Here is a 108,467-nt window from a genome sequence, read left to right on the forward strand (position 1 = left end):
GTTAAAGTATTATGGCATCGACATGGTATCGAGGAGGCAACTTGGGAAACAGAGGAGTCAATGAGATCACAGTATCCAAATCTATTTTCAGGTAACAAATTTCGAGGACGAAATTTTTAAAGGGGGGAGAGTTGTAACGACCTAATTTTCAGTGGTGTCAGAAATGGTGATTTGAGATCACTAAATCTGACAAATAAGATTGAACAAGATAGTAATTTAATATTTATGACTCAAGTAAGGATTTAGAAGAATTTTTGAAATGGTGAAATTAGTGAATTAAAAGAATTTATTAGGTTAAACGGGTCAAAAACGAGGTATCGAGACCTCAAAATTGAAAATCGAGCTATAAATATTTTTATAAATATTTATGGAGTGTCATTGAGTTAATATTAAAGTTTTGTTAGAAAATTTTAACGTTTGGATGGCTAATTAATTAAAAAAGACTAAATTGAAAATAGCGCAAAATTTGTTAAATTGTGAGTAAATAGCTTAAGTATTTAAAGATATGGATTTAAAGAGCAGTTAGACCCAAAGGTTAATGGCTGGACGGTTTGGGTATGAAATAAGCAAGAAAACAATGTGAACAAGGGGTAAAATTGGAAATAGTATAAAAGTTAATAGTTAAATAATGATGTAATTGAAAAATCTAGACATTTCTTCATATTTTCTCAGCCAAAACGCCATAGAAGGCCTGGAGAAAGCTGGTTTTTCATATTTTTACGTCATGTGAGTTTAATTCTTGCTTTTTCTTGATAATTTTTATGTTTTTATGACTTTTACAATTAGGTCCACTTATAGAATTCATTAGTTTTTGATTTTATGGGTGAAATTGGAAGTTACCCTGGATGGATAAGGGAATTTTATCATGAATTATTATGAAATTTAAGTTATAATTTCATATTAAGGTGGTTTTATTATGTGATTTTGATAGGAAATGATATTTAGGACCTAATTGTGAAAAAGTTGTGAATTGAAGGTTGCTGTTGAAATTTAGAATATAAAAGGTTTTGAAATAGTTTATAATGATAAAATAAAGTGTTAATTGAGAAAAATTAGTTCAATTGATGGGTGAATTGAGTAGGGACTAAATTGTGAAAACTATAAATTTTGGGGTAAAAGTGAAATTTCGAAATTTAAACAGCATAAATTGTGAAGTGAAATAGAAATCAAATAAATGCTAATGAGTAGAAATATTTTATATTATAGATCAAAAATCCAAAAAAGAACGAGGAAAAGAAAAAGTTGCGGAATAGTCCCTAAATTTCAATATCTTCTACAAATTAGCCGGGTAAGTTCATATGGTTGAATTTAATGTTTATTTGTGAATGATTGAAGTATATAATGTGTTATTATATACGAATTTGTTGTGGGACTGTGTAGATTTTGTTAATGAAAAAATAAATGTGGAAATGCAAATTAGGAAAAACGCAGGATTGAGTACGTTCGTATCGTGACGTGTGATGAATTGACGGATAAGACTATGGTTGTTCCATGGAAAAGTGTGAAATTTAGGTATGGTATCATCCATACTGAGTTGTGAAATGTAGGTATGGTATTATCCATACTGAGCTGTGAAATGTAAGTATGGTATTATCAAATCCATACTGAATTAAGAAATGTAGGTATGGCATTTCCCATACCGAGTTGAAAAATGTAGGTATGGTATTTCAATGAGGAAAACCATACTGAGTTGTGAATCATGGCATTGAGCAACGACGTACTCAATTTCGTAAGCCGCTTCCTAATTTGATTATAAGAAATAAAGAAGTGATCCAAATGAAAGAGATTGAGTAGTTATTCTTGTTGAGCTCAACTATGTGAATTATTATAACAATGGTTGTGAATCGCAGAAACTTTAGTAAATGTTTTGGTATTGTTTGGAAATATTATGTTTGGTAAGCATTACTTTTAAACCTATGAACTTACTAAGCTTCAATAAGCTTACTTGTGCGTGTTTAATATTTTTATGTAGATTGACTTGAAGTGAAGTGGGTAGATCGGATCAACACAACAAAGCACACTATCCAGATCAATTCCGGTAGCTTTTGTTTTATGTTTGAAGATTTATATGGCATGTATAGAGTTTAAATGAAATGAAGTAAAGATGTCAACATTTTGTACTAAAACAGTTTTTGGTTAGTAGCAGTAGTTTGACTTTGAAAATTCACCATAAATTATGAAAATCTCATTAGAGGTTGAATAAAATATGAAATTAAATCTTATTGAATATAGTTTCACATAGAAGAAACGGTGTAAGCAAAAGGCTTTCATATCAGGAGATACTTGAATTTTTGTGAGACAAGGTCAGAGTGATTTTGAACTCCCCTGTTCTGATTTGTAAAAATCATTAAAAATTGTAAAAAAAATTTAGGAGTCATACTATATAGATATGGATTCCTTGTTGAGTCTATTTTTAAAAGAAACAATCGGCTTGGTTATTTGAATTCTGTACATGGAGAAATTTGGTTCAGAGTGCATGAGGGTCGAGTAATGATCCCAAAAAGGGAGACTTCAACTAATAAATTGTACTAATTGGCCCAACCAAAAATTCTAGAAAAAAATTAGTAAGTAGATATATGAGCCTAGATTCAGGGAAAATTTATGGATTTTGATTTTGAGTTTTTTAACTCGATATATGATTTTTTTTGCGTCTGTAATGCAGTTGGACAGCTTGTCTTGAAAGTGTGATATAAATTGTTTGAATTTGTTTAAGTGCTCAAATAAGTTTAGTAATGCCTCGTGCTCGACTCCGGCGATGGTCTCGGGTAAAGGGGATGTTACATCAACTTCTAGTAGTTGGCAATCTATATCTAATTGGGGACGTTATGAAACACCCAGAAGAAGGGATGATGTACTCCTTACGACGTTCACCGGTGAGGGGAACTCGTACGTTGCAGATGATAGTGGGTTAGATAATGAGTCTGATGTGGATCCACCTCGAAAGCCCAGCTCCGATGGTGCAGAAACTGTATTATTTTTTGAATTGGAGCCTATTTGAACCGAACCTGAACATGTTGAACGGGGTTCAGATGAAGAAGAAGATCCACGATTCAGGGCATACTCGCCTCTAGCCCGCATGCATAATTATGATCTATCTGCAGATGATGTGTTGGAGTTTCTAGATCTACAACACAGAAAGCCTGATCATACAAGTTCGTTATTTGATTCGGGTGAATTGAAAGTTGGTAATAAGTTTTCTAATAAGTATAGTTTTCTTGGTGCATTGAAACAACATAGCATTATGAACGAGGTTAACTACCATGTTTTTAATTTAAATCCGATAAGTTTGATGCGAAGTGTCTAGTGTAAGACAGTACATGTTCATTGAAAATCTATGCCTCATTTAGGAAAAAGATAGAGTTGTGAGAGATAATGTAACGTCCCCTAACCCTATACTGTCACCGAAACAGGGTTACGGGACATTACCAGTCAGTACAGTCCAATTTCGATCATTAATTAAAATAAATATTCACACACATCCTAGTTTTAAGATGCGGTCCCTTTAATGGGCCCTTGCGATCCAATATGAACAGTAAATTCAATTCGGAACTAATTTAGAATCACTACGAATTTTTAGTAAATTTCAAAATTCATACTATATACCGTTACCAACCATAATTCACTTATTTCATCAATACTTTTACAACCTAGATGACTCTCATTAAACATCTTGGGTACATGCCATTATCAATACTCAACATACTTTACCTTAATGAATTCGGGATCGTCCTGGGATACTGATTCAACGTACTATCTTTACTTAACTCATGACGAAACAAAGCATACACTGAGTATGGTATACTCAAGTGACATTTCTATAATCCGAACATTTAATAATATAACAAATACTTAAGATCATAATAACAATTACAATTATGCAATTATTTATTCATAGATAAATTTTAACTACTTACCATATAAATTTTATACAAATCATATAATAAACACAATAACATAATTGTTCAATTCTTAACTAAGTCCATTATTATTTACTCCATTCTTTCACTTACTACTCGGTATAGCTTTCCTTAATTTACTCACAATTCAATATCATTAAACTATATTCAACTATACACTTATCAATCATATTCCATTTTAATTTATTTCAATAACTGTCAATTTCATTTATATCATATCAACTTACTATCCTCGTAGCTTTCAAGATATACATACGATTCATATATCTCAAATCACATTTCAATTCATCAAGTGGCATCATATATCATCAATTCGAACTCCAATCATTTCATGAACCTTTGGTTCATATTTTCAATTTCATATCTAAATTTTCAATTCTCAATTCAATTTCTCGTTTCATTTCAATAGCTTAATCAATCAAATTTATTCGATTTATCTTTCACTTATTTACCCCTATTAACAAATTCGGACTTTGACGGATACACGGATTCCAACCCAAACACACTAGTACGGCACATTGTGCCTAAAACGGTACATAGTACCTGATCAGTATACGACACATAAAGTGCCTAAAACGACACACGAGGTGCCTGATACTACACACGAGGTGCCTGATACGACACACGAGGTGCTTGAAATAAGACACATAAAGTGCCTGATCGATAAAGCCGGCAAATCCCTTACACTTCCATATCCTATGGCATGCCAACTATATCCGACTCAGCCCGACTAGTTAATAGGATATTTCATTCACTTTCTCAATTTAATAATTCTTTCATCAATATCTCAATCCGATAATTACACATATTTACCCATTTTCACAATTCATACAATTTCATTCAATTCAACAAATATATTTCAATTATGCACATTAATTCATAATTCAATACAATTCAATTCACTTTTCAATACCAAATATTCAAATATCACAATCTCATATATTCATATCAATTTCCTCATATTTCCAATCAATATATTTTTCAATATAACATTCATTCAATATTCAAATTTCTACACAAGTCATATATATTATATAATTCAATCAATATAATTTCAATCAAAATAATTACAATCAATATAAATTTAATAAATTCATCGCATACTAAAATCAATCTATTTCAATTGTAAAACATCATAATTCAATCACTAACATTTTCCATATGTATATAAATATAATAAATAATGACTAAGTTCGGATTATAGAAATACAAATCATAATTTTCGAGCTAACTCCCGTTGACTTTGTCTTGTCCTTTCTTAGCCGAGATTTCCGGTACCACATTGACTATGAAATTAATACAATTCATAATCATTAATACATTACTAATTCATATCTTGAGTTACAAAATTCTAAATTAAGATCCGCTAATTTTTCCTGAAACTAGACTCACAAATCTTCTTACAATAAAATTTCCAGAATTTTTGGTTTGGCCATTAAGTACAGTTTATTCTTTAAATTCACCTCTATTCTGCTGTCTGACAGTTTCATCCCTTCTTCACTAAAAATTAATTATCTCACAGTGCAGAATTTGGATAATATTCCCGTTGATTTCTCCTAAAAATAGACTAATTAGGAATTCTAAACATATAACTTTAAACCTCTAATTAGTTTTCTTGAATTTTTGGTGATTTTTCAAAGTCAGAACAGGGAAACCCAAATTCATTCTGACCTTGTCTCACAAAATTAATTATATCTCATAATTTACAATTCAATTGCTTATACCGTTTCTTCTACAAGAAACTAGACTCAATAAGCTTTAATTCCATATTTTATTCATCCTCTAATTCAATTTCTACAATTTTTGGTGATTCTTCAAACTTAGACTACTGCTGCTGTCCAAAATAGTCTTAGTACAAAATGTTGATTTACTTTAATTTCAATTTAATCCTAACTAAATTCACTTACTTTTCTATATTAATTCATACTTTATTTCTACTCAATTTTAACCAAACTTAGACATAATTATCTATTTTTCATCATAAAACCATAATTTCGAAATTCTTTCAATTTAGTCCTTAAAGCATAAAACTTATGAATCACTTTACAATTCAATCCTTATTTCATTTCTAACTTGATTTTTCTATCAATCTAGCCCTTAATTCATCATTTTATTTAACATGGACAATATCTAGAAATCTAATAACTTTCAAAATATCAACTTAATTTCATCAAAACTTTGTTTTAAAACTTCTAAAACATCAAAATTAAGTAAAAAGGGTTTAATTGACTTACCTATTAAAGCTTAAAGCTTCAAACCTTAAATTTTCTCTTTTCTCCCTTTCTTTCTTTCTTTTTCTCCCCTGCTCTCTGTTTCGTTTCATTCTGTTTCTATTTCCTTTCTTTTGTTTCTTTAGTTTATATAATATAATATAATATAATATAATATAATATAATATAATTAAAACATAAAATATCTTTATTATACAATACTAAAATAATATACTAAACATAAAAAAATCTTAGATTTTCTTCACGTAAATCGCCTCAATTTATACTTTTGTATAATTTCCTTTTTAGTCATTTTTATTTTCTTTTAATCTATAATTTAACTTTTACCCTTATTCAATTTAGTCCTTTATCTTAATTACTCTTAATTAAATTAAATTCACTTAATTAAACTCTAATTAACCACTCATTTTACTTAGTAAATATTTTTAATAAATATTTACGAATCCGTTTTCGAAACGAGACCCGAAAATACACTTTTTCATAGCAGGTAAAATTCGGTCAATTCTGAGATAAAAAGTACATAGGTCCACATGCATGTGTTGGAGGTACAATATTTAGGGTGTTTGAATAATACTGTTATTATGTAATATTGCATTATTTAATGTACTTCATTGACAGGTGTTTCACAAGATCATCCTAAGACGGATTCATATATGTTAGCTAGCTTAATACTACTGACGGTGAAGGCAGTTCTCAGGACTTCAGTGCCGAGCTTAATTGCCAATATTGGTAGCCAAATGAGGTATACGCCCTCTTACTGCAATGGTTGGATAGCTAAGCAGAAGGCATTAGAAAAGATGCATAGTGGGTTGGACGCTTCATATAAGGAAATGTGGCAGTGGTTTCAAGTGTTAAAGAGATACGTCCCAGGTTGCATAACAGACCTTGAAACGACACCTCCATACTACAACGACCAATTACTCTATGGATGCAAAATATTAAACTGTCTATTTTAGAGCTTTAAGCAATGCCGAGATACATTTCTATACTTCAAGCCATTGGCTACCTTTATGTTTGGTAGATATACATATCGGCTATTGCTAGCTGTGGCACGAGATGATAGTAAGAGAATCCTTCCAATTGCATTTACAATAACACTAGGGGAGTCAGCTGATGATTGGATTTCTTTCTTTCTAGGTTAAGGAGGCATGTCTGTCCTCAACCTGCTATTTGTATTATATCAGATCGGGGCACTGGAATACTAGTCGCAATTGAGCGACAGGGAAGTCTATGACATCACACACACCATCGGTATTGCTTAAGGCACTTTGCGTCCAACTACTACAAGCAATTTCGATTTACAACTGAAAAACTACAAGTGACCAACATGGGTATTTAATCTCTATTAATATAATTTCGTTTGTAATATTGAATTTATTCTAAATGGAAAAGTGGTATGTAATTTTTACTATGAACTTATATTGGCAGGGTATGAAATAAGTAAGGACAGTTTTCATTAGATGTTGGCAGTTTTGCGTTCAGTTAACGTAGAATGCGCGAACTACCTCCGTAATATACCTTTCGAACAGTGGATAGAAGCATACGACGGCGGTCTACGATATGGTCATATGACCTAAAATATGGCTGAATGAATAAATTATGTTCTAAAAGAAATGCGTCATTTGCCGATAACATCAGTTGTGCAAGAGACATGTTTTTGTTTAGCTGCACTATTTCCAAAGCGACCAGCGAGTTATGAAGGCCAAATGCAGGGAGGCCATTTATGGTGCAATAAGGTATTGCAAGAAATTAACAAGGTGAATGCGTAGGCGAACACAATGCACACAGTGTGTCACGATCGAGACAACCTATTATTTCATCGGGAAAACCGCATTAAGGTACTATTGTCGAATAATATCATGTACACTTGAGAAATAGGACTTGCAACTGTGGTAGGTTTGACGCACTTCGTTATCTATGCGCTCATGTAATTGCAGCTTGTCAGAATATCTGTCTGGATCCAATGAGCTATGTCGACGAAGTGTAGAAAGTAGAATACATATACAACGTGTGGAGACACATATTCCCATCGGTCCCAGATTAACATAAGTGGTCGTCTATATCGCTTGCTCCGTTTAAGTTTTTATCGTATAAAGAATTGCATCGTAAACTAAAAGGTCGACCTTGCTCGACTAGAATACGTAACAATATGGATATTTGAAAAACAGTCAACCAGCAGAAGTTGTACGGATGGTGTAGGAACCCAGGCCATACAAGTCGATAATGTCAAAATCGAAATAGCGAATAGTTGTTATAGTAAAACTATGTTGCATTATTTATTATTTTATTAAAAATATAAAAATATTCAAAATATTGCCTTATTTAAAAGAATTTCTATTTTATTAAAAATATAAAAGTAAATTACAATTACTTTATTCAAAACAACTGTTATTTTATTAAATGAAATAATATAAAAAAGTTTGAACAAATATATTGAAAAAAATCAATGTTGGTGCCGGCAGGATTCAGTGCCACATGGGGATTGTCGACGATTACGCACTAGATTCCTCATTCTTCCAACTTCTGATTGAGGTTGTGGTTGCTCCAGTGGGGATTCTAGTTCCTCCGGCAGGGGATGTGGTTGTGGGTGTTGGGAGGATAACCCACCTTGATAGAATAGTGAATGCTAAGGTGTTTGCATCACCCACAGTGAATGTGTTTGAATCCCATAAGGCGATGGAGATTGTTAAAAAGAATAGCTCTCCAATGGCAGCTCGTGCAATCCTTCATGCGACGATGGTTTATAGATCGGTGGTCCACTCGAAGTAATTGAAAATGGAGATGAACCGAGTCATGCATTCCAACCTGCCATAGGATTGGAAAAAGGAAACATATAAGGGTTAGGATACATAAAAGGGCAAGGATACGCACCTGGCATAATCTAAAAAGGCTGTGATGTGGGTGTTGTCAGTTGAAGTGTTGGGCCCGGTGACTGTGTGGGCGCTATTGATGGGCCTGGTGATTTTATAGGCACTGTTGATGGGCCCGATGATTGTGTGGGTGCTATTTATGAGCTCGCGTTATTATCCTTTATTCTTAGATTTTAAAGGCCCCGTTATTCCCTTTCGACACAAATTTGACGTCGCCTTTCATCTTCCGACAGTAAATATGGCTTGCCATGGATCTTAAATCATGGCATGAATTTCGGCACGCACGCTAACTTTAGAACGATGATCGGTTCCCGAGTAAGTATGTAATCATACCGATTTTCCCACATTTTAATATATGCTAACCAATATCTCAGCCAATCTGTATGCAACTGCTGTAAGTCAATTTCGTGTTTATCATCAAGCACTTCAGGTGCCACGAGAGTCGGTTGTCAGAGTTCAAATTGCTGCAATACTATATTTGATTGGTGCATCTCTACGATGGCATAGTTGACCAATGGAACCTTCATATGCCAACTGTTTAGATTTTGAAAGTATTCATACAGAATTACTGCTCAAATTGCCAGATCCTCGTATGGTATGCATTGAAACTATATGGATATGATAAAAATATTAGTTATATACATAATACCAAATACTAAATACTACATACGAATCGATTATTTTATTATGTATATCTATTTTATTTAATACTTACTTGTGCTTCCGACCGTTGGTCTAATAGAAGCTGTATATCTTCAAGAGAAGTAGGAAATCCAACATAACTTGCTGAACAGTTTCACCTAATTAAATAAATTTTTATCATACTATTATATTTTAAATCTACGTAATAATTGTAAAATCTAATATAAAATTTACCTCGTTATGGGCGGGAATGTATGTGGGTGGTCCATTCGATGACTTAAAAATGGAAAGTGAACCGTGCCTATGATTGCAGTAGTGATAGGCAACCTCTAATTTTGGCTTTATTCGGTCGCGTCGCCCTACACATCTCCTGGTACAATGTTGCCAACATGACAAACCCCTAACTAAATTTACCAGCTGTCATAAAATCAACGAGTTTCAGTAGCAATCTCAAATGTATGAGATTTCATGACAAGTCCGACATCAGATAACCTCCAATTATCTCAAGAATGTATGCCCGACTATATCATATTCTTTCTAGTTCAGTCGAATCATTATCCGACTCCGGAAATGTGTCTCGTAACCAGCCCATCTCGATCCGACCTCTGTTAATATTATTCGGAATAGCACCCAAAAGCTCATAGCATACGGCTCCCCAATCAGTAGATTGAGCAGACCTGATGACTGCGTACCCATCCATCGGTAATCCAAATTGCAAATGTACGTCTTCCAGAGTGATAGTATACTCTCCGCATGAAAGATAGAATGTGTGCTTCTTGGGTCTCTACCTTCTATCAATGCAGTGATGAGTTTTGTGTTCAACTTGCACCCCCGGCCTATCGCGGCCACGTGCCAAAAACCCACTTTCTGCAGGTAATTCTATATCAACGGTGATGGAGGACCAGACATATTACGGATATAGCATTGCAATACCTGATTTACAGACTTTTATAAAAAAATTATAAAATAAAAATTAATTAAAATTGCATAAATAAAAAAATCTTAATTAATATTGAAAAATTAAATTTAACACTTACCATTTTCATTTGTTCGACAGAGATGTGTTTATTATCAAGACGAATTAATTCTCCGGCCATTACTAACACGATAGAATAATTTTTGATTTAAAAAATTTATTCAAAAAAAATTAAATAGAGCTTTTTTGGAAAAATGAAAAGGAGCTTTGAGAGGAATTTGAGAGAATATTGAAAGGATTGGAGTGTGAAAAAAGGATCACAAAGCGGTTCCTCATTTTGCTGACATGTCACCTGACATTGCGTTGACGTGGACGCATTTTCGGGGAATTATCTTGTAAATTGCCAAAAAAATAGCTATTGAATTTTGAATTTCTTTTCAAAACAAATATTTTATTTGCATCAAACAAATAATGGATAAAGCGAAAAATATATTTAAGATTACTTGCTTTGCGTGGTATAAACAACTTACAAATTTTTTAAAGATAATATCATGATATTATATTACCTTATCATCAATTAAAATAATATTTTATATCATTTTGATGTCATTGTTATTCGAACATAATTCGATATTGACTCTTCAAAGAAACATTAGCACTGCTTGAATGCTTTATTCTTTTTTCTATAATTCTATCTTATTATCATTTATCGCTAACAATATTCATTTCTTACTATAATTTTTCTTAAATGCCCTACGTGGTTGCATATTAGACGTGTGTATAGGCCGGGCTACCCGGTCCGGCCCGAAGGTCCGGCCGAAAAATGAGAGGGTTCAAGTAAAAATATAGGCCCGAAATATGAATTTGGGCAAAAAAGAGGCCCGTTTAGAAAAGGGGACGGGATTGAGTAAAATTTTTTTGGCCCGGACTCGGCCCGAATTATATACTATATATATATTTTTTATTTTTAATCATATTTACATTTTATTTTCAATTTTAATATAACCACTTTTTATTATATTTTCAATTTGTGTATTGTTTTAAGAATTGTTTTAGTCTCACTTTTATTTGTTTCTTGTTTTAATATTTGTTTTAATATTTTTAAATGTATTTGATTTATTATATTTTAATTTTTTATTTAATGAAATAATCTAAAAAACTTATATGGGCGGGCGGGCTCAATATTTTTATTTCGGGTTGAGTTTGGACAAATTTTAAGCCCATATTTTGATTGGGCCGAGAAAACTGGCCTAAAATTTTGTATGGGCCCGGCCCATGCACACCTCTATTGCATATACCTAACTATTGAGTGTTACTTATAAATGGTAATCAAGATACTTATAGTTTTATTCAATTAATAAATCTATTTTTACATATATAATATTAGCATAACTTTTTAAAAGATAAAATAAAAATTATAATAGAGTCAAAATTAAAGTATAACTATTTTTAACTAATAATTGTAAATTAATTTATAATTATAATTTAACTATCACAAGTTTTTCTATATTTTATACTTATAATTCTATACAGGTAGTAATTGTATTAAGAAGTTAGCAAAAACTATTTTGATAAAAAAATTTAAATAAAAACTATAAATTTAATTATAATTATTTTTAAATGTGTAATTATCACAACTTCTATTTTAAGTTAACATTTTAATTAATAATTCTTAATTAAATATTATAAATATTTTTAGATATCAATTTAATAAAACGATGAAAAATGAAGAATATTTTTGTTAGTTGAAAAAATAATTTTATATAGATTAATAAAGAGTAATTTAGTTATGATTTTTAAATTTTGTAACATTTAATCATCCTACTTTTCATAAATTTAATAAGAAATAATTTTTTATTACATGTTTATTGTTTTAATATTACAATCATCAATACCATTAAACAATGATGATATTTTTCTAATAAACGGCACGTAACTAAAAGCGTGGGAGACTTGGCATCCTGTATTAAATGGTATTAATATACCCTTTAAATATTTTAAGAATTTAAATTTAAACTATTCATTTCGAAAAATTTTAATCTAATTTAACTTTTTAATAAAATAAAATGAAATTTTAAAATTTAAAAAAATAATTCAATTAAAATATTTCAAGGTTAAAATATAAATTTATCATTATACTTTATTTTCATTGATATGTGTCATTTATATTTTAATAATATGAGCAAAATTTTATGCAATTTAATTCTATTTCTAAGCTTTGATTTTATTTCATTTTTGAATTTTACAATTAACTTTGATTTTTCAATTAAATTTTACTTAAATTTGATAAATTGAAAACTTGATTTAATAAAAAATTCAGATATTTTATTTTAATAGTTAACAATGATTTAACTTATAAATATTAAAAATTAATAAATTAACTTAGAAGTTGTATTTAATGAATCGAAATCTTGAAATAATAAGAAAAACAAGTTTATTTTATAAAATAGTCATTTTATTTATTTTAATATTATATTAATTAAAATATTATTGATAAATATTAAAGTAAAATATAAAATGATTTAATAAATTTTGACTTCAAATTATTTAAAATTAAACGTGGCAAAATTCAATTAAAATTTTAACTTTAAAATAAAAAATCAAAATAGAGTTAAAGTTTAATGATAAATTTATCTTTAATTTATAAAAAATGATAAAATATTAATCATAATTTTCAATTTCCACTGAAAATATAGTCACCAAATTTCATATTTACCAAACATTTTAATATAAAATTATAAGGTATGGCATTTAAAAAAAATTATTTCATCTCAACCTAAAACAAAACTTTTAATGTTGTGCTTACCAATAAATAGAGTGGAAAAGGGTGAGGATATATAAAATTCAACTTTAAAGCAAGTGTGAAGCGAGAACCACTTTTTAGGAGACGAATGAAATTTTAATTTTTTATATAGTTTATATTTTTGGAATTTTTAAATAATTAAATCAAATTTTTATAATTTTAGGGGTTTAAAGTATAATTTTATTTTTATTAATTTAAAATTTTAAAAAAATTAGAGGAAGTAATCGCCTCTGCCCTAAAGGATGCTTCCAACCATGTGAAAGATAATTTGCCTCATTGATGATGCAATGAAGATGATGGGTCAAAGAAAAAAGTGATAAGCAACCAAAGAAAAGAAGGTCAAACAGCCTAATTGGAGGTCCAAATTAATATGGAGATTAGGATTTGGCAAATTAGCATGTTAGCCGAAAGCCGAACTGTGGTGGCCATCTGCGTCAAAGAAAATCAAATATGACTAGTCTAGAAAGATTGTTTTGAATGAGAATAGGTTGATGGTTTCGTGGTCAGTCGGGAAAATTAAAGAATGACAAATATTGACTATTTTCTGAAATATTATCAACTCAAATCTTGAAACATCTCTTACTTGGTAATTTAGTGCTAAACCAAAAACTAATTAATGTTTGTAAAAATAGATTAGCGACTTAAAATGGCAGTGTCTGTGTGATAATGGCGGGGAACCCAATGTAGTATTCACTGCCTCTCAGCCTCACATCTTCATTATTTGCATTCCCTTCCCAATCTATAATAATAAACGCATCAACTAAATCGAATTTAAAATCTATCTTTACCATTATGTATAGTAATTCTACTTGAAGATAAATTAAATTCCCAAAAAATAATTTAAAAAAAAAAACACTTCAAATTGCAAGTAATTGGTGATGTTAGCAATGACACTAACATCTCGAAGCTGTTTCTTAGTTTGGTTGATGGCCAGTTTCCTTTTGGGACTCTTCGACAAGACAGACAAGTGCCATCGTAGGAAGGGAAAAGGACCACTATTTATTGCTCAATTTGACTTGCTTTCCTCTCTATTTATAGCTTTTTGCTTTTTCTATAATTACTTTTTCACTTTGAAATTTCCTTCGTTTATTATAAAATTTGGATACAACCAAATATATTTCAATTACATTTATATTAATATAAGTATTAAAATTAATAATTATATTCAATAACTTAATTAAACTAATTAATATTATTAATTAATATAATTGACATAATTACATTTATATTCAATTACATCATAACGTAACATTATTTAAAATAATAACTAATTGACATAATTAACATATATAAATTATTTTAATCATTCAAATATAATACTAATAAAAATATATTTTAATCATTATTAAATTATTTGTACAAACTATAAAAATTGAGAAAATGTAAATTAAATTCTTCACTATTCAAATTATTCCTTTTTATTAGTCAATAATTTGACTTCATAAATAATATATAATCAATACAATTATAATACATTAGATGCATTATTCATAAAATTTTATATATTAAATATGGAGTTACTTTTTTTTTTGAAACAAAGTAATATATCTTTTAGTTAATGGAAACATAATAATTTAAACAAATTATTTTTATCTAATAACTATAAAGTGGTTTAATATAAAATTTATTTTTATTATTATATAAATTCATTTAATAATTTTTTAAAATAGAATCAAAATTTTATCTAGATAAAAATTCTTATTAAATCAATTGGTTTAGTAAAATTAAAATTATTGTGGCAAAACTTATAAATAATAAAAGAAAACATGGTTTTGTTTTTGCCATCTGCCCTCGAATCTTACTATAAATAAATTAATTAGCTAAACGTATGGCTGAATTCATTGGTTGAGTTGGCATGAATATGATATTGATTGGTTGATGGATAAATCCAATTTAAAATTTGAATGAACAAGGTATGTGTTTCTTAGTTGATTGAATGATTTATATATTGATGCGCATTTTTCTTGAAGAGAAAACAAAAATATTTTTATTTCCACTATAGTTTTCTCCACCCAAAGAAGCAATGCAGCTGAAGGATGATATTTACTAGTTTAAATATTAAAGAAAAAAATTAATTAAGAGTTAGTCTGTACCGGATTCGAAGGTTGAGATAAATAATAATATTGCCATCCCTGGATTTTGCAAATCAACTTTGAAAAGACTAGAATCCTTATTCAGTTTTTTGCCAATCTGTTGGTGGTTTGATCACATAGGCGTAACAAAGAAACACAGACATAATTTTAAATTCCGAAACGTTGAAATCAATTTTAGGAAGCAGTAAGTTAACCAACGTTCATTGTGGGCCTTTTTACTTATATAATATACAAAAATATAAAAACATTTAAAATGGTATACCACCCCGATTAATTACAAGAATGGAATAGTAGAGGGTGGTGCATTTAAATTCTAACACAAACAACTGATAAATTTAAAAGAAAAATATAAAACATTTTTTCAATGGTGCAACATTTTTTATAAGCAGCACCAAAGTATTTTTTTCATAACGATGCCTATGAAAAATGCAGCATCAATGAGTTTAAGTGGTGGTGCTCATGAGAAATGCAACACCAACCGTTATCCTATTGTTTAGAAAGAATTAGATAAATTCACGTAGTAACTAATCATTAAATTTATATAATTATCACTATAATTCATAAAGAATCATTGTGCCTGTTCAAAAGTTAAGAAACTAAAATTCCTAATGATTGATGTATATATAATATAACCCCACTACATGGTTAAAGTTTTTTAACTGACCCACACCCAAATAGCATCTAATATTGTTGTATATATTACTGAAAATTTGAAGAACAAAACTACTTTTTCTATACATATAGAAACAAATTCCCTTCGATGTAAGCTTCTCAAAGCATTGCTCCACGTTTACTATTGTTTTAGCACTGCATTCAAGAAACATGAATCTAATATGATAACAATTAGTGCCGCCTTTCTCATGGACATCTTAAATTCATTGGTATAGTCTTTCCCATGAGCACTATCATCATCTAAACTCATATTTAACTTATGTACCGGAATCGTATGAGAAAAATATTTTAATACCGTTTATAATAAGATTACACCATTAAAAATTATTCTTTTAAACTGTTAACTATTCATGTCAGAATTTAATGGTGGTGTCGCCTATACATTACTCAATCACTCCCTTCCCATAATTAATCGGGATGGTGTATCATTTTAGTTATATTTATATATTTTTATATTACATATGTAAAAAAAAGCCTTGATTGTATTTGACAAAATGTAAAATAATGCGTATAGATTAAAATTTTATTATTCTAAACATGTCAGATGTGAGTACAAACGACTAATAATACATCCAAAAGATATAATGATTATGAAGCTGATGACATCAGTGACAACAGAAATTTCAACACCTTCCCCTCCCTTTCTCTGCTTTGACCATCCATTCCCTCTATTTATATTCTTTCTGCCTTCCCCAATTTCCTCTGCACGCCCAGACGAAAATGGTATCTTATTTATCCTTTCTTTTACCTTTCGCTCCATTTTTTGTCACCTTTTTGCTTTTTTTTCTTTTAGTAGAACAAATCTCTTACTTGCGTAAAAAGCGAAATGTCCCTGGCCCCAATATCATCTTGCCTTTTTTGGGCAACGCCATTTCATTAATCACAAAACCAACAAGCTTCTGGGAAGTTCAAGCTGATTTGGCTGCTTCTCTTGGATTTTCTGTTAATTATATCATCGGTCGCTTCATCGTCTTTATCCGAAACACCGAGCTTTCCCACCTTATCTTCGCTAACGTCCGGCCCGATGCTTTTTTACTTGTGGGACACCCCTTTGGTAAAAAGCTTTTCGGTGAACATAACATGATTTATATGTTCGGACAGGATCACAAAGATCTTCGCCGTCAAATCGCTCCTAACTTCACTCCTAGGGCTCTCTCTACCTATACTGCATTGCAACAGATTATCATTCTCCAACACTTAAGGTCGTGGGAGCGTCTTTCCTCGGAATCGCCGGGGAAGCCGATTTCTCTCCGCCTATTAGCTCGCGACATGAATCTCGAAACCTCTCAAACTGTTTTCGTGGGCAGGTATTTGTCTCGTGAAGCTCGGGACAAGTTCAGAGACGATTATAATCTATTCAATACAGGTTTAATGAAGCTCCCGTTTGATCTCCCCGGTTTCGCGTTCCGAAACGCCAGGCTGGCCGTTGAGCGATTAGTCGAAACCCTTAGTGATTGTGCTACTCAAAGTAAAAAGAGGATGTCTGAAGGAGACGAGCCTTCTTGTTTAATCGATTTTTGGATGCAAGAAACTGTTAGAGAAATAGCGGAGTCCCAAACGGCGCCACCTCACTCTAGCGATGTAGAAATCGGCAGTTACCTCTTTGATTTTCTCTTCGCCTCTCAAGACGCCTCCACTTCGTCGCTCCTCTGGGCGGTGACCCTCCTCGACTCTCATCCCGATGTTCTCCGGAGAGTTCGGGAGGAAGTATCAAGGATTTGGTCGCCGGAGTCGGATACTTTAATAAGCGCAGAGCAACTGAGGGAAATGAAGTATACTCAAGCAGTGGCGCGTGAGGTTATAAGATATCGGCCGCCGGCGACGCTAGTACCGCACATTGCGATGAAGGATTTCCCCTTGACCGAGTCGTACACGATTCCCAAGGGCACGATTGTGTTCCCCTCGGTTTACGAATCATCCTTCCAAGGGTTCACGGAGGCGGACCGGTTCGAACCGGAGCGATTCTCGGAGGATAGGCAAGAGGAGGTGGTTTTCAAACGAAACTACCTGGCTTTCGGTGCTGGGCCCCACCAGTGCGTGGGCCAAAGGTACGCCTTAAATCATCTGGTGCTTTTCATTGCCATGTTCGTCACGGTGCTCGATTTCAAGCGACACCGAACCGAGGGCTGTGATGAAATCATGTATTGCCCGACCATCTGTCCCAAAGACGGCTGCCGCGTCTCCTTATCTCGGAGGTGCTCGCGTTATCCCAATCTCTCTCTTAATTGACCAAAAAGCCCTCCAAAGTTCTCTAGCCTTCTTTTCCGGTAAACTTGGTTGCTCTCTGGGATTTGTCCTTTGCTGCTTCTCGCGTCCTTGAAGGTTGGGACCGTCACACTTTGTTTGTAGCTATGATTCTTTTGTGTGGGGTATTTTTATGTATATACAATTGATGGACGGTTTGGATAATTTATTCTCTTTTTTTAATAAATGAAAATTGGTTTGATTGATTGGGCGATTATTGGGTCTGTGTTTTAGACGACAAATAAAAAACAAAAAAAGGTGGTACTTTAAAATTTCATTTTTATTGCCATTACTTATTGTGAGCAGAGATAAGTTGTCGTGGCTATAAATATATAATGAGAGTGACGGGGATGGATAAGTTCCAAAAGGTGTCTTTAATTAGCTAATTGTATGCCAATCCATTAATTAGCTAATTGTATGGCCGGGTTGAGTTGGCATGAATATGATATTTATTGTTACTAATAAATTTGTTTTCATATATGTATTGAATGATGTATAAAGAAAAGTAAAATTTTAACAGAAATGTAATTAACGTAATTTAAACTTAAATTATATTTAGAATAATAAATATTTTAATTATTAAATCAATACAAGGTTGACATTGATGATCATTTTTCATTATGGGGAGAAACAACAATAATTTTATTTCCGACTACAATTTTCTCCACCCAACTCTGCTGCCGAAGCATATTTATTTAATTAGTTTGACTTTGCTTGGGCTTTATCAACTAATTTAATTGATTAAGTTGAATACCGAAGGGTGCGGTGTATGTGTCATAATGATCTAAATAACATTGCATCATTTTAATTAAGTTTCTGGATTTTGTAGATCAACTTTGAAAAAACCAGAATCCTTATTAAAGTTTATTGCCAAACTGTCGGCAGCTTGACCACATTAAATTCAAAGGGGCAACAAAAGAAACTAAGAATTAGTAATTAAATTCCATTGGTTCAATTCGTTGATAAAAAATTTAGGGAAGGATGAATTAATGTTTTGTAGTTTAGAAAGTTCATTGTTTTGACAAAATGTAAAAACAATGAGCATATCTTCTGGACAAGTCAGAAATTTCAGACGTGAAATGGAAGAGTACAAGCATAATAAAAGGAAATAAAATTCAGCCAAAAGATATAAGTAATCAGCCATAATGAAAGTCATGACATGTGTGAAAGAGAAATGTTCCAACTACGGTCATTTTATAATGTTTTCCCTAATAAAAGCAATGATGTTAATAATATGTCATTAAATTTATATTTTAATTATTTAACTTTAAAAATTATTTTTAAAAATTTTTATTTAAGTCATTCGATTATTAAAATCGTTTATTGTATAGTATTCTTTGCTTACATCACGTGAATCAATTGACAACTTTCTTTCTTTTTTTTTTATGGTTTGGGTTTTCTTTTTATGAAACAGTTTTGAACGTTATAAATTTGTAAATAAAAATACAAATAACTTTCTTCTCCAATATTTAACACTAACAATCAGATTGACTTTGACCTAATATATGTTATTTTACTTGTCAATGAGTATTGATCTATTGTATCAATTGTCCCTTGGAGTTCACTAGTTAGGCTTTAAAGAAAAAAAACTTAACAACCTAATAAATTAAATAAAAACTTTCAAATTTTTAAATAGTTCAGTGACTATTTTGTAATTTTTTTTAAATTGAGTGGCTAAAATATTAATTTGTTAATAATTTTGAAATGTAAAGTAAAATTTACCCTAAAAGCAATGGTACATACAAGTTTTAGACTCTATTAAATATATATTTTAAAATTTATAGAATTTATTCCAATCCAAAATCAGCCATCTCTTGAAAATCCAAATTATCAATTACAAAAAGCATTGAACTTATTCATATCACAATGAGACTCAAATTCTTTTTATAAGGCTGGATTGTTACTATAACAATAGATTATAACATTTATAAAATATTTTTTGACTGTCAGTCTTTAAATAAATGATTTGGTTCGTATCTCAAGACGTAAAACTCTCTTCATTTTGAACCATTCTAAATAATTGCATTGTAGAATATGCATGGATTTTTGTTTTTCAATAATAGCCTTCACAATGAATGAGATACGTAATGATGCAGTGAAAAAATGGCGCAAGGGTCTAGAAATGAAATAGATAAAACAATCAATACAAAAGGCACAAAAAGTCCGAATCCCCAACAAACCATAGTAGCAACCAAACGTTGCTGTCGTTTGTCAAAGAGAAGGCAGAGAGAAGAGGCAATCGAGGTGGAGGAACTAACTATCATACCAAGCCCTTTGCGTACACGCCTCCACTGGAGGTCATAACCACCATGGCGCCAACGGAACTTCAACGGAGAAATAAGGCTTTCTCTTCGCCTTCAGCCACTAGAAAAAATTTGGTGCGTAGAATCTGGGCCTCTCCAAGGCCTTTTGGTGAGACCAGACCCCCAACACCACCAAGCAATGAAGATCAGGGCCTCATCGTCCAAAGAAATTGAGTCCATCAGAAGGAGGGCAGACACCAAGGAGACCAGTGAACAAAGCCTTATTGAAGTCGGTTCTAGGAAAAACAGGACAAAGCTCACCTTTCGATGACGATTGTTTTGTCGATGAATGGAGAACCACAAATGTAAAAATAGAAAAGAGGAGACAGCGAGGTGAGAGGTCCGGCTCGAAGGCCGGGTGACCTCTCTCTAATAAGAGCTAGTTTAACATTTGAAAAATATTTTTTAAAAAGTGTCAGTGAAAAATTAATTTTGAGAAGAATTTTTAGAAAGTTTAATTTGAGATTTGATTATTTAGTGTTAAAAGGTGTTTTTAAGGAATAAAATGTATATTTTAATAAAAATAAAAAATTAATTTATTATAATTTGTTGAACTATTTTAATATATAAAATTTAAATTTTAAATAATTTTAAACAGTTAATATTAATTATTTATAAAATTTAATTCAAATATATAAATTATATTTTAAATATCAAGATATAACTAACATAACTAACACGATTTGAACCCAGCCACACCTAAGATAATGAATACCCTTAACTATCAAGTCATCACATGAGGTTCAATGTATTTTTCATGTTAAATGATTTGTAAAAATTAATTTTATTAGAGTTTATGATTATTTATTTCAATAATGTTAATTTTATAATAAAATAAATTTTTTATTATCTAATATAATTAATTATTGCATCAAGTTAATAAAACAAAAACTAATATATACATTTAGTATTAACTTAAAAAAATAAAATATAAAAAATATAAAAAAGGCTTGAATGGTTAAAAGAACAAATGTAAAATAAATTGACATCCAATTTCTCGAAATTATCTCATCTGCTGAAACCCCTAACGTCTATAATTTCATTGCAAATGGACGTTTTTTACTGTTATACTTTTAATTATACATTAACAAATTGAATAATTTTATTTTGCAATAATTACATAAAATAGAAATGTTATTTTGCAAGTTTTTTTCTTGCGATGGATTAAATCAAGTCGTTAATATCAAATCCGTAATAATTGTTTATTCTGTTTTTGTTGAAATTGGTTTTGTACATCTCCAACGCTAAAGAGCTTTTTTGGAAACTTTTGGCATTCATTATGTATCTATCTCCCATCCAGTGAGCTTCTATGGAGTGCAAGCAGTTGTGAGAAATCACATTTTTATTTTGATTTTTTTAAATCTACTGCTTTTATTTGTTATGTTGGGTTGTAGTTTTGAATTAATGAACTTATTATTCCTCCAAAAGAAATACAAATAGTATTATATTATTACCCCCTTTGAGTTGGCGCCGCGGTGAGAAAGAAAACCCTAATTTCCTCTTCTACGTTGAGGCCAAGGGCGAAGAGTGATCCAGACAGAGGGCCGGGTTTTTCACAAATGGTCACTTTCCGGGTAAGAGCCTAATCGTTTCTCTTTTCTGGCTACCCTGCATCCCTATTGGTTTCCCTCTTTTACCTTCAGAATTTTTACGATTATTCCTCGTTTTGGGCTTTTTTTTTTAAGAACTTTATTTGATGTTGTGCTTGGTTTTTTAAGTATGGCGTAAAACAGATTTGTTTTCAATTCTTTTGATGAGTTTAATAGCAACCAAAGGCAGGAATAATGAATAATGTAAGGCGAAAATGGAAGTTTTGATTTGCGTTTTTGTTTACGGATGCAGTTCCACCAGTATCAAGTTGTTGGGAGGGCTCTCCCAACGGAGAGCGATGAGCATCCCAAGATTTACAGGATGAAGCTTTGGGCAACCAATGAGGTTCGGGCCAAGTCCAAGTTCTGGTTAGTGATTATTATGATTGCCATCTTTTGCTTTTGGGTTTGATTTAATTGACGGTTGCATTTCTCCATGGATATCATCAGGTACTTCCTGAGGAAGCTGAAGAAGGTTAAGAAGAGCAATGGCCAGGTCCTTGCCATCAATGAGGTATGTGCTCGATGTTATTTTTTGATGGTTCATCATTCAATCTGCATGAATTAATTTATCATGGAATGATACGTTGAAATTTGAATGAGACGATCCTTTTATTTGTATGTTCTGACATTTTTGTGAGAAATAGGGTTATGTTGGTTAGTGCCTTAAACTATTGTGTGTGGGATTCCCCACATTTAGCTTATGATTGTGCAATTAAGATGGAAATTTGTTTTGATCAACTTGTCTCTAGTATTTCCTGTGAAAAACTGCCATTTTGTTAACAACTGTAGGATTTTCATGCATCTTGAATATGAAGTTTCTGGTCTTTTGTGCTATTTGCTTCTCTTTGTAGTAATGCATTTTTGATAACATGTTTGTGTTTTTTGAATGTCTTTGATAACTTAACTTTTTGGGACTACATATTTAAGGTTTTGAATGTGAATGCTGATCTTGGAATTGAAATTGGTTTGTAATCTTTGGAAACAAGATGCTGCAGCTTTCTGATACATTCTTCCATTTCTTTCTGATTCCCCTTGCTCAAATGAAATCCTCGGCAGATTTTTGAAAAGAATCCAACCAAGATAAAGAATTATGGTATTTGGCTTCGCTATCAAAGCCGTACCGGTTATCACAACATGTACAAGGAGTACCGTGACACTACTTTGAATGGAGCTGTTGAACAGATGTACACTGAGATGGCTTCTCGGCACAGAGTCAGGTTCCCTTGCATTCAGATTATCAAGACTGCAACCATCCCAGCTAAGCTATGCAAGAGGGACAACACCAAGCAGTTCCACAACTCTAAAATCAAGTTCCCCTTAATGGTCAAGAAGGTGAGGCCACCTACCAGAAAGCTGAAGACAACTTATAAGGCATCAAGGCCCAACCTGTTTATGTAACTTGTATGTTTTGATGAAGGTGGTAAGTGAACCTCCATTAGTTTGTTGATCAGATATTGTTTCATTCAAGAAGCTTAGGTTGTCAGACGAGTTGAACCTGGTTTCTTTTTTGGGGCTCATTTTTGTTCTTATAAATGTTGGTATTGTCAATTTTTTATCTTTCAGATGAAGTATAATTTAATGTTAGAATTCATTTTGGTGGGGTTGGAATTTCCCAAGACAACTTGCGCTAGTCCAGAAACAATTTACTTTTCTGAGAATGGTTGGAAGCCATTTAGTTTTATTGTAGGAAACAAATGTGATCTCTCATAAATGAAGAAGCTAATATTTCTTAACCTCAACCGTTCCCATCTCAAGCATGAACATTTGCTATGAATCACCCCATCCATCTAAAGAAATACTTATCACTAGTGGATCACGTTAATCTTCGTAAGCCTGTACATTTGCTATGAATCACTCAATTCAATAGCATTTTTGTCAAGTATTTCACCCTCTTAAAAGTAGTTTCTGGTAAGCCAAGTGGCTCTTTTGTTGCTTGATACCTTATTACAATATTAATTTTCCATCAATCACTTTACCTACCAACCAAGAAAACAAGTATTAACCATAAGCATGATGATATTACATCCATCTAATAATTAAAAGATTCTCTTCTCATAAAATTTTCCAAGTAATAATAATGTTGTTCTTGGTTTTGAACTAGTACGAGAAAAGCAGGTAATGGAGCACCAAGACTAGTGCCCCAGAAAATTAAAAAGTAATATAACATTTTATAATATAGGCGATATACAGGACTGATCATGCACCCTGCAATTGGAGGGACTTGGGTGGGAATGGAACTTCAGAAAGAAAAGAATCCAAGACAGTGGGACTCGCGACAAGTCGGCTAATCTACGTGCAATTCACGTGTCGATGTGTTCTCCTATAATTATGAACCACCCGACGCGGAAACTTTCATTGGGTGGATGATTCGAGATCTTTAGGAGGAGAGAAAACATCATCTGCAGCAGAAAATATTGTTGCTTTCAAATAATTTGGAAAGAAATATACAGTGGATATCTGAATTGTATAGAAGTTGAATAAGATGGCGGAAGAAGAAAAAAAGAAGAGGGTGGTGGTCGAATCCCTAGGATGGCTAACGGAATCTTCCATCACGCCCAAGTTCGTAGGGCCTGGAAGAACTGCCGGAATCCTTGACAATGATGAGCATAAGCATTTCGTAAGGTCAGGATTTTACTTCTCTTCTCGCTAATGTTATGTCAATTCACATTAACTTAAGATTAAATGTTCATGGGGGTTTGCATTTTTCCTGTTGTGCCACAGTTTGGATAGTTGCCTATAGCTTTTGGTTACAAGGTTATTTGAGGTCTAAGAGATTTAGCCACATGGGATAGTGAAACAATCTCCTAGTACCATGCTGTTTCATCCCATTATACATTGTTGAGTGTTCATGGATTTGAGGTCAAATTCTGTTAATAGTTTTTTATAATGTTGTTGAAAATTTACCTACAAATTTGCTAAGAATTTGCGTTAATGTCCCTTTTCGAATTTATTGCTACAACCACCCACTAGTTGGCTGCCTGTTTTCATCTTGCTTATTTTTATGATTTATTTGCCTGATGGAGTGAGATATATCTGAATATGATTGTCACTAGTCCATGGATTGTGGTATTGTGCACAATGTAGAGAAGTTTATGCGTGAATATGGTAATCTAAGACATTACTGGAGGTACTTAAGATTGGAAATAATATTAAAAATCTGAAGTTCAAAGTCAAGATAAAAAAGATAATGTATTTGGATTGCTTGTGAAACTGAAAATGAAGGCCCTAAATGATTTAATTGATGTTTGTTCCCAGAGAGGTTCATGAAGAAGTCAATCAAGCAAGGGAGAGAGTGTCTGAACTATAATTGCGAAGGCAAGTGCAAGCAGCAGCTCATCGTGAGAAACTCAGGCAGGCCTATCTTCGAAAACAAGTGGAGAAGTTGAAGTCTGCGTCAAAAACAGAACAGGCATGTTAGAGCTGGAAAGGTGATATGTGGTTGTGCAAATGGGAACAGAAAGAAACACCCATTGTATTATTTGCTAACTTGCATCAATTTCGTCCTCTGTGCATAACAAATATTAGTATACAAATCAACTCACGGGCTTTGCTCACTAGAATATATTTATTCACTGTTTTTTTCCCCATTATTCTTATCGAACATATAGCAATTGCAGTTGCACCGCCCTCGTTTTTCTGTCATTTTTGGTTGAGGCTGATTGCAGCATCAGCGTAGAAAATGAATGAGTTCTCTTTCCTATTGTACAAAATACGTTTTAGCCAATTAACATGTAGGATTCTGAATCATTCTAGACTGTCAGCAGTTAACTTGTGTAGAAGTAGAATTTTTTTGTGGTGGTGTGTTGTGGGGGGGGGGGGGGGGTTAGCTATGTTTTACTCTTTTAACTATAAATATCAGCAATTGAAGTATTTGCTGGTATTGTTGATTTGATTTATTTGGGAATGGCTCTTTGTTATGAAGTTGTTTATGTTTGAGAAAACAGCAGAATGTTGGAAGTTTGGAAATATAATAGAAAAATGCCTGTGAACAAGTCAGATTGGAAGATCCAATGGAAACTATAACTACCTTTTAAAATCATTGTTTTCTTAAGATTTGCACAAATTGTCGCCCATGTAAGAGCTCTTACCCATCGTGTTTATACACATATGAAACAAGGGATCATCTTTTCCTTGAGTGCTGTTTGGCTTGGCTCTTCCTTTGGGTATAAAGGATTTTATTCTCCTGGTCTGGAGGTCTTCAATCAGAATCCTGTCAAAGGGGGTATGTGTGTGCAAAGGAACGAGGTTGTCTTCACAAAAGGGAATACTAATCCTATCTCTAGGTTATTCTTGCAAGTAAAATCTTTTGGTGAGGTATGGTTATTCGCTTTGACATGAAGGGCTAGAGGAGATCAGATTGACTCGCCTTCTTCAGGAGAAAAGCCTAAAAGGAAAATGTGGTTATGGCATTGCTTTTTGCTTTAATTCTCAAGGACAGTGCCTATCTGCTTTATCGAAGTAGAACCTTGAGCATCAAGTGGCAGCCTTCATTTTGCTGAGAGAAATTTTCCTTCAAGCGGCAAAGAAAAACCTGAAGCTTTTTCATTGGCAATACGATCCAATAGTCTCGGAAATAAATCAAAAGAAAATATAAAAAGACTCAGTTTGGTGCTATATGGCATTCTTCATCACAAATAAAACATTTATATATCTGTTTTTTAGATTTTTTAGAAGTTTTTCTTCTAATAAATTTTTTATTACCAGTATATTTTTTATTTCTTGGTTTCCATCTAATAAATTTATATTTTCTATTTTTCTTTCTATGTTTTTATATGTATTAGGACGTGTTGTTTTACATCCAAATTTCCATTCATTTTTAGAATTTTTGTACAATGATTATAAGTTAATTTATTTTTTACTTGTTTAGCTGCTTTAGTTTGTAGACAATGTAGAGTTATTCTTTCTCTTGCAAAATTAATTCTATTTCCTATAGAATCTATATTTTCTTTTGCTATCCTTGATTCTTTACTATGTTTATCTAAATAAGACACATATTTTTTATACATATCTCATCCCATAGTGGGGTAGTTTATGAAAATATTGGTTTTCCAAAATTCTATATTTTCATTTTTAATTTTGATATTCATGAAGAAATTTTTAGAAAACTCTTCTAGATATCTAATATCACATAATTTAATTTTTGATAAGGTATAACTAACTATACTATCTTGATCTTTTTATCAAAATAACCACAAAATTCTGTTTTAGAATATTTGTTAATCCTTTTAAAAGATCTTTAGGAGTACCTATTTGATTAATTAGTTGTCCTTTTGGACTTTTCCTACTTCGATTCTTCCTAACGTCTTAAAAATTGTAAAATGTCTCCTTGAAAAGTTCCTACAAAATAATTTAAAAATTTTTCTTTTGACCAAGAACCGTTGTTGAATAATTACTTGCTATATGATTATTTTAATTCTATTGTTAAAATATATTGTTAAAATATGTATTATGAATAACATTTTATTCATAATGGGACTATTTGTTCCTTTATGAATAAAGTATTGAAATATATCAATAAGATTATTTATCTCATTGATATTTGTATACTCTATTTCGAGTTCTTGCCAATCTCTGTATAAAACAACTTTTAATAATAATTCATGTGCTTCATTTTCTTTAGTTGTTTTTTCAACTAGAAATTGTGAAAACTTTGTAAGAGCTCGTCTAAAATTTACTCTTTGTTCTAAAATATGGGTTTTCCATATTTCATTAATATATTTATAAAATAATATGGATTCTTCATCTCTTGATTTTTGAATTATGCTATTTTTATCAGCTACTATTCTTTTTCCATCGGTAGATAGTTTGTACGTTTGATCTTGAAGTACATGTCGTGCTGTTGACATTAAATCAATTCCGGCTTAGATTTGAAAATATTTTGGATTATTGTAACACTTGTCAATGGTTTTGGTCAAGTGTTTTTTATCTTCTTTGGCTGCTGATAAATAAGGACTATCAAACATTCGTTGAATAATCAATATTTGATATGGTTGATAGAATCGCTCTTTTTCAGCAATTCCAATAAGACTACTTATTTGGATATAAAAATAGTAATAAAAATCATCTTGATATACTATAAAGAAATTTTATCGAAGTTAATAATAAATTAGATCAGGTTATTAATAATAATAATACGGAATCGATATAGATTTAGGTCCCTATATTATGGTAATAGTAATATAATTTTAACTTTATCGATGAAGAAGAAGAAACTTCTTCGAAGAGTCATCTTCTACTATTATTAGAAATAAAAATCTGAAAACAAAGAAGAAAAATATTACTCAACAAAATATGATTTCCAATCTTATAAAGAATTAATAGAACATTGGAAAGTCAAATTTACTAAAAGTACTGATAAAAGCGAAAGAATAGAATACTTAAAATTAATAGAAGAACTTTATGAAAAACATAAAGATCTATTTACTCAGTTTAATTATCACTATATGTTAAATTATGATACTACAGAAAGTAGTAGTTCTAGTAATTCTGATAATCAAGAAGATTTAAATGTAACTAGTTATAAATCTGTTGAAGAAAACACTTCAACAGATGAGGATAAAAATATAGAAGTCCCCGAACCTATGGATACTGATCAAACAGATCCTTATGGTAAAAAAAAATTAGAATCAGATATTCAAAAAGATGATTATCTGAGAGCATTAAATAAAGACTTTGAAACAGTTGAAAATACAACAAGACTTTTTGGTAATCAAATTGAAAATATAGCTACTAATGAAGTTAAAACTGAATATACAGGCGAATCTTCTAATCAACAACCAAGTCAAACTATACTTATACCACATAGGATAGATGATTTAAATAAAAGAAATGTGGCTCGAGGTGGAATATATTTAGATTTGACTAATATTTCAATATTAATAGAGGAAATAAATTAAAATCCTGAAAAAATATTATATGAGTTAATATCAGAAACGGATTCTGATTTAGATGAAGAAGAATATATATTTATGTTTAATGTAGGAAGTAGTTCTAAAAATCAATTAGAAGAAATTCCTAAGTCTGAACAACAAGACATAAAATTAGGAAATTTAATTGGAGAAGAAAAGACTTTTCGATGAAATGATAGAAAAATAAATAAAATCACATTTCTAAAGAAGAAATATATAAAATATCTAAGTTTAAAATATGGAGTCAAAGACATATAGAAAAAATTAGTGGCAACACAGTCGCTAAGGATATTAGAGGAGGATTAACAGAAATTCCATTATTTACTAAAGAAAAAATTAAGAGGATTAAAAAGAAATACCCTCAAGTTAGATATATACATTTAGGTATAATTATGATAACAATTAGAGCTTTATTTAGAAAAGGACATGATATACCCATAATAGCGGTTTTATTAGATAAAAGATTTGAAAACCTGATAAAAGCACTTATTGGTGGTATTCAGTCTAATTTACACACTGGAGTAATAGGATTTAAAGTTAAACCAAACTATTTTATATCTATTACAGATCCCCTAATAGAAGAATGCTTATGTTTAAGAATTCAGACAAAAAATTCTGAAATTAGCGATTTAGCAGAAGATTTAGCAATAAGTTGGACTTCTATTAATGAATATACCAACACGGCAGAAGTAGAAATTAAAGAAATCAATAATAAAATAATTGAGTTATTTGAACCCAATAAATTTACTACAGAAATACAACCAAAATTATTACATTTAAAAGATCTGTCAATTCCAAAAGATTGGATGATTGATAGAATAAGTGGTGCTAGTACTTCAAAACCCGTAAGTACTATAGAATATATGTCATCAGGAGATAGACTATATTTTAAAAATAATGCTATAACAAATACAAATGATAATTTAGTTTTACCTTCTAATTCTCAAATAGAAGAAGAAGAAGATAATATTAGTACAAATTCAACAACACCGATAGGTATGAAAACAGTTCAAATACCTATTTTCCCTACTGAACCTAGCAGAAATTCTAGAAATACTAGAATGGAAGAAATACAATCTACTACTATTATTCAACAAATGAAAATAGGAAAAAATGATATTATTACATTTTCAAATTTCCAACCTAGGAAATATTATACATATATAGAAATTACACTTCAATTTAGAGACTATAAAACATATTCTTTGCATGCTTTATTAGATACTGGAGCTACCACAAGTAGTTGTAGAGAAAATGCCATTCTTGTAGAAAAATGGGAATTAATGAAAAATCCAATTAGAGCTATAGGAATTGATGGTAAAGAAACCATAATTCAATTTAAGACTTTTAATCATCTAAATATTAATATTTAAAACAGAAAGTAGAAATAGCCGAGTCTCGGTTTCTAAAATTAATCTATCACCTTGTTTTGGTAAATAGACTTTTGGGGTATAATTTATTTCTGATTTTATATTTTTAATAATTTCTGAGTCTTCTTTAGACCAGCTAAAAGTTTTATCCTTTTTAAATTTTTCATATAAGTCTCCTATTTTTTCAGATAAGTTAGGAAAGAAGTTTCTTCCATAATTAATTATACCTAAAAATTGTTGAAGTTGTTTTTGGTTTTTAATTTCTTCTGGAAATTCTTTTATTTTTACTATAATATGATCTTGTAGTTTAAGACCATCAGCCGATAAATTTAAACCTAAAAATTCTATTTTTGTTTTTTCTAATTCTATTTTCTTAGGGCTCAAAATAATTCCATGTTTTATGAATTCTTGGGAGATAATATTTAAATGTTTTCTATGCTTTTCCAGTGTTTCTGAAAATATTAATATATCGTCTATATAAACTACACAAAATTTTTTATATTTATTAAATATAGAATCCATCCATCTTTGGAAGATTTGAGGTGCATTACATAATCCAAATGGCATTACTCTCCATTGATAATGACCATTAGGTGCGCTAAAGGCTGTTAATGGTTTAGATTCCTCAGTTAGCATTATTTGCCAAAATCCTAATTTACAATCAAATTTACTGAAATATTTTGCTTGTTTAGCTTGATTTATTAAAACATCTTTCCGTGGAATAAAGTATCCATCAAAAAATAGTATTTTGGTTTAGTCTTTTATAATTAATTACCATTCTAGCTTTTCCTCTTTTTATTTCAGCATGGTTTCTTACCATAAAAGCTGGACTTGAGTGTGGACTATTAGTTTTTTCTATTAATCCTTTTTCCAATAATTCTTTGATTTGTATATCAAATTCATCTATATCTTGTTTAGTATAGATCATAGGTTTGATTCTAATTATTTTATTAGGATTCTTTAATTTTATTTCACAATATCTTGGACTATTTTCCCATAATTTTAATGGTTCTTCACTAAAATTCTATTTCATAGTCTGATATTGAAATATTAGTCAAATCTAAATATATTCCACCTTGAGCCACATTTCTTTTATTTAAATCATCTATCCTATGTGGTATAGGTATAGTTTGACTTGGTTGTTGATTAGAAGATTCGCCTGTATATTCAGTTTTAACTTCATTAGTAGCTATATTTTCAGTTTGATTACCAAAAATTCTTGTTGTATTTTCAACTGTTTCAAAGTCTTTATTTAATGCTCTCAGATAATCATCTTTTTGAATATCTGATTCTAATTTTCTTTTACCATAAGGATCTGTTTGATCAGTATCCATAGGTTCGGGAACTTCTATATTTTCATCCTCATCTGTTGAAGTGTTTTCTTCATCAGATTTATAACTAGTTACATTTAAATCTTCTTGATTATCAGAATTACTAGAACTACTACTTTCTGTAGTATCATAATTTAACATATAGTGATAATTAAACTGAGTAAATAGATCTTTATGTTTTTCATAAAGTTCTTTTATTAATTTTAAGTATTCTATTCTTTCGTTTTTATCAAGACTTTTAGTAAATTTGACTTTCCAATGTTCTATTAATTCTTTATAAGATTGGAAATCATATTTTGTTCAAGAATATTTTTCTTCTCTGTTTTTCAGATTTTTATTTCTATTAATAGTAGAAGATGACTCTTCGAAGAAGTTTCTTATTCTTCATCGATAAAGTTAAAATTATATTACTATTACCATAATATAGGGACCTAAATCTATATCTGATTTCAGATTATTATTATTAATAACCCGATCTAATTTATTATTAACTTCGATAAAATTTCTTTAGATTTGTTGTTCAAATCTAATTCTTTAATATTTCCCATGTAATTTACTTTTTCTTCTATATTATTGACTTTGTAATGAACCGAAAGTTACGGTATCGGAAATTGAGTCTTGAGTCTTGTTTAGTGAAATTTATTCATGAATATTTATTAGAAATATTTATGAATTATAGTTGAATGGTTATTTAATGTTTGATTAAGTTAAGTAGCTTGAATTTAGAATAATGACTAAATTGCATACGGTATAAAAGTTTAATTATAGATTAAAGATTAGTAAAAGGGACTAATCTAGCAATTAGACCCTAAGTGCCATGTGTGTGAATGTATGATATAACATGTGTAATAGTTGGTATATATGTGTAATAGCTATAAGATATTTTATGTTATAGCTATTACACATGTTAATTTTATATTTATTATAGGTTAATAATAATATAATATAGTATAATGAATAAAGAATAATGAGTAAAGAAACATAGAAAGAGTTACAGAGAGCAAACGTGAGAAAGAAAGAAAGAAAGAAAGAAAGAAATAGAAAAGGAAATTTGAGGATTAAGGCCCTAAAGATTAATTGGTAAGTTGTTTTAGCTCATTTTCTTATGATTTTTATGTTTATAGATGCCTAATTCAAGTTCTACATGTATGAGGTTAAAATGAAGAAAATAGAAAATTTTAGATATTGATTTAGTTGAATAAATTGAGGTTTTATGGGTTAAATTGATAGGAATTGAAGTTAGAAGTAAAAATTGAGTGATTTATTAAAAGAATTCTAAGTTAGGTTTAAATAGGGATTAAGTTGAATAGAGCTCAAAATTTATGTTTTATAATGAATTTTATGAGTTAGAAATTGTTAATGAGTTGATTAAAAGAGAATATGAAGCTTAAGTTAAAGAAAAAAAGGATTAGTAATGGAAAAAGGACGAAATTGGAATTTTTGTAAAAGTTTGATAGAAAGTGAAAATGTGTTTTATGAATTAGTATATTGATGATTTTAATTGTATGATTGTTAGTAGCAAACGTAGCACGGATCGTCATCAAAGAAGGAAAAGAGAAAGTGAACGAAGATATCGATTAAATTCGATAAATAGTGGTTTGTATTTCTATAAACCGAGCTTAATCGTTATTGCTATATTTGATATTTATATTGTATGAAAATGTGAATGAGGTAAGTATTTTTACCATATTGAAATGAATGTGATTTTGAATACCTATTAACGATTATCGGGCTAGTCGGATATAGTTGACATGTCATAGGAATTGGAAGTATAGGGATATTCCGACATTGAGTCGATGAGACACTATGTGTCGACTACTGTTAAAGTTCCGGATTTGTTCCGATGAAGTACTTTATGTACTATAATGTTAAAGTTCCGGATTTGTTCCGATGAAGCACTATGTGCTTATCCCGAAGTGTGGGTTGGATCCGTGCATCCGTTAGTGTCCGAGTTATGTTAATAAGGGTAAATAAAGTAAAGGTTATTAAAGTACTGATTGATATTGAATAATAGCAATAATGTGTTTGAATTACCATGTCTTAAAGTTGATTAAGCTATTGTTTATAGAAATACCACTGAGGCGTACGGTTTATTTCCGTGCGCAGGCTAGGTACGAAAGTATAAGGACTCAGTATACAAGCCGATCCCCAAACTCAAATTGGTGAAGTTTCTATCTTTTTGGAAAATGGCATTGTACCTAGGATGTCTTTTGGTTATTTTGAAAGTATCTAAGTTGTTAAATGATATTTTGGTATGTTTTGTAAATGTTACCAAAACCTTAAGTATGGTATGTTTTGATATGTTAGTGAAGAGTAATAAGAGGAATTGTTGGTAAATGTTGTAGAGAGAAGAAATGAAGATGTTATAAACTTAATTATCAACATTTTATACTAAAACAGATTTGGACAGTAACAGTAGTCCAACTTTGAAAATATACCAAAAATAGTATAAAGTGAATTATATGATGAATAAAATATGTAATTGAAGCTTAATGAATCTATTTTTATATGGAAGAAACAAAATAGGTAAAAGAGTTGTATTTTATGAGATATTTATGTTTTGGTGAAACAGGGTTAGAACAATTTCTGGATTCCCTGTTTTGACTTTAGAAATTCACCATAAATTGTGTATTAAGAATTAGGACTCAAAATTTATTTGTATGGATTCCTTATTGAGTCTATTTTTAATTGAAAGAAATGGAATAGTCATTGGATTTCTGTAAAGGAAGAAATTTGATTCGTAGTGCACAAGGGTCAGAGTAGCCGAACCCTGAAACAGGGGAGACTTCTTCTAATAAACTGTACTAATTGGCCTGACCAAAAATTCTAGAAAAAAATTAGTAAGTAGATATATGAGTCTAGTTTCAGGGAAAATTTACGGAATTGGATTTCGAGTTTCGTAACTCGAGATATGATTTTTTTAGCGACCGTGACGCAGATGGATAGTTTACTACGAAAACTGTTTAAGTGCTATGATAAGTTTTGTAATGTCTCCTGCTTGACTCCGGCAACGGTCTCGGGTAGGGGACGTTACAATATTGATTGGTATCAGAGCTATTTAGGTTTAGTCGGTTCTAGGACTAAATCGAATGTCAATGTGAATCTAGAGGTACATGCCATTACTGAGTCAAATTTGAGTTGGGATTGGATGCTGATATGTTTGTTGAATATTTTTGTTTTATAGCATTAAGAATGTCTGATAAAAGCATTGAGGATACTGATCAAGAGATGTATAGTGAAGATGATGAACCGTATAATGTGAATGAATCAGAGTCTGCAACTCCAAGTTTGAATCCAGTAGGAAATCAACCGAATGTTGGAAGTGATAATATTGAAGTCTTTAGAATAATCGCCGATGCCCTTCAAAAAGCGGTAGGAACTATGCTTGCTACATCCTCTATCCCTACTACCCGAAGAGCTCCAATTAAAGAATTGAGAAAATATGGAGCTACAGAATTTTTGGGTGCAAAGGGAATTGATTCGACTACTGCTGAAAATTGGTTAAAGACTACAAAGAGAGTTCTGAAGCAACTTGAATGTACACCACAAGAAAGCTTAGTGTGTGTTGTCTCATTACTGCAAGAGGAAGCTTTAGTATGGTGGGAATCAGTGATTCAGAATGTACTTGAGGAACAGATAAGTTGGGACTTCTTTCAAAAAGAGTTTCAAAATAAGTATTTGGGAGAAATGTACATAGAGGACAAAAACAAGAGTTCTTAACACCTGAAACAAGGTGAGATGCTTATAGTGGATTATGAACGAGAATTTCGAGATTGAGCGAGATATGCCACTGAGTTTGTACCAACCGAAGCCGATGATGTAAAAGATTTTTAAGAGGATTACGTGATGAATTTAGACTACGTTGATGCCTCTTAGAATCACCGAGTTTATGGATTTAATGGAAAGAGCTAAGATGATTGAACAAATTCTCGGAAGGGATAAAAGTCCGAAGTTGCTCATTCGATGAAAAACGTCCGGAATGGTTAGTTCAAGTCCGCAGCTAAGCGGTCAAAGGAATCACGAGGTAATTGGAGATTTAGTTCTCGATCGGAAAGGAGTGATCGAGGTCGGAAAAGACAGACTACTGTGTCTACTGGCAGTATCCGAAGTCCAGTTCAGAATACTGAAATTCCAATATGTGAGCATTGTGGAAACCGACACAAAGAGGAGTGTAGAAAGTTGACTGGAGGTTGTTTCCGTTGTGGAGCTACCGATCACTTTATTAAAGATTGCCCAAAGATATCTGGAACAACACCGACAGTAGTGCAAAGATCTGAATTTGCTTCCAGAGGCCGGGGATCAGGCCGAAGTAGTTCGTTTGCTAGAGGTGGTACTAGAAGAACTAGTGAGAGTGCTACACAACAATCTGAAGCTAGAGCTCCAGCTCGAGCGTATGTTGTGAGGACTCGAGAAGAGAAAGATGCTCACGATGTGGTGACAGGTATATTCTTATTGAATTCAACACCCGTTTATGCTTTAATAGACCCTGGGTCATTACATTCATATGTTAATACGAAAGTAGTTGAGACAAAAAAAAAATTAGAGTTTGAATTGTCTAAAGTTATGATAGAAGTGTCTAGTCTACTGGGACAAACTACTTTAGTGAACCATATATGTCGAAGATGTTCGTTAATGATTCAAGATAGAATATTCCCTGTTGATCTGTTGATTATGCCATTTGGCGACTTTGATGTTATTTTGGGAATGGATTAGTTATTAGAACATGGAGTGATTTTAGACTGTTATAAGAAGAAGTTTATTGTTCAGAATGAAAGTGAAGATAGAATTGAAGTAAATGGTATTCGGACTAGTGGATCAATTCGTATTGTTTCGGCCATTAAAGCTAGCAAGCTTCTTCATCGAGGTTGTAATGCTTTCTTAGCATATGTGATTAATTCGGATTCGGTTGAAAGTCGATGTAGTAAAATTGATTGTATGTGAATTTTCGATGTATTCCCGAGGAATTACCGGATTACCCCGATCGAGAGGTAGAATTTGTGATTGAAGTCTACCAGTCTGAGATCCGTGATCGATACCACCGCACTGTATGGCACCTCTCGAGCTAAAGGAATTAAAAGTACAGTTGCAAGACTTATTGGACGAGAGGTTTTATACGACCTAGTACATCACCATGGGGAGCTCCAATGTTATTTGTTAAGAAGAAAGATGGGTCGATGCGGTTGTGCATTGATTATCGACAACTCAACAAATTGATTGTCAAGAACAAGTATCCACTTCCCGAATAGATGATTTGTTTGATCAACCGAAAGGAGCTTCAGTATTTTCAAAGATTGATCTAAGGTCGGGATACTATCGATTGAAAGTAAAAGAGTGCGACATATTGAAGACGGCATTCCGTGCGAGGTATGGGCATTATGAATTTTTAGTGATGCCATTTGGACTAACAAATGCCCCTGCTGCTTTTATGGATCTTATGAATCGGATTTTCAGCCATACTTGGATCGGTTAGTAGTAGTTTTTATCGATGATATTTTGGTGTATTCCAAGTCGAAAAAGATCATGAGCAACATCTCCAGATTGTTTTGCAAATACTACGAGAAAAGCAATTGTACGGAAAATTGAGCAAGTGTGAATTCTGGTTAACAGAAGTTGTGTTTATTGGTCATGTCGTATCAGCGGATGGAATTAGAGTGGATCCAAAGAAGATTGAAGCAGTTATTCAGTGGAAAGTTCCTAAGAATGTATCAGAGGTACGAAGTTTTCTCGGATTGGCTGGTTACTATCGAAGATTCGTCAATGGATTTTCAAATATAGCCTTACCGATGACCAAGCTACTACAGAAGAATATTCCATTTGTTTGGAATGAGCAATGTCAGAAAAGTTTTGAAGCATTAAAACGAATGTTAACAGAGGCACCGGTGTTGACTTTACCAGAATCAGAAAGAGATTTTGTAGTGTACAGTGATGCTTCATTGAGTGGACTGGGATGTGTACTGATGCAGAACGGGAAAGTCATTGCTTATGCTTCAAGGCAACTGAAACCGCATGAACGCAACTATCCAACTCATGATTTAGAATTAGCAGCTGTAATTTTTGCCTTGAAGATTTGGAGGCACTATCTTTATGGTGAAAAGTGCTATGTTTATACGGATCATAAAAGTTTGAAGTATCTGCTTTCACAAAAGAATTGAATCGAGACAAAAGCGTTGGATAGAGCTTCGAAAGACTATGATTGTGTCATAGACTATCATCCGGGAAGGCTAATGTAGTAGCCGACGCCGAGTAGAAAAGCTGCGATTGAATTACGAGCAATGTTTGCACAACTTAGTATCACGAAGATGGAAGCCTTTTGGTGAATTAAGAATAAAGCCAGTAATGTTTGATCGAATCAGATCAGCACATTTAGAAGATGATAAGTTGTTAAAGAAAAGAGAGATGATTCGGAATGATACAACAAAAAATTTTAGCATTGATGGAAATGGTTGTCTAAGATTTCAGAATCGACTTTGCATTCCGAATAATTCTAAGTTGAAAGAGTTAATTCTTCGAGAAGCTCATAATAGTCCATTTGCATTTCATCCCGGAGGTATGAAAATGTATCGTGATTTACGTGAATTGTATTGGTGGTCGGAATGAAGAAGGATATAATCGAATATGTGGCAAAGTGTTTGACTTGTCAACGAGTAAAGGCGAACATCAAGTTCCATCGGGATTACTTCAACCCATCAATATTCCCGAATGGAAATGGGACCGAATAACGATGGACTTTGTGGCGGATTACCGATGTCTACAAGTAAGCAGAATGCTATTTGGGTAATAGTTGATCGACTTACGAAGTCAACTCATTTCTTAGTTGTGAAAACCGATTGGTCGTTAAAGAAACTTCTTTGAGGTTTATGTTCGGGAAATCATTAGATTACATGGTATTCCAAAATCAATAATTTCTGACAGAGATCCAAGGTTTACGTCAAGGTTTTGGAAGCAATTACATGAATCTTTCGGTACTCGACTTCATTTTAGTACAGCTTTTCATCCACAGACTGATGGTCAATCTGAACGGGTAATACAAATTTTAGAAGATATGCTTGAGCTGTATGATTGATTTTGAGTCTAACTGGAATATTATTTGTCATTAGCGAATTTGTGTATAATAATAGTTTCGATCAAGTATCTGATGGCACCGTATGAGGCTTTGTATGGACGAAGATGCCGATCACCGTATATTGGATGAATCGAATGAGAATAAGATGATTGGACTGAATTGGTTCAAGAAACGGAAAGTACAATTAAAAAATTCGGAAAGATTGAAAACGCTTTTGATAAGCGAAATCGTGTGCAGATTTGAAACGACGGGATATTGAATACTCGATCGGGGATAAAGTATTTTAAAGGTTTCACCTTGGAAGAAAATTCTAAGATTTGGTCAAAAGGAAAATTAAGTCCTCGTTTTATTGGGCCTTACGAAGTTATTGAGAGAATTGGACCAGAGCATATCGATTGGCCTTACCTCCTAACTACGAAAAATGCATGATGTCTTCCATGTTTCTATGCTAAGAAGATATCGATCGATCCTTCACATGTTATTACTACGAGAATGTAGAGATTCGACCGACTTATCGTATGAAGAAGAACCGGTTGAGATTCTAGCACGAGAGGTAAAAGAATTACGTAATAAACGTATTCCTTTAGTAAAAGTGCTATGGCGAAGTCACAGTGTTGAAGAAGCTACATGGGAACCGAAGAAACGATGAGATCTCAATACCCCATCTCTTTTCGGTAAATTTGAGGACGAAATTTATTAAGGGGAGAGAATTGTAATGAACCGAAAGTTACGGTATCGGAAATTGAGTCTTGAGTAATCTTGTTTCGTGAAATTTATTCATGAATATTTATTAGAAATATTTATGAATTATAGTTGAATGGTTATTTAATGTTTGATTAAGTTAAGTAGCTTGAATTTAGAATAATGACTAAATTGCATACGGTATAAAAGTTTAATTATAGATTAAAGATTAGTAAAAGGGACTAATCTAGCAATTAGACCCTAAGTGCCATGTGTGTGAATGTATGATATAACATGTGTAATAGTTGGTATATATGTGTAATAGCTATAAGATATTTTATGTTATAGCTATTACACATGTTAATTTTATATTTATTATAGGTTAATAATAATATAATATAGTATAATGAATAAAGAATAATGAGTAAAGAAACATAGAAAGAGTTACAGAGAGCAAACGTGAGAAAGAAATAAAGAAAGAAAGATAGAAATAGAAAAGGGAAATTTGAGGATTAAGGCCCTAAAGATTAATTGGTAAGTTGTTTTAGCTCATTTTCTTATGATTTTTATGTTTATAGATGCCTAATTCAAGTTCTACATGTATGAGGTTAAAATGAAGAAAAATAGAAAATTTTTAGATATTGATTTAGTTGAATAAATTGAGGTTTTATGGGTTAAATTGATAGGAATTGAAGTTAGAAGTAAAAATTGAGTGATTTATTAAAAGAATTCTAAGTTAGGTTTAAATAGGGATTAAGTTGAATAGAGCTCAAAATTTATGTTTTATAATGAATTTTATGAGTTAGAAATTGTTAATGAGTTGATTAAAAGAGAATATGAAGCTTAAGTTAAAGAAAAAAGGATTAGTAATGGAAAAAGGACGAAATTGGAATTTTTGTAAAAGTTTGATAGAAAGTGAAAATGTGTTTTATGAATTAGTATATTGATGATTTTAATTGTATGATTGTTAGTAGCAAACGTAGCATCGGATCGTCATCAAAGAAGGAAAGAGAAAGTGAGCGAAGATATCGATTAAATTCGATAAATAGTGGTTTGTATTTCTATAAACCGAGCTTAATCGTTATTGCTATATTTGATATTTATATTGTATGAAAATGTGAATGAGGTAAGTATTTTACCATATTGAAATGAATGTGATTTTGAATACCCTATTAACGATTGTCGGGCTAGTGGGATATAGTTGACATGTCATAGGAATTGGAAGTATAGGGATATTCCGACATTGAGTCGATGAGACACTATGTGTCGACTCTTGTTAAAGTTCGGATTTGTTCCGATGAAGTACTTTATGTACTATAATGTTAAAGTTCGGTTTGTTCGATGAAGCACTATGTGCTTATCCCGAAGTGTGGGTTGGATCCGTGTATCCGTTAGTGTCCGAGTTATGTTAATAACGGTAAATAAAGTAAAGGTTATTAAAGTACTGATTGATATTGAATAATAGCAATAATGTGTTTGAATTACCATGTCTTAAAGTTGATTAAGCTATTGTTTATAGAAATACCACTGAGGCGGGTTTATTTCGTGCAGTGCTAGGCTAAATCTGAAAGTATAAGGACTCGATATACAAGCCGATCCCCAAACTCAAATTGGTGAAGTTTCTATCTTTTGGAAAATGGCATTGTACCTAGGATGTCTTTTGGTTATTTTGAAAGTATCTAAGTTGTTAAATGATATTTTGGTATGTTTTGTAAATGTTACCAAAACCTTAAGTATGGTATGTTTTGATATGTTAGTGAAGAGTAATAAGAGGAATTGTTGGTAAATGTTGTAGAGAGAAGAAATGACGATGTTATAAACTTAATTATCAACATTTTATACTAAAACAGATTTGGACAGTAACAGTAGTCCAACTTTGAAAATATACCAAAAATAGTATAAAGTGAATTATATGATGAATAAAATATGTAATTGAAGCTTAATGAATCTATTTTTATATGGAAGAAACAAAATAGGTAAAAGAGTTGTATTTTATGAGATATTTACGTTTTGGTGAAATAGGGTTAGAACAATTTATGGATTCCCTGTTCTGACTTTAGAAATTCACCATAAATTGTGTATTAAGAATTAGGACTCAAACTTTATTTGTATGGATTCCTTATTGAGTCTATTTTTAATTGAAAGAAATGGCATAGTCATTGGATTTCTGTAAAGGAAGAAATTTGATTTGTAGTGCACAAGGGTCAGAGTAGCCGAACCCTGAAACAGGGGAGACTTCTTCTAATAAACTGTACTAATTGGCCTGACCAAAAATTCTAGAAAAAAATTAGTAAGTAGATATATGAGTCTAGTTTCAGGGAAAATTTACGGAATTGGATTTTGAGTTTCGTAACTCGAGATATGATTTTTTTAGCGACCATGATGCAGATGGATAGTTTACTACGAAAACTGTTTAAGTGCTATGATAAGTTTTGTAATGTCTCCTGCTTGACTCCGGCAACGGTCTCAGGTAGGGGGACGTTACAGACTTTATTATATATTTTGTTATAATATATAGATGTTATATCTATTAAACTATTAAATCCTTTACTAAGGGCCGAAATATTATTTTCTTGTTTAGAATTTATATGCATAATATGATTGCAAGTTTTATCTTTATATAAATAATCTGTCTCTTCCATGTTACTTATCTTTGGTACCTAAAACCGTCTGTTATATTATTTTGTCTTAACACACAAAGGCCTATTGTCTCTCACCTAGACTGAAAAAGGCAAAAGTTAGACAAAATAACAGATATATGGTTTTCAAGATAAACAACCACGAAATTAACTGGATTGTAAATTAAAGATAAGAACTTACAAATGAGTATTATGATATGAATTCCTCCAAGAACCGTAACTCCGGGGCCCTCTGATACCAATTACTTGCTAAGTAGGTTGCGGAAGATCGATATTTTATTAAACATAAAAGGAAAGATTTTTACAAGGAAAGGTTGTTTACCGAGAGGATACTGAAAGTAAAAGGAAAGATTTCTAAACTATTTTTCGATGCCCCGTTTAGGCTCTTTACATTGCTATTTATAGTAATGTAAAGAGCCTAAACGGGGCATCGAAAAATAGTTTAGAAATCTAATTTTATATTTAGCAACTGAAAATTTTATTATAAAAACTGACAACCAGGCAGTCAAACAATTTCTGACTAATAATAGTCTAGAAAGTGTATCAAGAAGAATTAGATGGTATAATGATTTATGTAGTTTCAATTTTGAAGTTTTATATATCAAAGGTACTAATAATATTATTGCTGATTATCTTAGCAGGCCTTATGGATAGAGGTAAAAAACCTCTAGAACAAGTCGGGGAATGGACTACTGTCCATAAAAAACCCAACAAAAGAAAGCAGATAAATCCTAATCAAGGATTTACTCCCAATCAGGGATTTACTCCCAATCAGGGATTTACTCACAGATAATGAGGATTCTATCCTAATCAAGGATATTATGTTCCTTATCCAATGGTAAGACAACCAACTGGATCTTCTTCATCATATGCATCAAGAATAATATTTACTTAAAATTAAATCATATTTGATTAAATTCTAGAAAATAATTTTAGTGAAGAACCATTAAAATTATGGGAAAATAGTCCAAGATATTGTGAAATAAAATTAAAGAATCCTAATAAAATAATTAGAATCAAACCTATGATCTATATTAAACAAGATATAGATGAATTTGATATACAAATCAAAGAATTATTGGAAAAAGGAGTAATAGAAAAAACTAATAGTCCACACTCAAGTCCAGCTTTTATTATAATAAACCATGCTGAAATAAAAAGAGGAAAAGCTAGAATGGTAATTAATTATAAAAGACTAAACCAAAATACTATTTTTGATGGATACTTTATTCCACGGAAAGATGTTTTAATAAATCAAGCTAAACAAGCAAAATATTTCAGTAAATTTGATTGTAAATCAGGATTTTAGCAAATAATGCTAACTGATGAATCTAAACCATTAACAGCCTTTAGCGCACCTAATGGTCATTATCAATGGAGAGTAATGCCATTTGGATTATGTAATGCACCTCAAATCTTCCAAAGATGGATGGATTCTATATTTAATAAATATAAAAAAATTTGTGTAGTTTATATAGACGATATATTAATATTTTCAAAAACACTGGAAAAGCATAGAAAACATTTAAATATTATCTCCCAAGAATTTATAAAACATGGAATTATTTTGAGCCCTAAGAAAATAGAATTAGAAAAAACAGAAATAGAATTTTTAGGTTTAAATTTATCGACTGATGGTCTTAAACTACAAGATCATATTATAGTAAAAATAAAAGAATTTTCAGAAGAAATTAAAAACCAAAAATAACTTCAACAATTTTTAGGTATAATTAATTATGGAATAAACTTCTTTCCTAACTTATCTGAAAAAATAGAAGACTTATATGAAAAATTAAAAAAAGATAAAACTTTTAGCTGGTCTAAATAAAACTCAGAAATTATTAAAAATAAAACATAAAGATCCTTCATGGTCACGCTTACAGACTCGGCTGAATGGACAAAGTAGTGGAAGGGAACTCTTGACTTGGCCACGACATCACCTGCTGAAAAATTAAAAAGAACGACTCCGCTGGGGATCGAACCCAGAATCTCTGGTTCCGTAGACCAGCGCCTTATCCATTGGGCCACGGAGTCCAGTGTTTGATGGAGCTGACTATTTTTACTATATCACCAAAAGTGAGATCTAAGGTCCGATACAAGGTTGATCTATATGGGTCAGAAGAAGAGAAAACACCAGATGACCCTAAAACTTTATTAATACATCTTCACAGTCTCATTATCAACCCACAGTAGTTAGTCACCGCAACTGGAAAACATAGCCCATACATCAACCATGATTTGTTTATACTAGTATCAAGTGTATAAGGACTTGTTTATTAGTTGGAATGGAAATCAGTTTGGGATTCAAATATTATAAATGTAAAAAATAATGATGGAAGGGTTTAGAGTCCAATCAATGCCATACAATTAAGGGATATCAGAAGTCTTTGTCAAAAATAATAATAAAAAATCTCACCGTGATACGGGTCTAAAATTAACTGTTAGGATAGATTCTCCAACATTTCAAAATTCTATTGTATTTATAAACAAGGTTCAAAATTAACTCTTCGAATCTTGAGATTATTACTATTGCACTACTATTACTTCAATTTAAACAGAATTTAAATCGGATTAAGATAATTGTGTAATTAAAAAAATAGAAGAAAGGCCTTTTTTTTTAATTTAAATTTTGCATTACTTTTTTCATCTAAAATTTGAAAATTCAAGTTTTTTTTTCTTAAAGTATTCACGGGAGTAAATCCACTAATTAAATTTTCAGGTTTTGTAAGTTTATCAAGAGGAACGAATTTTAAAACTACGAGGAGAGAAATTCAAACAAATCTTTAACCTACACTTTGTTATACTCCATGTCCATGAAAAACAAAAACAAAAAAACACAAAAGAGAAACATAGCATAAAGCAACTCTACTAAACAACGAAGCCCCATTTCGACACACGTCTTACATGCATAAGAGAACAGCAACCCATTGTCACCGCCACTAATCCACCCTCCTCTCCACCACCGCTCCACCACCTCCTAGAGACGTTGCCACCTCTCTTTCGACCATTTCTTCATCCGCCACCTCCTTCACGCTAAACGACAAAGACTCTCTCCTCATCAAGAACCTCCCAGTTGGAGGAACCCACAAGTTAAGCAACCCTTGCGGCCTACCCGAACTCCTCCAAACCTGCACCGTCAAGCACTGAATCGGGTTATCCACGGGATCCGAAGCATCCCCTCCTTTCAAGACATCGCAAAGTAAAACCCTGGCACTCCCCGCTGGCTTCTCCCTCACGTGACCATGCGCGTATATGTCGACGTTCACCGCCGCCAACACGTCCTTCTCCGCCAGCTTGGCGTGGAACTTCACCATCACCACTTGGTTCCATGTGGGGTTGGTCCCTCCATGCTCGTCCACTTGGGTTTTGACCATGTGGAAGTCCTTTTCCACGTAGACAACCGCGTAGGCTCTCATTTTGGTCAAGTGCTTCACGTTCTTGAGGTCTTGAGCTGAGATTATGAGAACCTCAATCTCTCTTAGCTCATCTTCCCCTCGTTGACAAGTTGTCCGGCGATCCGACATAATGCTCATGGTGCAGGACGTAAATAATTTCTCTTTTATTTTGCTGAACTAAACAAAAAAAATTCCAATTTATCCAATTTACTATTGGGCTCTCTGTCAATGTCATGGCCCAAACTTCACAATGTTTTGAACTTTTTGGGTTTGGATTTGGAGTTTGCACCATTTGTTTTTGATGTTTTTTAATAAATTTAAAATTGTAATTAATATTTTCATTAGGAAAACATAAATTTGATGTTGTATTAAAAGATTGATGATTGAATTTGAATTTTTTTAAAGGTTGAGGACTAAATTAATAAAAAAGAAGTAGAAAGTATTATGCTTTTTTTCAAACATTCCTCAAAATATTAACAGAAAAAATTACAGCAAAGGTTTGGAACCCAATTCGCCAGGCATGGTTCAGCCATAAGTATGTTCAGGAATCCAATGAAGGACAGAAGTAGCCGCATTGTTAATAACCCAAAAACAACATTGGTCTCACTGGGGATTCAAGCTATGACCTATGAGTGTGATATCATCATTACAGAAATCTCTCATGGCCCCATTCAAAGCAGTATGATGTTTATGCAGTTAAATTTGGGGCACATTACAAAATTCCTCCTACACTGGAACATGGTCTCTATTCCCAATATTCCATCCACTCAAAGTCTCTCTTTGGTGTTTTGATTCAAGTATTTCCATAATTGAATTACTTTGATCTTTTCCCCACTTTATTATAATTTTCTTTTAATAAAAGATGATCATCACCATTTCCAGCTATGGGTAAAGTGCGTAGTGCTTCCAAAAGGAATTACAAAGAAGATGCTTAACAAACCAACCACTACCAATCTAATAATTAATTTATATGTTTAGGCTACTAACCATGTTACTTTTATGTTAACTAATGTCTTAAGCCTTGAGATACCCATATAATGCCCTATTTTCTCATGGTGAACAATCTTTAAGCTGATTCTCTAACATGTTCCTCATTTCCAAATTCCCAACATACTGTTTCAAAATGAGTGAAAATTATTGAAATATATAATAATGCCGGCGTAAAGTTTAAGTTTCAAAAAATAATTCAACCAAAACCCAAATTATGGGAATGAGAATAAGCAAAAAAGCTTGGCTAGAATGAGTTATCAGTCCAGGCTGGTATACAGTTTACAAAGGAAATTAAAATAAAATAATTAGATGACAGTGCCTTGAAATGATTTTGTTTGTGGTTAAACCAGCAAAACAAAGCTGGCAATTAGTTTGAATATTAGAGCTTCGTCTATAAAAGAGTTCCATTGCAGTTAAAAGATTCTGTTCAATATATACATATAGCTTCTCTCACTTGGGTAATTTGTGAGAAATGGAGGGAAGCAAAATGAGCATGATTTTGATTGCCTACATCACACTTGTTGCGAGCGGAGCGATGGGTTTGAGGGAGGACCAAGGAGCGGTTGCACCCTCACCAATGGAAAGTGGCGGAGTGGCTCTGGGTGTTCCGGCCGCACTTGCTACTGCCTTAGCTTCTATGCTTGCATTTGGCTGCTTCTTTTGATTTTAATTCCTTTGGTGAATACTGTTATCCAGTTTCCATTTCCTTTCATTTGCCAACTAGTTTCGTTCTCTGTAAATTTCATTGTTATTTTTAAGTTAATTGAATGTTAATAAAATCTTGATTTATTTATTCTTTTTTGTTCGTTTAGCTTTCTCATAGCAAATATGGAACAGGTACTGTGCTGAAAAGGGGATGTTAAAAACAAAACACACACTAACCAGAAGAATAAAATAAGAGAAATTTTGTTTAAGCGTTAAAACAGTTCAATTTATGTAGATGTTTTCAATTTTGTTTTTTTTTTTCTTTCCTCTCTTCATACAACAACTCCTATATACGTTTTGTGCCTAAGGCCGTAAGGGTTTTTTTCCCTCTTAGTTTTTGCGTATTTCTAAAACTAAATATATGATAATATAATTCGACATATGAATGGTCTGAATTTTTTATTTAAAATTCGAATTTGGTGTCATACAAATATTTCATATCAAACCTCTTATCAATGTCATGTTGTGCGGAAGCGTGTGAAAGAGTAAAATTATTATACTGAAAAATCACACTAAGTTCAATTCCCAGGAAAGAGAGATAGATCACGAAGATCACTTAAATACCAAGTCTTTCCTAGCCAGAATATCCCTCTATCGTAATTTAATAGCACAATAAATCACTACAATCACATTCACAAAATATGCAAATAAATAATAAAGAACACCAGAATTTTAACGAGGTTCAGCAAATTTTGCCTACGTCCTCGGGCACTACCAAATATATTTCACTCCAAAAATTACAAGTGAAATTTACAAATAGAGAGAGAATAATGCCTTAAGTAGAGAATGGCAATTATGGGATGAAGAAAGTAAGAAATGGTTAGGCATATTTATAGTTGAGGTTCAAGGATCAACTTGCAATGTCCCTATACAATTAGGGACCAAAATTGCAATTATCCCATGCCAACTTTTAACCCAACTTGCCAACCAATCTTACTTTCTACTTTCGATGCCCACCCTTTTGACTTTTCAAACAATGGGTGGGTTCCAATAATCTCCACCTTGAAGATTTGATTAGGATAATCTTATCTTCACACAATTCTTCTCGCCTTTGACAACAATACTTGATAGTGCATTCTTCAACTGTTAAACTTGCAGATATTAATCAAGTTCAAACAATGTTCGAACTTGGTTCTTTATTACCACCTTGGTCATCATATCGTGGGATTATCTGCGGTCTTGATCTTACGAAGACAAATTTTCCCTCTTCAATAATTTCCGCACAAAATGGAATCGTGCGTCGATATGCTTTATGCGTGCATGATAGACTTGATTCTTTGCTAAATGAATAGCACTTTGACTATCACAATACACGTTAATATGCTCTGAACCAATCCCAAGGTTTTAGCCATACCTTGTAACCAAATAGCCTCCTTCTACCTCTCCTTACATGACCATGTACTCGGCTCGTGGTTGACAACGCAACAATGAGATAATGTAGACTTCAACTTATTGGTCCTCCAACAAGTGTAAACACATAACCGGTGGTTGATCTTCGCTTGTCCAAATCACCGGCATAGTCAAAATCAACGTACCCAATAACACATTTACCAAGTGTATTATCCTACTTGAACAATAATCCAAAACCTACGGTCTTCTGAATATACCGTAGAATCCATTTCACAGCTTGCCAATGTCATTTTCCAGGATTATGCATATACCTGCTCACTATACTAACTTTTGTGAAATGTCGGGTCTTGTACACACCATTGCATACATCAAGCTACCCACTTGCATTAAAATATGGAACTTGCAACATGTATTCTCGTTCGTATTCGTCCGAAGGAGATAGTTGTACGAAAGTTTGAAATGAGAAGCCAGCGGGTACTTACGGTTTTGTCCGCTTGTTCATGCCAAACTAACATAATACCTTCTTCAAATCGCTTCGAGACAAGCTAACTCTATCATGAGCTCTATCTCTCCATATTTCCATGCCGAGAATCTTTTTAGCTTCTCCTAGATCTTTCATCTCAAACTCGAGATTGAGTTGAGTCTTCAATCTTTCAATCTTAACTCTGCTCTTAGATGCTATTAGCGTATCATCAACATATAAGAGCAAGTATATGAAAGTTCCATCTTGTAGCTTCTGAAAATACACACAATGATCAAATTTGCTTCTTGTGTACCTTTGCCCTTTCATGAACTGATCAAATTGCTTGTACCACTGCCTCGGAGATTGCTTCAATCCATAAAGCGACTTTGTCAATTTGCAAACCCAATTTTCTTTTCCAGCAACCTTGAATCCATCTGACTGAGTCATATAGATTTCTTCTTCCAAATCACCGTGTAAAAACGCGATCTTCACATCAAGCTGAACTAGTTCAAGATCATATTGCACAACCAAGGCTAGCAAAATCCGAATAGACGAATGCTTCACAACTGGAGAAAACACTTCATTTTAGTGTATTCCTTCTTTCTGAGCGTAACCCTTTGCTACCAATCTAGCCTTGTATCGAATTTCATTTTTATCAGGAAATCCTTCCTTCTTTGCATATACCCATTTGCATCCAATTGCCTTCTTTCCCTTGGGTAGTGTCACCAACTCCCAGGTCTTATTTTTATGAAGAGACTGCATTTCTTCATTCATTGCTTGCTTCCACTTTACACCATCAGGGCTACTTATTACTTCTGTGTAAGTAGAAGGAACATCATCATCTGCAATTGGAAGTGCATAGGCCACTATATCATCGAAGCGAGCAGGCTTACGAATCTCTCTTCTTGACCTTCTATATACAATTAAATCTTGTTGCTGTAGAGGTTCTTGGGTAGAAACCTCTTCATCATTTGTCCCTCCAATATTAGCTGGATCATCGTTAACCTTTTCAAGCTCCACCTGCTGTAAAGTACTACTGGTTTTGTCATCCTTTTATGAATCCTTGTACTTTAACATGGTTGATTCATCAAAAGTCACATCTCTACTGAAAACAATCTTCCTTGTATCAGGACACCAGAGACGATATCCTTTTACTCCATCAGTTATACCAAGAATAATGCTTTCTTTGCTCTTGGGTCTAACTTAGATTCTTTTACATGATAATATGCAGTGGAACCAAATACATGTAAAGAATCATAATCGATGTGATTTACCAGTCCACATCTCCATAAGAGTTTTTCCATTTATTGCAGCTGATGGCAAACGGTTAATTAGATGGCACGCATATATAACTGTCTCAGCCCAAAATTCCTTGCCCAATCCAGCATTGGACAACATACATCGAACTTTCTCCAGTATAGTTCGATTCATGCGTCTGCCACCCCATTCTCATGGTGTATCCCGAACGGTGAAGTATCGCACAATGCCCTCATCTTGGCATACTTGTAGAAATAGATCGTTTTTGTACTCAGTACCATTATCTGATCGAAGTCGTTTGACCTTTCAACCAGTCTGAGTCTCCACCATCTTCTTCCATTTCAGAAATGCATCCAAAACTTCACTTTTTCTTTTCATTAGATACACCCATACTTTTCTTGAATAATCATCAACAAAAGTAACAAAATAGTGCATACCTCCCAAAGAAGCCACTTTGGTAGGTCCCCACACATCACTGTGAACGTAGTCTAGAATTCCTTTCGTATTGTGAATTGCTGGACCAAATTTTACCCTCTTCTGCTTGCCCAGAACACAATGTTCACAAAATTCCATTTTGCAAGAATTTGCACCTTTCAACAAGTCTTGCTTCGCCAATGTCTGCAAAGCTTTTTCACCATGTCCCAATCGCATATGCCATAATCTGGTAGCCTCTGAATCTACATCTTTTGTAGAAACTGTTGATGTTGATCCAATAAATGTACTATTTAAAAAGTACAAGTTATTTTTTATTGTGCCTTTCATCACCATCAATTGCCCAGCTATTACTTTTAGTAATCCATCTCTCAAAGTGATTATGAGCCCTTTAGATTCTAGGGCCCCTAATGAGATGAGATTTTTCTTTAGGCTAAGTACGTAGCGAACATCTGTCAAGACTTGGATTGAGCCGTCGTGATTCTTCAATTGGACTGTACCTACTCCCATTATCTTACAAGCATTATCATTACCCATAAGAACAATTCCACCTTCTAGCTCTTTAAGACTAGAAAACCAGTCCTTAGTAGGACACATATGGTAAGTACATCCTGAATCCAAAATCCACTCATCCGTTTGACATGCCATTGCCATGCCAACCAAGCTAAAGTCTGACTCCTCATCATGCTCCGCTACACATGCATTAGAAATAGCCTTGCCCTTTTATAACTTAGGACAATTCTTTTTCCAATGCCCTTTTTCACGGCAAAAGGCACATTCATCTTGGACGGGTCTCCCTTTAGACTTTCCTCTTCTACCAGATTTGCTGCTGTGTGAACGACCTCTTACTGTTAAGAGTTCTGCAGTTGTATCTCTGTGATCTCTTTTATCTTTCTTTCGAGTCTCAGATCTATACAACGCACTACAGACTGCATCAAATGTGATCGTGTCTTTCCCATGAAGCAATGTGGTGGTAAGATGATCATATTCATCAGGAAGGGAATTCAACAACAATAATGCCTTGTCTTCATCTTCAAATTTCTCATCCAAATTTAGCAAGTCTACTAAAATTTTATTGAATGAGTTTACATGGTCATTCATCGACATACCGGGTGCGTACGTGAATCGATAAAGTTTCTTTTTCATATAAAGCCTATTTTTAAGATTTTTCGTTAAAAACTTTTCTTTCAGTGTATCCCATAACTTCTTCGCTGATGTCTCCCTCATGACAGAGTACTTCTGCTCTTTGGCCAAACATAGGCGGATTGTACCACACGCCTTATCATCCATCTTGTCAGGTTTTTCTTCAAGAGCTATATCTAGCTCTTGCTGACATAAGACATCTAGGATCTCACATTGCCACATACTAAAATTATTGGTACCGTCAAATTTCTCTACTTCAAATTTTGCATTTGTCACGATGAGTCCTTGCGATGGCGATCTTTGCCATTTTTTTCTCCTCAATCCCAACTCATATCGTGAACGATCAGATATCGTGAATAATACCATATACGTAAATAGTGCCGTATACGTAAATAGTACCGTAAACGTGAATAGTACCGTAAACGGTCGTATTCCCCAAGTACGAATCTGGCTCTGGTACCAATTGTTGTGCGAAAGCGTGTGAAAGAGTAAAATTATTGTACTGAAAAATCACACTAAGTTCAATTCTCAGGAAAGAGAGGTAGATCACGAAGATCACTTAAATACCAAGTCTTTCCTATCCAAAATATCCCTCTATCGTAATTTAATAGCACAATAAATTACTACAATCACATTCACAAAATATGCAAATAAATAATAAAAAACACCAAAATTTTAACGAGGTTCAGCAAATTTTGCCTACGTCCTCGGGCACTACTAAATATATTTCACTCCAAAAATTACAAGTAAAATTTACAAATAGAGAGAGAATAATGCCTTAAGTAGAGAATTGCAATTATGGGATAAAGAAAGTAAGAAATGGTTAGGCCTATTTATAGTTGAGGTTCAAGGATCAACTTGCAATGTCCCTATACAATTAGGGACCAAATTTGCAATTATCCCATGCCAACTTTTAACCCAACTTGCCAACCAATCTTACTTTCTACTTTCAATGCCCACCCTTTTTGACTTTTCAAACAATGGGTGGGTTCCAATATGTCATTGTATCAAAAATTTTGCTGAAAACAACTCTTAAATTTTATTATATACATAACCGGCAACCAACATAAATGTATTAGTTAAATTTTAACTAAAAAAGTAAAGGTCAAATTGATAATAAAAAAAATTGATACATTAATTAATAAAGAAAACGTTTAAATCAGGTTCCAAAGAACCAACTTACAAGTACTTCATTAAAGCATTGGCCAATTATCATACAACAGATGATCCAAAGAATACATGTTACATCAAATTCTGGAATATGTAAAACCTATTTCTGAGCACTTCTCAGTTCACCTAATATCAGCTACACGACATGATAATTCTTTTAAGATCTTAGACTAAATCATGAGTATTTTAACTTTCATGTCACAGTGAAGCAGAACCATCATAGAGGATCAGCTCCATACCTGCTTATTTTGGTTGATCCAGGTCTTCTCTTACACATCTTAAACTATCATATGCACGGTTTCTCCAGCTATCATCAATATATTCTCATCTTGCAATTTCTGAAAATTGTGAAAAAAAAAAAATACTGGCTGTTATTGCATACCCTTCCTGTATATTGGCAAGTTGGAATGCAAAACATGGAAATTGTTGGTGCCAGCTTCAAAATGTTACACCAAATAAGGGGATAAAAAATTGTCAAACATCATTTAGAATACGAAAACTTCATGCTAATATTCTAGTCTCAAACAACGATATCTGAACATTACCTCTAATATAGACATGATCTCAACCCTCGAGTAATGGACGTCAGCTCCTACGTTGACTATATCCTCTACTTCTGCAATAGATACGGTTTCCTTGTGGTTTGCACGCATATGCTGACCAAATATAGTTTTAAAAGCTTCTATTCTGCAATCCATCAACAAGGAGATACAAAAAGGAAAATCAAATGAACCCATGAAACTGTAGAGCTGATTTGGAGGGAAAACATGTGTGAACTTGTACTTGAAGTGTTTAGTAGGACACAGACCTTTCGACAGAACCAGTAGCAGTGGCCTGCTGGGCCAGTGGAGGATCATCTACTTCCATAGCATCTGCAGTTTGGCTAATTTAAAGCAAAATAAGATAAGGTGAGCCACATCTGGAAACATTTTAAGCCTTTACTAATTTGCTGATCAAATTTACAAATGGAGAAGTATCTACACTATTCAGATAATCCAATAGCTTATAATAAGTAATGTTTGTTTGTAAACTTAAGCATTGGGCAATTGTAAAATCCACATTTCTTGAAAGGCTTATAGCATTCTCACCCTTGACGATCAGCTCTTTGTTTTCTCTGTTGTTCTCTTTCCCGTTCTTGTTCGCGATCCTCCATCTCAGTCAATTCTTTATGATAAATAGCAAAATTTAGAACTTTCAGAGCAGCTTCGACATCAACTTTCGTAATCTGCCATGATAAATTATCATGCAATCGAAGTGTGAATAAACACATAAGCCCAAAAGGAAATATAACGAAGCAGCCACAAGAGGCAAACATGCAATTCAAAGACAAACATGAAATCACCATAATGGTTTTGATTATGGTTGACCCTAAAGAATAAAAATGGAAATTAAAGAGAAATAAAAGCAAGTTCCAGAAAAGAAAACTATATGAACATGGCCACAAATCCCAATACCATCAGATTACAAGTAGAGGGCTGCTTTCTTTTTAAGAAATCATTACCTTTCTGCTTAACTTCAACTTTGCATGAGCAGTTGACAGACGAATAATGGTTTCCAAGGTTCTAGCTGTGATTGGAAGGGTTCCACCAGTCTACAAATACCACTCACATATCAGACTTACCAATTGAGGTAACTATATCAAGATATGTCAGCTGATTATAAAATCAAACCTTTGCATTTGAACTGGCATTTCTGAGATCTGCATAAGCTGTTGCAATTTGTTCTGAAGCCTGCAGATGAGAAAACTTTAGAGTAAGCTGAGGATAAGTATGTTAAGAATGGTAGGGATCTTGGGGAGAAAAGTTAACATGTAATGAATGTTTCTTTCTGAGAAGACACTGTAGAATTACCACAGTATTTCTAATGATTAAAACTGAAGAAAGAGGAAGAAACTAGAAAGTAATTCAAATGGGAGGAAAATCTAAATGGATTAAGTAAAAGAAAAGAATATCCACAACCTCATCAGTTAGCTCAGGTTGAATCCTATGCTTTGCGTAATGAATATACTTTTTGAGGAACTTTATAGTAAGATTATCAAGCTTCCGACCTCTTTCAGTCTTCCTCCCATGCAGCATTCGATTATACCTGACAAAAACAGATGAGTCGGTGTCAGCTTCATCTTCTCTTCCATATCTTGAACTTCCATCAAGAGCTGCCTCACCTGCATCATTAACTACCTTAGTAGGTACATGTGCCACAGTCTTAGGAACACAAGAAAACTCATTGCCTACCTCCATCAATAGCAGAGCGAAACCGATGCATTCTCAAGACATGCTCAGAGATGTGACGATCAATATCAGCATCCATTTGATCCAATACAATAAACAGCAGATCAAAACGAGAAAGCAAAGAGTCTGGAAGTCCAATGTTCTTTGTTGGAGTCAACGAACGATCATACTGCATATTGAACCGATAACTAGTATAAACTCAAGATGTACATCCTTTCTAGCAGAGTGAAAATGCATCTTAGCAACCAATATACGCTTACAGTTCCATATATAGGGTTTGCAGCAGCCACTACACTGCACCGAGCATTCAATGATGCATGGATACCAGCTTTGGCGATAGTTACAGTCTGCTGCTCCATGACTTCATGTATCGCAACACGATCTTGATCATTCATCTTGTCAAACTCATCAATGCATACAACACCTCTATCACCAAGGACCATAGCACCTGCTTCCAGTCTTCTTTCTCCTGAACACAGAGATGTTTAATTTCATCAAAAGCACCAAAATTTGGACTATAAGCAGCAAGGCTATAACAATTGAAATGCTTTACCTGTTTCTTGGTCGGAGGTAACAGCAGCTGTCAAACCAACACCGGAAGAACCTCTACCGGTGGTTGAAATAGCCAATGGTGCAATGTTCATGATTGCTCTTAAAAGTTGGGATTTTGCAACAGATGGATCTCCAACCATCATCATGTTAATGTCCCTGAAAAAGAGCAAGACTTTAGCTTATTTTTAGCGTTTACCTAATCTTAAGGCATAGTGGTAAAGCTGCATAAAGCATACAATCAGAAAAATCAAGATGCAGTTGAAAGGAAGGAATAACAATCAGTTGGGCAACTATTTATCAGATATATAACTTCAAAGATACTTAAATAGTAAGAGAACAACTAACCCTCTTAAATGAGTGCCATTCTTCAAATTCTTTTCCACTCCACCAAGCATTAGTAAAACCACAGCTTTCTTTATCCACGAATGCCCATATATTGAAGGTGCAAGGGAGTTACCAAGCAGGTCAAATGTGTCATCTCTCTCTGCTATCTTCTTAATATTTTTCAGGTCCTCTGGGCTGTAGATAGGTGCATTAGCCTCTTTGTTGAGCAGAGAGACATTATTAGCTATAAGAACAGTCCTGCATTGAAAAAATTACTCATTCAGGATTTGCATATTGGAAAAACCGAGTTATAATGATAAAAAATTACTTCCAAATGATGCACTACATATGTGATACCTGAAAACACCGTTCACACTGCCCTTACTTTTTCCTGGAAGAGCTTTATATATCCCTACAATAGCCACACGATCTCCAGGCTTGCATGAATCAACCAGGTCATCCTCAACTATGACATCAACAGTTCGAGGAAGCTGACCAGGAGCAGCATTTTCAGGTACTTCTTGAATCGACAAGGTCTGGTGATCTTTATATTGGCACAAACCATATTCAGTCACCAATAAGTTTCCATTTTCATCCTGAAAGAATATTCCCCATTAGACAATGCTTAATCCAATACCCATACAGATATGAGGAGATCTAGACAATGGAAATTACCCTGGTAGGATACACGGATCCGGTTGGCAAACCATTGTTGGAGGTGATGTCTCGATATTCCCTAACGGTGAAGTTTTCAGTGGCAGGACAAAAGTGAACACTTTTAACAACCTTCGGTCTTACCAGAGAACCTAAATTGAGATAGGATCATGTTAATACAAAGCAAAACAAAGAAAAATCATTTAGCGAATTTTCAATACCCAAACTAATCAGTTTTCAAAGCACGTGCCTCCTTTTAACAAAATCCTAGATTCAACTTTTAGCACATTATATGAACAAACAAATAATAGTGTAGTTATGATTCAACTTGAAAGGAAACAAAAAGAGCGGAGTATTCGAGAATAACGATACATTTGGTAACAATGCCAACGACGCAGACCATGGAGCCAATAAATTCGGAAAGGAGCTCTCTGGGTGTGACGCGACGAGAAACAAAAGGACCTTCAAATCCCACATGAACTATTTCCCCTTCTTTCAAGTACTTTGGGTCAATACTTTTAGCAGCTTCAGTCACCGCATCGAAAAAAGGTTGCATATATTCACTCGGATTCTTCAGAATCCTAAAAACTCAAAACAATGAACAAAAAAACCAAATCAGTTTAAACAAACCAACGCTTAAAATGATGAGGAGAAAAAGAAAAGAAAGTTATGGGAGAAGAGAGCGAACCTAGTAGCCAAGTTGTTAAAAGAGTGTAGATCGGAGATGTTGACGATGAGACGGCGACGCTTGTGATTTATCATTGCCTTGATTTCATCTTGGTAAATCTGATCGAACAAACAAACAAACAAAAATGAAACCGTTATTAAAATTGATAGCGTTTAAAAAAAAAAAAAACAGAAAACGAATAGAAGAGAAGGGAATGGGGGAAAGTACATCTTGAGACAGGAATTGGCTGATATCTTTCTTCCTATCAGCATAATCTTGAGCTCCCAACTCCATTTTTTTTTTCCTTCTCACTGTACTACAGTATTGACACCAAAGTGCTAATTCGATGAGCTTCTTTTCCTTTTTCTTCCTCAGCCCTAGACCCTGGTTTTGGCGGGAACAAGTGAGATGATGGTGGCGGGAATTGAGTCAATGTATATATATTATAAATATTGTGCGAAGCGTACAACAACCAAGACTCCATGGCCCAATGGATAAGGCGCTGGTCTACGGAACCAGAGATTCTGGGTTCGATCCCCAGTGGAGTCGGATTTGCTTTGCTTTTTTTATTTTGATTTTTGGTATTGTAATCCAAAATAAATATTGGGCTCCCATAAAACCCATCTGTTATGAAAATCCCGAGCCAGAGGGCCTAATGTTATTTCGCTGATTACTATTTGGATGAGTTGGATTGAATCAAATAAAAATATATAAAATAATTGAGTTAATGAGTCTTATTTTATTATAGGATAAATTTAAATTGTTAATTAATTTATTTAGGTCTCAAAATTATTATTTTAGACAAAAATTTAAAATTTTAACTATCTTTATATATTCTCTAGATTTTTAAATTTTATATATTTTCTAAAAAATACAAATTTTAGAATTTTTATAAATATTTAAATTTTGTTTTTATTTTGATTGAGAGAAACTAATTTACTCATTTTGAAAATCGACAGTAACCAAAAAACATTTACACTAATCTGTCATTTGACTCAAACAATTCAAAATATAAAATATTTTGATTAAAGTGAATTTTACTCACCCCTAATTATTATTATTATTATGAACTATCACCTCAAATATGTAGTGATTAATCATATCTAGTTATTTATTGAACTTCACAACCATTCCGACATTAAAAAAAAAAGAAAAAAAAAAGAGAGAGAGATTAAACTCAACCATAAATTACATTGAATATGTTTCAATTTAATTTAACACCAGTAAAGGTCGATTGTGCATTAAATTATAGTGTTAGTGCTTTTGCAGAGATTTGGGGTTCAAATGCTGTCGAGGGAAAAAAAAAATCGGACGATGGTCTGCGAAGAGATGTAAGAGGGATGTTAAGGAGTCTTTGGTCTAGTAAGGAGGTAAAAGGAGGAGGAGAAGATCACTCCCCAAGGTTAAAGGGCTTAACTTAGATCGGTCACTTAAAGCAGCACAGACAGAGAGGTTCTGTTTAGGCGGGAATTACCCAATAGTATATAAATCCAATCAAAGTAGTAATGAAGACCAACCCAGTTCACATGATACGTATTTAAAACAGAACAAAATCTCTCCTTCATTAATTGCCTCATCAAATATAGTCGTGTTGGTGTTGAAAATATACGAGTTCACCAATTCCTAGGCTAAAGCTAGAATTCAACTCAAAATCATTCCAACAATGATAAAATCACAAATTGGCTCTCACGAAAAGTTACACAAGGATTGAAGCAGCCTCCACATCCACAAACAAATGCCTGACTCGCTCTTTTAAGGATCAATATTCTCTATCATCATCTTTCCTAACAAATGCAGAACATGTAGTAACAGACTTTCATGGCTTGAAGGCTGAAAATGCCACAACCGAGTTGTGTCCTCCAAATCCAAATGAATTTGAGATTGCTGAATCCACAAGAACAAGTCGATTAGAATTACAGAACACACAGGTTCTGGATGATCCGGATCTATCAAAATGTAAGTATATAGACAGGGATGGTGTGCTTCCCAAGAAAGGATAAAGAGTCTTACCAACATTAACCTCGTGCTGCTGCTTTTTGTTGGCAACAGTGTCAAACTCAACTGATGGCTCTGGATTCTGCATTCAAAAAATTTAGCACTTCAAGGTATCTAAAGAGATCTAGCATTTAAACATGAAGTAGAGGAAAGAACCAAATATATTTTAAACACTCCCAAAATGTTCTTTTCCAAGTTGTAGTAAAAAAATATTGAGTTACCAAAAAGGGGTGCCATAAATAAACATAAAAATTTGAAAAAACAAAACAGAGTTCAGGCGGGGTTTGGTCCCCATTAAATCAAATATTCGAGACTTGGTAGACAATTTGAAGAAAAATAAGTAATGGGGAATTACTGTAAATAAAAGTTTTAATGAAAAAGGAAAACCAATATATGACCAAGACTCGCACATACTATCTGAAGTTAGTTTTAATACACTTTACAGAACAAACAAGGTGCATTAAACCTGGCACATACAAATTGGTTTATGGAGGGATGCAGCCATCCCGTGGTAATGGCTTTCACACTGGCAATGGCTTCTAAACCGCCCGCTGCACCCAGACAGTGCCCTATCATCGACTGAAACAAAAATCAAAGCATTTAACCAATAGCAAAAGCGTAACATCACAGCATGGTAATCTCAAATTTTGCAAGAGAAAGAAAACGTACCTTTGTTGCATTGATTTTGATGCCAGATGTATTCTTGAATACCTTTTTAATAGCATTTATCTCAGCCAGATCACCAGCAAGAGTAGAAGTTGCATGTGCATTTATGTAGTTTACCTGAAATATGGAACTTACTTAGTTCGCTAATTTTTCCACCTTTGGAACCATGCATAAATTTTAGAAAACACGTATATTCTGAAACCTATTATTGAAGTGAAGTCAACAACACTGTGTTAACTAGTCACTATAATGATTTATGAACCGCAACCATTAGAATGGTTCTCTACAGTCTCACTTAAAATTGGAACCTGGATCTAATAGATAAAATAGAAGTTATCTCGATACAGATTTTGTGAAGACAAGTCAAAGACAGACATTAAATACACCATAAAACATAGAACTTGTTGGTAGTATCGATTGAACCCCCCCAAAAAAAAAAAAAACAACTCTAAATGCCTACACAGGAGTCAGCAAACCTAGATAGAAAGAAACAACATAACATGGGAGAAGAGGAATATCTAGAAACCAGAACAACCTAACTGGATTTTCGCATCATATATTATGAGAATTGGTTGAAAAAGCATAGAATCACCTCTTCAGGAGACACACCAGCATCTTCAAGGCTTCTCTCAATGCATGAGGACACCCCAAGACCATCAGATCTTGGATCGGTCATATGATAAGCATCACAATTAACAGCTCCACCTAAGTACTCAGCAATAATTGGTGCACCTCTTTTCATGGCATGTTCCAAGCTTTCCATTACCTGGAAAGCAAAATAAACAACTCATTATAAAAGGCTATGGCATTTCCCCCAGCTCAAGGTCAGTAAGCAAGTAACAACCAAGCCAAGAATCTATATGGAAAAGCAGCATCCACTGACTCAAGACTGTGTCTCATTAATCAAGTAGTTCAAAGTGATAAAAAGAGGGGGAAAGTATGCAAGTATAACTGGAAAACTTTTCATGAATTCTCAAGTCACTGAAAATTTATACTTCATTCCTACAAAAGACCACAATAATGCGTACAAAAGTTTACATAGATAGTGAATTAGGTTCCATGAGTATAAAACAACACAATACAATGACAAAGATTTTGATATTGTAAAGGAAGTGTTCACCCCCCTCCCTTCACCCCCACATAGACAGGATCCCCATCAGGCCACAAAGCATCTCTTAACAACAGTATCAAGGTTCACCAATGGAGCCAAAACAAGGTGCTAAACAGACATAAACAACATAACAACTAAAAAAGAAGTCTAATGATGCATATAAAGGATTAGTATGTAAACTTACCAATACTCCAGCACCCTCACCCATAACAAAGCCATCTCGGTCTTTGTCCCATGGTCTTGAAGCAGTTTGAGGATCATCATTTCTTTGAGACAATGCCCTGCAGGCAACAAAGCCCCCCAGCCCAATAGGAATAATTGCAGCCTCAGTTCCACCAGCAATCATCATTTCAGCCTCACCTCGACGGATGTGGTTGGCAGCAGCATAGAAGCAATAATTGGAGGTAGCACAAGCAGTTGAAATTGAATAATTTGGACCCATGAGACCAAGATCAATGGCTAGCAAGGCAGATGACATGTTTGTTATAGCATAGGGAATGAAGAATGGTGTTATTTTTCTATAGCCTTTCTCTATCAGATTTTGGACGCCGTCAGAGAATACTGTTAGACCACCCATGCCAGTTCCAACTAGCACTCCAGCTCGCTCCTTGTCGATCTGCAACGTATTCAAAATTCTGTAAGCATTACAGGGAGAAAAAGTAGTAAAGGAACATTGTTTAACGAAGCACCGCTAACAAGAGCCGAAGCTAAATCACAAAATAAAAAGTGAGTTGATAATATAAACACCAGACGAGAGAAATAATGAATCCACAGTCCTATAAGCACTCATGTAATTCTAAGAACAGGTTTCACTCTCAACATATCTTTTTCATTCTGTAGGGTAGGATTGATGCAGGCGACTATACCGATGCTATAAAACATAAAACTCCAGTAAATATGCTCACAAAAAATAGAAATCAAATAAAATCAATAATGCTAAAAGAACAATCGGGTAACAAGCACAAAAAGCATCAGGGTTTGTAAAGTTAAATTAAATCTTGCTGAGGTTCGAAAGTCATGCAAATAAAGAAGCAACTCTTTCTTGTGAAAATCGCACATCAAGGCAAGCCAAGCCAATAAAGGAATAAACTTTGGGTCTCTAGTTCAGGAATAAAACATACAAAAATGCAAATCACTAGCAAAACAGCCCAATTAACAAAACTCAACAAGCAAGAACCAATGAAAAAAACCCACCTTGGATAACTTATCGCCCCCGAGATCAGCATCTTCCAAAGCCTTCTTTCCTGCAACAATGCAGTACCTCAAGCAATCGTCAAGTCGCCTATCGTTCTTTCCGTCAATGTAACCCTGAGAAGAGAAACCCCGGATCTGACCGGCGAACCGGGTAGGAAACTTGGAAGCATCGAACCGGTCGATGAGTCCGATCCCGCTTTCCCCAGCCAGCAACTTATCGTAATAAGCATCGACATCATTCCCAAAAACGGAAACCAATCCCATACCCGTAATAACGACCCGTTTTTTGGGGTCCTTCTCGCGCTTGGGAGCAGATACGGTGGGGGATGAAGCGGTGATGGAAGAAAATTTCTTGGTTGCCCTGGGAACGAGTCTCGATGCATTGGGGAAATGGATATTGAACTTGGGTTTTTGGAGAGGTTTTAGAGGGGAAGCTCGAAGAGATGAGGCTTGAAGAGCTTCCATGACTCGTGGGAACTGGGGAAAGTGCTTAGGGCGATAACAACAAAGTAAGACTGAGCAACCAATAAAAACGAAAACTTTACTGTATATATAGTCAGAGCCTCAAATCTGGATTGTGGAACTAGTTTGAGGGCTGCCTCCAACTGCACTTATGACTCACCTTACCGGCCGCCCAGCCACTGGGACGAGTTTATATAGCGAGGCTATTATCCACACGTTATTTTATTTTTATTTTTGTTCATTCGTGTAAATTCAACTTCATAAATTCACCGGAAGGTGCAGCTAATCCTTATACATTCCGGATTTCAGTCCTTTGGAATGTCAAATTATTTCATCCTTACACTATAAATATGTTTATTTTATTTTAAAATATGGCTTTTTCAGATTGATTATAAATTATAATGAATATTTATAATTATTTCAGTATACATTATTCTTAATTATGCTCGTATTTTTATTCTTTAACAATAATTTTTATCTTGATAAAAAAGTTTTACAGTTCTATCCAAATATTTAATGTATCTTAAGTGCACAAATTTTATGTAGCTTTCCTGAATAATATCATAATATATTTTTATTAAATAAAAAATAATAGAGAAATGTCGATTGAGTATTAATTTAATTGGCATGAGTAATATTGCCAATGCAGAAATAAATTGGTTCGACTGCACTGAAACGTAAACTCTTCTTATTTATGAGTTGAGAGGGGCTATACCTAATTATAGGCATTGTGTAGTGGGAAACTTATAAATAAATGTTAATAACTTTATTTAAATATAATTAAATAATAATTAATTAAAATAAATACTAAAACCTTGAACTTTATTTACAAGTCCTTCGTAGTTTTTTGTTTAATTTAATGATAATGTAATATATTATTATTCACTGATAGTGCATGAGACTTATACACCAAGTATGCGAGTAAATTAAAAAAAAATGTTTGTTTTAAAAGATATTTAGCAAAATAGGTTGGGTTTTTTTTTCAAATTTAGGGAAATAAGTCAATTTTAGAGACATAGATAGAAAATCCTTATTGCATGAAGGGTTTTCAGTTGGCAGATCGGAAAATGCTTTCTACAAAACCCATTTTCTTTTGGCACATTAACTCTCTTAGTCAAATGGTTGAATGTTAGTCCTTTAGTCCCGAGTTTTATTCATTTTTTACTCACATTTGTATTTTTTATTTCACGTTGTTTTAAATTTTTTCTTAAAATTTTAATTAATAATTATATTGTTTTCAAATTTTTAATTAATAACTCTTTTATTTATATAAATATATAATTATATAATGAAATTATATAATTTTTACACATTTTTAAAAATTTTGAATTAATGTTATTAATTAATAAATATATTTTTTAATTTTTAAATTTATAGTTCTTTTATTTATATAAATAAAATAATAAATATGTAATTATATAATGAAAATATAAAATTTATTTATAACTCTTTTAATTAATGATAAATATAAAAAATATATAAATTAATTATATAATTACATATTTATTATTTTATTTATATAAATAAAAAATTATTAATTAAAAATAAAAATAATATATTTATTAATTAAAAATAAAAAATAAATCAACATGAAATAAAATATACAAATATGAAAAGGAATTGAAGTCAACTTTTATAGAAAGTGTTTTCCAACATATCAGTTGAAAATGCTTATTGAAGAAAGTATTTTTATTTCTTTCTCCAAATGAAAAAACCGATCTACTTTACAATTTTATTTTTCAACCTTATTCCTAATTTTCAGCCAGATTAAATATTATTGCTTAAAATTTTATCTATACGCTCATTCTTGAACAACTATTTGTTTCTATCCAAAACATTTCGCTTCTTAAAAAGTTCGGATTATGTTAGTATGATAGTATCAACATACATGCATCATACATCTTTCTCGAATACAAAATCTCTTTTAGGCTCATCTTCATTTTCTCTCTGTAAAAATTAAATATCCAAAAATATTTTTTCCTAAGTATATATAATTATAACATAAAATTAAATTTGTATAAAACATAGACATTCTCGCATGTGATAACAAAGAAAGTTATGATCTACTATTATAATGTTGAATTCTTTGTTCCTTTCAATGGCAATCAATCCTCCAAAACTTCGGCATACAAAAGAATAAAATTAATAAAATAATTTAAATATTTAAAATAAACATTAAAGGAAAAAAACAAATTTTATAATTTATTATTCTACGTATCAATGATAGGCATTAAAATATCATTTTTAATAAAATAGTGTATATCTTTGATTAAATAAGTCACGATTTTGTCTTCAGAGTTTCTCCTAACATTGATGTGTTGACATTCATGGCATTTCTGCAAGAGGAAGAAGACGCAAATGTTTGTCAATGTTGCCACTACTTTTGTGGATTTATATGACCTGTTTAGGCTTGCTGAAGGTTTTTAGTAAGCTTGTATAGAGATATTATGACAATAAAAAATATTAGTGCACGGCAGAGGACGCCAATGATTTTGATGGTTGATTGTTCATATTCACGTTTTGGACTTGAAAAGGGAATTAAAAGCTACATGTGATATTGCAAGCCAGAAAGGAGCAGAGTTTGGATCCGACTGTTTATAGTAAATATTCATGGATTTTATGCCTACTGAGAGCTGCAGCTGCTGCTTTATTCTTTTTTGAAATTCCCCTCATCCTCTATTACTTGAATTTTGGATCAGGGATTATGCCTTCTTCTTCTTCTTCTTTTCTGAGTTTGTATTGTTTAATAACACAATTAAATCCCAGCCTTGATGCATATTTCATTCTAGCTTTTATAACAACATAATTTTTAGTTTCTATAGTTAATTAAAATGGGTATCTTATCCAATTTTGATAAGGTTAAATTACACCAATTATACAAATTTTATATTAGATATTCAAAATAAAAAATTTATAATTTAAGCACCTATGTTACATAGTTCAGTAATTTTGATCACTCCTGTTAAAATCACAATCAGCAAGTTGACATGACAGTTAACAAATCCATATAATAACAAAATTAGCCCTCAACTTTTACATATTATATTGATTTTGTCATAAATTTAAAAATTAACTGTTAACATTTACAAATGTTTTCAATTTGACCCTAATTCTAAAAATCAAATATAGGTATAAAAACATATAAATATTTTAATATATATAATAAATTTAAAATTATATATAAAATAAGAAATGATTGTTGACAAAAAATATATAAAGTGTAATATTAATATTAATATAAAATTTAAATTTATTATTATATTTTTCAAGAATATTTATGTATTTTTAAATTTTATATATTATTTTTGTCAACAATCATTTTTATTTTTATATATTTTTAAATTTATTATTATATTTTTGAAAATATTTATATTTTTTAAATATTTCTTTGAATTTTTTAGGATCAAATTGAGAATATTTGTAAATTTTAAAAGTTAACTTTATATATAATAACTAAATCGATATAATATGTAAAAATTTAAAACTAAATTTGTTATTATATTTTAACTTTCACATAAACTTGTAATTTATGATTTTTATATATATATATATATATATATTTTTTTTATTTTGAGTGCTTAAAACAGACAATTTTTATAATTAAGTAAATATTTGCGTAATTCACCCATAACTATATTACTGTGATTTTGCAATAATCTTAGGCCCGGTAATGATAAGCTGGAACTTTGCTTTGTCTAATAGTGGCAACCAGTCTTGGCACTTCATTAACTAAAACCATGGAGTTGGCAATTCCATAGGCAATTATTACGATGCCATATGCACGTGCTAGGGTTTCTTTTCCCTACTTTACCTATATTTTGCAATAATTGTTCTGCAAAATTCAAAAGTGCCTGTTACTAGCCTACCCGTAAAAGGACGTGAACGAGTTAAATGAGAGTGCTTGGTTCTGCAAACTTGAAACGGGTAACTCGAGCCCATGAACATTATCACAAAAGCAAAGTTCCTGGCATTTTCCTTGGTTCGCAATATGGAAATGAATAAGGCAAGGAAGACAAATTGTTTTTTGTTTTTTCTTAATTTCTTTTCACCAATTGTTCAAGGAGCCAGCCACTTATACTTCAAGACATCATCGTATGAAGTATGAACACTCGGACTTTGGAAATGGAAGGTGGTTCCCTTTCTTTTGCATCCATCATTTTTACAAAAAGAGGAAAACCAGAGTAATGAAACTTTAAAGAAGAAATAGAAAGGCTGAAAAATGGACAACATTTCTTCAACAGAAGTTAATTTAATTAAACATTTAAGTTTATACATCAAGAAATTCGTGCACTAAATTAAAAAAACTTCCCCGACAAGGATTGAGGTTAGGAAGTTAGCTTTCTTCACCCAGTTTTCAACCTCCTTCAAGTTCAAAAAAGTCCTGGAATTCAAAGCTTTTACCAATTTCTTCGCCGTGAAAACCACCATTAAAACGCAATCAATCACATTTCCCTCTCAAAACCCCCGTCAGAACTCAGAATTCAGACTATTCTTCGACAACCAGAAAGAAAACAAAAGATAGATACATTGATATTACATATAAAAAAGGTGCACAGAAGTGTCAAAAGTGACATCCACAACAAAGATAGAAGAAACAGAGAGTAGCCACCAAGTAAATAGCCTCTAAAACGGAGGCAAGCTTGAAAACTACATTATCAACGAAAGAGCGTTTAATGTTTAGCCTCTTCCACTTGAAAGCAGACCCAAAACACTTCCATCTCCATGCTTCTTTCTTCATAAACCTCTTGAACAACACCCATCTCTTCGTTCCCCCCATCACTTTTTTGGTTTGGGCTTAGATATTTGGTTGGAGAAGAAGAGAAGTTGAAAAGCAGTTTATATATGAGAGGAAAAGTTCAGTTTCCTGGTATACACGGATGAAAGAATCGTTCGTGGGAGAGAGAGGGGGCATTCATTATTTTGGTTGAAAGTCAGGATTAGCCTTGCTTCGGCAGCTTTACACGACCAACTTCCCCGCGTTTTGGTGACTCATAATAGTCAAAATCATTTATCTATTAAGTGCTACTGGTTTTATATTTTTATTAAAACTAACAATTGGGGCACCCACACCATGGCTGATGATTTATGATAAAAATATGAAAAGTAAATAAATAATATTAATAATTATTTTGACGGTTAAAATTAACTACCACATAATATTTGATTTATTTTATATTTTATTACTTCCTGAAAATTTAATTGATTCACCAAATAATGAAATACGTGACTAATTTAAAACTATTTATGAAGCCTAAAACCTTTGAGAAATAATAAAATAGTTGAGGAGAAAGCACCGAGAAAGCAGCCTTGCGCGTGAACTCGATTTTTCAAATCGAATGTTCCTTTCATTTCCAAGAAAAATTAGCTGCTCATTCAGACTTTGACGTCAAACATACATCTATTTGATCGACTATAGGCTGGCTTAAACAATTTTGAGACCAACATATAAATTATATTTTCTTTAATAAGTATCGTGCTATGCTATTCATGTAATGTATATGTGACTAAAATTAATTAGTTATATAAGTTGTAAAATATATTTTTACAAAAAAAAAACAAAAGAAAGAGCGGGAAAAGTAAAAATAAATGTGTCCAGATTTATAATTTTTGTAAGAGCGATATAATTTTATTATTATAAAATATAAAATCTAATAAAATCTTATTTCATGATTTAAGTTTATATATTTGCTTTAAATAGATGGTGTCTCATTTTAAAACCATCACTATTTTTTCACTTATAATTAGTTAATTTGATTAGTAGGTTGTAGCCAAAATAAGGTTTAACATTTAGATTTTTCTTTTAGGGATTTAAGAGTCTAAGAAGATTTTAGATATAAAATTAGTGACATATGTATATATAATTTATTCAATTTTATAAGTCATCAAATTGTTGTCATCTATCTTTTAGTCACGTAAGGAAGGTCCATTTATTTTTCCCTATTTAATCTATAAAATACATAAGCAATCTAAATGATCTTTTAAACAATGTTTTAAAACTGTGAACAGTATTGAGAACAGCTAGATGCCAAGCTGAAGAATCTAACTTTTTTTTTTAATATAAAAAAAAAATCCATGTAGCTGCCTTTTCTTTTTAATGGAATATTTTTGTTTTTGTTGTAAGAGAAACCAATGAAACAAATAAACTTCTTGAACGTGTCGTTTTCACTTGTAAAGTTAAAAGAAAAGTCTCATAATAATGGACAAAAAGGAAGAAAAATATAACAATCAGAAACTGTTTATATATTCTAGATGTGAGTTTGGAAAAAATACTACCGATATAAAAGGCTGCAATCATACTTGAAAAACTTCTAAAAACATTTCTTTGAAAACAACATCTTCCATAATATTCTACTCAAATTGGCTGCACTAGTAAATTTTTTAGCCATAAATTTGTCGGTCAGAATCCAGTTATAAGTTTAATAATTGAAATTATCGGGATAAAATATAATAATACTCATTTTCTATTTTAATAACCTGACTATTATTTTTTTAGTCATTGAATTTTTAAAATAGTATTTTTTTGTTAGTTACCGAATGAAAATTTAATATGGACTTTGTTTTATTAGGGTGATAATAAAATTAACTTTCTAATATTTATATATTTTATTAATTTAATCCTAATTATAAAATTATAATATATATATAAAATTTTAATGAATTTTGTATAAAAAATTACTTTCAACAAAAGCTTCTACTTTAATCTCTCTTTCGCTCAATTGATGTAATTAAAAATATCAAATACCATGACCCTGACATACAATTTCTTCAATGCTTAAACTAGAAATAATAAATACATGCAAGCATTAGAGCTCGAAGTTGGTACTGTCTCTATAGCAAAGAATAAAGCCATCGGAGTTGGTGTCACAAACCAAACCATTTTTCTAGATTTATAAATTTATTAATTTTGAGGTTTTTTTTTTTAGGTTTTAATTAGGCATTTGAGATGAGCAACTTAGCAAAAGAATAGGAGACTAAAGCAAAAGAGATTAATTTAAAGATAGCTTTAATTTTTGTGTTTTTCACATATTTAGTTGATGAGAAATTGAGCATGGTAGATTAGAAAAAGTAAATATAAATTATAAAGATTTAAAAAGAAAATATCAAAAATATTTTTAAGAACTTTTAAATATGCTTTATAATTTTAGAATTAGAGCTAAAATGATAAATTTTGTAAACACCGAGGGTTAAATTTGATTGATAAAATATGTAAATATTGGAGAGTTATATTTGTTATTAGGCTAATAAGAAAAAGCCCACGTAAGACTTATGTTTCTAAGTGAAGAAAAGAGTGATTAAAATATTTAATTTAAAAAAGTTTAGTGACTAAAATAAAAAAAAATAGTAGTTGAATAACTAAAATAGAATAAACTAAATAATTAAGTGATTATTCTTGAATTTTACCCAAATTATTAAGTTCAACATTTATTATCGGACGGCGCAGATATTGGTTTATAAAAGAGAAAAAATTATTCTTTAAATTTAATAAATTTTTGAATTTTTTTATGTTAACATATGATTTTAACAGTTTTTCTTATTTTACCTGCATGATGTGACATTTTAAATTATGTGATATTACCACTTAATTTGTTAGATAATAATTAAATGTGATATTATCATATAGACCAAAAATGAAAAGTTTAAGATTAAAAATGGATTAAAGAAAATGAAATGGAAAATTAAGAAAACAGAAGTTGAAAATTGACTTTTTAAACAAATCGTGGAATAATCATTATTGTTTACTTGATCATATATTAGGATATTTGGAAGCATTATGTATGCAGATGCTCCAATTCATTTGAAACTCTGTAAAAGATAATTTAGTTGGTTCTAAAACATCAGAATCTCACTGAGTGCATGGTTTTAGAAAACCAACTTATCCGGAACCAGGAATAATTATATGCAACATTTCATTTCCATAAACCCACTCAAGTGGAGGTATTGTGGAACGGATTTACTTCGGGTCGGATCTTCATGGAGAGGGGTTAGATATTTTGAATTGTGATTGTGAAGTTAATTTTAAATGTTAGTAAGAGTAATATAAATTAATACATAATATAAACCTTTGATAAATTAAGGTATAATATGGTTAGTGTAAGTCCATTTAAAAACTATTACAACAATAACTAAGAGAAAAGACATTAAATAAATACCCCAAATTTAAAATAAAAACCATAATTTGAGGATGTTTGAAGCAATTAATTAGAATATATTTTAAAATAGTCTAATTTTGAGCTAATGTTACTATGTGAACAAATGGCAAAGAAAAGTTGGCTAATTTCCTCTTATCCCCTCTATTGATTTCTTAATCTAACATTTTGTAGGGACAGACTAGAGGATTAATTATTCGTTATTACCATGTATACCATTAAAAAAAATCTACTACCATGTAAATTATTTTATTTTATTTTCCAATATGGCAATACCTTAACATTGTTTTGTTGTCACAACTTAATACTATCATTGTTTTATTTTTCTCAATATGTCAGTACTTTAACATTGCTTTATTGGCACAACTTGATACTCTCTAATTTTAAGCCAATATGTGGTGCCTTCGTCTCATTAGGTAATATTGTTTTATTATTTTCTTGGTCATTATTTGAATTTCCATAGATTTTTTTGAATGGTCATGTTGCAAAACTGTTGATATTGAATAATTTAGTTGTTTTATATTACCTGCCAATGAAAAAAACACAATAGTATAACTCAATATTATCTTAATTTAATAAAAATATATTATTAAAGTATAATTGAAAACTGTTTTAGATTATTTTTGCAGCACAATTCATTATGCTCTCTCTTCTATATTTCTTAAAAAATAAATTTAGTTTCTTATTTAATGATAATTCTAAGTACTAGTACATATTTAGTAAACTTAAAATATAAATATTGTAACAGTCAAATTTTTCAGTGGTGTCGGAAACAGTGATTTGAGATCACTAAATCCGATGAGTAAGTTTAGAAATTTTAACAAATAATAATTATAGGCCAAGCGCCAACTTAAAAGAATTATTTTTAATTTGTGAATTTTGCGATTTTAAAAGAATTAATCAGGTAAATTGGGTTGAAAACTAGATATCGAGACCTCGGATTCATAAACCAAGCCATAAATATTTTTATAAATACTTATGGAGTGTTATTAAGTTAGTATTAAAGTTTCGTTAGAAAATTTTAACGTTTGGTTAGTCAATTAATTAAAAATGACTAAATTAAAAACAGTGTGAAATTTATTAAATTGTGATTAGATAGTTTAAGTGATTAAAAAGAAGGGATTTAAAAGGCAATTGGACCCAAATTGTATTGGGCAAGAAAATCAGCAGAAAAAAACAAGGAGAAACAAGGGCAAAATAGGAAGTTTTGCAAATTAAACATATAAAACAAGACAAATTTGAAAAATCTAGAGATATCATCATTTTTTCTTCAGCAAAAACGCCATGGGAGGTCTGAAAGCTGCTGGTTTTTCATACTTTGACATATGTGAGTTCAGTTCTTGCCCTTTTCTTTGAGATTTTTATGTTTTTGTGACTTTTACAATTAGGTCCAAGTGTTTAATTCATTAGTTTTTGATTTTATGAACAAAATTAAAAGTTATCATTGATAATTTTTGGCTGTTTATGATGAAATAAAATGAATTTTAAGCTTTGATTTTGTTTTTTTTGATGATTTTATCAAGTAATTTCAATAGAAATTGATTTTAGGAAAAAGTTGTGAATTAAGGTTTAATGTTAAAATTATGATTTTCAAAGGATGTGTAATAGTTTAGAATGATGGAATAAAATGTTAATTGAGAAAAATTAGCTTAATAGATGGGCTAATTGAGTAAGGACTGAATTGTATGACCTGTGAAATTTAGAGGAAAAATAGTAATAAACATCTTGAACTAAAACAGTTTTGGACAGCAGCAGTAGGTTGACTTTAAAAAATCACCATAAATTGTAAAAATTGAATTAGAGGATGAATAATATATGAAATTAAATCTTATTGAGTCTAGTTTCTCATAGAAGAAACGGTGTAAGCAATTGAATTGTAAATTATGAGATATAATGAATTTTGTGAGACAATGTTAGAATGAATTCAGGTTCCCCTGTTTTGACTTTGGAAAATCACCAAAAATTAGATAAAATTAATTAGAGGCTCAAATTTATATTCTTAGAATCCTTAATGAGTCTATTTTCAATAGAAATCAACAGGAACATTATCCGAGTTCTGTACTGTGATATAATTAATTTTTAGTGAAGAGAGGTTAGAACTGCCGGATAGTGAAACAGGGGAAATTTAAATGAATAAACTGTACTAATTGACTAAACCAAAAATTCTGAAAATTTTATGGTGGAATGATATGTGATTCTAGTTTTAGGGAAAATTTACGGATCTTAGTTTGGAGCTTTGTAGCTCGAATTATAAATAATTGAGTGACTATGACTCGTGTGAACAACTTGATATGAGCATTAATAAGTAAATTGTGAAATTGTACTCACAAGAATGTTTTATACATTAAGGATGTGGAATGGAGAGGAGGAGGAGGAAAAAAAATGATATATGTTTATAAGAAAACAGTATGAGAATGATACATATCATGACATGTATATATATGACTAGTTTCAATATGATGCTTGTTGGGTATGAAGTTGGATTGAAATGTCTAAGGCAAGTATTTTATTTCGTGCATCTGAAATGTGGTATTTTATAAAGATATGATCTAGCTTTAAATATAAATGCTTGATGATTAAGCTGAAAATATTTGGTAAGATGATAGTCATGATATAAAAGTATAAGTGGTACCATAATAGACAAGGTAAAATGAGTATGAGAGACACATGTACGATGAGATACAAATGCTATGTTTGTAGTTTAATTGAGAATGTTTAATCATTAAATGAATACCATGTTATATGCTTTTGATTTTGTATAAGTGCGTAAGAGATTAAGATTGACCAAGGCTTGGAAATAGCTTAGATATTGACCACACAGGCAGAGACACGACTGTGTGTCTCAGCCGTATATGGAACACGACTTTAGGACACGGGCGTGCGATGTGGCCGTGTGCCCCTAAATTGATGATGATGTCATAAACAGAAAGTTCCACGGACAAGGGACACGGGCGTGTCCCAAGTCACACAGGCGTGTCCCAAGTCACATAGGCGTGTGGAATCCACACGGCCTAATCACACGGGCGTATGGGTATTGTTCACAAGTAAAATTTAAAAAAAAAAAAATTAAGCAAAAAATTTTATGAGAAATCAGTTGAGCTCCGACTTGATTTTAATGTTCATGTTGGGCTTCAAGGGCCCAAATAAAGGTCATTATATATATATATATGATCTCAGAAAGTGAATAGTAATGTTTACTGGTAACACTCTGTAACCCTGTTTCGGCGACGGATACGGGTTAGGGGTGTTACAAATATATAATCAAATTTTGTTTAAATAAAGTTACAGCTAATGCATTGTAACACCCCTATCCCGTTTCCATTGCCGGATTAAGATTATATAGTGTTACAGATCATAACAGGACATTCCATTTGAATTCAAAACAATTAAACAATTTATTTAATAACCTATAACAACAATATCAATACATGGTATAAACACGATTATGGACTTTAAATCGGGTTTACAGTGATGTAAAAACAATTTGGAAACAATCAGGGGTCAAATTGAAACAAAACAGGAAATTTTAGAAAAACTTGATAATTCGCAAAACATGGGTCACACGACTGTGTGATATAATCCAGACTGTGTGGGCATTCGAAGTGTGGACACACATCCGTGTCCTAACCCGTGTGACAAACCATGTAACTTACTAACTTGGCTCACACGGCCGTGTTGTAGACAATGTGCTAGCCTGTGCAACCTACTGACTTGAGACACACGGTCGTGTCGCTAGCCATGTCTCAGACTGTATATGTCATATGGCCATGTGACAACTCGTGCTCTCCAATTTTAACCCCTAAAACAAGAAATCAAAAGTCCAATTCTTGCACACCACGATACCACATTTATACCAATATTCATATGATCAAATCACACTTTAAACACATTTAAAAAATACCAAAACCAACCTAAAATGCCATTAAGCAAAATTACATTCATCCATATCAATTCTATCATCAAACATCCATTCTATCATTAATTCCACAAAGTTTAATAATTTAACATCATGCCACCAAAACAAACTAAACCAAAGTATCATATGCTAAACCATAAATAACCAAAAGACCAAACTAAGGAATTTGATATAAATACTGTTCTAGCATTAAGGTTTTATATGCAAATAAGTACCAAAACATATTCACATTTTTTTACATGGTAACATCCTAATTACAGATTGTTATCATCACCAATACTAAATTCTGTAGTCTAACCATTTTCAACTAATTCATGCTTTAATTTCAATCCAGAGTCATTTTTCTGTAACTCAGAAATTCTTCGAAAAAATGTTGGTTTAATACATAGCTCAGCCAAAATAAGGTCCATGCATTGGGGTGCATAAATGTAATCTGAAAGATATATGAATGTGATTTATGTTAATGCTTTTTTTTCCTTATTTTCATGTTCTCCTTCATTTTCAATTTTATATTTGAATTCATGCTACAGCTAAGTAACTATGTTGTTTGGCCAAAATGGAGTTACTACCTTGGTTTTTCCAAGTGTATTGGTTTGTTCTTTAACCAAATGCATGTGAATAACAGGTGTTACATTTACTGGTTGGCTCTACTAATTCTGGTAAGAATTCGTGTTTTACGCATATGCTGTGCTACTTGTAGCTTGATTTGAATCACATCTCTGATTCTAATTGAATTGTCAAATTCTTGTCTACCTGCAGGTTACTTTGTTTATTTTGTCTTGACTCTTGTTGCTGCATGCAGAGGGTGGCTATGCTGGTCATTTTCTTGTGGTTTTGTAGTGATGGGTATGTGTAGATTCTTGTAATAAAACCTCACTTATTTCTTCCCCATAGCAGATTAGTTTAAGCATTAATTAGTGCAAATATGTGTTTCGCAGCGTTCCCCAGAATTCTATTCTTTGCTACATTTCTCGTACTTTTGTCATTCTGGTATGTATTCTCTTTAAGTAACTTCTTCCGAGAAATTTGAATATTTGCAAGAATCAAGATATGCTTTTCATGTTCTTTTAGCAAGGATATATATAAAAGAAAAGGGAGATCAGCTTTATTGGCTGACTTTAAATCATCATGTCTTAGTCAATCAATATACAGGACAGCTTTCTTTTTCTTTTTTTCCCATTTCATCCAATCGAATGCAATGATCCTCAAGCTTAGTGTTTCGTAAATCAGGCTAACATTCTTTGCTAGTTTTAGTTACTTCCAAGTTTTCATATTTTCTTTCAGAGTGAAATTTAGTGTTCCTTCATCATCTATTCCCATGTCTCTCTGGCTGATTTGTTATAGGGTCGACCTTTGCCACCAGGCAGATGATGAAGAGGAAGAGGATGATGAACAGGGTTTTGTAGAAGCTTTACTACGAAATTCTATAAACAGACCAAGGTCATCAATTGCAGATAGCAGAATATGTTATCCTTTCCGTTTAATTCATGTTGGAAATCGTCAAAAAATAGTGATTCTGGTGAAGTGAGATGATTTCTTCTTTTGTTTCTCATCATGGTTTTTATGTGTAATTATTTAGAATGTTCTTTATATCATTTTGCAAAAGCTAGTGCTTATGAACTCATTTATTTAGTCTTTCTCTGACCAGGTTTCACATTCTTGTATTTCTTTTTATTACAACATTTGCTGTGCTAATCTGGATTGGAATGGAAGATAATCCTATTGAATCATCAATGGTGTCTCGGGTATGAACATCTAAGTAGCTATTTTCATTTTAACTATTGTTCTTTTCCTAGTGTACCATCTGTAAGTCTCTGCTAGTCATAGAGATCGTTCAGTGGAGATAGTGTTTACGATTTTTTTCTTTGAATTTTCTGGTTGGAAAATGACAAAAGACCATTAAAACTCAGTGTTCTATGGAATTTCTGTGTTATTTGATTTCTTTTATTACTAGTGAAGTCATGCAGTAATGACTGTCTATCTCATTCAGGTTTATGTAGATCTTTTTGCTGCAGCACAACTATAGTTAGGTGGAGCATTAGCATACTATGGTGAGCAACTAGCATCTTATATAGGCTTCACTTTTTCTTTTTCGCATTGTTTGAAGATATTGTCCCTTATCGTGATAAATTTCTGATGGCAAAAAATGTCTAACATCAGGTTAACCGGACATTCTCGTTTCTTTTCCTTTATGAACCAAATCTTAGAAATTATATTTGTTAGCCTTCCATCCCGAGTATCCAACAGTATGCATCCAAGATTACTTTAGAGAAGTTCATTGCCACTTCTAGTTTAATGTGTGATATGATAGAGGCTGGCCTAAATGTCTGACAAATTTGGCTGGTTAATCATTTTGATTGAGTGCTAATTCCTACTTTTTAAGTGTCACCAAACTCGATGACTCAAAAATCTTACTAATTCTCTTCTCGCTTAGAGATACTCATGTTTTTATCTATTTCTTTCTTTCTCATGCTCAGGATTCCTATTATATCAGAAAATGAGTACTGTTAGATCTGAAAGAGCTTCATCTGAGATCTGGAAGGTATATTATCATATTATCCTTCATGCCTTTGTGCCATTGTCTATTGTCTTGTCATTTTGGGCTGTATATTTGTTACATTTATCTCCTATACATTGGCTTCAGAGTTACCTTATTTCAGTGCCTTGGTTTCATGATGTTATGTTGAGATATACGTTTCTGTAGGTTGCAGGTTTGGCCACCTTATCTGTGCTATGTTTCACATCAAATTCTTTTGTGGCACTTTTCACTAATATTCCGGTACACAGCTCTACAATGGTGGTTCCTTCTATTTTCACTTTTCTAGTTTGATAAATTTAATCGTGTTTTCTTGATCGCAGATATGCTTGATCACTGGCATGTACCGCACGTACATGCTGTTTATACTTCTACGTTACTGATTTTATATTATTTTATAGGTACTTGATTCAACTTCTCCCTTGAGTTTCCAAAATTTTCTCCAAATTAACTAAAGGCTTTTGATTGTTGATTTATGAGGTAGGCTTTTAGGGTGTGGAATATCCTAAATATTTCGTATTGAGATTAATTCTCCATTAGAAATGTTTCATCTGTGTTTTTGATTTTTTGAATAGTCAGCCTCATGTAACAATACTTGGATAACAGACATTGTATGAGAAATCAGGATATATCCAGTGAAAGTTCTAAAGCAAGGCAGATATGCAAGTAATGAATTTTATATCTCAATGGAATGGCTTGGATGATTCGGAGGTTGAACCCTTAAAAGAGTTTGTAATCGAGCATGTTGAATCGAAGTACGAAACACTATGGTGTTAGACGTGTGCCTTAACGTCCGTTACCAATTTTGTTAGACCAAGGAATAATCTTCATGTGAAGAAGTTAAATATTGTCCTTGCATCCAAATTATTGTTAAGAGTATATTGGTATATGAACTTATGGATGGAATTGTGAAATGGAAATTGCCACTGTTATGCTCTGTTGACAAAGTAGGTCACAATGCCAAAGTTTATGGTTTGATATTCATTTTGATTTTCTAGATTCATCAGTGCCATCAGCTTTCATATTATGGGTCATGAGAGAATGACCACCCATGTCGAAAGCTAACAGAAAAGAAGAATCAACGACAGCAACTTTGATTACCGATCCAGCTGAAATCCACCGTCACCAGAGCTGGACTGCCGCAGCAAGCTCACAGATTCAGGTTCAGATTCACATCCCTTTTTTTTCTCTCATTCAGTTTGTACAGACTCTGCTTCTTCGTACATGTTTTTGTTTCTCAGTAGTCTTTCCATTGCTACCGTCTTTCAAAACGATAAAATGATTGATGGGGTGTTGTCCTTTAGTTTTGATGTGCAGCTAACATAATCTTCTATGCAGTTGTTATTATTTCATGGAATTGCTGCATCTATCTTATTAGCTTTAGATTTGTGCACTGTTACATCTTTTCTTATTTGCATCAAAGATGTACATTAAGATGGCTATAGGAGACATAGGACTTTCAATGAATTGGGCTTCTGTACCGCAGGTATCAAGAGGTAGTCCTATATGATTGTCGGTTCATACAAGAACACCTGTGCGCAATGTGGACCTGAACTTGGAGCAATCGTGTCAAATAAGGGTGGCTTCGATTGCGCATATGTGCTGTGTGGGGTTACACTCACTGACTGTAAGGTTGTCATTGCCATGTTTGACATTTGGAGGACGTGAAGTAGCAACGGAATACTAGGTGATTTTACTTTTTTAGCTTTTGGTGTTTTAACCTTTGGCTGCCGTAGTCGTCTCTATTAGAAGACATTTGATATGCCACTTCGACCACACAAGAAATGTTTTTATTAGTACATAAATTGAAGCCACTATTGTAGATAAAAGGATGGTCACATGTGCATTAAATTTATAGATGATAAAATTCTACCTTCTTGTGAGGCTAATAGGTGAATTCGATATTTGTTTCATTTGGTGAATGTAATGATTTTTAAAAAACGAAATCCAAATAAATCTATATTGGAATTTCATGGCTTGGTAGAGTTTGGTAAGGTAAGAAAATTTAAAGAAAAAAAAGGTTAAAATATGCCATAGTTGTTTATATTATTTATAAAATTAAAATTTAATATTTCTATTTCTTTCTACAATGTAACTAAAAATATTGTAATGAATTTAAATTTAGCAAAAATGTTTAGTTTGAATTTTGAAATTTGAATACATGGAGAAATAGGCAGAAAATACATTCCTATTTTGGTGCTGGCTAGGAAAGAGAAAATGAAAAATACAAAGGAAAACAATTGCTTTAAAAATACTTAATTTACATGTCTTATTTTCTATCTTTTTCTCGTTACTTTTATCTATTAGAATTTAGAATAGAAAATTATAATTTTATTTTATTTTACTTTTTCTCGAACTTTTCTTGAAATTAAAATTATTTTTCCTTTTTATATTCTCGTCTTTCATCCTTTCTATTTTTTACTCCTCCAATCATACCCAAAATGAGCTGAAGTTCAATAAGAATGTTTATCTCTGGTCTAAATGAAAATTTCCCACTTATCATGTCAACATTTTAGCTTTCGAAATCAAGACAGCAAACTAGTGAAGGTTGCAGGTCGAATAGAATCCGTCCAATTTGATATCAATTTTGTTATAAGTCAAATCAAACCCCTCTTCTTCTTTTTTTTCTGTGGAACAAAAAACTGCATTGCAGCATGATTCATCGATGAAAACAATACAATTTCATCATCCAACTTAAATCTTCCCCTTGTTGCATAGCTTGAAAGACATTTCAGGCTGCTTCACCATCTTCCACGCAAGAACTGATGAATTTGAAGCAAATAATACAAGTTTAACAGAAAAAGCATGCATCCATGGCAACTACACATTTTCAGTATTCAAAGATTAAAAACAGATAGCAAACTATACGTAAAAGTCTCCTAATCCGTGTCAATAATAATATCATAATACCTAAGAGGAACTAAAGTCTAAAAATGCTGGTAACAACAATAATTGTTTCAAAAGGATTGCCTCTAGGGACACCAAAGATCCTTCAATAAGGAAGAGCACAACCAAATGGCAAGAAGAGACCCACTCCCCATATTTTTTTTGAAAGCCCTAACATTACTCCACAGCATACGTTTTCAAAGCATCTGACATCCCAAGAAAACAACGTACTAGACATTTTGACAAACATATATTGTGCACAAAGTCCCTTACACACGGAAAATCACAAACTAATCCAATTCCAACCCAATATAATAAGAACCTACCAATCATAGGAACGCAAATTTTATTCTGGTTTGGGTGTCAAGGGTCCAAAATCTTTACGAGGCAATAACTACCAGCGGAAAAAAAAAAGTTGGTTAGTAAATGAAGATCAAATAATAAAAATTGATGTAACATGAAAACTAAGAGAAAAGGGAGGGCTAACCGTCCAAAAAGCTCTGCCTTCGAGAAGGCCATAAGGAAGAGCTCCGAAATTCCTCGAATCCTTTGTATTATAGATGTAATCTCCTTCTACCCAAACATGCCCTTTAGGAACCTAGCTAAAAGCAACTAAGTACTGAATGATAATGATAATGAAGTATTTTTTTCTAAGAAACACGGTAATTCTTTGAATATGTACCACGATAGTTTCGCATCTATCACCCGACTGAGGGTCGACGACGTAGGTGATTTGATCACCTTCCAATCCGATCAACCGTTTGCAGACAATCTTCCTAGGAGTCTCGGGAGATCGAAAGATCACAACATCTCCAGGTCGAAGTTTGCCGGTGCGGGTCGAAATGCGCTCCACCAACAAAATACTGCCTGTTACGTTTAAGGTCGGAAGCATGCTAGGACCATAAGTCTATTCAAGTACCCAGTAATTGCCCCCATATTCAAAAGCAAAATTAAAACCCAAGAAAGAAGAAACAGATTGATAAATTTGTTTTTCTGGGATAAGTCGGAAATTTTGCTTACAATAGCGACAGTGCCGAGATATTTGTTGGTAACGTAAAGCAAACAGAGGCCTCTCACTACAGCAGTAAAGCTGCTCCATTCACCCATTCTCCTCTTTTTCTCGATCGATTTTCGATTTGGGTTTTAATAAAAAAAGAAAGAAAATCATGGAATTGTTCAATGCCGGTAGTCGACTATTAACTTTCTTCTTCCTTTTTTTTTTTTTTTTAAATTCTTGAATCCAACATTGCCCGTGGACCAAAAATAATAATCCAACGCTGCCTGTGGGTTTTAGCCTACTCAAAGAATGGCCTAAAACACTCTTAACAAAAACCCATTTAGTAAAGCTAAGATATTATTAGCTTGAACTTGACGACTTTATTGCTTTTCAAATAGGTTTCTGATAAGGCTCAAGTAACCGGGATTTGTCAAGAGATAAAAGTTAAAGAGGGAACGTGTTATTATTATGTAAAAGTACATCATTCCTTGCTTTGAAACGTATTGCCTAAAGGTTGTCAATTTCAAACAAGAAACTTCACAATGGGGCTATAATTTTATCAATACTAGTAAAACAAATTAGCAAAGTTGGTAACCTCCGGATCCCTAATTCAAGAGAGAGACAACACACAATCAAAAAGACGAAAGATAGGTCGAAAATTGTTTGAAGTCATGCTTTGTGGACCTGAAGTTGAGTCCCTGACAAGTCTTCCCTGGATAAAGCTCCAGTCACCACTAGTTGGATTGGGTGAGTCTCCTATTTTCCATCACTAGTGGCTGAAAACCCATCGAATTGCAGTAAGTTGGCAAATAGGTTCGTTGACGTAATGATAGCGGTGTTGAATTTTTTTTTTTTTTTTTTTTTGCATCACTCGCTGAATATAGCCAGCCTGTTTCCCTAAAAGTAGGCTAACAGAAAGTCAACTAACAAAGTCTAGCCCACCCCTGACATTTGACATGAGGCGTGCATCATTGGAACCATAGTTGCTTGGGGGTGGCCAATTCGTAAGACCATCCCGCCTCTTTCAGGGTTTTTTGCCCTAATATTATAAAAAAAAAATTTATATATCAAAATGAGTTGTCAGTCAGATTAATTACGAAAATGGTATACTTTTTGGGGTTGTGCCTACCTGACAGGCACAACTCATTATTTTATTATTAAATTTCTTTTTTTGTTTTAAAAAATTATTATTATATTATTTTTAATATTTATATTAATATATAGATAAAAATACGAGTTTTACACGGATAAAAAATACCCGAAACGGGTCAAGCCTGTCAGGTAGGCACGACTAGTCGTGCCTGTAACGCCCCCTTTACCTGAGACCGTCGCCGGAGTCGAGCACGAGGCATTACTAAACTTATTTGAGCACTTAAACAAATTCAAACAATTTATATCACACTTTCCAGACAAGCTGTCCAACTGTGTCATAGTTGCTAAATAATTCATATCTCGAGTTATAAAACTCGAAATCCAAATCCGTAAATTTTCTCTGAATTTATACTCATATATCTACTTACCAATTTTTTCTAGAATTTTTGGTCAAGCCAATTAGTACAGTTTATTATTTAAAATCTCCCTGTTTCAGGGTTTGACTACTCTGACCTTTGTGTATTACGAATCAGATATCTCTCTGTACAGAGCTTCAATGACTATGCCGTTTGTCTCTAATAAAACTAGACTCAATAAGGAATCTGTACATATAAAGTATGACTTCTAATTATCTTTGTAAAATTTATGGTGAATTTCAAAGTCAGAACAGGGGATCCAGAAATTGCTCTGGCCCTATTTCACAAAAATTTAAACATCTCATAAAATATAGCTCATATACCTGTTTTGCTTCTTCCATATGAAAATAGACTCATCGAGATTCGATTCCATAATTTATTCATTATTTAATTCCATTTCTACTATTTTTAGTGATTTTTCAAAGTCAAACTACTGCTACTTACCGAAAACTATTTTAGTACAAATATTGTTAACTAGTTTATAACATCTTTACTTCAATTCATTCAAACTCTATACATGCCATATAAATCTTCAAACATAAAACAAAAGCTACCGAATTGATCTGGATAGTGTGCTTTGTTGTGTTGATCCGATCTACCCACTTCACTTCAAGTCAATCTACATAAAATATTAAACACACACAAGTAAGCTTATTGAAGCTTAGTAAGTTCATAGGTTAAAAGTAATGCTTACCAAACATAATATTTCCAAACAATACCAAAACATTTACTAAAGTTTCCTGCGATTCATAACCATTGTTATAATAATTCACATAGTTGAGCTCAACAAGAATAACTACTCAATCTCTTTCATTTGGATCACTTCTCTTTTATTTCTTATAATCAAATTAGGAAACGACTTACGAAATTGAGTACGTCGTTGCTCAATGCCACGATTCACAACTCAGTATGGTTTTCCTCATTGAAATACCATACCTACATTTTTTAACTCGGTATGGGAAATGCCATACCTACATTTCTTAACTCAAGATGGATTTGATAATACCATACCTACATTTCATGTACTCAAGATGGATAATACCATACCTACATTTCACAACTCAATATGGATGATACCATACCTACATTTCACACTTTGCCATGGAACAACCATGGTCTTATCCACAATTCATCACACGTCACGATACTAACGTACTCAATCCTGCGTTTTCCTAATTTGCATTTCCACATTTATTCTTTCATTAACAAAATCTACACAATCCCACAACAAATTCAGTATATAATAACACATTATATACTTCAATCATTCACAAATAAACATCTAATTTCAACCATATGAACTTACCCGGCTAATTTGTAGAAGATATTGAAATTTTGGGACTATTCCGCAACTTTTTCTTTTCCTTGTTCTTCTTTGGATTCTTGATCTATAATATAAAATATTTCTACTCATTAGCATTTATTTGATTTCTATTTCACTTCACAATTTATGCTGTTCAAATTTCGAAATTGCACTTTTACCCCAAAATTTACAGTTTTCACAATTTAGTCCCTACTCAATTCACCCATCAATTGAACTAATTTTTCTCAATTAACACTTTATTTTATCATTATAAACTATTTCAAAACCTTTTATATTCTGAATTTCAACAGCAACCTTCAATTCACAACTTTTTCACAATTAGGTCCTAAATATCATTTCCTATCAAAATCACTTAATAAAACCACCTTAATATGAAATTAGAACTTAAATTTCATAATAATTCATCATAAAATTCCTTATCCATCCAGGGTAACTTCCAATTTCACCCATAAAATCAAAAACTAATGAATTCTACAAGTGGACCTAATTGTAAAAGTCATAAAACATAAAAATTATCAAGAAAAAGCAAGAATTAGACTCACATGATGTAAAAATATGAAAACCAGCTTTCTCCAGACCTTCTATGGCGTTTTGGCTGAGAAATTATGAAGAAAATGTCTAGATTTTTCAATTACATCATTATTTAACTATTAACTTTTATCTATTTCCAATTTTGCCCTTGTTCACATTGTTTTCTTGCTTATTTCATACCCAAACCGTCCAGCCATTAACCTTTGGGTCTAATTGCTCTTTAAATCCATCTTTTAAATACTTAAGCTATTTACTCACAATTTAACAAATTTTGTGCTATTTTCAATTTAATCCTTTTCAATTAATTAGCCATCCAAACGTTAAAATTTTCTAACGAAACTTTAATACTAACTCAATAAAACTCCATAAATATTTATAAAAATATTTATAGCTCGATTTTCAACTTTGAGGTCTTGATACCTCATTTTTGACCCGTTTGACCTAATAAATTCTTTTAATTCACTAATTTCACCATTTCACAAATTCTTCTAAATTCTTACTTGACTCATAAATATTAAATTACTATCTTGTTCAATCTTATTTGTCGAATTTAGTGATCTCAAATCACCATTTCCGACACCACTGAAAATTAGGTCACATAAATTGCTCGACAGTAGGCACAACACCTGCACATTTTCCTTTTCTTTCTTTGCATTTTACAAAAATTGGTCTTATATCACTTTTGGTCCCTCTACTAGGCCTAAAATTAAAATTCAATCTTTATACTTGAATATCTACAATAATATTTGGTTCTATTTTTATAATTTTTTCCAAATAATTAACATTGTTAATTACTCGATAAAATTTTTGATGTGTTTTTAAACAAAAATTAGTTTAACAAAACAATGATATGTTAAGTTAGAATAAGTTTTAAATAATAAAATTTCAAACAAAATTGTATTAAATTTTTGTTAATTACTCTATAAAATTTTTACTTAGTTTAACAAAACAATGATATGTTAAGTTGAAATAAGTTTTAAATAATAAAATTTCTAACAAAATTGTATTAAAATTTTTGTTAATTACTCGATAAAATTTTGGACGTGTTTTTTAAATAAAATATTAGTTTAACAAAACAATGATATGTTAAGTTGGAATACATTTTTGTTAGAAATTTTATTATTTAAAACTTATTACAGCTTAACATATCATTGTTTTGTTAAACTAATATTTTGTTTAAAAAAACACGTTAAAAACTTTAACAGAGTAATTAACAATATTAATTATTTGGAAAAAAATTATAAAAAATAGGACCAAATATTATTGTAGAAATTCAAGTATAAAGATTGAATTTTAATTTTAGGCCTAGTAGAAGGACCAAAAGTGATATAAGACCAATTATTTGTAAAATGCAAATAAAGAAAAGGGAAATGTGTAGGGTGTTGTGCCTGCCTGTTAGGCACGACTAGTCATGCCTACCTGACAGGCTCGACCCGTTTCGGGTATTTTTTATCCGTATAAAACCCGTATTTTTATCCATATATTAATATAAATATTAAAAATAATATAATAATAATTTTTTAAAACAAAAAATTAATAATAAAATAATAGGTTGTGCCTGTCAGGTAGGCACGACCCTAAAAAGTATACCATTTTCGTAATTAATCTGACTGACAACTTATTTTGGTGTATAATTTTTTTTATAATATTGAGGTAAAAAACCCCCCCTCTTTCATATTATTTTTGTAGGTATATTAGACGATACTTGTATTTTAGTCAAAGATGAAAAGACTTCCCGCCAGTTTCGACATGATTCTGCTTTACTTCCAGTCTTTCCATAAACAAAATATAAAAAAGAGTTAACCAATTGACGCATAACAAGTTGGAAGTGATGATGAAGGAAAATCCAACTTAACAAAAGTTGATAAAAGAAGTGGGTCCGTCCAATAGCAGGAGTTCGAAAACTGATAAAAAAGGTCGTGCTGGTGCGCCACTAACTGCACTACCTACTGGCTCAAATACAGCGATTGTGGGGGAAAGGTGCACAAAAGAAAAGCACCATGCATGCATGGCAATGAGTTCTCATGTCTCTAAATATCAGCACATAAAAGGGCATATTATGTATAAAGGTATCAAGACTGACAGGTTTTTGCACCTAATGCTCAAATACTGATAAACAAAATATACACAAACAGGATCGGGCACCACATAAAATGTATTGACAGACAACAGCACGTCTCTGGACTTGCAACAAATTATTTCTGAAGTATAGTGTTACTGTGGGGTAAAAAGAAACCACGAGAATATTAAAAAAAGAAGCAAAGAAACGACATCAAACAAAGACAAAAGTCTGAGTAAAGTGGTACTCAAAAAGGTTTAACAAGTATTTATAATATTTATGCAACAACGGGGAATAACAAAAAGCAAGTAGAATAAGAAACCAGGCAGCGAAGAAACTGATAATATCTTTTAAGTACATTTCATTAACATTCAAAGCAGCTACTAGTGCCATAAAGATAATGGCAACTACAAACTTAGTAGTCATATTACAGAGCCAAACTCCACCCAACCTCTCCCCCTTTCCAAGGGACACGATATATGATCTTCAGAAGTTTAAGCAACACATGCACTGGCACCATTAATACATATGCATAACTGGAAACTATAACACACATGAATTTTAAATGCCTGTCTTCTTTATCTCTGGAACACAAACCATCAGAGAGAAGGCAAAGGATGAGTATGCGATATAGGATAAACTTGAATTCCAGAAGATGAGGAAACCATTATCAGAATATGAGTTTAATCTCCATTCTTGAAATTCTCAACTCCAAGCTTCTTTACTTCAACCTTGAGAGACTTGAGGTACCGAACAGCTTCATCAAGAACTGCTACAGTACCCATCTGATCAGCAGCTGGTATAATTCCCCTTAGAACCTTAACCATTTTCTTCATTTTCAGCCGCTTTTTGGGGTCACTACCACAACCGCTACCAGAGGATTTCAGAGTAGAAGAACATGAGCTGTTTTTTCTTGGTTTCGAGCCATATGCAGAGTGAGAATCAGAGTCACTTTCATAATTACCAGAAGTCCGTGCTGTGCTAACTTCTTCCTCATCATAATCTTCTTGTTCCTCCTCTTCTGAGCTGAGTAGTGCATCAATATCATCTGAATCCTCTTTCAGAGATGATGAGGTATCTTTTTCCACATCATTAACATCTTTTATGTCATACTTTCCATCAAGGTAAGTTGCAAAAACATTTAATCCATGACCATTAAATTTGTTTGCAACAGCAGGATTGAACATTATCTGGTTTCTATTATCATTCTGATTGAAGATAACGAAATTCTTGGGACAAACCTCTGAGGGTTGAAACTCAATGCCATGGAGGGGTGGCAATGGCTTAGCACATGGAGGAAAAACTGTACCAAAAGCAGAAGGAACCGGCGTGTGAATGTAATTATCATCCACATGATCTGCAAGTCTGGGCACCGCTTTTGGGGGGTAAAACTGTTGATCACTCTGCATCGAAATTTCTACTTAATCAAGAGGTTCACAACAAAAGATTGCTTCTTGGCTTTGAACGTGCACTTATTCAACTTTTAAGTTGGAAGAAGATTTATAACTAAATTACGGTGAGACAAAAATCTAAACTACTGGATCGCCATTACAATATGTCAAAGCTACCTATCCCAAATTTGCCATCAACACAATCAGATGTTCCATTCTGTCACAGCCTTACACATAACACAATTGAACGGCACTCTCCCAGATCCCAATTTCCAAGAGTTCTGTAATACCAGACTACGTAACAGGCTTAAGCAACTGACGGAAATACTCTGCCTGCAATAGCATATAAAAAAGTCAATAACCATAAAACTTGCACAAGTAATATGTGCAGCAAAAACAAAAAGATACTTTGCCAATCATATTCATAAGAACAGAAACTTTAGTCCTGCTTGGTATTTTGGAGTCACTTGACAATTTCTATTTCATGAAGCCTGCTAAAAATGGCCAAAAGTTTGTGTACTGTACATGTCCAGATCTGTTGACAAAGGGAAATCCACAACAACAAGGATATACAAATGATAAACATCTTTCATTACTCAAATTTGAATATAACTTCTTTCTCTTCAACCATAACAATTGCATGTATGCCCACATAAATGTGCTTTGTGTTCGTGGTTGTTGTAGTTCATTTGCTTGTGTGCATCAACAAGACAGATTTTTCCAATCAGTTATTTGACAAACTAGAGATCAAGAGGCCTACTCAACCTAATCCAGACATACTACAGCAACATTAGTGATGGGACAATATATGACATGGCACATAGATTTATCTAAGACAGCCTTTCATGCATTTCCAAGGACACAAACATATATAATATAACAGGATGGAACATCAACATGAAATTTGAAACAAGAAAACATATTTACCTGACAAACTTGAACTAGCTTATAGTATGCAATAACACCAACGCTCATTTTAATTTTCCCAACTTCCTTAATTGCTCGATATCTCTTTATGGTTACCGAAATGTACATCCTCACACCTCCAACCCAAAATTTTCCAATTGCAAACGAAAGTTGAAGGAACCGTATCCCCTTTAAAATTCAATCGAAATTCACCTACAACAGTAGAATAACAACAGATAGATACATGATGCACATTACAATGTAAATTCTTTTTTTATTCTGGAAATTATAAAGCAAGCAAAAGATCATGAACAGAACTTTTCAGACTAAGAGAACTCACCAGAAACAAATAAAATTACAGTATGACAAGAAAGAAAACAACTAAGCGCACGCAGTTGACGAAAGACCACGGCATTTTGTTAGACTTTGATTCAACCCAGAAGTGACTATTGAAGAATAAATCCAAGTCTTTTGCCTGCCAAAAAAAATAAAGGAAGTAGGAGTTAAAATCAAACAAAGTTACACAAACACTTACATTAAGAAACCAGGGGATCTGCAGTAAAAGAGGAATGAAGTAAACAAAAGGATCAATGATAATTCAAGCTCAGTGGAACTAAAACTCAAACGGAAAATTAAAATCAAAGAAAGTAGTTCTAATTGGTAGCAGATATAGATCTAGGAGAAATTTAGAAAACGAAAGCACTGAAGATTTAATATAGAAAAACTCACTTTCCATTAAAAAAAATCACAAATTCCTCAGTGGAACTATATGCACGAATTGCAGATAAATTAGAGGAGGAAAACACAGAGACTAACAAAAATACTACCATTAAAATACATATGATACCTATTTTTTAAAGGGGAAACGTAAATAATCTAGATAACGAGTAAGGAAAAAAATGAAAAAACTTACAATAAAAACACAGAGAAACAAAAAAAAATGAATCGAAGGACAGGAAGCAGCCAAACAAGAGAGGAAGGTAATAGGGAAAACTGGTCTGAAAAAGCCCCTGGATTTGCGCTGAAGAAAGCTGCAGAGTTTTAATTAAGAGAGTGAAGATAGTGAAATTTTGGGTAAGGGCAATTAATTTTCATTATATTTTTTATATAGGGATTTTGGTATTGAGATGTGTGCAGTTCTGAGTCAAACGCGGTAGGATTTGAGCCGTCGGATTTGGGGCATTTCCGTGTAATGCGGAAGGGAAAGTGACCGTTGGATGCACGCGTGACAGAGAGGAACCAGTGGGGCTCACGAGGTTTGACGATTTATGCGTTATCGTGGAATCGACTCTCCTTCTCATTTGCTTTTTGTTTTTCGTTTTTTCCACAATAATCCTTTGTAAATTACTTGTATTATTATTTGTCTAATCAAGTATTAAGAACAAACTTTAGGGTGGGAGTGGGGGCGGGGCGGGCCGGGGATAAACGTCTTCTAAACTTCTAATCACTTTACTAGTAATCTATCTAATTATTTATTATTAAACTATTTGTAGAATTAATTAATTGTGTGATTGAATTTGGTGTTATTAATTTTAAATCGAGTCAGCAGTAATTAGGTATTTTCGTTTTTTTTTATTTTTTAAAATGTTTAAAGCCTATAAATATCTACCTAAACTTATCCATCCTTTCCAAATAATCTTCCACCTAAAAATTCAACATTTATAATCGTGTTATTAAGTTGGCCTCACAAAATAAAAGAAAATTACTAAAATAATCTTACTTATTTCAAATTATCATGAATTTTTTTCTTATCTATAAAATCAATAAAATTGTGTCATCCGTATTCATAATTCTTCTTTTCGCTTCAACAAAAATTTATTTTAATATTTTTATACTTTTTAATTTTATTGCATAAATTTTTTCACTTGTTTGTATATTTCATTTTATGAACTTTCTTATTTTAAATTTCTCGATGATTCTAGATGTTCTGTTAATAGCTTTTTACATGGAATTCTCATTATTGATAATGTTATTGAATCATAAGTAAGCTCGATACCAACCTAAGAAAATTGACAATATAATGATAAACAATTGAAGTACATTTAATATTATTAATTTGATGTATTTATTTATTTAAATTTTATTTTACTCACAATTTAAAGAATTTTTATTTTAATTTATTGTATATGTGCTATTATTAATTTCAAACTTTGCATTTCATTATTTATTATATGTTATTTTTAAATATTTATTTGTGTTTTAAACACGTAATTTCTACACGTATACAAATGTAATAAAATTTTTAGTTTTAATTAAATTAATAAAAATACTTATCATTTAATTATTTTAAACAAATTTTATTTTTCACCGCCATATTTTCTAGTGTTGATTAAATTTATTATAAATCAAATTGTATCAATTATTAGATGAGTGTATGAAATAAATCTATATTAATATAAACTCTTTAACTGAATTTGATATTATAAGTCAAGTTAGATTAATTCAATAAGTAAATAATTAATCCTAAAAATAATAAAATTCATAAAATGTAAATAAAACCCAAATTTAAACTTTTAAAATATCGGGTTAAAAATCTTCTGCATAGTTAGGATGGGGTGTAATTTTTGACATAACAAAATTATTTATAAAGAAAATTAATGCAAATAAATAAATAAATAAATAAATAATAATTTAGTTAAAATAATAAAATTGATGTAACACCCCATACCCGTATCTATTGCCGGAATAGGTACGACGCATTACCGGAGTTTATTGAATATTTTCAGATAATTCTGAGTCATTTATTATTCATATTTTGAAAAAAATCATAACGTCTCTCTATTGGGCCCTTGAAGCCCCAAACATACATTAAAAACCAACCGGAATTAAATCGGGATCATAAAAAAAAATTCGCAAAATCTTAAATATTTTCATCTAAGTACTTATCATTTCAATGCTTCTTATAATTAAGCATGTTACCATTCAATCAATAGCTTGACACTTGCCTAAGCGTCAAACAACATTATTGTTAGTATACTTGCACATATTTCATATAAATTCAACATTGATATACTTATTTTCTCGACATGTCATGCTTGAGTTTAATAATTGTCTTTACTTACATAATTTCCTTGTATCAACATATCAAAGATAATCATATATGTACATGTCATGAAACATATCATTCTCTTACCGTTTCTTCATAAGTATATATCAATCATTTCATTATATCAATATTTCATGCTCCATCATTTCCATATGACCAGTTCTTGTAAACATTTCACACAACCATTTCATATAACCATTCGTCATCTGATACATATTACCTGAATATCAATTGTTCAATAGATGTCATCGCGTTTCCCATCCACGTTTTTATTTATCTTTGACATGATGCCATAGTGTCTTTCAACTATGGTCTTACTCATTTTCTGTCAGGTTGCCATGGTATCTTTCAACCATGGTCTTATTCTTTTCATGTCACGTTGCCATGGTATCTTTCAACCATGGTCTTACACATCTCATATCAGGTTGCCATGGTATCTTTCAACCATGGTCTTACACATTTCATATCAGGTTGCCATGGTATCTTTCAACCATGGTCTTACACACAGGTTGCCATGGTATCTTTCAACCATGGTTTTACACATTTCATATCAGAGAGCACACTCTCGCGAACCTCATCCTTACAGTGGGATTACCAGTCCAGGCTACATCCCCTGTAATATAAACTCATAGAGTATTGTCGGGATTACCAGTCCAGGCTAAATCCCCTGCAACGACAATTACTCTAATGAACTTGGATATGAATTACCAGTCCAAGCTAAATTCAGACCCTAATTCGGATTACCCGTCCGAGCTAAATCCGTTTTACACGTATTCTTCGGGAGGGCTATATCAGGATAGGATCACCCGTCCGGGCTAGATCCTTTTTACCGCCAATTCCTTTTCAGAGATCCATCGAAATTTCCTTTCATTCAATCGGAATTTCTTCCCATTTTATCAAATATATCAATGTTTCATCAATTTTCATACAATGAACATTCAAATCATATTCACATCAATAACATACATTTCAAGCATTAAAGAATATAATTCAAGTTACATGAACTCACCTCATTGCTTGTTTGTGTTTATAATTTCATTAATCTGATATCTTTTCTTTTCCACGATCAAGTCTCATATTTGAGTAGTCCGGATCTTTATAAATAAATTTAATCATCATTTTCATTCATTTCATATTCTAATGCATTTAATTAATGCTCTAGGCAAAATTACCATTTTGCCCCTAAACTTTTAATTAATGACGATTTCATCCTTAGGGTCAGGAAAATAAAATTCTTGCAATTTAATCCTTATTTCCAGCTATATTTCTCATATATATTGATAAAAGTCCATAAATTCTATAAAATATCAGAATTTTTCATAATTTCAACACTTTTCAATTTAATCCCTAAAACATGTTTTCCCCCGATCTTGAATTAAATTAATAATTTCATTCAATTTTGTAATTTAAATAATAAAATAATCCATTTCATGCAATTTGGTCATTTCTGACATGTTTAAAAATTGCCCATAAAGTTTTACTTTTATTCAATTTAGTCCCCGAGCCTAAAATATGCAAATTAGCCATGCTAGATGAATATTCATACATATTTTCCTCCTCCTCCTCTCCATTCCACATCCTTAATGTAGATAACACACTTGTAAGTAACATTATCCATAATTTTTATTATTTACTTTTATGAATATCCAAGTCATCTATCTGCATCATAGTCACTAAATTATTTATATCTGGATCTATAGAACTCCAAATTAATATCCGATAATTTTACCTAAATCTAGACTCATATATATTCTTACCATAAAAATTTCAGAATTTTTGGTTTAGCCAATAAGTACAGTTTATTCTTTAAAGTTACCCCTATTCTGCTGTCTGACAGTTCTGACCCTTCTTCACCAAAAATTAGTTATCTCCTCATACATAATTCAAAGTATGTTATTGTTTGTTTTTATTAAAAATAGCTCATTCAGGATTTTATACATATAAATTTAATCCCATAATTATTTTTCTTCAATTTTTTATGATTTTTCAAAGTCAGAACATGGGAACCCGAATTCATTCTGACCTTGTCTCACAAAATTCATTATATCTCAAAATTTACAAATCCATTGCTTACAATATTTATTCTATGAGAAACTAGACTCAATAATATTTAATTCCATATTTATTACCTCTACTAATTCGATTTCCACAATTTATGGTGATTTTTCAAATTTAGTCTACTGCTGCTGTCTAAACTGTTTTTGTGCAAGCTATTAATTACCATGTTATAACACCCTTATTTTCTTTTTCTACACCATTTCTCATCACTTTCTCTTATTTTCTCTTCACTAACATATCAAAAACATAGAACCTTATGTAAGAAAACTCTACTATAACATTATTTCCATGCTTTGTCAATAATAACAAACTTAAAAACATATTGAAATCTTGATATACTTACCTTTTTCTATTGATACTAATCTTTAACTTGATTTTCTCTCTCCTCCAGCTTCTATTTCTTGAATCCAACTTGATATTCTAACTCCCCATGCTCTCCTTAACATTTCTGTCTCTTGGTAGCTATGGAAATTCATTTGATTTTTGGGTGAAAATGGTAAATTTTTGGTAAAAGGACCAAATTGTAAAGAAAGTAAAACTTTCTTTCTTCCTCTCTTTCTCTCACGTTAGTGCATGGGAAAATATGGATGAGAATTTCTCATCTTTCTTTCTTTATATACTAATAAAATAATAATAAAATATCTTATTAAAATATTAATAAAATAATATTTATCTAATTAAATAATTATAAAATATCAAAATATCTCTAGCATCATTATTACTTTCTAGATTTCTCTCTCTTCCAATTGACCATTTTGCCTTTTATTATCTTTTAAAATTCCATCCTTAAGTCATCATTTAATTTGGTAAAATTGCAATTTAGTCCCTCATAGTTCTTCATCTATTCAATTTGGTCTTAATTCATCCATTTTCCTTAGTTTCTAGACCATTCCATTCTTAAATTATTTACACTATTGGTCCTTTAACTTTTCATATTTACACTTTAACCCTCAAATTTTGAATATTTACTCTTGTGCAACAAAACTTTTCTCACTTTTACAATTTAGTCCTTTCTTGAATTAATATATCATAATATACTTCTCAATATTGACATAACTCAAAATTTCCTTTTTGTCACTTTATTTCCTTATTTTACTATATTAAGGATAATATCTTCTTGTAAAAATTTTCAGGGTATTACAATTGACATGATAAAAATCATATTATTTTAGGTCAAAATTCCATAATTTTTATTTCCTTAGATTGTATGGAAAATATAAAACTACAAACACCAATACACTATCATTGTAATATTTCTTATTTTGTAAATGAATGAATTTTTAGTAATTTCCCAACTAAATTAAGGCTCGATTGATGGGTTATAGCTAAGATTTAACACCCCTAGCCCGAGTCCGATTGCCGGTATAGGCTATGAGGTATTACCAAGCTAAACATTTAATTTCAATCACATAATCTACCAACACAAGTATAAATCGAACTGAATACATACAGATTTATAAGTCATAAGTGTCATTTTCATACAGTCAAGATATTTACAATTACAAAACATATTTTTGTCAACAGTCCAACCTATACATGCCATATCGAGTCCAAAATATAACTGTACCAAAAGATCGATAGTATAAAGAATGGCGACGATCCCCGAGTCGATAGCCAAAATCAACAATCTATAAAACAAAGAAATAAGAAATGAATAAGCTTTGAGGCTTAGTAAGTTTTAAGCAATTCATACTATTAAGGCTTGTCATTAAAATTGAACATTGATTTTCACAAAACTTGTATTCTAATTGTAATTCACTTGACCAAATATACACTAGTACATTAGTTACAAAACCCCTTGGCCAAATATGTATGTTTGTATACACAAGATTTCTTGCACATGTTTCACTATTTACATAGATTATACTAATACCTTTAATCACATTCTTTCATATGGTGACTTACATTAACCAAATATATTGTTGTCTTACCCTCAAATACCGAATTCATTCACACACACACACACACACATATATATATATATATATATATATATATATATCGTGCTTTGATACTAGTAAATCACTTAGAAATCAATTCAAATATGAGCACGTAACACGAACCTTAACATGTAAAACATATAATAGTTACGCAACGATGTTTACCACTGACATTCAAAGTCGAAATCTTATTTAACATACTGGCATCGGTTCTGTCAAATCTTAGAGCTCGGAATACATTACTAGCATAAGCCTGCGGGTTTTTAACCCGAATATTTTTCCAGCACATAGCCTGCGGACCTCAAGTCCGGATATATTTCTAGCATATAGCCTGTGGATCTCATGTCCGGATATTTTTCCAGCATATAGCCTGCGTGTAACACCCCTAACCCATATCCGCTTGCGAGCAGGTTTTGAACATTACTACCATTTATCAGAATTCCTAATTTTCAAGTGGTGTCGGAAATGGTGATTTGAGATCACTAAATTCGACAAATAAGATTGAACAAGATAGTAATTTAATATTTATGAGTCAAGTAAGAATTTAGAAGAATTTGTGAAATGGTGAAATTAGTGAATTAAAAGAATTTATTAGGTCAAACGGGTCAAAAATGAGGTATCGAGACCTCAAAGTTGAAAATCGAGCTGTAAATATTTTTATAAATATTTATGGAGTGTCATTGAGTTAGTATTAAAGTTTCGTTAGAAAATTTTAACGTTTGAATGGCTAATTAATTGAAAAGGATTAAATTGAAAATAGCACAAAATTTGTTAAATTGTGAGTAAATAGGTTAAGTATTTAAAAAGATGGATTTAAAGAGCAATTAGACCCAAAGGTTAATGGCTGGACGGTTTGGGTATGAAATAAGCAAGAAAACAATGTGAACAAGGGGCAAAATTGGAAATAGATAAAAGTTAATAGTTAAATAATGATGTAATTGAAAAATCTAGACATTTTCTTCATAATTTCTCAGCCAAAACGCCATAGAAGGTCTGGAGAAAGCTGGTTTTCATATTTTTACATCATGTGAGTCTAATTCTTGCTTTTTCTTGATAATTTTATGTTTTTATGACTTTTACAATTAGGTCCACTTGTAGAATTCATTAGTTTTTGATTTTATGGGTGAAATTGGAAGTTACCCTGGATGGATAAGGGAATTTTATGATGAATTATTATGAAATTTAAGTTCTAATTTCATATTAAGGTGGTTTTATTAAGTGATTTTGATAGGAAATGATATTTAGGACCTAATTGTGAAAAAGTTGTGAATTGAAGGTTGCTGTTGAAATTCAGAATATAAAAGGTTTTGAAATAGTTTATAATGATAAAATAAAGTGTTAATTGAGAAAAATTAGTTCAATTGATGGGTGAATTGAGTAGGGACTAAATTGTGAAATCAGAAATTTTGGGGTAAAAGTGTAATTTCGAAATTTGAACAGCATAAATTGTGAAGTGAAATAGAAATCAAATAAATGCTAATGAGTAGAAATATTTTATATTATAGATCAAGAATCCAAAGAAGAACGAGGAAAAGAAAAAGTTGCGAATAGTCCCAAAATTTCAATATCTTCTACAAATTAGCGGGTAAGTTCATATGGTTGAATTTAGATGTTTATTTGTGAATGATTGAAGTTTATAATGTGTTATTATATACTAATTTGTTGTGGGATTGTGTAGATTTTGTTAATGAAAGAATAAATGTGGAAATGCAAATTAGGAAAACGCAGGATTGAGTAATGCGTTAGTATCGTGACGTGTGATGAATTGATTGGATAAGACCATGGTTGTTCCATGGCAAAGTGTGAAATGTAGGTATGGTATTATCCATACTTGAAATGTGAAATGTAGGTATGGTATTATCCATCTGAAATGTGAAATGTAGGTATGGTATTATCAAATCCATACCGAGTTAAGAAATGTAGGTATGGCATTTCCCATACCGAGTTGAAAATGTAGGTATGGTATTTCAATGAGGAAAACCATACTGAGTTGTGAATCGTGGCATTGAGCAACGACATACTCAATTTCGTAAGCCGTTTCCTAATTTGATTATAAGAAATAAAGAGAAGTGATCCAAATGAAAGAGATTGAGTAGTTATTCTTGTTGAGCTCAACTATGTGAATTATTATAACAATGGTTGTGAATCGCAGGAAACTTTAGTAAATGTTTTGGTATTGTTTGGAAATATTATGTTTGGTAAGCATTACTTTTAACCTATGAACTTACTAAGCTTCAATAAGCTTACTTGTGTGTGTTTAATATTTTATGTAGATTGACTTGAAGTGAAGTGGGTAGATCGGATCAACACAACAAAGCACACTATCCAGATCAATTCCGGTAGCTTTTGTTTTATGTTTGAAGATTTATATGGCATGTATAGAGTTTGAATGAATTGAAGTAAAGATGTTATAAACTAGTTAACAATATTTGTACTAAAATAGTTTTCGTAAGTAGCAGTAGTTTGACTTTGAAAAATCACTAAAAATAGTAGAAGTGGAATTAAATAATGAATAAATTATGGAATCGAATCTCGATGAGTCTATTTTCATATGGAAGAAGCAAAACAGGTATATGAGCTATATTTTATGAGATGTTTAAATTTTTGTGAAACAGGGCTAGAGCAATTTCTGGATCCCTGTTCTGACTTTGGAAATTCACCATAAATTTTACAAAGATAATTAGAAGTCATACTTTATATGTACAGATTCCTTATTGAGTCTAGTTTTATTAGAGACAAACAGCATAGTCATTGAAGCTCTGTACAGAGAGATATCTGATTCGTAATACACAAAGGTCAGAGTAGTCAAACCCTGAAACAGGGAGATTTTAAATAATAAACTGTACTAATCGGCTTGACCAAAATTCTAGAAAAAATTGGTAAGTAGATATATGAGTATAAATTCATAGAAAATTTACGGATTTGGATTTTTAGTTTTATAACTCGAGATATGAATTATTTAGCAACTATGACACAGTTGGACAGCTTGTCCGGAAAGTGTGATATAAATTGTTTGAATTTGTTTAAGTGCTCAAATAAGTTTAGTAATGCCTCGTGCTCGACTCGCGACGGTCTCGGGTAAAGGGGCGTTACATTTATTGGTATCGAGCTTGGTTTAGCGATTCTCGAATATGTATGATGTGAAAAGTATCTAGAATTACATGCCATATAAATCGTGATAGTGTGTTGTGTATGATCCGATCTAATCCTTGTTTTTATTATAGATTATCTTCGATTTGAAAAGATGTCGATAGACCGAACAAACCGAGCAAGAAGAAGTTAATAGCAGTACAAACCTCTGAACAAGGAACAAGTAGTGAAGCTCCAATTTCATTGATGCGAGAACAAGAACTCAAAAATATGATTTATAGATTCATGAATCGGTGGTATAATGAGAATGTACGAGAAAGAAATCAGACTCATAACCTCCTCCCCTATCTCAACATCTGTAGTACCCCGGTTGCTCCTCCACCTCCTCCGATAACTGAATCTAGCAAAAGAACACCAATTGAAAAACTCGTAAAGTTTGGAGTGAAGAATTTCGAGGAGATCGGACGATGATCCGGTTAAGCGAGTATTGGTTAAAGAGTTTGGAGAGAGTTTTAAACAGATGATGTGTTCTCCTGAGGATTATTTGGGATGTGCGCTTTAGCTATTGAAAGAAGAAGCGTATAATTGGTGGGAAACCATTGAGGCAAGGGTACTGCAGATAAACTTACAGGGAATTCTTCCAAAACGAATTTAAGAAGAAGTGCGTGGAAAGAGATATTTAGATAAGAAGAAGAGAATTTCTTGATCTTCGACAAGGGAATAAAATAGTGGCGAATATGAAAGAGAATTTGTGTATCTCAAGAGATATGCTCGGGATGTTGTACCGACAGAGGAAGAAATGTGCATTAGATTTGAAGAAGGGCTTAATGATGAAATCGAATGATGATTGGAGGTACAGAGATTCGAATTTGTGATTCATCGATCGAGCTCAAAAGATGGAAGAAGTGTATAATGAAAAGATGCAAAGAGAAAGAAGAGGTAAAGAGGTATACAAAAGAAGTTTCTCTAGACCAACTTCGACTTTTTCGCCAAAAAGTTCGAAATGATTCGTCGACTGTTATAATCCGAACGATCGAATAACAAAGAAACGACTCAACAAGATGTCGGAGTAACTAAGAAACCAGCAGCTAGTGTTAGTAGTGTGCAAAATATTCCGAGACTTAGATGTAAAAATTGTGGTAGATTTCATATTGGTGAGTGTTGGGGAAGAGCCGGAGCTTGCTATAAATGTGGTGGAACTGATCATTTTATTCGGGACTGTCCTCAATTATTAAAAGAAGATAGAGAACAAGGGGAGAAGCAAGCAAATACTCCTCAGAAAGGTAAACGTTCAGGTCAAAGTAGTGCTACTGGGACCGTTCATTCGGGAACGAGAGATACTACAGACCGATCGAGACAAGAGTACCTGCACGTACATATGCTATCTGGGCAAGGGAAGAAGCTTCTGCTCCAGATGTGATAGCTGGTAATTTCTATCTTTTGATGATTCTGTATGCTTTAATTGATCCCGGATCTACACATTCATATATTTGCACCGCATTAGTGTCGAAAAAGAAAATGACCGTTGAGTCCATCGACCTTGAATTGCAAGTCACTAATCCACTAGGGCAAAGTGTGTTGGTTAATTTAATATGTCGAATTGTCCACCGAAAATACAAGGTCGTGAATTCTCTCACGATTTAATGTTGTTACCTTTCCGAGAATTTGATGTTATTCTTGGAATGGATTGGTTGATTGAACACGATGCCATAGTGAATTGTAGAGAAAACGGATTGATTTAAAATGTCGATGGGAAATAGTTTCAATGAGTTTGGGGATAAAAAGAATGATGTCGATTATTTCACCTTTTACAAATTCAAAATTGATTCGGAAAGGTAATAAAGCATTTCGCTTATATTCTTAATACTCGGGTTTTGAATTGAAGATGGAACAATTGTCGATTGTTAATGAGTTTATTGATGTGTTTCGAGGAATTACCCGTTTACCCCGATCGTGAGGTTGAATTCACAATTGATGTAATTCCTGCATGCCCAATATCAATAACACCGTATAGAATGGCACCAATGAGTTAAAAGAGTTGAAGACACAGTTGCAAGAGTTATTGGATAAAGGGTTCATCGAATCGAGTACATCACCTTGGGGCGCTTTGTCTTATTTGTGAAAAGAAAGATGGTTCGTTGCGATTGTGTATTGATTACGAGCGGTTGAATAAGGTAACAATTAAAATAAATATCCATTACCTCGTATCGATGATTTGTTTGATCAACTGAAAGGTGCTGCAGTTGTTCTCAAAAATAGACCTTAGATCCGGGTATTATCACCGAAGGTTAAAGAGTGTGATGTGCCAAAGACCGCTTTTGAACTCGGTATGGTCACTACGAATTTTTGGTAATGCCTTTTGGTTTAACGAATGCCCTTGCTGCATTTATGGATTTAATGAATCGAATTTTTCAGTCTTATTTGGATAGATTTGTGGTGGTATTTATTGATGACATATTGGTCTATTCAAAGACGAATCCGAACATGCACAAAGACTTGAGAATTGTACTACGACTTTGAGAGAAAAACAGTTATATGCTAAATTTAGTAAATGTGAGTTTTGGCTTCATGAGGTTGGATTTCGGGTCATATTATATCACCAAGGAATTCGTGTGGATCCAAGTAAAGTTTCTAGGTGGTGAATTGGAAAACACCAAGAATGTAACCAAGTGCGAAGTTTTCGGGATTAGCGAGGATACTATCGTCGCTTTTGTAAAGAATTTTTCCATGATTGCTTCACCAATGACTCGTTTATTACGTAAGAATGTTGAGTTTATGTGGTCGATGAATGTCGTGAGCTTTGATCGATTAAAGAAAATGTTAATGAAGCTCCGGTCTTAACTCAACCGTAATCGTATATCCGTATGTTGTATACAGTGATGCATCTTTAAGTGGTTTGGGTTGTGTGTTAATGCAGTCGGGAAAGGTAGTGGCTTATGCTTCACGGCAATTAAAACCACATGCAAAGAATTACCCTACACATGATCTTGAGTTAGCTGCAATTGTTTTTGCCTTAAAAATTTGGAGACACTATTTATATGGTGAGAAGTGTTATATGTATACGGATCACAAAAGTTTGAAATACTTAATGACTCAGAAGGAACTGAACTTAAGACAGAGATGGTGGTTAGAGTTGCTGAAAGACTATGATTTGGTTATTGACTATCATCCGGGAAAGCTAATGTAGTTCTTGATGCCTTGAGTCGAAAGTCATCCTTGTTTGCACTTCAGCAATGAATGCTCATTTGGCTCTTAATGAAGAAGGTGTTGTATTAGTAGAATTGAAGGTAAAACCAATGTTTCTTCAACAAATTCGAAGTCTGCAGAATGAAGATCCAAAATTGGTCTTGAAACGACAAATGGTTCGGGATAATTTAGATTCGAGTTCAAGATTGATGATGAAGGTATATTGCGCTATCATAATAGGATTTGTGTTCCCAATAATTCGATTTAAAGAATGATATTCTTTCAAGCACATAATAGTATGTATTCTATTCATCCGGTAGTACAAAAATGTATGGTGATCCAAAAAGACATATTGGTGGCCTGGTATGAAAAGAGAAATTTTAATTTATTGCAAAATGTTTGATTTGCCAAAAGTTAAAGCGAGCATCAAGTGCCAACGGATTTATTACAACCCATTATGATTCCCGAATGGAAGTGGGAGCATATTTCAATGGATTTTGTGTCGGGGTTGCTGTGACTCAGAAAGAAAGATTCGATATGGGTGATTGTTGATAGATTGACAAAGTCAAGACACTTTATTCCAAATCGAATAGATTTTTCACTTAATTAGTTAGCGAATTGTATGTGTCGAGATTGTGAGACTACATGGAGTTCCAATATCTATCATTTCGATCGGATCCGAGGTTTACTTCAAGATTTTGGAATAAATTGCAAGAAGCCTTAGGCACCAGATTGAATTTTAGTACAAGATTTCATCCTCAAATAGATGGACAATCGAGCGAGTGATTCAAATTTTAGAAGATATGTTAAGATGTTGTATACTCGAGTTTGGTGACAGTTGGGAAAGGTATTTACTGCTTGGTGAGTTTGCTTACAACAATAGCTATCAGTCTAGTATAAAATGACACCATTTGAGGCTCTTTATGGTAGAAAATGCAAGACTCCATTGTGTTGGTCTGAATTGAGTGAATCAAAAATAGTTGGGGTTGATTTGATTCGAGAAACCAAGAGAAAGTCCGGATTATTCGAGATAGTCTAAAAGTCGCTTGGATCGTCGAAGTCATATGCGGATTTAAAACGAAGAGACATAGAATATGCAGTGGGTGATCGAGTATTTTAAAAGTTTCACCATGGAAAAGGGTGTTACGATTTGGTAAAAGGGAAAATTAAGTCCGAGATTCATAGGGCCATATGAAATTGTGGAAAGGGTTGGTCCTGTGGCTTATCGTTTGGCTTTACCTCCTAACTTGAGAAGATTCGCAATGTGTTTCATGTGTCTATGCTAAGGCGGTATAGGTCGATCCTTCACACGTAATTCCCATAATGAAATTGAGCTTCAACCAGATATGACTTATTCGGAAGAACCGGTGAAGATTTTGGCTCGTGAAGTTAAGGAATTGCGAACAAAAGAGTACCATTGGTTAAAGTATTATGGCATCGACATGGTATGGAGGAGGCAACCTGGGAAACAGAGGAGTCAATAAGAACACAAGATCCAAATCTATTTTCAGTAACAAATTTCGAGGACGAAATTTTTAAAGGGGAGAGTTGTAACTACCTAATTTTCAAGTGGTGTCGAAATGGTGATTTGAGATCACTAAATTCGACAAATAAGATTGAACAAGATAGTAATTTAATATTTATGAGTCAAGTAAGAATTTAGAAGAATTTGTGAAATGGTGAAATTAGTGAATTAAAAGAATTTATTAGGTCAAACGGGTCAAAAATGAGGTATCGAGACCTCAAAGTTGAAAATCGAGCTGTAAATATTTTTATAAATATTTATGGAGTGTCATTGAGTTAGTATTAAAGTTTCGTTAGAAAATTTTAACGCTTGAATGGCTAATTAATTGAAAAGGATTAAATTGAAAATAGCACAAAATTTGTTAAATTGTGAGTAAATAGGTTAAGTATTTAAAAAGATGGATTTAAAGAGCAATTAGACCCAAAGGTTAATGGCTGGACGGTTTGGGTATGAAATAAGCAAGAAAACAATGTGAACAAGGGCAAAATTGGAAATAGATAAAAGTTAATAGTTAAATAATGATGTAATTGAAAAATCTAGACATTTTCTTCATAATTTCTCAGCCAAAACGCCATAGAAGGTCTGGAGAAAGCTGGTTTTTCATATTTTTACATCATGTGAGTCTAATTCTTGCTTTTTCTTGATAATTTTATGTTTTTATGACTTTTACAATTAGGTCCACTTGTAGAATTCATTAGTTTTTGATTTTATGGGTGAAATTGGAAGTTACCCTGGATGGATAAGGAATTTTATGATGAATTATTATGAAATTTAAGTTCTAATTTCATATTAAGGTGGTTTTATTAAGTGATTTTGATAGGAAATGATATTTAGGACCTAATTGTGAAAAAGTTGTGAATTGAAGGTTGCTGTTGAAATTCAGAATATAAAAGGTTTTGAAATAGTTTATAATGATAAAATAAAGTGTTAATTGAGAAAAATTAGTTCAATTGATGGGTGAATTGAGTAGGGACTAAATTGTGAAAATCAAATTTTGGGGTAAAAGTGTAATTTCGAAATTTGAACAGCATAAATTGTGAAGTGAAATAGAAATCAAATAAATGCTAATGAGTAGAAATATTTTATATTATAGATCAAGAATCCAAAGAAGAACGAGGAAAAGAAAAAGTTGCGAATAGTCCCAAAATTTCAATATCTTCTACAAATTAGCCGGTAAGTTCATATGGTTGAATTTAGATGTTTATTTGTGAATGATTGAAGTTTATAATGTGTTATTATATACTAATTTGTTGTGGGATTGTGTAGATTTTGTTAATGAAAGAATAAATGTGGAAATGCAAATTAGGAAAAACGCAGGATTGAGTACGTTCAGATCGTGACGTGTGATGAATTGATTTGATAAGACCATGGTTGTTCCATGGCAAAGTGTGAAATGTAGGTATGGTATTATCCATACTGAAATGTGAAATGTAGGTATGGTATTATCCATATTGAAATGTGAAATGTAGGTATGGTATTATCAAATCCATACTGAGTTAAGAAATGTAGGTATGGCATTTCCCATACCGAGTTGAAAATGTAGGTATGGTATTTCAATGAGGAAAACCATACTGAGTTGTGAATCGTGGCATTGAGCAACGACATACTCAATTTCGTAAGCCGCTTCCTAATTTGATTATAAGAAATAAAAGAGAAGTGATCCAAATGAAAGAGATTGAGTAGTTATTATCTTGTTGAGCTCAACTATGTGAATTATTATAACAATGGTTGTGAATCGCAGAAACTTTAGTAAATGTTTTGGTATTGTTTGGAAATATTATGTTTGGTAAGCATTACTTTTAACCTATGAACTTACTAAGCTTCAATAAGCTTACTTGTGTGTGTTTAATATTTTTATGTAGATTGACTTGAAGTGAAGTGGGTAGATCGGATCAACACAACAAAGCACACTATCCAGATCAATTCCGGTAGCTTTTGTTTTATGTTTGAAGATTTATATGGCATGTATAGAGTTTGAATGAATTGAAGTAAAGATGTTATAAACTAGTTAACAATATTTGTACTAAAATAGTTTTCGTAAGTAGCAGTAGTTTGACTTTGAAAAATCACTAAAAATATTAGAAATGGAATTAAATAATGAATAAATTATGGAATCGAATCTCGATGAGTCTATTTTCATATGGAAGAAGCAAAACAGGTATATGAGCTATATTTTATGAGATGTTTAAATTTTTGTGAAACAGGGCCAGATCAATTTCTGGATCCCTGTTCTGACTTTGGAAATTCACCATAAATTTTACAAAGATAATTAGAAGTCATACTTTATATGTACAGATTCCTTATTGAGTCTAGTTTTATTAGAGACAAACGGCATAGTCATTGAAGCTCTGTACAGAGAGATATCTGATTCGTAATACACAAAGGTCAGAGTAGTCAAACCCTGAAACAGGGAGATTTTAAATAATAAACTGTACTAATTGGCTTGACCAAAATTCTAGAAAAAATTGGTAAGTAGATATATGAGTATAAATTCAGAGAAAATTTACGGATTTGGATTTCGAGTTTTATAACTCGAGATATGAATTATTTAGCAACTATGACACAGTTGGACAGCTTGTCTGGAAAGTGTGATATAAATTGTTTGAATTTGTTTAAGTGCTCAAATAAGTTTAGTAATGCCTCGTGCTCGACTCCGGCGACGGTCTCGGGTAAAGGGGGCGTTACATTTACAGATCACTAAAAAAAAAATTTAAATACTTACCGATTCAATGCATCATATAAATAAATATATTACCATTCAATCAATAGTTTGACACTTGTATAAGCATCAAACAACAGCATTGTTAGTATACTTGCACATATCTCATATAAATTCAACATTGATATATCTATTTTCTCGACATATCGCACTTGAATTTAATAATAGTCTCAACTTACATAATTTCCTTGTATCAACATATCAAAGATAATCATATATGTACATGTCATGAAACATATCATGCTCTTACCATTTCTTCATAAGCATATATCATTCATTTCATTATATCAATATTTCATGCTCCATCATTTCCATATATTTTATGTATATTTATTCCAAGAATAGTTTATATCAAACTTAACATAAATTATATTCCATGTACTTATACTTATTTCGTTTATCTATCTTCATAATTATTTCATATAACCATTCGTCATCCGATACATATTACCGAATATCAATTGTTCAATGATGTTAGGCGTCTCCCATCCACGGTCTTATTTATCTTTGACATGATGCCATAGTGTCTTTCAACTATGGTCTTACTCATTTTCTGTCATGTTGCCATGGTATCTTTCAACCATGGTCTTGTTCATTTCATATCACGTTGCCATGGTATCTTTCAACCATGGTCTTACACATTTCATATCAGTCGCCATGGTATCTTTCAACCATAGTCTTACACATTTCATATCGAGTTGCCATGGTATCTTTCAACCATAGTCTTACACATTTCATATCAGGTTGCGGTATCTTTCAACCATGGTCTTACACATTTCATATCGAGAGCACACTCCTGAACCTCATCCTTACAAAGGGATTACCATCCGGCTAAATCCTCAATATAAAAGTCATAGAGTATTGTCGGGATACCACCGAGCTAAATCCTCGCAACGACAATTACTCTAATGAGTTTGGATCTGAATTACCAGTCTAGGCTAAATTCAGACCCTAATTCGGATTACCCGTCCGGGCTAAATCCATTTTACACGTATTCTTCGGGAGGGCTATATCAGAATAGGATCACCCGTTCGGGCTAGATCCTTTTTTACGTCAATTCCTTTTCAGAGATCCATCGAATTTTCCTTTCATTCAACTGGGATTTATTTTCAATTTATATCGAGTATTATCAATATTTCATCAAATATCATGAACTGAACATTCAAATCATATTTTCATCACATAACCACATATTTCAAGTATTTAAAATACAATTCAAGTTACACAAACTTACCTTATTGCTTGTTTGTGTTTATAATTTCATTAATCCGATATATTTTCTTTTCCACGATCAAGTCTCATATTTGAGTTGTCCGGATCTTTATAAATAAATTTGATCATCATTTTCATTCATTTCATCTTCTAATGCATTTAATTAATGCTCTAGGCAAAATTACCATTTTGCCCCTAAACTTTTAATTAATGACGATTTCATCCTTAGGGTCGGAAAATAAAATTCTTGCAATTTAATCCTTATTTCCAGCTATTATTCTCATATATATTGATAACAGTCCATGAATTCTATAAAATATCGAATTTTCCATAATTTCAACACTTTTCAATTTAATCCCTAAAACATGTTTTCCCGATCTTGAACTAAATTAATAATTTCATTCAATTTTGTAATTTAAATAATAAAATAATCCATTTCATGCAATTTGGTCATTTC

At 32.2% G+C, this 108,467-nt stretch overlaps 7 protein-coding genes, 2 non-coding genes and 2 pseudogenes across 12 annotated transcripts; 5 read left to right on the forward strand and 6 right to left on the reverse strand.

Annotated features, from left to right (window-relative positions):
* Positions 1 to 16,533: 16,533 nt before the first annotated feature.
* LOC108452825 (cytochrome P450 710A1-like) lies at positions 16,534 to 18,854 on the forward strand. Its single transcript, XM_017750609.2, has one exon. The coding sequence runs from the start codon at positions 16,865 to 16,867 to the stop codon at positions 18,371 to 18,373; it is 1,509 nt and encodes a 502-aa protein (XP_017606098.1). The 5' UTR covers positions 16,534 to 16,864; the 3' UTR covers positions 18,374 to 18,854.
* Positions 18,855 to 21,729: 2,875 nt separating this feature from the next.
* On the forward strand, positions 21,730 to 23,904 carry LOC108450180 (60S ribosomal protein L18a). The gene is made up of 4 exons (XM_017747690.2): positions 21,730 to 22,265; positions 22,534 to 22,649; positions 22,731 to 22,794; positions 23,340 to 23,904. The coding sequence occupies exons 1-4, from the start codon at positions 22,251 to 22,253 to the stop codon at positions 23,679 to 23,681; spliced, it is 537 nt and encodes a 178-aa protein (XP_017603179.1). The 5' UTR covers positions 21,730 to 22,250; the 3' UTR covers positions 23,682 to 23,904.
* A 134-nt stretch (positions 23,905 to 24,038) lies between these two features.
* Positions 24,039 to 26,030, forward strand: LOC108450181 (uncharacterized protein At4g18257-like; annotated as a pseudogene).
* Positions 26,031 to 44,236: 18,206 nt separating this feature from the next.
* On the reverse strand, positions 44,237 to 44,309 carry TRNAR-ACG (transfer RNA arginine (anticodon ACG)). Its single transcript has one exon. It is a non-coding gene; the product is annotated as a tRNA-Arg (tRNA).
* Positions 44,310 to 45,214: 905 nt separating this feature from the next.
* LOC108451250 (uncharacterized) lies at positions 45,215 to 45,799 on the reverse strand. The gene has a single exon (XM_017748963.1). It carries the CDS (start codon positions 45,797 to 45,799, stop codon positions 45,215 to 45,217), a length of 585 nt encoding a protein of 194 aa, XP_017604452.1.
* Positions 45,800 to 53,120: 7,321 nt separating this feature from the next.
* LOC108450649 (DNA replication licensing factor MCM3-like) lies at positions 53,121 to 57,989 on the reverse strand. Of its 2 annotated transcripts, XM_017748367.2 has the most exons (16): positions 57,834 to 57,989; positions 57,627 to 57,724; positions 57,311 to 57,519; positions 56,960 to 57,090; positions 56,642 to 56,880; positions 56,306 to 56,542; positions 55,962 to 56,116; positions 55,669 to 55,877; positions 55,412 to 55,577; positions 55,139 to 55,341; positions 54,851 to 54,910; positions 54,682 to 54,771; positions 54,269 to 54,405; positions 53,989 to 54,063; positions 53,726 to 53,867; positions 53,121 to 53,518 (listed from the first exon to the last, which is right to left on the reverse strand). In XM_017748367.2, the coding sequence occupies exons 1-16, from the start codon at positions 57,897 to 57,899 to the stop codon at positions 53,459 to 53,461; spliced, it is 2,277 nt and encodes a 758-aa protein (XP_017603856.1). In that variant the 5' UTR covers positions 57,900 to 57,989; the 3' UTR covers positions 53,121 to 53,458. The 2 variants fall into 2 exon arrangements, 1 of the variants encoding a protein (XP_017603856.1); XR_008283239.1 differs by lacking the exons at positions 53,121 to 53,518; positions 53,726 to 53,867; positions 53,989 to 54,063; positions 54,269 to 54,405; positions 54,682 to 54,771 and having other exon boundaries at positions 55,139 to 55,265.
* Positions 57,990 to 58,081: 92 nt separating this feature from the next.
* Positions 58,082 to 58,154, forward strand: TRNAR-ACG (transfer RNA arginine (anticodon ACG)). The gene has a single exon. It is a non-coding gene; the product is annotated as a tRNA-Arg (tRNA).
* A 987-nt stretch (positions 58,155 to 59,141) lies between these two features.
* Positions 59,142 to 63,350, reverse strand: LOC108453653 (3-oxoacyl-[acyl-carrier-protein] synthase I, chloroplastic). Its single transcript, XM_017751890.2, has 7 exons — positions 62,572 to 63,350; positions 61,562 to 61,993; positions 60,859 to 61,032; positions 60,270 to 60,383; positions 60,078 to 60,179; positions 59,616 to 59,682; positions 59,142 to 59,489 (listed from the first exon to the last, which is right to left on the reverse strand). The coding sequence occupies exons 1-7, from the start codon at positions 63,034 to 63,036 to the stop codon at positions 59,422 to 59,424; spliced, it is 1,422 nt and encodes a 473-aa protein (XP_017607379.1). The 5' UTR covers positions 63,037 to 63,350; the 3' UTR covers positions 59,142 to 59,421.
* Positions 63,351 to 75,636: 12,286 nt separating this feature from the next.
* Positions 75,637 to 79,300, forward strand: LOC108451251 (uncharacterized; annotated as a pseudogene).
* Positions 79,301 to 80,084: 784 nt separating this feature from the next.
* LOC108450815 (uncharacterized) lies at positions 80,085 to 81,957 on the reverse strand. Of its 2 annotated transcripts, none has more exons than XM_017748589.2 (5): positions 81,539 to 81,957; positions 81,201 to 81,425; positions 81,006 to 81,116; positions 80,845 to 80,912; positions 80,085 to 80,394 (listed from the first exon to the last, which is right to left on the reverse strand). In XM_017748589.2, the coding sequence occupies exons 1-4, from the start codon at positions 81,623 to 81,625 to the stop codon at positions 80,865 to 80,867; spliced, it is 471 nt and encodes a 156-aa protein (XP_017604078.1). In that variant the 5' UTR covers positions 81,626 to 81,957; the 3' UTR covers positions 80,085 to 80,394; positions 80,845 to 80,864. The 2 variants fall into 2 exon arrangements, with proteins under 2 accessions (XP_017604078.1, XP_052883480.1); XM_053027520.1 differs by having other exon boundaries at positions 81,201 to 81,385; positions 81,539 to 81,663.
* A 5,326-nt stretch (positions 81,958 to 87,283) lies between these two features.
* LOC108453617 (transcription factor bHLH144) lies at positions 87,284 to 90,405 on the reverse strand. 2 transcript variants are annotated; one of them, XM_017751824.2, is made up of 4 exons: positions 90,148 to 90,405; positions 89,575 to 89,709; positions 89,256 to 89,447; positions 87,284 to 88,661 (listed from the first exon to the last, which is right to left on the reverse strand). In XM_017751824.2, exon 4 carries the CDS (start codon positions 88,344 to 88,346, stop codon positions 87,621 to 87,623), a length of 726 nt encoding a protein of 241 aa, XP_017607313.1. In that variant the 5' UTR covers positions 88,347 to 88,661; positions 89,256 to 89,447; positions 89,575 to 89,709; positions 90,148 to 90,405; the 3' UTR covers positions 87,284 to 87,620. The 2 variants fall into 2 exon arrangements, with proteins under 2 accessions (XP_017607313.1, XP_052884251.1); XM_053028291.1 differs by lacking the exon at positions 90,148 to 90,405 and adding an exon at positions 89,964 to 90,134.
* Between the last annotated feature and the right edge of the window lie 18,062 nt (positions 90,406 to 108,467).

This window comes from Gossypium arboreum, chromosome 5 (genome assembly GCF_025698485.1).
Source record: "Gossypium arboreum isolate Shixiya-1 chromosome 5, ASM2569848v2, whole genome shotgun sequence".
NCBI classification, from domain to species: Eukaryota; Viridiplantae; Streptophyta; class Magnoliopsida; order Malvales; family Malvaceae; genus Gossypium; species Gossypium arboreum.

Coding starts and splice junctions, on each gene's coding strand:
- LOC108452825 (XM_017750609.2), top strand. CDS start 16,865: ATGGTATCTTATTTATCCTTTCTTTTACCTTTCGCTCCATTTTTTGTC.
- LOC108450180 (XM_017747690.2), top strand. Junction 22,650..22,730: donor CGGGCCAAGTCCAAGTTCTG/GTTAGTGATTAT, acceptor GGATATCATCAG/GTACTTCCTGAGGAAGCTGA. Junction 22,795..23,339: donor AGGTCCTTGCCATCAATGAG/GTATGTGCTCGA, acceptor AATCCTCGGCAG/ATTTTTGAAAAGAATCCAAC.
- LOC108451250 (XM_017748963.1), bottom strand. CDS start 45,799: ATGTCGGATCGCCGGACAACTTGTCAACGAGGGGAAGATGAGCTAAGA.
- LOC108450649 (XM_017748367.2), bottom strand. CDS start 57,899: ATGGAGTTGGGAGCTCAAGATTATGCTGATAGGAAGAAAGATATCAGC. Junction 54,406..54,681: donor AGTTGAAGTTAAGCAGAAAG/GTAATGATTTCT, acceptor TTATCATGGCAG/ATTACGAAAGTTGATGTCGA. Junction 53,868..53,988: donor GCTACTGGTTCTGTCGAAAG/GTCTGTGTCCTA, acceptor GATGGATTGCAG/AATAGAAGCTTTTAAAACTA.
- LOC108453653 (XM_017751890.2), bottom strand. CDS start 63,036: ATGGAAGCTCTTCAAGCCTCATCTCTTCGAGCTTCCCCTCTAAAACCT. Junction 60,384..60,858: donor CTGGTGTGTCTCCTGAAGAG/GTGATTCTATGC, acceptor TCCATATTTCAG/GTAAACTACATAAATGCACA. Junction 59,490..59,615: donor GCAGCACGAGGTTAATGTTG/GTAAGACTCTTT, acceptor TTGTGGATTCAG/CAATCTCAAATTCATTTGGA.
- LOC108450815 (XM_017748589.2), bottom strand. CDS start 81,625: ATGGGTGAATGGAGCAGCTTTACTGCTGTAGTGAGAGGCCTCTGTTTG. Junction 81,426..81,538: donor ATCTCGGCACTGTCGCTATT/GTAAGCAAAATT, acceptor GTACTTGAATAG/ACTTATGGTCCTAGCATGCT. Junction 81,117..81,200: donor ATAGATGCGAAACTATCGTG/GTACATATTCAA, acceptor GCTTTTAGCTAG/GTTCCTAAAGGGCATGTTTG.
- LOC108453617 (XM_017751824.2), bottom strand. CDS start 88,346: ATGCAGAGTGATCAACAGTTTTACCCCCCAAAAGCGGTGCCCAGACTT.